Source organism: Trichogramma pretiosum, unplaced genomic scaffold (genome assembly GCF_000599845.2).
Source record: "Trichogramma pretiosum strain Unisexual culture from Peru unplaced genomic scaffold, Tpre_2.0 scaffold104, whole genome shotgun sequence".
NCBI classification, from domain to species: Eukaryota; Metazoa; Arthropoda; class Insecta; order Hymenoptera; family Trichogrammatidae; genus Trichogramma; species Trichogramma pretiosum.
In genome coordinates, this window is record NW_019641644.1 from 331539 (window position 1) to 460090 (window position 128552).

At 41.6% G+C, this 128552-nt stretch overlaps 1 protein-coding gene, 1 long non-coding RNA gene and 1 other non-coding gene across 6 annotated transcripts; 1 reads left to right on the forward strand and 2 right to left on the reverse strand.

Annotated features, from left to right (window-relative positions):
- Positions 1-4511: 4511 nt before the first annotated feature.
- LOC106658260 lies at positions 4512-5168 on the forward strand. Its single transcript, XR_001339529.1, has 3 exons — positions 4512-4731; positions 4910-5086; positions 5148-5168. It is a non-coding gene; the product is annotated as an uncharacterized LOC106658260 (long non-coding RNA).
- A 28959-nt stretch (positions 5169-34127) lies between these two features.
- Trnat-ugu lies at positions 34128-34200 on the reverse strand. Its single transcript has one exon. It is a non-coding gene; the product is annotated as a tRNA-Thr (tRNA).
- A 1316-nt stretch (positions 34201-35516) lies between these two features.
- On the reverse strand, positions 35517-98214 carry LOC106658245 (transcription factor hamlet-like). 4 transcript variants are annotated; one of them, XM_023459758.1, is made up of 8 exons: positions 97676-98214; positions 62228-62671; positions 61967-62157; positions 47445-47552; positions 46596-46764; positions 40674-40785; positions 38700-38856; positions 35517-38604 (listed from the first exon to the last, which is right to left on the reverse strand). In XM_023459758.1, the coding sequence occupies exons 1-8, from the start codon at positions 97710-97712 to the stop codon at positions 36319-36321; spliced, it is 3504 nt and encodes a 1167-aa protein (XP_023315526.1). In that variant the 5' UTR covers positions 97713-98214; the 3' UTR covers positions 35517-36318. The 4 variants fall into 4 exon arrangements, with proteins under 4 accessions (XP_023315526.1, XP_014235590.2, XP_014235589.2 ...); XM_014380104.2 differs by lacking the exon at positions 97676-98214 and adding an exon at positions 79575-79878 and having other exon boundaries at positions 35517-38586; XM_014380103.2 differs by lacking the exon at positions 97676-98214 and adding an exon at positions 79575-79878.
- Between the last annotated feature and the right edge of the window lie 30338 nt (positions 98215-128552).

The window sequence follows — 128552 nt, forward strand, 5'->3', positions numbered from 1 at the left end:
GTGAAAATTTCTTCTTGGAGAGAATATGTATTACGGGCATTAATGTATACGCTCATAATAGATGAATAACAGTCTCGCGAGTATCAGCAGCAGCGGCAGCAGCATTAAAAGCAGAGTCGCAATCGGGTGTGGTCACGAGCTGTTGCAGCGCCTGCTGCTGCTGCTCTCCGCGAATGTACTTACACATATATAGTACTGGTTTCAATACTATATGTACATAGTGCCGTGGTGAAATGCGCTCACTTTCACCCGCCACCGCCACGTGTTATATTCTGCGCACACATATAACATCGCAGTTGGCGATCTGATTGTCGCTTGCATCTTTTTTCTTTCTCTCTTCTTTCTTTGCGTCTCCCATTGTATGAAGCGGACACCACCTTATCCAAACAGCTATAAGAACAGTAAATAACTATTCGCATAAGGATTTTCGTCGCTAATTTTGATTATTAATTTTCGCACAAACGAGTCAAGAAAATTATTGCCCGTGCGTACGTGCATCGGCGCGCAACCGCTGTCAATAATTTAACCTTGTGTGTGCCCGCGAGAAAAGCTTCCATAATTAAATTAAATGACTTTATTTGGATATTAAGTTAGCGTATCGTAAAGGCCTTTGCGCGCTAACGCGTGCAATTATCAAGCTTATAAATGCTCGTGCGTGCATATATTTGCGTGCGGCTCCTCGGTGTGTATGGAAATCAATTAGTAGGACATTTATGAGGACGAATTATTGAAAAAATATCTTGGCATAATCGATCATGGGCCGCCGCTGCACATATATGCGAGAGTGTAAACTTCGGGTTCATTCGGATGATGTATTACCGACTCTTTATCGTGTAAAGAAAGTGTTGCTGAAAATATAAGCAAGCTCGAGCCTTCGAAAGTGCTTCATAAACTCGGTAACTGGCAACAATCTTTCCTTCCTCTTCTTTTTATTTTCTCGCTTCTTGTGCCCCTCATGCGCGCCACTTTTACGCGCGCGCTCGTGTCCTTAATTTTTTTCATACCTGTGCGTCGAGCGCCTCCACGCAAATGGCACGCGGGTTACGCGCAAAAGAGCTTCAAATGTGGGTACATTCGCATAGTGCACTACCGAGAGTATATCCTCGTAAAGTGAAAACGCCCGAACCGACGCTCAGATCGGATATGTATTTATACATATCAGATGTTCATTATGAGCACCTTTCATGGTTGGCGCTTGTATTGCAGAGCAATGGAGAGTAGATGGAGGTGATTTATAATTCTCATCCTTCGATGATAAATCATCGCCTTGGGGATGAGCTGAGTTTGTCGATCGAACTTTTGATTTAACGACGATGGGTTTATGCCGAATAACTAATTGAATGATTATACATATCGAAGATACGTCGAAAAATATAAGTTGCTTACTTCGCGAGGATGCACAACGCAAAATGCCAAAACCAGTATATTATTTGAGAGGAAAGCGATCATAACCGGTGGTCTTTGTTGACGCCTGGAAAAATTTATTGCTCTTTAACGAGTTAATCCTTAACGTTGTATTTTTTCCAAGCCCTTAATTGTGTTAAGTGCGTACAAACACACATATGCACACGCACACGCAAACACGTATTCATCTGGTCGACCTTCTTTGTTTCTCCATCTTCTTTTTTTCTTTTATTCTCGTGCCTTTTCTTCTTCTGCCTGGCTTCTTTCTTTTTTTTATTTATCCCTCTCTTTTCTTTGGCTTCTTGCTTGACCGTACGCACATTATTATATGTTGCGCGTTCAAGATTAAAGGTGAAAGTACGCGAACTCTTCCTTGCACGATTGCAGCAAGGTGATTTTGTTTAATGAAACCAAACCGAACAAAACATTTTGTTTTCGTCGTCGGCAAGTGCATAATATTAATGTTCGAGTCGATGTGTCCACGTTTTTTTGCATACATAATCACTTGTGTACATCGTAAGGATGACTATTAACTTTACATGCGTCGACAAATTTTATAATCATTCATGTTTCTCTTATTAGCGAGCAAATTCCATTTTTTAGCATGTATTGGTACTTTTACTTTTTTATATAATATTTTGCGCTTCATGAGTTGCGAATCGGTCAGATATTTTTTCTTTATTTACTGAATTTTTGTGACAATCATGTCAAGCAAATGGACAGGCTATTCTCATGGTTACTAATGAGTAATAATTATGTGCGAATATATCAACCACTTTAAAGTTCCTTGTATCGCCTCATGTGGCCTGATCCGGCGAGGTATTCGCCACATGTGAGGCTATAAAGCCGATTGTGAATAGCCGGACTATACCAGACGATTAACCAACACGGAAAGAAACATTATCGCCAGATAAGAGAAGTATACGATCTTAACCTTTTGGTTTTCCGCCAAACTTTTCCGTACGACGATTTTTGGACGAATATTTACTCGTTCGTGAAACTTTTGAGAGTCAAAACGTTTTCATTCTATTTGATAGTAACCACTCACGAGGGCTGAATAGGATCTACGCCTATCCCGCTGTTTACGTGTTTAGCGTCAAAACCTCGAAGTAAAAATAGTCTTTGTTGAGCATTGTTAGGAGTACAACGTGAAAGTAGCCCTGTCTCGATACAAGTCGTTAGGTCAAAGGTATTAACAATAAAAAGAGACACTACAAACGTCATAAAGAGAGTAAAGGTAACAATGATACTTCTGGCTCCTTGCACTCCACCCCAATGGGCCATAACATCTCCCTTCTATCTCCCTACCCAAGTAGAAAAATTTTATACATTTTGTATACATTTTGTATACTATCCATGTATACAGTTTGTATACATTTTGTATACTATCCATGTATACAGTTTGTATACATTTTGTATACAATTTTTTTTCTCCAATTATTCACAAAAATTACAAATGAGTACAAATGAGAGAAATTTTTATTTTTTATTTGTTTTCACGAATGTTCGTTGAAAAACATAAATAATTATTTATCCGCATTAATTTACTTGTAATATTTTTTACAGGTACAATACTTATACAATAAGAATCTCGAGTAAAAACAATATAATCTGACAAATCAATGCCATGAATATGGTCAATAATATTATCCGTAGTATTATAATCTTTAACAAAATGTCTCACTAGTGCAAATACTGAGAAATTAACTTTAATAAAACACGAAATAGCACCTAACTCGGTTGAGTTCCAACAAATATTATAGTTGTTTCTTTTTTTTTGACGCGTGTACATTTTTGAAGTATAAATTTCCTTTCCTATTTTTACTCTTTGATAAATAATTAAATTTTCTATGGCGATTTGATTCAGATTACAAAATTCTGCAATACATTCCATTTCAATCTCATTAAATACTTTTTTTACTGGCCTACCAAGCGTTTGAATTTCTAAATTGTCTACCACTCGTCGATTTTCACCACGGAAATGTATCATATGCCCTAAAATTTTACACACGTTAAAAATATACATTGTGTTAATCAGTTCTATATCTATTTTATTTGGTCCGTGTAAAGACTTCTTAGCCTGACCATTACCGTCCTCAAAGGGAAACGTAGACCAAACATAAATCGGTCCCCATTGACGAACACTTGGCACTAAATGAGTCCCAACTTGATGGAGATTCCACGAACATTTAAATTTACCGTATAAAAATTGTACTTGACTAGCAAATTCATGTAAAAGGATTTCTGCACGATATAGCTGTGTTATATGGATTTTTGGCTGGAGAAGTAATGTAATCGCCTGAGAAAATAATAAAAAATGATTGTAAAATTTATCTTCCAACTTATTTTTTAATAAGATGGGAAAGTAGTGAGTTAAACACTCTCGCAATTCAGAACTTTTCCAAAAATGTAAATATTTTATCGTCCGTGGTGTGCGTGTTACGTAATCGGGAGCAAATATATTTTTTAAATTTGAATTAATAAATTCTCTGTGCGCCTTTTTTACATACCAGTCACATGTATGATATTTGGTATCGAACCAAAGAGAAATGAGTGTTCTGAAAACACCTAATAAGACTGCATGTAAATAATCTGGGACGAATGAAGTAGCGATACAAAAAAAAGGTATCAATGTGGTTATGGTTGGACCCTTAACACCCATGACGTGTTGTCGATTATTGTCCACTGCTTCTTTAGCTTGCACTATCATTCTATCTCTTGATCGTAGAATCGGCTTCGGATGAATATCAGGATATACTCTAGTCCAACCAGCACCTGTTTTAACAGTTTCACCTAGGTGTTCGCAGAAAGTACACCCGTAATCACCATTATACTGCATTAAATGTTGAACGGATGCTCTTGCCGGTGCATCTAACGTTGCTATAGGTTCAGACCTCAACTCGTCCGCGTCTAGTTAGGCTGGCACAATCAACTTAAAACGCGTTTTTCTCGAAATTACGAAAAATGGACTTAAGTCGTTATGCCTTTCCACCACAGATATTATTTCTGATTTGTTTGTTTCTACGATTTCTGTTTTGTTATTCATTTATGTTACATAACCCAGTTGTTCATTAACCGACAAAGCGAAAATATCACTGAAAGAAAATAGTAAGTTTGCTGTCGTAGTTTTCAAAAATTGGGAAAATCCCAATGGATTAAAATCTACCGAGCTAGTACCAGTTTCTTGGCTAAGCTATGAAGACTCGGGATGGTTTTGCGTTTATCCTGACGAAAAAGACTATCCAAAATTGGAAAAATGGATTCGAGAAGAAAAAAAACCAGGAGCGAAATGGGTTCGATATGAAGTAGATGTGCTTAAGGAAGCGAGTAAGTTATTTTCAAATTCATTATCAATCGCTTCATTAATCTATCGTTAAAAAAAGATTTAGAGTGCTTCACGCAACTCGTGATTTTTTCATTTCAATGCGATAATTGCTTTTTCAGTTATAACCTTAGACGATAATTTCGCGCGTTTAAAATCAATTCATGATTTATTGATTTTCAGAAAATCATGAGCAAGGAGTCAAACGATTAAGAAAATCCTTTGAAACCGCGAACATCAGTTCTACTGACAACGATGAAGATGGAGCAGAAAATGTTGTTGTGGATCCTCCTCAAATCATTATCGATGAGTCGTCACTTGCAGGGTTTTTTGCTGGCTTAGAAGCCGATGCAAATTCAGGTAAATTTATATTCAATGATTATTCTAGAGCTTATTGTTTTTTAAATAAAATTTGTCATAGGTGCACCTGAATTTAAAAAAAAATACGTTCTCGCGGGAAAGCTCATCATGTGAACCGCCTTCAAGCAAACGCATGCGTTTGGACCCAGAAATTTTCGCAACAAAAAAGATATCGAGGAGATAGAAAAGGGGATCAAAAAGAACATTAAAAAAATGCAAGAAAGCATCTTGTACGATATAAAAGAGTTCATTAAGCTGCAAACTCTGAACGCTCCACAGCTGCTTGATCTTCCGGCGATGCCATTTGATGATTTGGTACCGTTTGTACAATTTGAAGACGAGTTGACAAATAATCCGGCAAAAAGAGATGCATTGGTAAAGACAAACATTTTTTTAAAAACTAGTTTTACTTAATATACAATTCTCGGTGTAAATCACAATATTATATTTGTAATTTTTAGACGTTGCGATTGCAAAGAATCGCCAACGGAGAGACTGATTTTAAAATTGCCCTAAAAAAATGTTTGGAACTAATATTAGTAAAAAAAGTTCAACTATTGTACAGCGGATATGGGAAACCGGTGCGAGGCGTCGCTAAAAAAAATTTCAGCATGACGCAAACTTACAAATGCATAAGCGGTAAAATTTAATTCAACTCAATTTTTTGTAATTGTTGCTGAATCGTTTAATTTTTTTAATATTTTTTCAGTGGTCATAGAAAATCATTATAGGATCGACCAGAGTATCGTGAAGTCGAAGGCATCCAGGTGGTTTTCTGGAGCTCCTGACAGAGAAGGAGGCAGAACAGAGCGGAGCAGTGCGAACAATGCCGTTCAAGAAAGCTAAATGCATAATTTATATGTTCTTTCGTTAAAATGTTTATTTTAAACTGAAATATTGAATTTTGAAGTTTCGAAGTTATAAGTTTTATAAATAAAGCTATTTAAATATTAATAAATTTATTTATCTTTTATTGACTAAAAAAATAATATACTCTTGTACAAACATTTTAAAACTCGGGCTTTATTATTGTTGATGGATTGAAAAAATTATAGCTCAGCATTCTCCTACTCGGGTTGTCAGGAGCAAACAACGGTAAGCTATATCGTACCAATATCAATTCCCAAAGTAAGATCGCGATTATCAAACCAATATTGTTGGTACACCGGAACGTTACCGATTGCCAATATCGGCGCTTGAACGTTCAATACTAGTTTAACATTGGGCCGGCAGAACATTCTCACATGGGTAAATTTTGATTCATCTGTAAAACAGATAAATCGGGTCCAGCCTGGCTGTTGTTGTTCTTGCTGTAAAAACCATTGCGCGAATCTCAATCTGTTTGGTAGATCTTGTGGTTTTTGCTTTGGCTGTTTGATGTACTTGAAAGGTCTCATTTGATCTCTCGCTATACGGCGCACTACTTCTCGGTTTGCTCCTAAATCATTTATAATTAGAAATTAAAAGAAATTTTTCGTAAATACGTTTGAATGACATGAGTAAAGAATAATTTGAATGTGAATTTTCGCGTATATGTTTTTTATGAAATTATGATCGTTTTATCGAGATCGTGTACGTATGTGCTAATAAATAGATTATAAAATACTCACCAAGTTGTCGAGCTAACGCTCGTGCGCTTTGCCGCCCATTAACCTGAAACGCCTCTAACACTACCTCTCGCAACGGATCGCGTACTCGTCCTCTTCTCGGGACGCGATTTGCTTGACGGTCAATCAAGGTGCCAGTTTCTTGGTATTGCCTCCATAATCTGAATATAATAGAAAATATGTTTTAAAATCAATAAATAAAAATGATTTCTTGCTTGTCATCACATAATTAATTAATTACTTATCATTCATGGGTACTTACCTTTGGAAAGATTGCTCTGACGGCACTGGGGCACCATAATCGCGTTCAAAAATTCGCTGAGCGTAAATGAAATTAGGTTCACCGTTCTCGGCCACTCGGTTGCGAGGTCTGCCACGTCGTCTTGGCTCCTCCTCCTCAAGAATATTTTCGGGATTTCGTGCTCTAACGAGGCACTGAAACATCCGGTGTCGCTTAATTTGCGCTTGCTGTTGCACTTGCGCCATTTCAACAAACAATAACGTATAACCGCAGTTTTTACAATATACAATAAATAATTTTTTTCATGCTATTCCTATATTCACGTCATAGTAACGATTTACAGTAAAATTTCGATTATTCGAAATCCTAAATGCAGGCTGTAATTTCGAATTAACGAAGTTCGAACTAACGAAGTAAAAGAGAGGCCAAATTAAATTAATTACGAATTGTAGAAAAACGCAGGCATTTTTATTTATTTAACATGTAAACACAATTCTAATTAAAATGAGAAGTCATTTTGATGATGCTTTGGTCCATTGGCGTATAGCAGACTTCAAATTTGGTAGAAAAAACAAAACTTTTATATTTTCTAATAAGTTAATAGTATGAGCAGCGCAATTATCAAGAAAAAGAAGTACTGTTCGCTTCTGTTTATTAAAAAAGCGATCTAGATTTTCAATCCAGGTTTCAAAAATCGAAGAGGTCATCCACGTTTTTTTGTTCGAGGTGTATTCTATAGGCTTTAACAGTTCGAAAACACTGGGGTACGTTTTGGTTGGAAGGCACTTTTAAAATAATCTTGTTTCATATGCATTAAAAATATTTCTTGGCTCGTATTCTTTTAAAATTGGATCGAGCGTTGTCAATGTTATGGAAGATTGGATCTAAGCCGCGACCGATTCATACTTTACGCTACCACTTTTTCCGCATAATTGATTGAACTCAACATCATTTCGAATTATCGATGTAAATTTATATGGTATCTAAACTCTGAATGCAAAATTTCATTTCGAATTATCAAAATTTCGAATTATGATATTGTTAGAATTATCGAGGTAAATTAACATTGAATTTACATCGAAAACGCTAAAAACAGAGTTTGAATTCGAATTATCGAGAATTTCGAACTATCAACGTTCGAATTATCGAAGTTTTTTCCGTAAAGAATTTTATTTTTAACCTATTGCTTAGTTTATTGTAGTCGAGGATATAACATTGACGGTATGACTAGATACGTGCCGTTAAACAAATTATATTTTTTGAAAAAATTAGATAAACTCTTGAAACTGAGAAAGTATGCGAGTGAAAAGTTTATCCTGCACATCAGTTCAACAGAACAACTTTTGGAGATAACCGAAAAAGCTATCGGAGGCGATATTGTTCGGAACAAGGACGGAGCTGCCGAACTGGCGAATTATTTTGAAGAGTTCGGAGATGTTTACAAATTTTACCACGAAGATCTGTGGTTGGTGAGCCCGACATTTCTCATCATTTTTTACTGCTTTTTGTAAGTATTTTCATTCATTTATTAATGTAAAAGTCTGGTTCTCTGAATAATGTAGTTTTTATTGCAGGCATAAAATAATGGGTTATGATGACGTCCAATATTTAATGACTTGGTCAGCCCAAAATTGTCGGGACATCGTGAAATTTGTCACGAAGGAAGACGTACCTTTGAACTCTCCGAAAGTTCGCATCGTTCGCTCCTATCTTAGGAAGATGAGTTTGGCGACTTCAGAAGCTGCTGCATTAGTGCAGCAGGAATTCGAGCGAGCTTTAAATGAGCGCTTCGAAAAGCTCACTGTGGAGCAAATTAAAGAAATGCTCCATAAACAGCTCTTGGCATTTTTGTAAGTATATATGCACGTAAAAGGTACTCTAATACTTAAAAAAAAATTCTTAATTTATTTATTTACAGGAACTTTGGCCAAGATTGATTCACCGATTTTTAAGACATGAATTTAGAAATAAAAATTTCAAAAAAAATTTCCGTTTCTTAATTATTTGAAAATTAATAATAATAAATTATTAAATACATAAAATCATATTGGATTTGTGGAAATTGCAACATACGAGAATTCTTAATTAGGACGGCTGCTTCCACAGTTCAATAAAAAAATCTGGTGAAACTCATAGATACGTGTAAGCATACACATACGACGTAGCATAGCGAAATCGATCATAAATACCATTGGATTCGCCGTGGGCTCGTATATCGCTTTAAAATGTTGAATGCCAACTTTTCCGAATGTCATGAGCAAAAATATATAGGGACGGGTTTGTACCCCATAAATTATGATATCTGCATAACTAGACGTCTTGTCTTCAAAGACTATATTTTTTTTTTATAGAAAAACTACTCTTCTTATATTTATATTACTGTACTACTGATAATGCTGCTGCTGCTACTGATTGAAGTTGAACTTTAGGCGGCAAGAATAACGAACTGGTAACTTCGACTGTCGCTTGAGCCGTCCGTTATTCTAGAACAAAAACGCAAAGATTGAGTTTGGTTCCATTACTATCGTATAATTTTTTTTTAACATGGAGGACTTAAATCTAAAAAATGCAATTATTAATATTATTATAAATTTATTAAATGAGTCAGAAGACTATCATTTTATATTTAACAAAAAACATAGTAATCATGGCACTGCATCCACTTCTTTCACGGGTCGTGTAAAATACCTCGTGAAGGAAAATTTTGATGTACAAATCACCGGTAAAAATCATAGTATTTTTTGTCATTGAACGTATATTTTGTTATAATGAACTTAAATTATTTTATCATTTATATTGCAGATCAAATAGTTAATAAGATTTGGAAATCTTTGCGCGATCGATTTGTAAGATTAAATACAAAACTATCTGAAAAGAAGGTACTAAGTGACAATGATCTTGAATTTTACAATAAATTATTGTTTTTGGAAGATCACATTGAACACAAGAAAATAAAAGTTGCTAAGTTGCAAATTGAGGATAATGATTCATCATCAGATGATGGCGAAGGGAGAAAGAGGTTTTTGGAAGCTGTTGGAGTGAAATTGTACACTCGTATCTACCCAGATAATTTTGATGAAAATTACATGGACGAGTTTCCTGATGCGTCATTAGTATTTAATAATGAGAAAGAATTACCAATTGTAATAAGTGACAGCGAAGAAGAAGTTGCCGATGGTGGATTGAATGCTATCAATGATGATGCATTAAATGCTTACAATGATTTGGAATATTTGGAAGAAGATGAAGTTGCTGTAGTGGAATACATGCTTTCTTCTGAAAAGGTGAGTAAGGCTTTGATTATAAAAGATAAGTACAAGCAGTGATCTATACTGAAATTCTATATCTGAAATTCTCTTTACGTATTTTTCAGGATCATGACCAAGATCTAATTCCGATCAACAATATACCCATGATAATTGAGACGAGTGCAACACCAAGTTCTGCATCTAGTGTAAACAATCCTACAATTAATACTGAGATTAATGATGAAATTTTTGATTACCGCAGAGTATTGGTCTGTCAATTGTTGAATAATACGATTACAAACCAAGGAACCTTTAAACACCAACGCCATGCATTTACACGCTTAATTTCTGCCATTAAGACATTTATAGATATAAATACCAACAACAAATTGTAAGAACTTCAGTTAAAATAAAATTTTTCCTTTTTCTATAAAAAAATGTAAGAAGCACTCTCAGTTTAATGTTTTTTACTTTCAATTTTCAATATGTTTTTGACTTTTAATTTTTAATTCAATTTTTAGTACTTATAATTTAAAATAAAATTACTGAATTTTTGTACTTAATTAACATTTTGTTTTTATTTCATAAATACCCTTATAATTTATATATGCTCCCATTGCCACGGAACAGATCCAGCAGGAGACACAAAATATTGTAACAATGTGTGCCTTAATTCATTGGGATTGAACTCTATATCAATTTCAATATTATTATCTTGTTCGACATAACCAGTGGGTGCATCAATCCAATGCTCTCTGAATCCGCTCTCTGCATGTAATTCCATTGTTATTTTATAATTGTGCAGACAAACGGTGGAATAGATTATTTGTTCAGTTGCATTAATTTTCCATGCAAGCTCTTGTTGATTGACTGCCCACTGATTCCTGAGTCGACCAAAAGCGCATTCAATTATATGCCTTGCATGACTGAGTCTGTAGTTAAATACTTTCATTGCTGGTGTCATGTGCTGTGTGTTCATGTACGGCTTTAGAAGATAATTTTTTAGAGGAAAGCCCCCATCTCCCACGAAGTAGAATGGAGCAACAATATTAGAATTAGGTAAAATTTCTGGTGCAGGTAAAGCTTGGTTGTTTTCAAACAGTTCACAACCGTCACTATTTCCAAATGTGAAGGCATCATTTGTGGACCCTGCAAAAATGTTTGTTAGATACAACATATATAATAGTTTCTAAATAATAATAGTACACAGTTTTTTAAATCAATTACCATATCTTCCAATGTTTACCCAAGCGAAACGCTGATGTCGATCACAAATTGCCATCATTATAATACTGAAAAATGTCTTATAATTGAAGAATGCACTGACACTGTTCTCTGGTGCACGTACAGGGTAATGCCTTCCATCGATTGCACCAATACAATCTGGAAAACTTAGTTCATCAAACTCTTCGGCAATTCTTCTAAAATCAGTTGAAGAAGGAAATTTCATATATTTCGGACCCAGTACTTCATTTATGATGCGACAAACTTCTGGGATTAATTTATACATGGTAGATTGTCCTACATTATAAAACAAAACATTTTTTTTATGGTGTCTGCTTTTGCTAAGTAACTGAAAAAAAAATTTTAATACTGTAAAAATTTATTTGATAATACTGGTAAAATTATATAATACTTTCTTACATTGGTACAGCTGCAAAACGGAGCTCAGGAGGCAGAGATGGTCGAAAAATTTTTTGTCTTAAGTAAGGTTCCAGAATATCATATACGTAATTAAATTCGTGCACCGTGAAATTTGTGAAATTCAAAAATTCTTCTTCATCACTCATTTTGAAGTACATAAAAACTGTCCTATAACCACCATAACCGTTCAAGTAGTTGTGTTTTAAATGTGGTTTCTGTTTGTTCATTTATCACAATTACTCTCTCATACATTGACCAGATAAGGCATAAGTTTCTCATCCTTTCATTGTCCATTTTGCTCCAAATGTTTCTCCAAGATGCATTTTCTAACTTACGGTATGGACGTACACGATATGAGGTTAATCGATCATAAGTTCTATTTTTTTTTTTGGAGTTCACACCCTGATTACGTGCGCTCGCGCCGCGGCGCGTAAGAGCTATGTAGAGACGCCCTTACAGAATGGACACGCACATACGCAGCAGCGTCGAGACGACAACGAGGCGAAGCGACGCATATACACAGAAAGACCGAGCTGTAGTGTGGCGCTGTGCACGAAATCTCGACCCAACGAAAAACCAAGTTTGCGCGGCAAATTTCTATGACCGTTAGCCTTTTTTCTGTAGCGTGATCGCGGTGCCAATACCTCTGCATTGCACGGCTTTTTCCTGTGCAGAGCACGAGTCTTCGCTAGCAGATTCTGATTACGGGTATTTAAGTTGTGAGGGTATCCGTCCATTTTTCCTAAACTTTTTTTCCTAATTTTTTTTTCCTAATTATATTATTTCCTAATTCCGAATTTTTCATGTACAGCCTTGACAATGAGCCAAATTCATGCTAATTACTTCACACTATTTACATCACTCTTTAGTATTTTTTGGTTATTTACAATATTTACACTATTTACATCACCCTTTTTCTATTTTTTGGTTATTTAAAATTTTTATAATAATGGAGCCTGAAATTGTGGGTAATAAACTTGTATACGGGGGATTTCTTTATTATCGTGTATCGAGCAATAGAAATAAGACCTATTGGACGTGCATAAAATCAAAAATAAAGGAGTGCAAAGCAACGGCTATCACTATTTTGCAAGCAGATGGAAGCGTCAAAATTGCGAAGGGACCGATGATAACGGATCCAAAAAATTCATTACACCAACATCCTGCAAATGTCGACGAAACACTGGCAGAAAAAGTGGTAAATAATTTGAAGCGTGCCGCCGAAGAGCACCCAGAAACTCCCCCTGCCCAACTTCTGAGAACCGAGCTTGCCACGGTATCAGGTAGCGTTTTAGCTCAGTTACCGGAAAGGGAAAATTTGAAAAAGGCTATGAGGAGACAGCGTCGCCGCCAGTTAGCAGCCAATCCAAAATCTTTATCAGATCTTGTAGAGATTCCCGATCGTTTCAAAATCACCCTGTCTGGTGACCGCTTTCTAATCTTCGACGAGAATTTAAGTGAAACTGATCGAGTAATAGTTTTCGCTACCCGGCGTAATTTGGAATTATTGACCAACAGTAAAACTTGGTTGGTCGATGGCACCTTCAAGGTAATTTATTATTTTTCTTATTACATTTGATAACTTTTTACCTAATATTAATTACTTCTTGTCTACAGGTTACTCCATCAATTTTCACTCAAGTTTTTACTGTGATGGGTGCTGTTCCAAAAAGGAAAATTACTGGACCTACCGAATATGTCGCATTGCCATTCGTATATGCACTCCTTTCTTCTAAACACACCGAAGAATACGTTGCTGTTTTGAAAGCGGTCAAGGATGTCTGCAATGATTATCGACTACAAAATTGCTGTCCTGCTAGAATTATGGGAGATTTCGAACTTGCGATCATCAATGCATGTAATGCAAGTTTTCCCCGATACTGCTTATGCTGGGTGTTTCTTCCATTTATGCCAAAGCATCTATCGACACGTGCAAGAAAATGGCTTACAAGTCGAATACACCGACCCCTGTACTGAAATCAAATTGTACTCGCACATGCTGATGGAATTAGCATTTGTGCCTACCGCAGACGTGCGCAAAGCTTTCACTCGCCTTAAAAATTCAATGCCTGCAGCTCTGTCAGTTATCGCTAAATACTTCGGAAAAACTTATATCACCGGTCGTCCCAAGAGCGGCAAACTAAAAGCTGTGCCTCCAAGATACCCAGTACAATTATGGAATCAATATGAAGCTTGTTTGAACGGTGAACAAAAAACTAATAATTGCAGCGAAGGTTGGCACAATTGGTTTAAATTATTAGTGGGGAAAAATCACCCCGATTTATATTCATTCTTGGTTGAGATGCAAAAAGAACAATGCGATACAGAAATAGCTGTTGCTGAGTGGGGTCTTGGAAGGGCTGTAAAATCTGCTCCGAAAAAGAAATGGCGTGAAACTCAAGACCGAATTGTTTCAATTGTGCTTCAGTATCACCAATACAAAGAAGATGATAATGTATTAGATTATTTGAAGCACCTCAGTCACAACATTGCTGTATCATCTTTTTAATAAATACCTTATTTTCAATATATTTTCAGGAATTTCGATTTTAGGAAATTTTATTTAGGAACGGCATATTTAGAAAAATTATTTTTAGGAAAATTGTCTCGTAGGAAAAAAAAATTCGGAAAAATGTACGGTAATCGTTGTGAGTGTTTCCGAATTTAACACACCGATATAATGGATCGGAAACTGAACGACTTGATCAACAATTGTGGTTTGCAGGAAATCAGATTTTTTCGACAAGGTAAGAAATGTTTACAATTATTCATTTTCATAACCTCCCTTTTTTCAAATTTTTATTATGGGGTTTTATGTGATCTTTTCAGTGCTTGGAATTTTATCTTTAATTTTTTTTTTAAATTTCATTTAATTTTTTTATAAATGTGAAGACAAAAATGACTTTATTCAATTTTTTGACTCTTATAAAAAATATTATGGCTTGCCAGAGTTAAAGAATAATGATTTTGATGAAAAAATGATAGAAATTGAAAATGACGTATCTATGAATGAAGTTGTGGATTTTATTCATACTCAACAATCAGAGACACAAAATTCTTTACCCGCTGTTGAATCTGATGTTAAAGAAAACTCATATACTGCAGTAACAAGATTTTATAGTCAAAGTAATTGTTAATATATTATTCTTCATTGTTCATGTATTCTAACTTCAAACATATCATTTATCCTCTCTCTTTTTTTAGTTCAAAAAAATAAATCTTTATATAAACTACTGTCACTTCATTATGAGGGCCATTTGGTATTGCACAAATATGCAGTATCAAAAAAGACGCCGTCACTCCGAGCTTTGCGGATCGGCGCCGTTCTCAGCCTCACTGTGATCGGCGCCGTTTCCCAAACCAAAGCGAACTGCCGGCGGCGGTGGTGGGGGCGCCGCTGCGTCGCGCGCCGTCCGCGCCGCGCTATATAATCTGGCGCGCTAGGCCACTGCCGGCATTCGCTCGCGAGCTCTTGCGCTGAGCACAACTCCTGGCCCCATCCGGAGAAGGGCGGCACTCTACCTAAGAGTCACCAAGACCCAAGCGAAGTGTTCTCTCCGATCTCCGGAGTTTACACGATTCTCTGGCCTTCAGAGTCTTTTACAACTCGACGCGCTCGAGTTGTCAAGGTTGTTGGCTGGATAGGGACGAAGTTGTAATAAAGAATTTAACTTTGTCTCTCAGCAAAAACAACGACTTTTCTTTTCTCACTCCCTTCCCAGCCTCCTCATCCGCTTCTGCCATTCGAAGCTTCGACAGTGACCGCTAGGTGGCGCCGAGCCGGCACCCTCAAGCGACGTGCGCCCGCCAGCGCTTAAGTGTCGGTCACTTCGAGCCTCTGTTAACTCGATTCCGATCGATCAGTGCGCGCGAATGAATATAACTAATTTTTGAGGTTAACTTAATAAAAAGTGCACTTACTTTGAATAATCTGGAATGACTTGTAGAAGTAGTGGCTGTCCTTATCTTCCAGCATTTGTTTTCGTATGCTTTTTGCATTTTCGTTCATACGCTCTGTTGAGTAGCTCATAGCTTGCAACCACCTGTATTCCATGAAAATGTTGTTGAAGGCGATGCAAGGAACGGTCTTCAGCAGCGTCCAGTCTCGGTAATTGTGATACAAATAATAGCAGCCCCGATGCCACTTTTCATCGCTGTAATTCCAGCTAGTGCGCGGTTCTTGAAACACTACCTCGTTACTTTGGCTCATTGCTTCGGTTTCCATGATGGCGGTTGAAATTTTCGCTCTATCGACGATGTTGCTTCTGCGACGGTTGAAACGAGAATAAGGCACGCGCGCCACCGACTATTATATAAGTTCGTTGGTGATGTGGCGCTCCTGGTGGCAAAAATATGAAGCATATTTAAAATTCGTTACTAAGCACAGAAACTCTATTGATCACTTTTTGGCAAGTTGCCAATTATAATTGCCAATTATATTGGCACTTATATTGGCACCAATTGATTGATGGCCATCAGCTCAGCCCTGCATTGCATGCCGCTGAACTGCGAGCGCAATCGTGTCATCTCTGTCTGTGTAAGCCAACGAGGATACTTATAACGTTCAACATCTGCTTCTGGCAGATATCCTTTATACGTCTTGCCGAAGATAAGAACGTGTACAACGACATTAAGATCCTCCAAGGAGAGAGGATGCGCAATGAAGATTCGGCCCCATGCCCTATTAAATATTGCCGCGTGACCCGGGTCGGTGTCCTCGCACCGAGCGGAAGTTCTCCTGCAAAAAGAAACAATCAGAAAATATAGTATATAAGCAGCGGAAGCGCACACACGTTCAAATGACGCTGATGCGCGCCAGCGACACTTTAAAGCGTAGGTTTTTTTTTGATTTTTGAGGTTTTTTGATCTTGAAAGGGCTACATATAACTGCCCATGTGAAAATAATGGTCGATTTATGTATAATCCCACTTCATCGAAGCTTTGTCCTTGTGATTTATTAATCGTCATGACAAACGCTAATATTAGGGGGAATTGTTTTCGATATAGAATGAACGGCAATGATGATGATTCATCAGTTCTAAGTGTTATTTTTGGAATGAACACTGTAACTCCAATTTTTTCACCAGTCAAAATTTCTGCTTTCATATTTTGTTTGAAAAGTTCTAGTATTTTTAGTCTTGTTCCGTTACGTAATCCTTCATGAATATTCAAATTTCGTATTAACATTACAATACATCCTTCTTTCAATTTTAATTCATGAAGTGGAAGTCCTTCTCTAATTGAGTTTAACATTTCTGTCGGATATTGTAATTCTATATTTTCATCGGTTTGATCAACTCCTTTATAAGTTGCATAATCTATGCTGTAATAGGTTTTTTTCGTTTTGTTGATCATATTTAGAATTTTGGTATTTAAGGTCATGGCTTCTTCATTATGTGATACTAAAATAACTTTGTTTATCTCTGATTTTGTTGTATTGGTTCCATAAATAGTTTCACAAACATCGTTTGTTTTCCAATGTTTGGGTATTTCAAATTCTTCGATTTTTCCTTCCCCTATTTCTAGTAAAAGGTTTATTAACGGTATGTTCGAGGTTCTCATATTATTTCTTAAGTGATGAATGTCAAATAAATGCCATAAATAAGATCGTTTTATACTGTCTTGTATTATATGGTCTTTGTTTCCATGTTTTATCACTGGAAAGATTTGTCGAAAATCTCCTCCTAGTATGATCAGTTTATTGCCAAATGGTTCTTTGTTGTTATATAAGTCTTGTAATGTTATATTTACTATTTCCAGTGCCTTTTTCGGAACCATCGATGCTTCTTCCCATATTATAATATCAGCATCAATTAATTTTTGTTTGTCTGATTGATGTTTGAAATATATACATTCTACCTCACTTAAGTTCAACGGAAGTCTGAAAGTTTGGTGGCTTGTCATTCCTTTTGGTAATAATGTTGACGCAATTCCTGTCCAAGCCATTGAAAGTATTTGTTTTTTGTTTGATAGATAATAATAAATTAATGTCTTGTTAGGAATATTTTTTCGGCTTCGCCTCGGGCTAACTTCCCGCAGTGGCGGGCCTTCAACTTTTGCCCCGCGTTCCGTATACTATTTTTCTTGATCCCCGGTCGAAAGTATGAGTCAGTCAATCAATTTTTGGATTTTCAACAAAAATGTTAGCTGAAAAATCAGATCTTTGTTTCGATGCCCGCCCTGACATTTGCGGCACGAGCACAGCGAGTGTAAAATGCATTTTCAATAACACGTTTGCTCATTTTACTACGTATTATAAACAAGATTGATTATCCGAACTAAAACCTCGAATAACAATATACGGTTGCTAGGTGACAAATCTACGCGCAGTGAAAAAAAAGCGAAATAGCAGTGGCTAAAAGTACATCTTTTGCCATCGAAATCGATGGCGAAACCGCGTACTTTCGCCCAGGGGATCAAGAAAATGTATTTTTTTTTCGTTATTCATTACTTTTGTAAAGAAACATTTTTGATCTTCATTTAAACATATAAACATTGTATCAAATAAATTTTTGTATTCTAACGATGTCAGTTCTTCCGAATTTTTAGTTACATCAACATTTGTTGGGGATGGTAAACCAAAATTTTTGCAAGAGTAGTTTTCTAATTGTAATATTTCATTGATATGATGTAATGCTTGATTTTCATAATTATCCTTGAAATCTTCATAAAAAAATTTTTTATACGTTTGCCAAATTTTTTGTCCATTAATGTTTTCGTTAAGTAAGAAAAGGGCAAAGAATTTCCTGAGTTGATATGGTAACATAATTGTAATAGCTTCTTCAAAAATTTTTATTACATTCGAATCATCTTTTACTAATCCCATTGCCATTGCTTTGTCTCGGAATGATGAATATGACTTATTTTTAAATTTTAACAATTCTTTAAATGAGGTAGCTCCTATTGTTCTGTTCAATATCAGTTTTAAATGAAAACGTTCGCTATCATTTGGTTGTACTACATTTAATCTTCCTAATGTAGGATATCTGAGTTTTCTCATTCTTCTTGACCATGTTTTCGTTGGTTACCGGTCATTTTCCCGAATACATTTTCCCGAACGACCATTTTCCCGAATGGTCTTTTTTGCATGTTCCCGAATGGACTTTTTCCCGAATGACTCATTTACCGAAAAGCCATTTTCCCGAATACCTTTTTTCCTGAATACTTTTTTTCCCGAATAATTCAATTTGGAGGCATTTTTTTAAAAAAAAGTTTTATTGAGGCAGGGATAGTGGTGTTATGATAGTTTTATGTTGCTGCTTATATCTGAGAGGTATTGTATGATGTTCTTCTTCCGCTTGTATTTCGGGTATTCATTTGTGACGCTTCGCAAGCGTTGTTGATTGCAAACTTTGCCATTGCACAACACAACGCGCACTTTTAATTTTTACACACGCACAACACAACGCGCACTTTTAATTTTTACACACGCACAACACAACGCGCACTTTTAATTTTTACACACGGCACAACACAACGCGAACTTGTATAAAACGCGGTATCGTAAATAAACGCGGACTTGTAAACTGAATGCTCGCGTCGCGACTAATTTGACAGATCACGCAGAGTCGTCACGGTAACCAATCAATATACATGCGCGATGTATATGACGGTTTTCGGGAAAAGCGCTTCGGGAAAATGGCTTTCGGGAAAATGTATTCGGGAAAATGTCCGGTTACCGTTTTGGTTTGCTTAGAAAAGGTATAATATTTCGGTATGTTGACATATTTTATTTTTCTTGCAAAATGATCTACTTTATTTAAATCAAACCACGCAGTCAAAGTTGTTTTCCATTTTTTTGAAGCTCCTTTAACGTTATATTTTGGAAATATAATTTTTTGTTGATTGAGTTTTGTTGGTATTATTTTCAAGATATTAAAAAATTTAAAGTTTTTAGTCCAACAAAAAGTTTTATTTAACACAAAATTGATAATAGCTCATTTACAAAAGTCAATAAAAATGATAAGGCAAAAAAAAGAAAGATTGACAATAATAATGACGGTAATCTTGTGCCTGCTAAGATATCAAAAAAAATCAAGCGACGATAAGCTAACGCAAAGCGTTGAGCGCAAAGTGACAGACCTTTTGATTATGTCACTTTGACCTTTCGATCACGTGACGATCACGTGATTACGTCACGTGACCTCTTTACCTTTCGCCATTTTAAACATTTTATTATAGTGTAACCTTGCGCGTTTTGGTACAAGAATAATTTAAATAATAATCACTTTTTTCCTTCCCGTGACATGCCGTCTCCTCTTCTTCACTGGGTCACCCTCTTCCATCTCTTCTGCTGATTCCTCTTCTCCTGAGTCCTCTTCTCCTGATTCCTCTTCTCCTGTCTCTTCATCTTCTTCAACGTCGTCTTCTTCACCAGCCTCATCTTCCGATGACTCGGCTTTTTCGATTTTGTCTTCCTCGTTTTTATTGTTCATAATTGGAAGGGGCCTCTTCCGCGAGGACGTTCCGGCACAATAAGTAACCCTCGACATGTCGACTCACGCACGATATGGAAGAAAAACACTTTTGGCCGGCGGGCGACGCGACGAGCTCGGTGGTCAAGCAACAAAACTGCGGCCGCTCGCGAACGTCGGCTGGCCGCTGCTATGCAACGATTTCAGCGCTCGAACAGACGGCGATAGCGGCTGCTATGGTTTCTCTTGTTAGGTCGAAGCTTGTCTAAGGACACGTTCGAATGTATGTAAACAAAGTCCGCGCCACAATCACAACATAGAGTATAATAGCCGGAATTCTATCGGTATTTAGATGATAAAAACGAAACATGCAACGCTGCGCGAGTAGCTGGAGCATAGGCGAGCAAGCCAATAGATACACCAAATTCCGGTGGTGAATGCTCCCCAAACAACAAGGAGGCCAATCTGTCGGAGACGTTCTTCGAGATCGACGACGAGAAGAAGCAGGTGGTGCAGGTGAACGCCTAGAACGAGGAGGGCTGCACGCCGCTACAGCTCGCCGTGATCTATCTCATGCCATGGGTGGTTGCTCTGCTGCTGGACCGAGGCGCCGACATCGACAAATTCACCTTCCCGGACGTGAGCGATTTCGTCGAGTCTTGCACGAGCAGGGACGACGAGTCGAGCCTGAGACTGGTCGCTGGCACTCTGGCCGTCTGCGACATCCTCGAGGCCCACGGATACGTGATAAAGGCGAGCGACGCCCAGGCGATCGTGGAGTTCTTCGCCGAGCACGAGCTCTTCAAGAGGACGGCCGACATCGCCGAGCGCTGGTACGACTGCGAGGAATTCGTCGCGTTGGCGGACAAGGTCGCGATCGAGCCGACCATGTCGCTCTACCTGCTGATCCGCATGCAGCTCGAGGAACCCGAGCAGGTCGTCAGCTATCTGGAGTTCTGGGAGTTCCCGGAGAAGCTGAGCGGCGAGCTGCCGCAGCCCTGGCGCCACATGTGCGCTCTGCATCTCAGCAAGATGATCACAAGGACGTTTTTTGAGAGGTGGGGCTTGGAACCCTACGACCATATCGCGCCGCGCGACGGTAATATGTTTCCACCAAGGGCTCATCATAAAATAAACAGTTAATAAATACACGCAATTATAATCCGGCAATAAATATATGAAGTGTATATTCGATGTTATAAAGAAAAAATTATTAACGCATTATTGATTATTTCAATAATTTATCAATAAAAACAGTGACATTTTTTATACTTATAAGTTTATATAAGTAGTATAATAGTACATATTATTTTCAAACAATAATATTTATTCCTTTCCATTAATGAATTATTATTTTCGTCACTGTTGATCTAGGTTGTTAATATTTTTTTTTATCGTTTGCAATTATCTTTCGTAAGAAATATACGTGAGGTTTAATCATTAAACGTTTACTTTAATATATCTAGATTACTATTCAGATATGAAATAAATCAAGTGCAATTGGTTTATTTTTTCTAATTAAATCAATTGTAATAAAGTAAGATAAATATTTATTAGAACATTTTGTATCAATGCAACAATTTAGCAATTTTAATCGATTTAATAATTATATATTAACTTATATAATATATTAATATTATATAAAATTTAATAATTATATAATTAATAATTATATTCAATGTTTACAAATAATTATTACAGGCAAACCCCGTTATCCGCGGATTCGTTATCCGCGATTCTTCGTATCCGCGGTACCCCTATTTGTGACCCAACTTCAGTATCCGCGGTTTTTTGTTTTCGTATCCGCGGTTTTTTTCTGGAGGTTAACATTTTGTGCGCATCAAATTAAAAAATTTTTTTATTATTTTTTATTTAATTAAGTCTCGACCAACACCAAAAAAAAAAGTTTCAATCGAAAAAAAGCGCGATAGAAAAGTTCTTAATTTGGTCGAATAGATCAGAATTCTCGACGCGTTGGCAGCTGGTGAAAAAGTTGCTACAATCGCAAGAAGATTCAACGTCAACGAGTCTTCGATCAGAACAATCCGCGACAACGAGAAAAAAACTCGAGAGAGTGCAAATTCTTTGGGGAAACATGCAGAACAATGCAAGATAAGTCATAAGTAAAATTTTAGCTGATGCAGAACAACTCATTGAACGAGCCATGAATCATGATCCAATAATGACTCGCAGCCTTCAATTCAAGCAAGATATAACAAAATCATTGCAGTGTTATGAAAGTTTATACAAAGATTTGATGCACAGAGCGAAGCAAAAAAGTTTGACTAAGTATTTTACTCGAAAATAAATAAATATTTTGATTTTTCATAAAAAAAAAGGTGTTTTACTCTTTCGTACATTGACATTTCAGCTGGACGAGGAACCGAACCCCCCTTTTCCCATAAAAACAATGCTTCGGTATCCGCGGTTTCGGTATACGCGGTACTTTTTCGGAACCGAACCCCCGCGGATAACGGGGTTTGACTGTATTTATATTATTTGCCTGGAAAATAAATTATTTTTTGTTTGTGCAATTGGTACGATCTCTGTATATATACCGTTTTCTGTATACAGTACAGTAACTCATTTATCGAGTACTTCATCACTAACGTTGAATAATCAATATATTTATTAACTAACCTAACGACATCTATCGTTGCACATGTTAAGTAAAAGTTTGAAGAATCATTTAGACTAAACTTTGTTCCTTTTGAGAGTTTTGATTCGTCAATTTAAAAAAAATTGAGGTAAGTTGCTTTATGCAATATTTTGTAAATAAGTGTATAATGTGAATTATAGTTGGTTTTCTAAAGTCAATGTGTCTTCTGTTTGTTAACAGAGATTACATTTTATCGTAGCTGAGTCTGGCGTTATTAATCCCGAACATTAGCCAGTAACTGGTAATCATCTTGTTCTGTATCTATTTTGTCTGGCTTGTATTTCGTTTATCGTGAGTATTTTAATTAATTATATATTAAATTAACGATTTTTTATTAATTGGTAAGCTTGTAACAAATGTATTAAAGAGCGTAAGAAGAAAAGTTCGAGAGTATCGGAGAGGTAATGATATTCATGAAGTGTTAGGTGTTCGCCTTAGTAGGGTTCTAGCTCATCATCGTCATCGTCGACGTCTGCGTCGCTTTGCTCTTCTTTGGTACGAATGAAGATAATTTTGACAAGCGGATCGATAATTATGGCCTAATCCGTTCTGAACAAATAATGGAAATTTTCCACCGCGCATACACACACCAGGCAGCATGATATGCTCTTCATCTGAAGCTGTAGTTTGCCGAGTTTGGCTACCACCTTGCCGGACGTTAACGGTCTCGGTGCGGGTTCCTCGACGTCCGAGTGGGCGGGCGTGCCGATGCTGGCAGTGACGATTGCTGCGTTACGAGCTCGGGCGTCGTCCTGGGCGTACACCAGATTTTCCTGGCCCGCCAGCGTCGTGGTGTGGCTCTCCAGCTTTTGCAGCTTCTGTGAGCTGGTGCACAATGAGCGATTGGTGTAGGCCTGTCGCTGTTTCTCTTCATCCTCGCGCTTTCGGAACTCGTTCTGATACTTTCTGATGGAATGCAGCTGCTGCTGGGTCGGCTGCTCGTGCTTGATCGTCAGCTGGTGCTGCTGCTCGACGACGTCCTCAGTAGCAGTTTTGATGTCCTCGTTCAAGGAGCCGCTTTTTACCAATGTCAGAGTCGACGCGCGCCGTTTATTATTGTCGTGCGTGTTGGATCTCGACGGCGTGGGATAGACCGGGTGGTTTTTCGTACCGGGTGGTTCTTTCAAACTTACGTGCGTCGTGGAAAAAGGCATTGTAATTCTTATCAGAATGATTCGGCACTTGATAGGACTTTGTTTTGAAATCTTAGAATTTCGTGTAAAACCTCGAGTGTCCCTAAGGGTTTGTAAGCAAATTATCAATTGAATTATCACCGCAGACGTAGAGGCATTGTAAAATACAGGAACTTCGTATCTCGCGAATTCGAAGATAGTATAAATAACATTTATTCATTATTATGAATTTATTTATTCTCCATACTCGCGAGCTTTTAATGAAAGTTGCATTTTTATTCTCGAATGTTGGTAATGCATTCATAATGTGTCATGATCGGAAAAAGTTTCCGTGGTAATAAAATGTGAATTATTTCATGGCATTTTTTTCCAACCCATTATTAAAATTAGTCAGTACGCACACGATGATTAGTAATGCAGAGGTACTCGAGAATAGGAAATTTGATTTATGACTTTTGATTGATTAAGCTAATATGATAGAACATTCGAGATTACACATATAGATTACACATACACTTAATAGATTGTCCCATCGGACTGTACGTGTACGTGAATAAGCACGGTACTTGACTCTGTAATAATGGATCGACAAAATTTCCGTGTGCATTCCGTGAGCATAATGCAATTATCATCGAGTCTAGAAAATGATCCGATGTCACTAGTCCCCGAGAAAGATGCCAAGTTTATTTCGGATGCAAACGTTGGCTTCAACATTTCAAAAATGAGCTCGACTTGCATCGTCGTAGATGTATGTATTGTAGTTGGAATCTCATCCAAAACTAATGCGCACTCATCTTCGAAACTTTGTTCAATTGCATAATTTTTTCTTTTTTCGGCGATTTAATAGGGTACATATTTCCAAGTAGCATTCGCTTACATAATGTCGAGGAAGATGACATTGGAGTAATTGAAAATGAAGTAGTCCATTTATTCGTAACTAGTAGTTTGGTACCAAGTACAACCGTTAGCTTGATAAACTATGTACGAAATAATTTAGAAACGGGAGGAAACAAATTAATTATTCAGTTAAGATATATCTGGTTCAAAAATAAAAATACAATAGATAATGTAGTAATCGAGCTTTCGCACGCAATCTCAAAACTATAAATCAGCATGTCAATCTTCTAAAAGTATACATTCAATCAATGAATTTACTTGACCTATGCTTCAAAAACGTTTGTTTCCAAACAACGTTGAATATTCTTGAGAATAACTTGAACTGATTTAACAGGTGCCGTAGAATCAATTGATAAATTAATTAGTATTAATATAATTTTTTAAATATTTTATTGAGAATAAATTTTGTATTGAATACTTTACCTAGGATATAACGTATTTAAAATAATAATAAATTGTCATCTTGGTCAGCATATTTATCATACAATATATTGCTGTTCTGTTCTACTCGTAAAATAAAGAGAATTCAGTTCGATTCATTATACTGATGATAGACCACGGCCACTCTCCAAAAATTTCTGTTGAAATTGAAATCAGCTTGCGCAAACATCGTTATAATTAGTTTTCAAATTTTTATAATTATAAAATAAAATAATTTTGGAATCAAAGTCTTCAGCTCATCTGATGTTTACAGAGACTGAGTATTTCACTACTGTTTACGACACGTGCAAAACTATTGTGGTTTTTCACACATAGTTAAAAAAGTGGATTTGCTAAGCTGAATTGTTCAGCTTGAGCGTGTTGCATGAGTCGTATAAAATAATAGTTCTTAGATTAGCACTATCACTTCGGCTACGATTTTTCCTCGGTGGAATGGCGTTAGGTCCTTCAGAAACTCGTCAGCTTATGACTAACTATCCTGATACACTGTTAATTAGAGCAAATACCTAAAAAGATCGATTATTAAATGATTCGTTATTTGAATAAAAGTATGCATGTGAACGAAACTTCGATATCAACCTTATGAGATTCTTTTTCATGCTTTGCCGTTTTTTGTAAGTCAATCATATTCAAGTTTGAGTGTATGTAGCAATTTGGACAATAGTTACTTGATTCAGAGGTTCTTACAATTGTTCCTTCAAAATTGGATCATTTTCCCTCGAGTTACTTGGGTACAATCTGTCCCCCCTGCATGCGATAATAAATTAAGTTGTCAAATCCGCAGATTTATTTGCTGAGAAAAATATTGAAGTTATTTGAGTTCAGCCACTGAAAAATAGATTCTGGTGCAATATGACGAGTGCATTAAGTCAACATATGGTACGACGTTTGAAATTTCCATTTAATTGAACCTTTAAACCTAAAGGAAAATAATCATAACATTATTCATTGTACATTCATAATATTTAAGAGAGGGACAAACTGGATGTTTTCTTAAAGTTGAAGCTCACCTGAACTAATTGAATCCGACTGATACACACTTGTATTATTGTGTTTGAAAGCCCTTTAAATTTCAAGATGATTCTGTTATGATTTCATCAAGACAGAAATTCGATGTTCCATTCATAATTAATACAATAGTGAAAGAAACAAAATTAATACAATAGTGTTTATACCTCGAATCATTTTAGATACGGGAGAACATTCTACATTACCATTTGTTTTGTATAGAAGACAATTCCCAATTGTTTTAGCTTTTGCAATAACTATTAATAAATCACAAGGTCAAAGTTTTGATGAAGTAGGAATATATTTTAATAAAGCATTATTTTCTCATGGTCAATTATATGTTGCTTTATCTCGCGCAAAAAATAAACAAAAAATTTTCGTCGAAACAGAATCAGAAAATAATGAAATTCAAAATATTGTTTGGAAAGAAATATTTTCTTGATTTTTTTATTAATCATTTTATTATATATTTTATATTTTATACATTATATTTTATAATTAAAAAAAAAAAAAAAAATTTGTTACAATTTTTTAGATAATTCAGTAGTTGACGATATTTTCATTATAAAAATGGAATGGATAATGGATAATAACGAAGATTATTCAATAGAAGAAATTAATGATTTAATCGAGGACTACGAAATATTTGAGGCCGGGTATAATAGTTATGTAGAAAATCTTCTTAAGCCTAACGGGATGGAACATTTTTATCAGGCTTTACACCTAAAAATTATTGATATTTACACTGAAAAAACCGATAATATACCAAATTATTATAACGATCTATACAACGTTCCTAATGATTTACATTTGACAACTTTGGGTTGCATTAAATTTTTGAAAAAAAAATATTTTATTACGCCAAACGATGCAATTTTGAATATTATAAATTTGGTGCAATATGTTCTTCAAAATAAGTAACATTTCGGGGTCTTTTAAAAAACAAAATTTTAAAAAGGAGATAAAAATGTTCTATTTATTATTTGTTTACAACTAATTACAAATTTTTTGTTATATAGCAAATTCATAAAGTAAAATATCAATATTGTGCAATTAGTGGATTAGGCCTGTAGTATTAATTTTAATTATAACATTAATATTGCGGGGATACCACAAAAAAAAAACGCGCCGAGTTTTTTACCCCTGTGGTGGTGTGGAAACAAAAACATTTTTATATATAATATACAAAAATTATAAAATATTGTACTTACCATAGTTGCCATTTTTTTCCGATTAAGAAATTGATTAGTTGTGTGGTTTATATAGTCATATGTATATATATTTAATATGAAAAAACATTTTTTTGTTAAAACGCTCAAAAATATGGGAAGAAACCAAAATAACCAAATTAACCATAATAATTTTTGGTTCTTGTACAAAAAACCAAAGTAACCATAATTATCACATTTATGACCCTATTATTTAAATTATTCTTGTACCAAATGAACGAAAGGTCACGTGACGTAATCATGTGATCGTCGCGTGATCGAAAGTTCAAAGTCACGTAATGTTAACGTATAGAAAGGTCAGTCACTTGATGATCGCGTTATGGAAAGGTCAGAGTAACGTGATGATCATGTGATGATCGAAAGAAGTCAAGGATCAAAGTCACCATAATAATCACCACCTGATCAAAAGATCAAGGTGTCGTAATAATCACGTGATCAAAAAGTCAAATTCAAATATTTCGATCGAAAAGTCAAAGGTTCAAATAGTCAACATGGAAAAAGGTTACATGACCTCATTTTGTGATCATCATGTGCCTCTGATCTTTCGATCACGTGGTGATCACGTTATGACGCATCGCATGATTAAATTATTCTTGTACCAAAACGCGCAAGGTTACACTATAATAAAATGTTTAAAATGGCGAAAGGTCACGTGACGTAATCACGTGATCGTCACGTGATCGAAAGGTCATAGTGACATAATCTAAAGGTCTGTCACTTGATGACCACGTTATAGAAAGGTCACATGACATCATCACGTGATGATTACGTAATGACAGAAAAGGTCAAAGTTCAAATGGTCAAAATATCAAAAGTTCACATGACCTTTTGATCACGTGATCATCACGTGATGACGTCATATGACCATTCGACCGAATCACGTGATCATCGCGTGATGACGTCATATGACTATTCGACCGAATCACGTGATCATCGCGTAATGACATCATATGACCATTCGACCGAATCACGTGATCATCGCGTGATGACGTCATGTGACCTTTCGACCGAATCACGTGATCATCACATGATGACGTCATATGACTATTCGACCGAATCACGTGATCATCGCGTAATGACGTCATATGACCATTCGACCGAATGGCGGCGATATTATCTTATAATATAGAGAGAAATGGAATGACACCGTTTCTCCTAATTTGTGAATTTCACGACCCTTTTCCTCTTCTGAATCTTTTTTTTTTTGATACAACTATTCAACATCAACCACATTTTACATTACAAATGAAATAATAAGAAAAGAAAATAACAACCAAATAATATAAAAATAAAAATTGCATCTGGAATTTAAGGAATTACAGAAATGCTACAGGAAACAAGGGTATTATTAACAAAAATAGATGTTATAACAATTATGAAAATTTTTCTCAAAAATGAATTATTGAATAAAAAACGAAATTTCGATACATCATTCCTCACAAAAGATTTAATACAACAATCAAAATTATCAATATTAGGTAGTGGTACATCATTTCACGACTACATTCATTTATTTACAAAAAGAGCATTTCGATTGTTAAAATACATAACATATTATTCTTTTGCATGTAAATATACAAGATTTAATTTTTATTCTAAAAAATTCGAAGTTGGCGAGCGGAGCAAGCAAGGGAGCGCAGCCCCCCTAGTAACGTTATATATAGTTTTAATCGTTAAACAATTTTATTCAAAACCTGTTGTTGAGCATAGAATATAAATAAACAATACCATGGCTAAATACGTGCCGAAAAGTTGTATTTTTTTTAAATTATATTAGCTCTTAAAATTAAGAAAATATGTATGCGAAAAGGTAAAATTATACATATGAGAAACAACTGGAAATGATATTCGACCTTCGATTTAACTCCTACTAGTCCTCTGAAAAGTTGATTGCCTCTTGCGGGAGCGACGTTTTACACATGCGCCATCTGGCGGTTTGCCTTAGCTTACAACAAGACGTGAAGATAAGACAAGAGCGTGAATAGTAACAAAAATTCAATGAAAATTGAACTTGTGTTGAAAAAATGAACTTTTTTATTCCGTGAAATATCTTTTAACTAAATTTTTTCTGTTGATAAAACAAAATATTTTCCTCGATATAACTCATGTTGTGGGTTAGCTCCTAAACACAAGAGATCGTACTTTTCTTCTGGCATCTGGACTATGAAAAGTCATTTGCGTTTGTCATTAAATGATGAGACGGTCGAAATGCATTAGGCTGCAATTTTCTTGTACTTGGTCAATTAAATTTACTTGAAACAAATCATAGACTAATCTTATCGCCTTCCTCGGTTTTTAACGCAAATTATGCATGTGTAAATTCGTGTGTGTGGAATATTTTATATGCATAAGGCACAAGTATACATGTACTCCTCGATCCATGAGCTCTGACTAACAGAGTCTGACTTTTCCTCGGAATCGCGATCTAGGTGTGGTTTAGCTCGCCTCGGCTGAAAAGCCCTCTCCAGCCTGGCGCATTCAAATGTGTAGTAGGCAGCCTTTAAGTTGAGCATCTTAACCGGAACGAAAGTCGTGCAGTGCGCGCTAAAATCCTTGAAATATCTCGGGCTGCAGCTCCAGCAGCATAGAGACTCTCTCGATAGAAAAACCGAAGGAGGAGGAAAAAAAGTTGAGATATACCAAAGCATCTAACACAACCACTCCCAATCGTACGTGTGCGTGATATCCATGCAATGATCTTTTAGGCCCGATCCACGAGCGCGTTGCCTAGGCGTTAGATCGCGAATTGCGATTATCTATCTCGAAAGTGTGTGTATGTATGTGTGTGTATGTATTTGTGGCGCGTGGTTGAAGGGTTTGCACTAGAGCTATCTTTTTTTTCTCTTTCTCACTCTTAGAGTCCTAATGAAAAGTTTGCTATATAATGAAACTATATACTTTATCTCTCCGTGTGTGTACGTCTGTTTTATGGGGTCAAGTCGATTGTTGATTGCGATACTTGCCCGATACGTATGTACAAGTACTCTCATACGTACGTATATGAAGAATTGTTCGGGTGTGCATGTATAAATAAATTTGCTCACCATCGAAGCTTCGAAGGAATTTGTACTTTATTAGACGCAGACTGGAGAAGCTATTAGGCTACTGTTATAATTTACTGCTTAAGTAACTGCTTGAGCCGTGTGAAACTATTTCTTATAATTCAGATGTGCCTGCCAACTTTATGTTTATTGCGTGTAATTTGAAAAAGTGAATTTTTTACTCATTCGCATTCGCGCGACCGTAATGACATTGTTATTGAACATTTAATAAGAATCAATTTGACCATGTTTCACCCAATTGGCGCGTGCGCAGAACCAATTCGACGTGGTGTAGTTTTTTTACCAACAAAAATCAGGCACCTCACTTATCGTCTTTGTTGATGATTCGTACTTTCCAATGCTTGATTGGCTTCGCGCGCGCGCGCGTTATTTTGACTTTCGAAAGTAGAAAATTCTTTTCGAGCCTTTTGCTTTCGTTAAGGTCGCGGTTGGTTGGTAAGTCCATCTCACGGAGAGCTTCAAAAACGAAAAATTGGATTTACCGCTCTCGCCCGCCTTCGTGCGTGCTTGAATCTTTGTGTTGCACAATTCCCATCGCGAATCAAAAAAAGCTTATGTTCTTTTTCTCGTCCAGTCGATCATTCAGTTTATCTTCGTTATACACAGTCTCTCTGCATTAAGATCGATGCTTCTGGATACAAAAAAAAAGAAAATTTGAAAAGTAGTTTTTGTATACGTCCCAATGTAACAGGTTCTCTCTCGCGAAATTGTGGCAAGGTGTATGATGCATATGGACGCAACAGAAACTCGTTTCGAAAAATTACGTCGACGCATTTGCATCGCAATAGCGAAGAACGCCGAGAAAAATGCAAGTGAAACTGCTAATTCGGTGAAAAAAATTCATAAAAATCGCGCATTGTGTTACTGCTCGAGAAGGAGTCGGAGAAAGAGAGTAAACTTCCTCATTGGTATGTGCGGGGTAGTTTTATTGCTTTCTATAAATGCATAGTAGCGCGCCAAAGTTTGTATGTCTTGGGAGAGGGAAAGAGAGGAAGAGAGAGAGAGAGAGAGAGAGAGAGAGAGAGAGAGGAAGAGGGGAGAAAGTAATACGAGAATGAGTACAAAACGATTTACACGCTATAGAATATATAATCGCTGACTCTTCTTTTAGTGAATTATATATGCTGGTCTTTGCCCATCGGGACCATTGACTGAATAAACTTTTTACTCCATTTAACTACCTCCCTCTCTGGTTTACTCTCCGATTGCTACACGAATGCGTACATGCATGCGCACGTGAGAAAACTGCCATTGTTCGTTCATCTTTATAATAAAACATAACGACGAAGCTCGCAGAAATCTCCCACATTCATAAACGCTGGTAATTTCCGCGTTAGGTGTAGGCGCTTCTGTGCATAGTGTGCGTATAATGCACACATGTTGTAGTTGTGTTTTTTTTTTGTACGCACAAGTCACAGAGCTCTAGACTCGCTGCTTTGTGTACATATGCGTGACGATTTATCGCGATCGTGCTTCACACGTTGTACACGCGTTGCAGTGCTACACGCGAGTGCTGTGTTGCGTTAAATTGATGAAGACTATTACGGACGTTTTGTTTGACTAAACGACGACACGTGTCCTCGGTAAATTCTGCACTCGAGATAATACGTAAGAAAAAAAAAAGAAAAAAGTAAAAAAACCGGCATCCCATTCACTTTCCGAAAGTGAATCCGATGCGCGAGAAACTTTGTGAAGTTTGCGACGATATCTAAAGCAGATTAGCGAGTCGCCACCGCACGATCAGGAGAAAAGTGCAACCACCGCAGTACGTAGTGGGTGTGCATATGTGGTTGTACAAACATACGTGTAAATATTCATATATCGTATGCGCATATGCGGCCATGCGTTGAAACGAGAGGAGACGCAACTTGTGCTGCGGTTAAGTACACGCGGTGAAAAAGAAGAAAAAGAGAACGATCGATCGGCGGTGTAATGTATATATAGCGCAATCTCGACCGGTGGGTCTAGTCGGCTCTCCAGCGGAGTATGCTAATTTGCCCGCCCGATGATCCATACGTATATTTTCTGTACGTTCGTACCGTATGCATATGGAAGAGGCAGCCAATGCGTATACATCTATACTTGCAGCTCACCATTCACTTTTCCTAATCATTTTTTTTTTTTTTTTTCATTTATTTTACTCCTTTTTTCCTCCGACTCTCAGTAATATACATAGTCACTTTTCCTTTACGTTGGAGCTCGCGTGCGCGCTTATGCTCGAATTTCCTTGTACATATAAATAACGACAGGTGCTTTCGATTTTCTCTCTCTCTTCTCGCGCGCGCAGTCATAATCTTTCTGAAGCTGCAGAAGCAAAAGAAATGATCTATCATCTTGCTCGCGATGGAATACGAACGATATCGATCCTTACGGGTCTTGTATCTTTGATCGTTCACGCCTCGCAGATCAGAGAAGAAATTGGATTTTTTTTCTTACCCTGCACATACTTACATCAAGCATCAAACTACCGATTTCTATTGTATTAATCGTCGTGATTTACATTTTGTAAACTTGCGAAACAATAATAATATATTCTATAGTCCTGTTGGAAATCTTTATATAATAGCCAAAATCGAATGAGTGAAGCATATAAAAAATTCAATCAATAATTACTGAAAAAAGTCCAAAATTCATATTAATTGAGCAGACGATAAAAATCGGCGTTTTTTGTGACTTTCTAAAGCTAGATAGAGCGGACGCGCTTGACGGCAATTTCCCGAGTGCGCGCGCGATAGCAGCTCGTCGATGCATAATAAACCATGATGGAATTTCGCGATCGGTGGCTGCGGCCTGCCTGTTGTGTTGGTTTTTTGTCAAAACCTCTCAACTGGTTGGTAATAATGTTCGTTGGGGCGTTACAATATTGCCTCATCGCGCCTCGAGTGGATGTACAAATAATCCGCTGCGCGCCTGCATATATACGTTCGCGCGCGAGATGCTGTGGCCAACGAGCGCGCATAGAGCTATGCTATGCGCGAAAGTGACGAGAATATCGCTTTTGTTCGGAGGCCTGCGCGCTCCGCCCCGTCCGCGCTCGCCGCGCGATTCTTTACATTCCGCCGTTTAATTCCATTATGTATCGGGTTTGTATCGCTCGCTCGAGAGCACCCGCGACAAGCTTATGCAAACGCGTGTTGGTCGAGCCGCGATGCAGTTACTTCATATACGTGTGTGCACTTTCATGAAAATTCCACAGATATCAGTACTAGAATGGGTTGCAGGCTGATCCAACCTTTTTTATGGTTTTGTTTAAAAATAGAATTTTGTCCTTTTTTTTAGTTAAGAAGAAGATGTGATTGCCATACGAAAAACAAATTAGGTCTAAATAAAAGTATTTAGACAAAAGTCATATCTCGTTTAACAGTTTAGGTTTATTGAATGACTGAACCTGTGAAGATTGATTTCAGGGATTTCATCGGCAAACTCAAATGGATGTACTTGATCACATGTAAAATAAATGCCTCCAGAGAGATTTGAACTCTCGACCCCTGGTTTACAAGACCAGTGCTCTAACCCCTGAGCTATGGAGGCGAATGACATGGGGACGCGTAAAACTTTCATAAGAACGCCATCTGTAAACGATGGAAAGAGTTACGAACTGTCCGCAGTTGGTATTACCGGCAACTTTTACTTGTTTAACTTGCATGCAAGGATATCCAGGTGTCAGCACTGCACGTAAGAAATACATCAGGATACTCACAGTATTATATCACAGTATTATATAGACATTAGACATATATCCTCAGAGATGGACCAATAAAAATTATATTACATTGCATGCAACATGCTAATTAATTAGTTTGATGCTAATTGAACTACCTTCCATGCAAACAATCAATGCAGATATTATTAAATGTCAAGTTTAAATTTCATTAGTGGTGGGTGCATTTATTCGTTTTCTTTCTTAAAATAAATATCGACACAACAAGTCCGATTCAGTTTCTTTAAAAATGTGTAATACATCCAAACACGTAATAACTTATATTTGACGCTATTTAAAAAAAAATTGTTCTCTAGATCTCAATTATTGACAATCACGTTTTGTACATGACAATAAAAATATTTGTAAATACACCGGGTTTCGATAAATTAACTGAGAAGCTAGCTAGCTAACACTCAATTTATTTTAAAGTTAGGAATTATTTAAAATTATAAATTTTATTGTTGTTATAATTTTAAAGTTTTATTGGAGGTAAATAGGCATAAATAAAAATCATGAAAAAAATTTATTTTATAATACCAGAATTTTTAATGATTGAATTATGAGTTTTCTATACAATATTTATAGATAATAATATTCATTACATCATTATTATAAGTGTCATTATGCTTACGCAATTAGTAAGAATACGCTGACTTTTAGAGGAAAAGAGGTAAAGAGCTATGATGTTAATAACATGTACATGCTTGTGTTTTGGAAATGTGTGCAACGTTGAAATTGCTTACAAATATTTTTTTTTTTTCATAAAGAATCGATATAAAATCATTGAAATAATAGGTGAGAATGAATAAATTGTTATAATATCTTTGTATTATATTATTGTAAAATTTCTTAATCACGATTATTCTCTGTGTTCCTTATGTTGATTAATAATACGGTGCTGATTCATAAAATTTACAACTATTACATAGTTGAATCACGATGAAAACTTGCACCTTATAATTGCGCTACGACAATTAATTGATATGATACTTTTTTCAATCAAATTCGATAACATCTTACGCTTCTATTAATGATTTAAAAGTATTCACATTTTCATTCAGATGATTCTTACACTTTTAATGAAATATTGTTTAATTATAATCATATAATTATTGTAATTGTTATCATAACGTATATTATAGTCATTAATATTAAAAACTACGTAAACTTTTTACAAAAATCGCGGTTTATTTTAACGCATTATTTTAAAACTTTGTACATTCCGGAGACCTTAAAAGATGAATCGATTATTACATAACTAATTTACACGTTCCACTCGTTCGATTTTTATTATTTACTCATTCGATGCTTTGGCTTCAATTGACTAATCTAATTTTGAATAACGAATCGTTTAGCCAATGCAATACTAGTTTGTTTTTTATTCCTGAAGATTGTTGATCCTCGTCTAATTTTTCGTTTAAAATGAACTATAAGATAACTCAGTCGTTTATCAGGAACGATCATTAATTTTTCTTTATTAAACTAATAACTAATAACAATTTTTATATCAATGATAACATACACATCAAACTATACTATGTGTTTAAAGTTTTCGATTCACTCCACGCATTGTCGCAAACAATTTTTCATTGATTCTCACGTGAATTATGTAACATGAAGTAATGAAATTCTGAAAACTTCTTAGATTGGCGATGTGATACAATTTTAAAAAGTTGACCGGTCATCAAAATATCAACAATTTTTCCCCCTCCTATTGTCGGAAAAAAATTCATATAATACATAAATAAAATTACCAATCCGCGTACGGGACAGACGAAGCATAAAATCGCATACTGCTTACATATATTTTATATAATTCTCACAGCATACACATCAACTTATCAGTTAAGTAACAATGATTTGTGTCGAGCACGGTGTCAAGCCTTTTAACATTGGAATCATTTTCACGGCCAAAGAGAAAAAGCAGAATAAAAACGATGCTTTAACTATGTGGACACGCCGAGAACCGGCTCAACCATGTTGTTGTTCAACAGTTCTCGCTTGCCCTCGATCTGCAGATCGAAGCGCTGCGGCGAGGTGGCCTCGGGCGACAGGGCATCCTCGCTGCTGTCGTCGTGGACGATGCTGCTGTCGGCGATCTTGGACGACACCGCGGCGGCGGCTTCGAAGCTCGCGTTGGCGCTGGGTATGTGGGCCGCCTGCTGGTGCGGTGGAGTGAAGTCGTAGGGCTCGTTGCGAGCTCCCCCGCCGGCGCCGCCGTTGTAGGTGACTTTGCCCATGAACGAGCGTATCTCGTCGAAGTAGGCGGACTCGTCGCGCTCGTTCTCGTTGCTGCTCTCGGCCGAGTCGGCCACCGACGCCACCATCGTACCGTCCTCGGCCTCGTGCTTTTTCAGATGCCGATCGAGATTCGTCTGCTGGCCGAAGCATCGCTTGCACGTCTGACACTCGAAGGGCCGCTCCTTGTGATGTATATTTCTCACATGACGCTGCAGGTTGCTCGAGATGCTGAAGCTGCGCTCGCAGAATTTGCACTTGTAGGGCTGTTCGCCCGTGTGGGTGCGCAGATGCCGCGTGAGATTGGCCGAGCGCGGGAAATTCTTGCCGCAGAACTTGCACGAGTATCTGTCGCGCACTCGGTTCTGCGTCACGGCGCTCGAGAAGAGGGCGGGCGGCGGCTGCTGATGATGATGCTGCTGCGGCTGGTGGCGGGCCGCGGCCGCGGCCATCATCGCGTCGGCAGCGAACGAGCCGTAAGCCGAGGCGGCCGTGGGCGCTCTCTGAAGCACGGCGGAGTAATTGGGCCTCGGCGGCGCGCCGAAGCCATTGCCGAAGGGACCTAGAAAAGGCAAGCCACGACCGTACGCCTGCATGGTCTGCAGAGGATTCGTCGCCGCTGAGAAATTGGGAAACTGACTCACCGACTGGTTACGGTACATGTTTTCGAGGAACAGTGGGTGGTGCACGGGTTTCGGATAGACCATGTGCGGCGCCAGCGCTGCCTCGTGATGCGACAGCGTGGGCGGGGTCAGCGTCCTCTCTTGGCTCGGCCGTAGCGGGCTGCTGCTGCTATGTACAGGGGTATTTTTGATATCGGGAGACAGTGTCTTTTCTCGCGACGATCTAGATCTAGCTATCGGCGACTCCGGATCGATCTTTCTCGTCGTGGTCGGTTGGGGCGACGCCGACTTTGCATCGCTGCGTCGTTCTTCTACTTCGGATTCGAAGCTAGTCCTTCTTCTCTTAACTACGTCTTTAACCTCGTACTCTTTATCTTCGTCGTCGTCTTCGTGTTGGTGTTTTTTCGACACGCTGAGATCCAACGGTAGCTCCGTCGGCGAATCGGACGATTCATTTTTCACTTCGGCCTTGACTTCGGCCTTTATTTCGGCCTTTATTCTTGGCTCCTCCTCCTCTTCCGAGCTACGCGAACGCTCGTGCTCGCGCTCGGTCTGGGACGCCGGTGGTCTCGCCGGCGACGGTCTCAAGCTCGAGGTCGCCTCTTCCGCGGCGCTGGGCGACACTTTGCTGGAGACCTGCAGCTCCTGACTGGTTGGCGGAATCATTCGCGGCGGCGTCTGACTATCCTGCTGTCGAGGATCGTCCTCCCGTTTCGGTTCGAGCTTGAGCGGCTGCTGAGTCGTTTCCAAAAATCGTCTGTCCATCGTCGCCGACAGTAAGCCGTCGATCTTGGGTTGAAAGCAGTGCATGGAGTAGTCGCGCAACAAGCTGCTCGATTGATAGTTCATGAAATCAGACGGATAGAAGTGCGGGAAGAGCGACTGTCCTGGATAGAGGAAGGGATTGGTCTGCATGTTGGTGTCGCTCGGTGGCTGCGGCAGCGGCGCCACCCCGGCGGGCTGCTGCTGCGCCGACGGAGGAAGCTGACCCGACTGTTGGTGGTGCTGCTGGTGCTGCTGCTGGGGCGACTGCAGCGAGGGGAAGGTGCCGCAGCACTTCTTGTGCTTGGTGAGGTGCGAGGTCGTCTGGAAGGTGGCGTTGCACTTGTCGCAGACTATCGGGGTCTGGCACTTGGTGTGCATGCGCTTGTGCCGGCAGAGATTCGAGAACTGCGTGTAGGACTTCTTGCAGACCGGACAGATGAACGGCTTGACGCTGCTGTGTATGTGGGCGTGCTGCTTGAGGCCCGAGCTCGTGGCGAAGGTCTTGCCGCACTGCGAGCACGCGTGGCTGCGGGCGCCCACGTGGTGGCTCCGGATGTGGCGCTGGAGATTCGAGGCGTCGGTGAAGACCTGCGGCGAGTCACACGGCTGTTTAGCGAGAGATTGAAAGTACAAGGGTGTAAAGCTCGAGAGTATAGATAGATAGAGGTTTTTTGCGACGCGCGGGGATCGCTCCGACTTACCTTGGTGCAGTTCTCGCAGCAGTACTTGCGCACGTCGCCGTGGGCGACGACTCGGTGCCGAACGAGCAGCGGCAGCCAGGCGTACGCGGCCGGACAGCTCTTGCAGTTGTGCACGCCCGAGGGGTATCGATGCTTCGTGATGAGATGGCTGTTGAGTCTGCAACGATAAAAATCAGATTATATTCTAATTGCATGCACGCTAGCGATATAAATACGTTACGTATTAGCTGCTATGTAGGCAGGGAGGGGTGAGCAATTGTAATTCAGGCGGGGTCGAGGGCGCGAAAGTCATTATTGCCGAAAGAAGACGATGAGCGTCGAACACGCATACGCAGTCGAGCTCGACCGATGAATAACGGCCTGGTGAGCGCGCTATGCACCGAGGGGTTGATAGGTATTATATACGACGAAAATATGCGCGAGACTCGAGAACGATAGTCGAGAAACAATTAACAACAGGTGAATCCTTTGCGCTTCGAAACGAATTGAAATAATTATCGGACCAATAAAGTTTCCATTATTGATACGTTTCTTCGTGTGGTATCTTTTTCTTTTTAAAACAAATGCGCCGAAAGATAAAAGAGTTCTAATTGCTAGTAAATATTATCAAAGCTCTTCAATGTTTAATCAGACAATGAATCTCACTGCAAATATTACAAGCTCAGACAATTGAAATTGATTAAAAATTATGAGTTCAACTTTCGTAGTATCATATATCGACGTTCGTATATTAGTTTATAATTCGGCAACGATAGCAGAGGGTGCAAAAGCCGTTTCGAAACAAGCAATTTATCTAACATATACTAATATCCCCTCGAGAGATGACACCATGGCCTTTTTAGATAGCTCGCCGAAACGTATTGAAGTGACAAATTGCTCAGGTCACTTTTTAATTTTAACTCGAAGAATATTGTACGACGCAAGGAGCGCGTTTAAGAATCGTTTTTTACCCGATCGAATAAAGAAGCACGTGCGTATGTCTGCTCATTCGAAGAAGCATACGCCCGAACTCTTTTTTTCTTTGACTTCGCGAATTTATATTATGCGTTGACAATTATCTTATGCACTACGAATTTAATAATACAAAGATATCTTGCTGGTTTAATTGTGCAAACAATCATTAATTAATGACGTCGACAAAAAGAAATAAATCAGACCGAAAAAAGTCAACTAAACGTAGGATGAAGATAAAAAGTAATACAAACGAAGGGTCAAAGGACACACACACGCACGTGTCACGGACTGCAAATGGCTGGATAATGCAAAACTCACGTGGTTATATCATCGAGATTTCGTGCAGAGATAGGCGTCGCACGAAAAACCCCTTCGATCGTCATCGCGCGCTCGGGGTAGGTAATTAATAATCGACGTTTTTCAGTCTGTCCGCAGAAAAGGGCGTCGTCGCATCGCGTCGTAATATATATCCCTTATTTTTTTTCAAACGTTAATTGAGCACGATTTGAGCGCGGCGCAATCGACGATCTACGATTTGACTTTTTGATCGTGGGGAATTATCATTTCGGGTTGGAAAAAATAATATAGGGGTGAGTTAGTTACCCGAGTGACGCTTTTGGTTCAACAAAACAAAGCCGAGATTTTTTTATCGATTAAAATTTAATAAATCGTACTGAATGATATATCTATAATATTTTTTTCAACTTTTAAGTTATACTCTATTTTGATTATATTTAGGAAGATTCTTTTGATAAAATATTAATTAGATGAGACGTCACGCAAAATTGAAAATTATATGTTAGAAGATACTAATGAGATTATTTTATATGGTTTTGCATTGTTTATCTATATTTATTTATTCATTGTCATACATTGTACCGAAATCATATGTATGAACTTAAAAATATCGGCTTGGAATAGCTAATAAAATAATTTAAAAACAGAAAGAATAAAAAATGCGAAGAAATTGAAATTTCATAATGAAAATTAATTGTAAAAATTGATAAATGAAATACTTACACCTCGATGTCGAAGAATGACTTGTTACACACGGCACACTTTATGACAACTGGTAACTCTAAATCGTCATAACGATCATCATCCGCATGCGACGTACCACTATGTTGAGACGCTGTAACACAATAGATAATTCGTCGTTAAAATTCACTTCAGAACACTGATTCATTTTATAAGAATTTTTGTATGAACCCACACAAAGTAACACTATTTAACAACGATTATATTCTGTTTCAGGTGTACCGCGACCAGGATACTTACTGCTCTAACACTAATCGATTCTAAGAAAAGAAGAAGCTGCACTCGACAAATTCATCCGCTACGCAAGCCAAGAGATCCGGCAGTCGAATGATCACTTTGAAAGCCAGTCCGGTCAAAATATAATCCTCTTTACCCCTCCCCCCGTTACATCGAGAAATAATTATCTTGCGCCGACTCGAGCACTACTCGACCAATCGTTACCCAGAGCCATTCCCTCTCTCTGTCTTTCGCCTATCTCTCTCTGTCTTGCTGCTCTTGAGTTTTGGGTGAAACTATACCATACATGTACGTGTGTGGGCAATGTATGTCCCATCGAGTTGTAGCAGCAGGTCGCTCACGTCGAGGACAGTACAGTATTATACGCGGCGGTGGCGGCAACGGCGCAGGTGGAAGTCGGAAGTCGAGCAACGAGGGATAGTACTTATGCTTCGAAGGGGGTCGTTACTTACGAATCACACCAGCTTATAAAGCACCCACATGTGTATATCGTGCCATCGCGAAGCGCCTTTCGTCTTTCCTACACCTTCCCACATGTGTGAGTGTGTGTGTATACCTGTATAATATATAGTAAGAGGGCATGACGCGCGTATATGATAGCGCGGCACATGTACACATACACATACACACACAGGTAAACGCACATCGCGTGCGGCTTCGCCCGTGCGACGGCTGCCACCCGACCACTTGAATTACTGCCTTAGGAATAACAATCGTGCGAAAGTTCGTTTGGCTTTTCGACTGTTTGACTCTCTTTAGCGATGCTATAACACGTTGGCGTGTTTGTTTTAATCGCAACAGTCAACTGTCTTTTTCATGCTACTTATATTGATGAGATTCGATTAGTAACAAATTTCATCGGGAAGAGTAGTCCCCATCTTTGAAAGAATAAAACTAATTAATTTCTGATAAGCTTTGGTTTGCAACACTTGTTTCAAAAAGCAGAATATCAATCGGATCGCAATGGGTGATTTGTAAAAACCAGTGACCGGAAACAATCAAACAGTCAAAAAAATTCATATACGTTAGAAAAATCGTTTAAACAAGAACAAAAAACGAACTCTCGCTTCGACGTCGAATTAACTATCTACCCGGGGACGCGCGCGCGCAACAACAAACAACTCGGAGGGAGGAAGTGCGCTCGTGCGGTCGTTTCCGATCTTTGCGCCTTTTCTCCAACGGTTATTTAAATCTCCCGGCACTTGCACACTTGGCGCGCCGACGACGTTGCCCGCGATCGCTGCTACCCTCTCTATATATTTAGCCATATGGTGGATACTTATACGGCCGAGTCGTGTCGTGCACACGTATACCCCCAACGAATCGTTCATGGGAACCGACCACCAAGCGGAGTCTTGACTTTTAACCCCCCCTCTCCCCTCACTTACTCTCTTGTACATACACGTTGCGCGTCAAGACCGAAAACCACGACGACTGCGCGCACACATTTATTTTTAATGATGCCATCATTAGGTTCGCTGTTACCTTTCTTCCTTTTTTATTTTCCCGGACAATGGGATGTCGAATATGATCGACTTCTCTTGCATCGAGTCTCTGCCTGTGCTCACTAATAAATCTCATTCATTCTTTCAATTGTACTTTCTATGATTTGAACAAGCATTAACCCAATTCGGAATGACTAGGAGTTTTACTAAGCTTCGTACAGTCGATGTCGTTATCGTATCATCGTCAGATGAGGGACGTATACAGCGGTAATGATGCACAATGTTATGTTAATTTCACAGATCGATCTCGAAGACCAGAGCGGACAAGTAAGATAAGTATGTGTGCATATGCTACGCGCGATGTGTATGAAAATGCGTGCGAGTTATAGCGATCGAGCTATGCGAAGTATACAGAAAGTCAACAGGTGGGATCCACTTCTAGACACCCCCTGCAGCGGCGACGCGGCGCGGCACACACTTGGGCGTACTGTGTGCGCCGCTCCACGTATAGGGCCAAGTCGACGACGTCCCCATCGGTGAGGGTACATTCGCATGGGAAAAAGTAACAGAAATTAATAGCGGTGTATAGGCTCGCAAGTATATGCCCGCGCACTTCAGGTGCAATTTAAGTTGCTTTTTGCCGTCGTCTTTTTACATTATGCGTACTATATGATGCGTAATGGTGCACCTTCGTCAAATGTATAATTGTATGTATGTGTTTGTGTGCTAGGACAAACGAAGCAAGGCGTGCGACATGTGTTCGATGCGAGCGAGCGTAATAACGATGTCTCCTTTTTGACTCTTAATTAGAATAGAAAAAAAGGAGAGAATGCGAACAGTCCGAACGTGAGAAATTTCGTTGTGATTGCGTTCGTAGTACGCACATCGCGCGTTTATACTATTTCGAATGCTTGCTACGTTATACGTATATAATACGAGATTCGTATTTATTAACGCGAGCGCGTAAACCCGTACAATGCACACACATACGCACATCGCGAAATGAAATCGTTTTGCACGACGACGAGAAGGATGAAAAATGTGCAACATAAATCTCCTAATAAACACGCCTGGATATAATAAAGCGTCGTATTGTGTGCGTCTGCCTGAATGTGTGTACAGATGACACGACGCGGCAAAGGCGGCGGCGGTGCACGCGCGTGCGTGCATATAAGCGAGGCTAAACGCCAAATAGTCGTGTCATTAGACGCCGTTTCGCCGATGAATCAGATGGGGTTACAACAACAACGAGTTGTATTTCTCTGTCTCTCTATAGCTAACTCGCTGCTCGCACACACCACCCTCTATAACACGAACTATTAAAAAAAAAGGAGATAAAAGTGTCGCGTGCTGCCTATAAGCCCATTGTTCGATGGTGTGTACGCGTTATACGTCGTACGGTGGCGGCGGTGATACACCCTTTTTTTGCTCCTCTCTCTCTCTCTCTTCTTTGACTGCACATACAGCACACATATTACAGAGACATGCGAGCAGAGCTGGATTTTTTTTTTTGTTGCCGCAGCCTTACTTGCAGTAGTTGGCACACGCGCGCGCGCTCCACTACTGCTAATCGGCGCCAAAGAGTCATAAATTATATCGAAAAGCCTAATAGAGACGTTAGGAGAGAGGCAGGCGCGGAGAGATAAACCGAAAAAATGACTATCGTGAGACTCGTGCCACTGTGCATCGTTGCGGTAATTGTGCTGCTGTAGCCAGAAAAAAAGACAGAGAGAGAGAGAGAGAGGAAAAAAATGTGCCGGTACCCAAATAATAAGTCATGCTAAACTGTTTTAGATTTTTTATTTCGTCCCAAAAGGGGTGTTCGACAATCGGAGCTCGGATTTTTTTTCATGCCCAATTATAAATGTCCAGCGAGGTAAGGAGCGAACTGCAACGAATTTTATACGGATACGAAAAAATGCCGTATACTTTCATATTCACGCACGATCTCGTTTGCAGCATGTAGCATAGCCGGTAAACAAAAAATATCGCAAGAATCGACAATGTGCGTTTATGTACTTGTAATTCGACGAGACAGACGAGTCAATCAGAGTTACACAATTGTGCGGCATAATGTAAGAATACTCGTGTTCGCGCAGAGACAGATGTTTTATTTTGTATATAAACGCGACAGATACATTAATGGAAAAACATCTCGTTTTGTATTATCAAATTGGTACGCGCATGTAGCCGAGCGCAGCATCCTGTGAAATATATGCACGAAGGCGTGTGTGTGTGTGAGTTTAAAGCCGACCAATATAATAACCCGTACAAAGAGATGCGTGAATACAATAAGTAGGCTGCGCGCGCGAAATATTATGTATAATATGAACCCGAGTGTGTATACGTGTGACTGCAGACTCGAGGCACCCCCGTATATATGCGCACAAGCCGAAGGAGGCGCGCACTCGCTCGCGTTAAAATAATTCTCTCCTTTTTGCTTGACGGCTGTACGATGATGACGCCGAATCCCTCCCACAGCGGCGGCGGCGGCTACAACCTGGACCCATAAAAGGGACATGGAAATCCCTTTAGCAGCAGCAGCAGCATCGCAGATGCCCCCCACCCCTCTCACCCCCTTCCTCCCCCTATCGCACCACCTCGCGCATTATATTATTGCTCTTTGGGTCTGTCTCTCTCTATATATAATGTGAAAGCCGCGCGCTCTTTGCAAGGGTTGCTGCAACACGACTTTATATATAAATGTACACGGCGACAATTCTATGCTACTGCCTTTTCTTTCTTCTCTCTCTCTGGTTTGACATCATCATTCCCATTGCGATCCTGACACATCCTTTTCTCTGCTGCGTGTTATTCTCGGCTTCTCTACATCGTGTGCCGCAGCATGCCGCGCGCTCATGCCTGCATTATATGCCCAATAGATTTTGATTCCTGCTGCGTCTGCGTCCGTGTGTCTGTGCGTGTGTATCTGCGTTCGTATGTGCGGTGTGCTCCATTGGTGCTGGTTTGTGTTGGTAACGATGGTTTTTGTATTATGTTCTCTTTCGATTCTCTTCTTTGTTGCAGTATAACGTATGTGTACTTTTGCGGGTCTCTCTCTCTCTCTCTCTCTCTTCTATTATTGCGTGTTCCAGTGTTGCAGCCGCATTGAGAGATGCTAATTTTCATCGGTGACTTTTTTATTATCCCTGTTTCGTGTCGAGGGCGTGACTCATTTTAATTAATTTTTACACGATTATTCGGGTGTCTGTGTGCAAGTCGCGCACGGCCCACTCTGGTTTACGTTCTGCCAGTGACTTAATTAACCTCGTAACTCCCGGTGCGTAATTCTTACCATTTTTGCGCCGAGAACTTTTGCACACCCCGAGACTCGTCCGATCGCGCCACGCTCGCGATATTTCTGTCTGCAAAATTGTCTAGGGCAGCGAGCACGAACGATAGCCCGGAATTGGTAAATTATCGGAATTTCTAATTAACTAACTCATCCGCGCTGCGATATTGCCCGAAGGGTGAGAAAAGGTCGTCGCGAGCGATGAGCATGCACGAGGCGAACTCGCTCTATCGTAGTGCCTAGTGTACTACTTTACAGCCTACCGGAGCAGCGGAGAAACTTGGTCGTCGTATAAGTTTGCAAAGTTTCTCACTTTCCCTTTCTCTTACTCGAAGCATTATTAAACCCGAGTTTTAATTACCACGACAGCTGGCTATCATTGATATAAAGACGATTCACGAGCTGAACTGTGAGCACGCGAGAAACAACAGAGAGAGAGTGTGAAAATCATGTCTCTCTTTTCACGAACGAAAAACTTTTTCCATGCGACTCTCGCTCGAGATTAATTTTTATGGGCGTCGTTAAACGCATTCGCATCTCTCGGCCCTCCCCTCGTCTTATCTTTAATTAAATAAAAACGTTACAAGCATACCCAAAGCATAGAGAAAGAGAAAGAAAGAGCTTAATCGAGGGTTGAACACGTACCAAAAAGTCAACGTTCTAGCTAAACAAAAAAGAAAGCGATAATGGCGTTATTGTTGGATAATTTTCAACGGCTATCCTAAAACCGATCCACAAACACATGCACACACAAACACAAAAGGGGCCAGGTGAATCACGAAGTTAGAGAGGCATGACGAGCAACCCACGGCCGCTCCGATTTATACATATAAATTCACCCCCGCGTGCGCACCTGACGCGCCGCAATATTATGTACAAGCAAAAACGTCCAACCTCAGACTCGTAACAGCTTACGCTCACTCGACTTACCGAACTCGCTGGTGTTTTCGTCCTCGGTCAGCCGTTGCTGTTGCTGTTGCTGACGCTGTCGCTGCTGTTGTTGCTGTTGTTGCTGCTGTTGTTCTTGCTCTTGTCCCGGCGCCACGTACGAGATCAGCTCTTCGCCGGCGTATATCGTTTTCTTCGCCAAATAATATCCCTGTTGGAGTCAATTAAAACAATGATTTTTCATTTCGTGATTCGATTGATATTTTTTTGTCGTTATAGAAGGAGATTAAATCGAGCGCGGCGAATTTCGGCCACGAACGGGAAAGACATCCGTTTTGGAGCTCGGGCGCGTCAATCGATTCCAAAGTACGCCAGGAAGTCGTCGATCGCTCGCACTCGCGGGGGGGTTGCTTGGCTTATAAACGCGTGGAATGTTCATTCCAGTACACGCATGGGGTATGCAGCAATTCGCTCACGGGACGCGCAACATATGCGAAATCAGTTAAAATCGCTTCGCCGCGTATACGACTTTTGGAATTTAGCCGGGAGGTCGAGCGTTATTATTTTACCACTCACGTCCTGACTTACATCCACACAGGGAATGCTTTCGTTAATGAAACTTTATAATGTTAAAAACTTTTATTCGCAAATAAAGGTTGTACTGCTGAGCTTCTTCCAGTGTACATCTATTAAATGCATCGAGATTCGCTCAGCAGTACGCCTTTTTGCAGTAGAAATTTTTTTTATCTTACTTTGCCGTACTATAACAATTATTTTGTATGATTTTTATTTAAAAAATTAGGATATCCAATTTATAGGTAAATAATCGTCAAAAATTATAAAATTGTCATCGATATCAATCTGTTCATTATTACTGAGGTAGAAACTCACCCATCCATCTTGATTGTGAAGTTTTTCCACGTTCGCCTCATTTTTATTGCATACGACGGGAACGAACCTGAACCAATCCTTTTTCACCACCACTCCGTAGTAAGTCTCCTGAAACAAAAATCTCTCGTTAATCTCTGGATTGTTTTTTCATCTTATTGAGTAAAACGCGTTGAAAAATAATCGCTGTTAAAAAAACCTTAAATTCAATGTATATTCAATATAAAATCAGACATATTGAAATTAAATTAATTTAAATTAACTCATGAGTTTTATTTTAGGTACATATAAATAAAATATTTTATATAAATTTTATATAAATTTTTCTAACTCAAATTCAAACATTCCGATTGAAAATTAAAGTATAAATGCCGATGCATTGTTTTATATAAATTGCACAAAATATTAAATTATAATTGATGTTAGTCTCCACCACTAGATGGCGAATACATTTATCTGTAAATCTGCAAGAGGCAAAGTGAAAATAAATGTATAAGTCAAAGCGCGGTTAAAAAAATTATAAGGATTCATATAATAATCATGCGTCGTACGAATTTTCTGAAATCGAAAAATCGAACTATCACTAGCTGCTGTCTACCGTAAAATGTAGAATGTCAAATAATTGATGTACAAATGGTATTAGAAGAATTGAAAATCTAAAAGGACTTTGTAAGTCTCGCTCCGAATGGAAAATGTAACACCACGTGCAATTTGGCGACTGCTGATGTCAAAGAAAAATGATTCATTGTAATGATAATGTAGGAACTGCGTGTACCCATCCATCCATCGGACACGGAACATTTGACGAAAGAAAAAAAAATTGCACTTGACTCTCTCATCGTCGCTCTGTTTCCTATCATAATGATTCTTCAGTGCAAAGCTAATTTCTAATGCTTGTCTCTCTCTCACCCCCCGTGGCTGGGCGTTCGTTTTTGTTGTGCCCGAGTATGTATCCTATGCGCTCCCCCCTTTCCATGTACACTTTCTAGACAAGTGATTCTTTCTCAATTGTCTCTCTCTCTCTATTTCTCTCTTGCTTACACACATACTTACTTAGCTTCTACGCTGTAACGCGTGTTGGCTGTGTCGGTCGCTTGATTACCCAAGCGTATCTCGGAGCCGTACATACACGAACACCCTCCGCGTTATATTACTCGCCGGGCGTCGATGTATATATACGGTCTATACGTGACATCGTCCTGATCATCGGCTTTAAGCTTCCTCACACCCCCCGCGCGTTCGCAGCTGAAACTATTACGTATCGTATATAATAATATGTAGCGCCGAAGCTTTCTTGCTCCATTACGACGTATACCACATCAAACGATTTTTACTGCTGCTGCTTGTCGCAGTTTCCAACTAGTGCCGTATATAGAAAAAGTATAGATTGCTGCGCCATGGTTACATATTGTATACATCCTCGACGCTCTTTCATTGTTATTGACTTTGAAAAACCGCTGGCGATTGGTCGCGCGTACGATGCTGATGCTGTTTCCGCATACACACTCGTATAATATGTATGAAACACATGCACGCTTATAAGCGATAAATCAAATTCGACCGCGTTTTAGAGCAGACATATTTTTATACATAGACAGGGATTTTCTTACCGGACAAACATAAGAGCAAAACGAAACCGTGAAAAAAAGAATTCATAAATATACAGACCGAAGTAAAAGATGCGGTACTGTCGATAAGTTCGTACTCTTTCAATGCGTGGTGTAAAAACGCGACAATGTATATGTACGCACATAACATAATGTATATCGTAATACAATTATAAAACGTGCAGGCACGCGCACCATTCACGCACCCGAATGAGCTTCAACCTGCGTGAATATAATAATCCATCAACTCAAAACCTGTCGAAAGTTTTCACGCGCGCCAGATAAAAAAAAATTGATACGCCAGTCTATACACATTTGAGCGCGTGCGCGTATGTAAAGTAAACCCTCGCACGCACCAACTCGCTTAAAAATGAAAAGCGTGTGCTGCGCGCCGTAATAGTATAAGCACGAGATCTCGTATGCGCGCAGGCAAAATACCTCTGCGTACGTAACCGAAGGTATATATTGTATACAATGCCTACGTACGCGCGTGTGCACCAACCCGCAGCAGCATAGGTGTAAGCAAATTTTGACGAAGGGATCGAGCCGCTAGAAAAGTATCCCGAAATAATCCCCAGCGAATCGGTGTTTATGTATGCGCTATAAACTGCGAGCTATCGAGCCCTTACCTATAAAAAAAAAATTTAACTCTCGTGATTGTTGGCGCGCGTGCTGCTGCTGCTACTCGTGGCAACAGGTGAATAAGATCTGCAGGTAGCTCACTATTTAAATACCGAATCGATTTGAAATGCTCGTGAATGGATGCCACGCGCCTTCATTGTGGCGTTCAAATTCTAGAATCTGGATTTTAAAGATCATGAATGCTCTGGATTAATTAGGTGACGATTGATCAAGTTGAAACAAAGTCAATTAGAAAACGGAAATAATGTGTGAGTAATGGAGCGCACGAGCCAGCATCGGTTACAGAACACCCATTGAAACTTAAAGCGCCTTTCTAATGATACAATTTTGGTAGACTTTCTAATTCTAGTATGTAAATTAAGTTGCTCTCAAAGAACATCGATTAGCATTATGACCACATACTAATCACGTATTGTGTATTATTTGATGTAATACATATTGTCGAACGGCGTTCTTTGAAGAATCTTTTTTGAGTATTTATAAACACAGTAGCTTGGTGCAACTCTTTTTTTGATCGGAAACCGGAAATATTAATCGAAATAACATTATTTTTCTTCTAAATTAAATTCCAAGAAATTCATAAATAGTTAGGGGAAAAAATTTACCAAAAATTGGAAAGACTCTATCAGGGTTAATATATTTTTTTACAAATCATTATTCATAGCTATCAACAGGCCAGGTTGGAGGCCGAAACGATCAAAGAATCGCGGCGCATAGGCGAAAGTGCGAAAAAGCGATAAATCTCGACTTTTCAATAATCGAGATACTGGTCTCGAGTAACAAGGAGGAGAGTACTCGATTTGAAGCATCCATCTATGCGTGTACAATATGTATAAATAAATCACTCCACAAGATGGTCCCATTGTGTGGCGTATCTCAGCGTGTCCTTGCGTCCCTGTGTACACCGACACGGACAATGAAAGAGGCGCGATAAAAACGCGCTACTACTGTGCTAGTTGCAGTCGGCATCACAAAATCGAGCGAGCACAAAAGGAAGATCTCTGTTCTGCGGTCTCACCTCTCGTTCGGGGCAAGTACATACAAATACGCATGCAGAGAGAGAGAAAGAAAAAGAGACATTACATTCGCGTCGACGGCCGTCTGCATCTTCATCTGCCGCTGTACGTATCATCATCGTCGCACACGCGCACCAATAAAAGAGAGAAAAGATACCGATGGGGATGATCATCGCGCGTACACATCTCTGTCTCTGTCTCTTTTTTTTCGCAGCGGGGAATCTGGGACTATTGTGCGCCAAGGACTAGAGCATGAGCAGACAATCCTAGTGACAGATTTGGCCAACACACACAGACACACACACACACACACACACACACACACCCGCCAACAGATGCTTTGCACAAGAGCAATAATCACACACACATTTCCAGTAGTTTGAACTCGGAGACGAGACATTTTCGCCTTTTCACCCGCACGATTTTTCTCTTTTCTCTCTGTCAATACATATTATTACGTAGCAATGCGTAACGCATTATATAAAGTTTTGTAGGGCTCTTTGTTTCCTTCCTTTTCCCCATGCTACTATTTTTTTCTCTCTCTCTCTCTCACTTTCGCTTAGCCTGCCCTGATAATCCGAAAATTGTAGGCGTGTGCGTGTGCGCCAGCCGGTTTTTCATCGCGTGCTACACCAAGAGAAGTGATGATTTAACTTTTTCGTGCATCCTATGAATATGCGGGCTCGTTCTCAGTTTTTTTTTATATACCTGTATGTATAATACACGAATCATCGTTGCTGCCGAAGAGAATCTTTTTCCAAGCTAAATCGTACATTTTTTTCGGGATTAAGTGTCTGCCTTTTATAATTTTCATTCAGTTATCTGTTTCTTTCTCTTTTTTTTCTTCTACTGGGTTACCTGCGATGTTCACGTTTCGTGAGATCCGAATGGAATAAGTGATAATAATAATAATAATAGGTGTCTGGCTCGACACCTTCTGTATTTAAGAAGCTGCCACCGAATGGCCTTAATAAGCGAAGCATCGATCAGTTTCAAATCTCTTTGCAGGAGCGTGCCCATTTCAGCGTGTCAGGCTGTTGAGCTCTCTTGAACAGCTCTTATACACGCGTGAAAAATCACTCATCTCAACGTAGCATGTGGAAAATTTCTTGCAATAACAATTCGTTAATTACGTATCGCTTACCTGTACTCTCACCTGTAATAATTCATCGAGAGTTTTTACTATAACATTTTCTAATCCGTGGAATTATAATGCATCTATCGAAATACCTGAGCTCTTGTACACCTTACTCGTACCTCATCTCGCTATGCTCATCGAGTTTATTGTATGAGTAACTGATCGAGCGAACAGGTAACACACGAATGTGCATATTATACCTGTACCCTGAGTCATGCTGAAGAAAGTGTATCTATCAAGTGAAGCACGTGTAAAGTGAGACTATATGGCATATACACAAAAAGTACAGGAACACTTGCTGCGCTGGAGGAATTTCGTGAAACACATTTATATGTGAAAAGGATTTGCTTGATGATCTTCGATACATCTTCGAACGTATAATAAATATAAAGCCTGCGCGCTCGCGGGTGTATACGTACTAGCTGAAAGGATATTTCCGAATGAGAGAAAGCTGAATTTCATCGAAGATGAGATCTCGGGCTTTTCAATGTCAGTGTATACGCATGGATTTTGAGTCGAAGGAAAAACGGATCCACGAGTCGCGCTGCCGCGTGCCTACACCGGATGAACAGAATGTAAACATGCTTCGTTCTTTGTAATCACACACTTCGAGCTTGGCCATATACTTGCGATGAGTTACTTTTCTGTTTCCCTTTAAAATATGTGCCATATTTAAATTTACTCCTCAAAAATTGACAGTACTTTTGTCAGGCGACTGTCAACAGATATAGACCTGCCACGCCTTGCCAGCAGGCAGTGTCCCTTTTATTATGAAGAACTCATTATTATATTTACGTGGAAAATTCATACTGACACTAGTTTCAATGTATATACCTTATGTGCGAAGCGTGCACGAAATGCGAAAAGTATTTTAATTTCAAGGTAGGAATTATTTTTGCTCAATTCAAGAAGATCGTTCGTAGTCAATCGAGGTCGTACAGCACACCCGCGCCGCATTCGACAATTACTTGTCAAGCCAATGAGCGAGTCTTGGTCTTTGAATCAAGAGAGCGCGCGAGTGAATTAATTAATTAAACAAAATGAGATGGAGCAGCGCCGGAGTATTAAGGAAAGATGTTGCCTGCACTTTACACCGACAGGGGAGCTCACGTCCTAGACGTGCTCGGAAAGCAAGTGTACGTAATTTAGACGCCGTGCGAGCTATTTACCCGTGAAGATCGTAAACAATTTGGATTATGGCATTTAAGACCGTGCGAGGATGATACTTGAAACTTCGTGAAGCTCTAATGGAAATAAAAGAGAAAGATTATTCTTATAGACTTATAGCTGTGTAAGGTGCGTCAGTCAATATTGACTGATCGCTCGACTTTTTACAGGCATCGTTCTGTTTGATCGCCGAGCAGCCCAATTGTTTGATAAACATCTCGATTAGGCATTTAGAAACCGTTTATAAGAGAGCGTCCAATGTGTGCGTACATCATACACGACTAATTGTCTTAATTTTTCGCTATACAAGATGCGTATATATACGGCAGATAACGATTGCCTCCGAGCTCCATCGGCGCGGCCCATTATTCAATGGATATCCTATTCTTTTGACCCACTTGACTTATTGTGGCTCGGGCGCTCGGAGAAACATGTATAATAGCGCGCTTAAAATGACAAGGCGAGTCGGTGTCCCGTGAGCCGTATCTAACGCACAGCAGATGCCGCCCTCGCGCTGCGCAATATAACCCCAACTTCCTCCTTTACCCTTCTTAGCTCGAGGCAGCATAGACACACGTATTACATATACGTGGACATGAGTCTATCTGCTCGCACATGCATTATTATTGTAACATCCATCGCGGGTGCCCTGCCTATGCCTAGCCATCTATATATGTGTATGCGCGTTGTTGAGAATATCCCCTTTTTCAAGCCTATATCTTTCTCTCTTCGCCCGCGTTCGTAGCCCGGTATAAATTATATCGTCAGCGGTGCGCGTCAGCGGCAGCTATCCCCCCCGGTGAAGGAAGAAAGAGAGAGAAGCCCCCGAGTTTAGGGAAAAGTATGATTGATCATTAGAAGCCTATTTACTAGAAAATTTGGCAAAATTGTTTTTCCGCCGCTATCATCCGGCGCGCGCGCGCCACCGCCCGCGTCTCTCAGCTTTTATACCCCATTCAATTTCTTTCCTCTCTGCACCTAAGATATATGAAATCGTATGTTTGTGACGGAACTTGTAAAATATTATATCTATGTGGTAAAAGGAGGAAAAATAAGGCAGAGAATCGATTATCGTATGTAACGCGTATCCCACGGTGGGCGTCGTTTGCTTGTTGTTTTTTTGAAAAATTTCTTATAAATATTATTTACTCTGTTGAAAAACCTAAAATTTAACGTATATTTAATATAATATCAGATATAACAATTAAATTAATCAATACTATATTTTATTTCGATATTTTTACATGAAGTCATTGTTGAAAATGAATTTATAAGTATTTTTTAATTTTTGTTTCACAAAAATTTGTAACCTATAGTTACTAACCATATACATTAGTTTTAATGGAAACACCAGCTACGAATTTCTAGCTTCAAAACTCAAATTTTAACATATGGATAAAAAATTAATTTTATTACTCATTCATTTTTTCTTTACATGAAAATTCAATCATAATTGAAGTCATTCTTTACCACTAGATGGCGAGTACCTTTATTTGTAAATCTGCGAGTGGTGAAATGCTAATAAATGTATTAATCAGAGCACAGTTTATGTACCAGATCAAAATTCTATTTTAGTTTACATAACAACTGTTAGAATTTCAATATAAAAAATTGCATATTGTAAAAAAATATAAAAAATTAGTTAAAGTTAAAAACGAAGTCTGTTTATATATTTTAAGGAGATTTGAAGAAGAGTCAAATCATGACTTTATAAAACTGTGCGTTAACCTACTTTTGAATCATTTTCTTTTAAAATAAATGATTGATTCGAAGAAAATCTGTAAATCGAAATACGAACGCGATGAGCAGATACAATTGGTAATTATGAATTGTGGCGCTACCATAATGCACTTGACGCTTCAATTTGATGCATTACAATAATCAGCGATGTTACCATCATTTTTCATTTTTTCATTTTTTTCCATGAGAAACTTTGATGAGAAATAATGCTTTATTGGAGGAGTGGAGATTAGAAAGTATTAGATCAGCATGTGCCTCGAAAACAAACGCCCAACAAAATGAAAATGACTCCAATGGGCGACAGCAATCGAAAAAAATTAAGAAGGTCGAGATAATTAAAAATCAATTTGCACCTACGCGGAATTAGAGTGTTATCTACGAGAGGTCACTGTTCGACGTCACGCGCATCTTTGCGCTTTGTAACCCAATCGCAGTATTTGTGTGCTGTCGACGCACACATTCGCACCTGCGCGTCATTCATTCCACAAATTCGTTGCTCGGCGATCACGCAGATTTACGAAAATTTAATTTATCAAGTGTACTTTGATAAAAGAAAGAGAGAAAGTCGAGTCATTGAAATTTCACACCTCCGGAACGAGGATACCTCGTGCTCAGTGCAATGAAAGTGATTTATCGTTTGTTTATTACTGTGCTTGTTTGTAAATAGTAACAAGAGATTTATTTGTAAGAAAAATTTTGTTTTTTGAGTCAAGATTACAGAACCACCTGAGGATCAAAAACTCACGTGATTTGAACATGATTTAAACACGATCGAAGTAACACGTGTTGACAAATACGTTATCGTATGCAAGAAAGCGCAATCACTGAATAATAGCTATTTGTAAAACAGATGCACGGAGGAGTGATATACAAAATATATCATTGATGTGCATGTTGTGGAATAGATATATCATTTTTTTTTTTGTAATTTTTTTCCGGCAAAAAAAAATGATGATATTCTTATCGAGCGAAGCATCAAAACCGTTGATTTCTCTCATCGCACACGAATGCGAAGCGAAAAAGTTTCTCGCTTATTATTTATTTTCCCCGAGAATTGAGCCAATACTATACCCTCATGGATGTGTCGCGAGCGAGCGCGCATCAAAGGTGGCATTTTCACGCCATTTGTATACCCTTGAATAAAGCCAATATGAGGGAGAGAGAGAAAGAGAAAGACACTACAAGCACAGCATCGGTGGTGTGTCTGTGTATGTGTGTGTGTGCGTGCCAATCACTCGTCAAGCGTCACCGGAGCAGCGAGGGCAAAAGGTAGAAACTGGGCGAAAGAAAAAGAGAGAAGCTCTGTAAGAAGTTACAGAAGCGACTCTCCACCGCGCGTCATATGACAATCGCTCGGGCAGGTTTGCGAGCACGTATTTATTACTATATATAATATAAAGCAGCAGTAATAACGAACGTAAGATCAAAGCGTCAGCAAGCGGCAGCGGCGAACGGCCGATTGTTTCGCGCGCAAATTATTAACGTTGCACTTGACGGATTTCATCGGGTTGGCTTCAATTAACGCAGCAGCCCTGTCCTGCCCGCGTCGCCCTACATAAATAGTATATTTCTCTTCTCGCTTCGTTACCGTCGTCACATCTTCGTTGCGCGTTTTCCCTTCTCCCAGCTCCCTCCGCGAAGCGATATAATTTTCATGTATACATCCTAGTTATTCGTACTTCAAGTAAGTTACCAAGAGATGTATATACTGTCGCGCACTGCGACGAGGAGCTACGTATTTTATATGTATAATACATAGAGGCCGTCCATGGCTCGATCCACTTCTTCGCTGACGCTCGTGTGCAGTATGAAAATAGAAACAACTGCAACGGGGTCACATGTTTCAGTCGGCCAGCACGTGCCGCCCGGCCTAGGGCAGTAGACTGAACACACACACACACATTGGAAGCAACAACGACGAGCACTGATCGCACTCACGCATGCACACGAGCCCTGTCCGTTTTTCGACGGACAATAAACGCCTTGGGAGATTTATCGCCGCTCGCCTTTCTCGTTCGCGCTCGCAAACGACGATCGTGTCACACATAGGGCTCGAGAAAAAGAAATGGAATTTCTTCCTATACACCCCGAGGCCCGATGCCTATCTCTTTTTCAATCGTTCGGCTGTTGAATGACAAAAAAAAAAAAGAAATGCCTCCACGATATCTGCTCGCGAGAATCGACGTCTAGGCGAGTATACACTGCTCTATAGCACGGTCAAATCGATACATTTATTCGCACCAGTTGACGTATGCAAAGTTGACACAATGCGGACAGCAGCACCAGTGTTTGGCTTCTCTCCGCGTTTATCCACTTCTTTTCGTTCTTCGTCCTATCACGGCCTTGTTACCCCGAACTGCTGCATATATATCGTGCAGCAGCAAAAAAAGAGAAATAGATATTCATTAGGTGCGGCAATGGATGGAGTTTTTCGGAATGTGCGCGTACCAGTTTGGGCTTACGGGTGTACTGTTGCTCTCTTTTCAGCCCATATACGCGCACAATATATATTAATTTAAACGTCTTCATTGTCGAGGCTAAAAGCTCTCTAGCACTTACACTGAGGCACGCGAACAATGAGTTAGGCTGTGAAAAATACCGTCGCGCGCGCAGCATCACTTGTACCATTATACGTACGGCATCTTCCTCTCTCGGTCTCTCTCTGTATCTTCAGGCAAGACGAATCATCTCAACGACAATATTTTTCACGCGTTACAAATGGGATGGCACGCACAATATTATAATAAGTATATTCATAATGTACATGCTATACGCACAGCTCGTACAGAGCACCGTATCCATACATACTCCACTAAAAGCTTCGTGTTATATATTATACACACACGTACACGCGTTTAAGTAGTTAGTTATGCGTTACACGTACGTACATATACGCGAGGGGTTAGCTGCTTATACTCAGGCACCAGCAACTTTATATGTGTAATGTATATAGCTCGCATGCACGTATATGCACGAATGTCAAAATAATACTGGATCGACGAGGCACAGGTTCCACCACGATGATGAGATATGCGCATAGCCTCAGCACACAATGAGCGGCCCGGAGAGTATCATATCCGTTTATTAACATAACACACGAACGCTTACTCCTTTGGTCAGCGAGTGTCAATCAAATAATAAATAAAAAAGATGAAGAAGAAGGTGCGAAAAAAGGGCTAGATATATAGTGCCTGTCCTGACTCGGCTCTGGTCACTTTCTAGTTCACTTGAGTCAATTGAAAAGTAAAGCAGAGACACGCAGAGAAAAAAAGAGTTCTCCGCTGCCTAAGGTGGCTTCGCAGTGCAGTAAGTAAAACGTTTTTACCCGAAATATCTCACAACCCTTTATTGTCGCGAAGGTGCGTTTTGATTTTCATTATAATTAAATTTTTGCATAATTTCAATGTAACGTGCAAGGCGATCGTGTTTCTTCTTCTCTTCTGCAAAGTCCAATACAACAATGTGCATACTGCGAAGACGGTTTTTTGTCACGTTTATAAGCTCATATAGATACCCGAACGTCACGAATCGATGAGTCTCTGGGTGATCTCCTTATAAGAAAGAAAAAAAATCCCACAAGCACATAATGCAAACTAAAGAAGACTTAGAATATGCGAAAAGACTCGCGCGATTGTACGTGTTTCCTGCCGATTATATATTCGACATTCAAATTTAGAAAAATCTTCGACGACCTATAGTACAGTAACCCTGCACTGTATGCTCTGTATATGTACGCATGGGAACCTGGCGAAATTTTGCGTTTTCAGTTACAGGCGCGCGCGTAAGTGACAATTATAATTGGGCCTCGCGTGAACGCCCAAGTCGGGTGGACATTGTCCGAAATCCATGCGTGGACTTGGCGCTTCTTTTTCGGTTATACGAATCGCGCTGCGGCAACACAATGCGCTGCCTAATCGTAGTTTCGGATGACCACAGTGTGTGTATTTGGGATTCAACCACTCCCAATGCGGTGGTCCCTTGTACATAATATACAAAAGTAATAACAAGCTTTTGCACACAGACAACGGTCCGGGGTGGTGGTGTGTCCGTCGCACGCTGCCGCCAATGCGCTCAGTCGTTATCACATGAATACGCTCGTATGTACTTTTTCTCCCGAATCTCATCCCTCGATGCTTTTACTCCGATGTCTGGCAGTGAAAAAATCGTGAGCACAGCCACAATCGGAAGATTTGTACAATTTTTCGTACGTATAATATATTAGCTCGTCATCGCAGTAACACGCGGTTTTTTCCAGGCAATTAAGCAAAAACCTTTATATTACGAATATCCCTCCTGATCTTCTCGTCTGTTATGCCGCCGCGATCTGCTGCTACCGCCGCGTGTGCAGACAGACAGAGAGAAAGAGAACGGAACAAACGAGCAGTTCACGACTACGACGGCGGTGGTGGCGGCGGCGGCGGTGGTGGAGGCCGGTCAAGAACGGAGGGGGCGTCTTTTGCAATCACGTGGAAGTAACGACGAGCCAATATGTCACGCAGCGATCGCTTTATACGTAGCTCCGAACACGGCCAGATATTATAAATTTTGCAGCGATTATTTTGAAAACTCGCACATGTATGACATGTGTGTCCGTACGCGATATATCTCGTACGTCACGATTTGTCTGTCTCGCTGTCTGTGTTGCGCGCGCTGCATTCTCGCTATCTGTTTATCACGCGGATGATTAACAGCCGCAGTTACGCAAGCGGCAATGACAATATTGTTTTTTTTTTTCGGCGCGCTCGCAATAAGATAATACGGAAGTTTTGTGGGCTTGCGCGGGATCGCCAGCCGTACGATACTATGACGCGCAAGTGCACGATTTATGTATTAAAAAAAAGCAAATTATCTGCGACGACGAAACGGTATTAAATAAACGAGCTTGAGGCCGATTCGATGCTGGATCGCCGCAAAAAAGTCTACCCGAGTATGGCGATACATACACACACGCATACACACACAAGAAATCATCCGGCAAATTGATGTCGTGCGAGGGGTATATAAGAGAGATTCCAAGGGCTTAACGCGCGAGCGAACTAAGCCTAAGATTGGTTTAGCTCAACCGCACGCACGTCGCTCGTTTGATCACGCGTCAACGAGCTAAATTTACCCCGCGTGCGGCAACGGCGAGAGCTACTACTAGATCTCTCTCTCTCTCTCTTTTTCTCTCTTAGTCGCTCACTCGGTCTCGCTCTTAGCACCCCAACACCTTTTTTTCCTACTTGCACGCAACTTGGCTCGTTCGCTGCGTGCCCCATCCGCAGGACAGAGGCCCAAAGGCAGAAGAAAGCAACATCTCTTTCGCTCTCTTTTTTTTCTTTCCTTTTTTTTCAGATTCATACTACCAAGGTGTGCGTGTATTGGGTACAGGTGAGAGAGATATGTATACAGGCAATAATATCATGGTGAGCCTCTCTATTCGTCATAGCGTTATTTTATTCCACTTTTTTTTAACAGCTAGTTCAAGGGTGCGCCCTCTTCGAGGATCGATCTTTATTGCTCGGGCGCGCGTCTCTGTATGCGTTTGTATATGTGTGTTGGATTGGTTACAGCGGTGAGTTGAGCGCGCGATATAAACAAAATATTTTTTGGGGTGAAAAATGCCAATCGAACTTCTCTCGCGCCCCTTGGCAGTCTCTGTCGGGCTCGCTGCTACTGCTTATTATTACGTGTATTTCAAGAGATGTGAGAAAAGGATTAAGTATACATGACACATATATGTTTAAAAAGAGCGAGACAACGTTTCCCATCGATTTATCAGTACCCCATGTGTGTTGAGATACTTTTTGGAATCCGTTAGAACGAAGCAAAAAAAAAACTCGAGAACCCGCAAACTCGTCAGATAATTTCATGAAAAAAAAAAGTGCCGAACGGATTATTCTCGTCGCTATATCATAGGATCGATGATGTTCGTTGCTGCACGCGAGCCGCGTGTGAAATTCGTCGAGCGAATCGCAAGGCACACACGCGTATCTATGCACACACACACACGTAACGAAACACGCGCGCACGTGAAGCGGGGGATTTGATAGATCGTCCGAGAACAGTTTGCTTTAATCGTATCGAGTAATCGGCCAGTTGGCGTTGGCCTTTTTGTCGGACCTTAGCGAGATGGATGAAGCCATTTACATTGTGTCAGTGCGACATGCGCCGCGCAGCGGCAGCAGCAGTGCAGTACCTCCGCTATCATATCTATCACGCATTCATACGGAGTTGCTACTGTACTGCTGCTGCCGTTCCCGGGCTCTCGATCTTCCCTGCTGTTACACATTACGAGTATTAACATTTTTATCTGTAATGGAATCCGTGTATATGTACACGCGTTGCAAAAAGCTGGATGCAAAATCGAGAGAGAAAAAATATCTGAGGGAAGTAGCACTCGACAGAGAGAAAGAGACATTCCGCCCAGACACGTTCTCGGAAGTCGAACAAATGAAAACGTCAAAAGTGTACCTGCTACGGAGCTGATGCTTTGACGAAAGGTGGATGTGCTGCTGTCGAGAGGAGCTACTACTACTACTACTGTCCGGCCATACACAATGCTACGGAATGACCAAAAGCCATCGTCGTGTCTTTATATTTTGCGCTCGGATGCGTTTACGAATTCACACCAGATTTGTCGAGTCTCGCAAGGCACGCAGATCATCGTCTTTACGGAAAATCTTGGCCGAGTGAAACGCATCGCACCTTTTGACGTGCGCTCGAAAGGTGAGAAAAGAAGAGGACACGACACCGAGAACGATATAGCTACACGGGCCGGAACGAACCAGGTGGTCGTCGATGCGCGCTAAATTCATACACATATCCTCCCGGAGAGTTGCGATTCTTACATCTGCTATTGGTGCACAACCAAGTTGTGTTATTATTATCATTATTATATTTATGTACAGCGTACACATAAGTAAACGGATAATAATGCCTCGGCACGGATTAAGCCTTAAAGGATCGCTCGCGACAAAAAAAAGATTCGAATGTGTGTGCGCGCGCGCCTTCGGTATATAGTCGAGGCATGCCGTATCGATCATCTTTCGAAACGGTTTTTGCGAATTTATACAGCCCGAGCGTAATCGCGGGTAATATACTTCAACCCCATATTACACGTACTTCTTTCTCTCTCTTTCTCTCTCTCTCTCTCTCTGTTCATTTTTCTCTCTATAGTTGCGATGACGATCGTAAAAATAGAATATGGAATTAGAAGGAGTACGAGGTACTTACGTCGAATTTGGGATTGGTGCTCCACCAGATGTTGCCGCTGTTGCATCTGGGCAATTCGATAATTTCGCCGGGTCTGATGTCTTTGCGAGCTCGCACGAACGGTCGGCCCGCGGACGAGAGTCTCAGCTCGATGGCCTTCGGCAGCATCTCCTGACTCACCATTTCCTTCGCCACTTGTTGGAACTTTTCGTCTGTCAAAAAAAAGGGACCGTGAATATTATTACATAAGTATTTATATCCATTGCGTTGTACTCGACTTACGCGACAGGCCGAGCAGATATCTGGTCAGCTGGCGAGCGTCGTGATCCTCGGGCAGGATCGCGTTCCCGTCCATCGAGGTGCGCTGCTTCAGCTCGCTCATGAGCAGATTGAAGCAGTCGAGATTGGTAAGTCGCGCGTTGCCGAGCACGTTCTCGAGCACGTTGCTCGGTATGAGCCTGCTGTAGTCGCCGAGTTGGCTTCGCTGCTGCTGTAGTTGCTGTTGAAAAGCGGCGGCGCTGGCCGACGACTGGCTGAGGCTGTCGCCGGCCCCGGCGCCGACGTCGATACCGCCGCCAACGCCACTGCCACCGCCGCCTCCTCCTACGCTGCTCGAGGCCGAGCTCAACGAGCGCAACGAGCCGTTCTCCTCCATTTCGCCGCTCTCGCAGCCACCCCCGACGCTCCTCGCTCCGCCACTAGCTGGCTCGCCCTCGTCGCTGCTTCCTGTGTATTGGCAAGAAAAACAGATTCAATTCGTTGTTGACTGCGCGTGAAATAAACCAGGTCAGTTTAATGCATATTTATATTTAGCTTATAATATAAAGACTGTATTACTTTTTATTATGATACTCAAACAGACGACTCGGGACACGAGAGATAAGTCGCGTACGGTTGCGCTCGAACGACTGTCGTAAAAAAATAGCGTCCGCTCGATACGGACTTTTGATCCTCGGAAGAAGGTCATTCGGCATGAACGGAATTTTCGGCTTCCTATACATAAGCGGTATAACCGAGATATCGTCAAATAATGTATTTGTCAGAGCCGATGCGTGAGATGCTCTCGAGCCTTTTATGTTTATAGTGCGAGTCGGGACCGTGCATCGTATGATGTAATAATAAAGAGAGTCTTCGAAAAATCAAACTAGCGTGTATCATCTCCCGTCGTAAACAGTGGGTCGCCGCACATGCCTCTCGGATAACATTTCGACTGCGCGCGGGGTGCGATCGGATCTCGCGCGACGTTCGAGTTCCTATCCCATTGTGCGCGCAGCGAGAGAAGAAGATTAGCACGCGCGCGGTGCGTTCGACAGATCATCGGCGTGTTTTTATATGTAATAAACACTTGACAACTTGATAACCTGTTGAAAAGGGAAAAACCGAGAATCATTGGGGGGACAATGAAAGGCGCGCGGTGGAGTATTCGTGTAAATACTGGGTTTGACTCGTTCTCGAAGAATTCATTTTCGTCTGGAGATTTTAAAACACTAAGCTTTGATCGATCAGATTCTTGAAGGTCAATGAAATGTTTTGTTGTGCTTCAAAACAGAACTAAAACTATATCTCACAGAATCGAAAATTGGATCTAAATAAAAATACGTAGCCGCAGTTGGGTAACAATCATTTTTGAATAGCAAAATCAAATTGATATATAATTACGCGCTTGCTCTTCATCGTTACCGTAAGACACAAAACAAGTGTCATTATTTCGTCGCAAATAAAAAGTAAAAGAAATATATATCCGGTCCTTTAACAGATTTTATCATTGTAAAAATGTGTCGCCTGCGTTGACGTGCATCAAAAAACGTCGTCGCGCGACCCCGCGATAAAAATCGCATCGAACTCGAGCGCAGACAGATAATGTACATTGCGATCATCGATATGTATATTATTGTAATGCGCCACGACGTTTCGTTACACAAAGCAAGAGGAAGATTAATTAATCGTCGGCCTTGTAATCGGCGCGATGGATCGGCCGCGATTGCGGCTACGTCTGCCGCTCAGACAGAGTATGTAATGATGTATACTAATTGCGCACGTCTCGTTTTATTATATACACACACACAAATTGCATTACGAACGAGTGGGCGCGATCACTCACCGCAGCTCTTGTAATCCAGCGTCGTGCTGGACAGATCCAGACACTCGGCGTTATCGTCGCTCATCGTTGATTCGTTGTACTTTTCGAGGCGATGAAAACAGGCACCATGAACGAAATACAACGGGGACAAAAGAAACGAAACAACAACATACAAAAAAACAACAGAAAACTGTATCACTTCATAACTGCTCTCTTTTTCCACAATGAATCATCACAATGAGATTGTTGTTGGCGAAAATGTTGGTGACTATCGCTGCGTGTTTTGGATCACGGGTCATTCACTGTACATCATGTTTAACGGAAAAGCACCACTGCACAATATACAACAATATCGATCGATCTATCTATCTATATGTATAAAATGTCACACACCAGTCGCTGCGGCATACACATAGGATCTATATTTACTTTATATCGGGCACAAACACAGACGCGTGCGCTCGCGCGTGATCCTCGAGCTTCGAGAGCGAACTAGCGCCGAGCGAGAGAAAATCTCGGGGCTTTGGCTGCGCCGCGCGTATACATACAGAAGATGGCACGCTCACGCACGCACACACACATACACGGAGACTACTAGCGTGTACGGCAGCACAGTACAGCGCGCGCGCATCTCTGTATATCGTGCCGTGCAGCAGCAGGGATTTCTGCTTTCGTATCCCCGAGTCTGCGTGTGTGTGTGTGTGCTCTCGTATACGAATGTGCACGCGTGTGAGTGCGCAGTAAGCAAAGTCGGTGCGGGGTGTGGCGATGGATCTGGTTGGCCCGCGGGCGGAGCAGTCACCCCTATCAAACGGCCGCTCTTCTGCCGCGCCGCTTCTCTCTCTCGCTTACTCTCTCTCTCTTCTCTCCCGTGCATCCCCCCACTACTACTGCTGTAGCTGCTGCTGTGGCTGCTACTGTACGGCTCCGGTGCTGCGCGAGGAGCCGCCGAGAGAAGAGAAAGAAGAGAGAGAAGAGCGAGAGAGAGAGAGAGAGAAAGTCTCGGGCCAGACTGCGTGCTGCCACTGTCTTGCTCCGCCACAGCCACAGCGGCGGCAGCTCGCAGCATCCCCCGTACACGCATACATTGAGAGACGTTTCCACGCGAGAGCCGCGTCTACGGAGGAAAGAGGCAGTAGGAGAGAAGTTAGATAAGGATTCCTGCGCATGAAGCAAAAACGCGATCGGCACTGAGTCTCGTCTGTGTGCTCTATACGTCCTTGAGATATGTATATGCCTGACTCATGATGGCTGCGAACGAAAGAATTAATTTCCGAGTAGTAACAGCAGAGTCTCGAATGCGGAGTGCGCGACTACTTCTGTGTCGATGTTCTCGGAAGTATAATCCGTGTGAAGCGGGTGCTGATCGTAACTTCACGCACAAATGATTACTAATAGATTATGATCGCAACTATTAAGAAGAGAAAATATTTTTATTTCATTTACAGTCGCGTGGATGATTCTTCATCGCTACCCGTCTTCGAGTGCGGCTTTCCTTTGAGAATAGTCATTAACGCTTGGATTTTTATTGATCCGCGCACTTTTTCCGAGATTAGCTGCCCTCTTATGGCTTCTCATGAATCAAGAGCCACGAGCGATCGCTCGAGTGGCTTTAAATTTTTATGATTTGAGAACTTGATTTCGGGTTTATGGAAATTAACGAGCTCTCCGCGCAGGCCCGACCGCATTGCGTGCTCAACGTGTAACCTACATACTGAAATGTACGCATATAAAGTCATCATCGAAACAGATGATTGCCGCGCGTGAAACTCAAGACTTTTCTGCGATTCAACAATGAGATTTATTTTTTCTCCCCTCGCGAACCTGCCTTGAAACCTGCCTGACCTCTAGAAACGCGTGTAAATACGTATGAAGCGAGAAAAGTTTGACGACAAACGGCAGAGAGTGAGAAGAAGCCACGACTGCCACGCGCTGACACATTTTTTCCTTCTTTTCTTTTTCATCGCCTGAATTGCCCATGCGACTTGTTGTTGTCGTCATAAGAAACGAGTATAGGCGTCGATGACGATGATGGTATTTTGTATGCGTACCTTGTTGTAATACGAATGGGCGCGAGGGTAGAAAAGCCTGAAATAAGGAAAAGACCCCACGTAGAGTCAGCCGCAAATACTCTCGGTCAGCGAGAGCAGAGACCCCCTCGCGATCGGACACTTGGAGCCGCGCGTCAAGTGGCCTGAGATTTTGGTGACTTTTTGTGGTTTCCCTCGTGGTTTTCTTCGACGTAACGTTTTTCCTTGTATATAATACATACATTTCGAGAGATTCGTGGTGCACAAACTAGACTGACGTCAAGATTCAGATGCAGAGAAAGAGAGAGACTTGTTACTGATGCTGTAACCGTTTTTAATGCAGATTATGTTGCAAAACTGGAAAAAAGCAGCTGCTTCGTTATTACATTGTACGTCTTAATTTTTAACGGTCGCGCTCGGTAAAGATTCGTTTTTTTCCTAGATCGAGGATGAAATAGAGAAAAAAAATTCGTTTCCAAGCCGGATTCGCTGCAGTTTGACGTACACGCATTTTGAAAGCAGCGATAAAGAGTGAGATTACCAATGACACTTTGCGCTCCTCGATTACAATATCATCATTATTGTCAATAAAATAATATCCGTTATCTGACAGACGAAAAATCGTCACGCGTATGTGCAAACATATATCACTGCTCGTCTGTACAAATGCGTTTGACTCGCGAAAAAAAAGTAATTCACGAATTCCACGTGTCTCGTGTAAGCGCGTTATGTATCCCGAAATAATAACAATATAATGTACGCGTTGTATTATAAAACGAGAGAGAAAACGAATAATATACGATAGCAATATAAGACACGGACTTTGCGGTACGTTTGATAATAATACACGGTAACAGCGCGAAACGAAACAAATCTTTGTCGTCGCGTCGACGTAGACGTCGTTGATGCGATACGGTGTTGGCGGAAAAGACGACGACTACGACGAAGAAGAAGACGACAACGAGTGCAGGAGGAAAAAAAACATGTGTCGCGTGGTTCGTACGAGCGCGTATACGTACGAGCGCATGAGTTTTATATTGTACTTTATAGCCCGAACACCCTATCATCGCCTCCAGGCTATATTTGCTAGTATGATTTACAGCTAGCGTTAAATAAGCCAATATCACCCTTTCTCATTTTGTCCGTATGCGTATATTTATTATGTCGCTACGCGCAAGAGGAAAAAAAGAAAAGAGAGAGACGAAAAAAATCTCCTACTTTTTTGTTCCTCTGCTTGGGTACGTGCGCGCGCGATAGTCACCCATTCACACGTGTCCCGGCACTCGTGCTGCATAATATAGCATACTATAAGTCGATCATTCGATCGATTTGAATAGTCAAATCGGCTCTCTCCTCTCTATATGTACGCGCTTTATTATACGCATGCTAACGCACGCGTACACATATATAGAGGCAGGAGAGAGCAAATATATATAGCACGCGATAGAGTTGAATGAAAAATTCGCTCGTGGGTAGGGGCTCGCTCGCGTGTGCGTGTATATGCATATGCTCGCTCGTGTGCCTATATACCAGTACACATAGTTTGAGGTAGTACATTTAAATAGATTGAACGAGAGAGAGAGAGGCTGGCGCGAGCCTCGCAGGTAAATTTAAAGGTACACGCATATACAAATAAGCCCTTGTGTGTTATATACTGTACACTCCGCAAGTTATATATCCGTCGCGTGCGCTGTCGATGAATGCTTAACATTTCATGAGCCGATCCGCGTGCGTACATTATACGCGCGTACATTATACTCTTTTTGGGATCGCTCGTGTATAGTATGGGCACACCGCGCGCGTCACTCATTCGGGCCAAATAGCGATATAATGCAAATCGTTTGTATTGGCGTTTCTGTTCCTTTTTTTCGCGGATTGCGTATGCATACGTAAGCCCGGAGAATAATACGTGTCCGTATTATCGACTCCATACATATTGTCATAGATGTGAGGCACAGCTACACATAGTGGTAAAAGGCTTAACCCGCGTATAGTTTATATATACTTGACGCTGCGCGTTTAGTATCGACGCGTGCAGCATCAAAGGCTCTATCAAATCTATATAATATCGGCACGAGAGAAACAAAACTGAGTGCGAGTGAGAGAAAGAGGAAAGTGCGTATGCTGCAATACGGGTATAGTAATATACGCGCGTGCAACTTCTGACACGTCGCCGTCGTCGTGCGATAGCTTCTCGTTCTCTTTCGCTTCGCGAGTAGCAGCGGCAGCAGAGAGTAGCAGCGGCGGCGGCTTCGTCGGGTAGCTATTAAACTGACAGAAACACTTGCCACCCCCTCAAAGCTTCTATATTCTAGCACGTCATATCCCTCGACTCCAGTCTCTCTCTTGGCTACCGCCGCCGCCGCCGCCGCCGCCGCCGCCGCGCGAGCGAGCTTATACACTTCCACCACGGCCAACGACGACGACGACGACGACGACGACGACGACGACTACGTCGACGGAAGAGAAAACTTGACTGAGAGAACGTCTGTGTGTGCGTGCGTATTATATAGCCGTGTTACGTTGCCAGTTCGCAACGAGATTATTAATATTTTTCACACCCCAAATTGTCTCTTTTAAGTTCTGGCCTGTGAGCGCGCCTGTCCGTGTGCTGCTGCAGGGGTGGTGGCACGCACGCACCCGACGATGATGCTGCTACTATGTACATACCCGTTGCCCGCCGAGAGAAGAAATTGCAAAGTAATTTTACACACAAATGCGTGCGTTTGACTGACGGCCGAGAGAGCGAGAGTCACGCGGTCAAAGGAGCCATCGCGCGTCCATGTCCGTTGCCGCGCGCTTTACAACGCGGCAGATAAAAGACTCGATCTACGGCTCTCGTTGCTGCTCATCTACCCAGGCGGTAGCAATTTTGCATCCACGTTGAGGCAACCCTGCTTCAACTTTCCAAACTCTCTGTTTTCATTGTTAAATACGTCACTCCGGATCCCAAACGGAGCCGCGCCATTATGAAGAGCTGATAAAAAGAATCAATAGAATCGAATCTCAATTACCGTCGAGCGTAGCGTCCGCGGCTCTTATTATAACTTTGCAATTGGTGTGCTGCGTACGCGCGTTCATCAACGGATCGATCCAGCATCCAACTTGGCTACAATAGCGTACATAGGTATATAACGTGGCTGCAGTACGCTGCTCTCGAAAGTCAGTGCCAACAATTCTCGTCTAGCAGTCGTCGATAAATATAATAATAGCTATATATGCAGCGCGGAATACAATAGCAGTCAGCGAATCGCAATAGTCAAACGCCTCTATGCGTGTGCTGTATATAGAACACAGGATGCGATACCCTCGACTCGTTAATAGACTCTTTTTTTCTTCTTCTTCTTCTTCTTCTTCTACTTCGGAGCAAAGGTGCGCGTACGAGTAGCAGTAGCAGCAGCCGTCAGTTGTCGCTATGCATGTGTATGTGTGCCATTGCAAGAGTACAAAATCGTTAAGTCGAGCGCGAGAGAGAATGCCGAGGCATGCACATAGGCCAGACGACGACTGCTACGACGAGATTGGCAGACGTACTGTACATACGCATACGTGTATGACGTTCGTCTTTCTCTCTCTCTCTCTGTCTCTCTCGCATAAAAAGAAGGCAAAAACGAGACGAGAGGCGTTCCCCGAGGTGAGGCAACAGAGAGAAACTACTGCAGACTCTTCCGTTGCCAACTTCCGGCGAAGCAGTAGCAGCAGCAGCAGTCAGGGCCCATTGTGGCGCGTGCCCCAAGCGGCCCATACAATCTTTCCTTCTCTCTCTCTCTCTCTCGAGTTCGTCGACGATGACGGCAACAACGACGACGACCCCCTTTACTTCTTCTTCTCTTCATCTTCTTGTTCTTCTTCGAGGCAGGGGGGCGGCCTCGTTGCCGCATACATATAGGTATAGGTACGCAACGAGAGCGCACATTGCCAGAGAGCAGCGAGTGTGCGCGCGCAAGCGAGAGAGAGAGAGAGAAAAATATCGCAAATTATAGATTCCAAGTACCGAGAGCAGAGGTATATAAAGAGACCGTTGCTCTCCATTCGCTATAAGGCAAAAACTCATATATGTGTGTGTAACCGAGTGCGTACACACTAATATGTCACTAGTTGAACTTGTTTATCAATGCTATATGCCGTGGAGAACGTGCCCCCTCTTTAGCCTTGGAGTCGCTGATTCTTTTTCTGTATCACTGCAGTCGCATTGATTCGATCTCAATTTTTTTTCTCTTTGTATTATCGCGTACGTATGCTGTACATTATTTTCTCGTTTCATATGCGGGCCTGCATCGTATAGGTACGTACATTAAAAGGTAACTTTTTTTTTTACATTTACTTTCTTTTCATTTGAGACTATGGACTAATGAAGCTTGTTATATCTAGATGTGACGCGATGTGTGCGTTTGTGCTGTGGCGAGGATCACAGCTTGATCTGCAGCCGCTAATTTTTCGACGTGTACCTTGATTTCGAGAGTCACTCGGTGTTGTGTGCGTTGAACGTTCACCGAGACACGACGAGCGAGCGTCACGCGCGTAGGCTCGAAAACTCTGCAGTTGTATAATATCCTTTGAGTTATACTCGAGTGCACTTAATTTTACAACCGTCGCACGTGATTATCTCTGCCGTCCGATCTTAACTTTGACGTTTCTCCCTTTTTTTATCGATGGATCTCTAGGCTAAAACTATATTATACGTGTAAGGGACGATCGTTGTCCGGATGGCGCGTGGGGTAGAATTGGCACGATCGCGAGGCTCGGCGAGGTAGTGGCGGGTTACGAGCTCGTTGCACGTATTGTAATGCATGTATTGCGTATGCGTACAAGTACATCGCATGTATAGAGCGGGAGCCCGGGTGCGGGTGCGAGTGCAGTCCGCAAAATTGGCCTGCCAGAGGGCGAGCTAGCTGGAGAGAGAGAGAGACAGAGTCAGAGAGCTCGACGAGCTGCGTGCAGGGCGAGGAAAGGGGTTGAGGCGCAAGGGCAGCTTGCAAATATTGGTGCATTAAGAATGCAGGCTAATTATGTTTTGGTACACCGCCGCTCGGTGTGTAGCTTCCGCCGCGAGTTTGCTCTCTCTCACTCGGTGAGCTCTCCACTATAACGCTGCTGCTGCAAGAGAGAGAGAGAGAGACCATTGTGATCAGGGCTTCGGCACACAGCCTCGGGGCCAACTGCTTGTTATATACCTCCAGAGCTGAGCTGTACACAGTGGCTGCTATTGCTCTGCTCGATGCGGACGTTAAATTAATTTTATCTCGTGCGTACGTCTGCGCATTAATTTTCAATTTTACCTCCGCATTATTCAAAAGTCGAACTCTGCTACTCACGGAGAGGATATATTACTTTTTAATTTATAGTCTTTCTAGAGAGGGAGTCTAGAAGAAGATCGCAAGCTTATGCGACCCCCTACACGCACATGTGCACGTGGTATAGTTGAATTTTATTTTCAAGATAACGGATCGTATATAGACAATATATAGAGCGACATAATCTCGACGTATTATGGGCGCAAAGGTTTCACTCGATATTCGATAATAAAGCCTGCGGCTGTTACCATTTCTCTCTCTCTCTATTGCTGCTCCTAATATTATATATAATACTCATATACACATTATTATAGATATATATTATAACGCGTGCGCTCGGCAAATTTCAGTTCTGCTCGCAGCAGCTTATATACAACGAAGGGTAGCGCCGAAAACTTGTCCAAAGATGTATATAGCTATACATACACTTGTGCTCGTTCACTGCGTCGCTCGCGCGCCCATGTATAAGTGTGTAAATGCGCGGCGGTGGTGGTAGCTCGGCCGGGGGAAGGAGAACAGATGTTTTTGAACGAACGCGCCCGAGTTACATCGTAATCTATGTTCCGCAACATCGTAATTAAGGAAAAATTGAGTAGAACAAGAGAGCAGAAAACTCGGAACTTTGACGTAATTCATCGGGTTTCTTGTCCTGTACATGCCTCGACCGAGTTCTGTTTACAGTACACATGCGATTCACGCCGGCTTATATGCGTAAACGCCAAACTTTGGCACGCACGGATTTTATTGTCTTTTCCTGCGATATAATGAAAATCGAAGCGTTGATTTATAGTCCTTGATATGAGATTTCGGACGCCGGTCAGTTACACTGGAATCGAGTCGCGACACTTTTACACGTCTTCTCGTCTCTCTTTCTCTCTTTTTCTTTCATTGCTTCTCTTCACTCCCGCATTTAGAATTCGTAAAAAAAAGTTGAATCTAAAAAGAGCGTGCCAAGTAGCTCGAATAGCCGCTCTCGCCCACGCGCGATAAAGTTTAATAAGGAAAGCTCTCTCGAGCTCGGTCTCGGGTTCGGAGCTGCGAGTGCAATTCCTGGGTTGCCACCGAAGCCCGGGTAAGAGAGAGTGAGTGAGAGAGTTGTCGATTCTATTCCGGCGCGAGGCATTGAAGAAAAAAGTCAGTCGTATTCGCCATGCTCGGATATATCCGCAACGCGAAGATATACAGCTCTTTTTCTCGAGCTCTGGCAAAGAGAGAGAGAGAATCGAATCTCCCGTTTGAAATCTCACGCCTGGGCCGTAAACAAGAATCAACAAAAGACTGACCTTCTCTCTAAGCTCTTTGCTGTTTTTTTCGCCTTCCTAGAGAGAAGTCGAGGCGTGCATGCCCTCGCCCCCACCTCCCTTCACTGCCACCACCCCCCGTTGGTAGACGCTCGCTCGAGATAAAGCGAAATTTAAAGTTTAAATCGGTACCAAGGGGTTATTTTCATTTGAAAAAGGAATGTGTATGTGCTGAGAGATCGTATGTAGCAGCAGCAGCAGCAGTACTGCCCACACTCGGCCCAGCTAGATATGATCTTCGGCCGCTCTTGGGATAATGTTTAATGGAAAAGAAAGAACATTTAGAGAAGTGCCTTTTTTCTCTCTCTCACGTGTTAGGCTACCAACTGCAGCTTACCATACTCACACATTTGGAATGGAAAATAAAATAAACGTTCGACGTTGGTCCGATTGATCCAAGAAATTGAACTTGATGTAAGTGCGCGTCGTGCGACGTGTTTTCTCGCGCAGCGAGAGTCACTTTTAAAAATCAAACGTGCTCATAGAAAAGAGGCAGGACAATGAAAGCCGATTCAGGTGTCAAATTATGAGCCCTGAGAGATACGACGAGAGAGAGAGAGAAACTGGTTTGCAATTAGGTTGACTCTCGCCGATCGTCGAGGACGTCGAACAAACGAGTTTCCACGCAGTACTCGACTAAGGCCTCTAACGACGCGCGAAGAAACAAGAATATTTGGGACTCGTTCGCAAGCAGCGGCGACGATGACGACAACGACTAGACCCCCCTGTGACAGAGCTAGATGCTGCATCGACGTGTATACACGGTCTCTCCTATTAATTCGGATCATCGCGTCTTTATTGCGAAATAAAATGCGTTATGCGTGCCAGTCTATGTGCGCATACAGTTGTTACATTGTCCCGGAACATAATAGAAGAAAAACGTTGATGTAATTTTTTTTCTAGTCGTCGCACACGACCGTGTGTCTACATGTGTGCGTCGTAGCGAGTCGCAAGTATTCCGGGTGCAGATAACACGTCCTATACGCTCGGACGTAAGATAAGCAATCGCAAATACACATGCATATATCGTATACAGAGGCGCGAAGAGCAAAATGTCATTTCTTTTTCGAGAAGAATAGCATCGACGTGATTCTATTATTAGCTAGCGCGAGAAGTTGTACCGCGTATACACCCCATTGCAAGCCAAAAACGAAAAAGAAAGCGAGAAAAAGTTCGGGGAGAAGCTATAAGCTTTCGAGAATCGAATGTCTCACTTGCATGTTGTATCGTGTCATATATTTATATGTGTATATTGGCTCTGTGTCTCTTCAAAAATCTGCAATTGTGGCAATTTACTGGCTAGAGAAGAGCTTGAAGTAAAAATAACGAAAATTGAAGGACACTTTTGCCATTGACACTTTCACGGTAGACGTTCACGATCGCAGCCTGGCATTACTCGAAGATAGACTGCGACAAAGTCGCGTCGATCTTTCTCTCTGTACTCACTCTTGTATCGCACTGCCTTATGCGCGTATATATAAACCCCTTAAATTTGGCGAGGCGCGATTCGCAGCCCTTGCGCGCAACGTACGATCCTCACGAAGGGTGTAAATATGATGGCAAGGCAGAAAATCACGTGACACGCTGGCTACACATACACATACAGCGGGATGTTTTTTTTCTTCTATTAATACCGTTTACAATCGAGCTGTCATTGAGACACTTTGCGCCCTGATGTGCGTATAATGTACAGGAGCGGTATAACACTGTTGAAGAAAAGTCGAGCGCTCTGTGTGTCCCTGCACCGATGCAAAAAGAAAACAATCATTTTTCGATTTAACCCTTTGAGGCTTCTTGCGCGTTATAATACGCGGCGCGTCTCGCGCTGCCAGAATATCGGATTACCGGTGGGAATTCGTATACCCATACATACGTGGCACATTATTATACGTATACACAGAAAGCTCGAATCATCGAAATTGTAAAATCCGAGCGTTAAAGTAAGCCGCGAAGCTTCTCTCTCTTCTGACGCATCTACGGAAAAGAGATTGCTATCGTACCTCCATGTCCTGGTAGTACAATACTCGTGTATCCGGATTATGAGCGCGATGAAAAATTGAAATAACGAAAAAGATAGTTTCCGACTGTTTGTCGTATCCACGACGTTGGGGGGATTTACTTTTTTTTCGCTTCTGCAGAACAGAAATTTTGGTGTATTAATTCGAGCGCGTCAGTAGCGTGCAGGTTTTTGCCTCATAGGAGGGTCCGAACTCAGAGAAGCACCCCATGAATATCGTTTGTGGTTAACCTGTGCATATACACGGTATTTTAAGCGCGAATTGTACAACGATTAAAGGAGGAAGTAGCTGGCCATTTTCGATGGATACAAGCCTGACGTAGACGCGTAGCATCGCGTGAGAAAGGCGTCACGCGAAAGTCTGACTTTTAGGTATAGTAGTAGCAACAACAACAACAACGGTGATATCTTTGAAACAATTCGTAAGCGACAACGAATGGAGAAGAAGAAAGAAAAAAGTAATATCGCACGATCCCGAGCTGTGCGCGGCAATAATTCACGAAACACTTGGCAATCGCCAGAGAGAATACGGCGAAGCGATATTTCGTCACCGGCTAAATTCGATTTTGATGGCCTGACGAGGCTATATATTATATTCTCTTCTCGCGAAGAGCCAACAGTAGAAGAAGAGCGCATCGCGTGCGTGGGTGGGTGACTGTAAGTGATACTTGCACTGCTCGTAGCTCTCTTTCTCTTTCTCTATTGGCGTTATTACTAAAGTGATAAATAACCGACGATTGGATATTAGGGTGTGAGCGCGGGACGCGGTAAACTTTAGAAAATATTTAATTTTCCATTTACGGCGCGATCGGGTGTAAATATATAACGCGTAACATAGCGTAGTATAGTAGCAGTATAAGCAGTCGATAACTGATGGCTGGCCGTAATAACCGCGCCTGCACTGCAGTAATTTGTATTTTATTTAAAAGTTACTTTTGATCCCGTACGGCGCAGTTTCGCATAAACACGGGGCGACGAGATCGTCGTGGTAATCAATACTCACCAGCCGACTGTGTATCCCAACTCTCGTGTACGTATGCGTGTATTTGTGTGCGCGTGTGGTATTCACGAGGAGAGTTGCAAAGGTGTCGAAACATGCGCGCACAGCTGCATGTATATAGTACACATACTGGTGGTATGTTACACGGCGTGCGATGGACATCAAACGATCGAATTATATTGGCCCTTTGATCAGTCCTCTGTCATATTTCGATGACTCTTGACGCCCTCTTCGCTTCAGCAGCAGCAGCAGCCACAGCGGTATAAGCTCGAGTGCGAGGAAAAAAAAATGACCTTTCACAGCTCGCTTAGAGCAGTCTACTCTGAGACCGACTCGTATCAAAACTGAATTTTTAATTAATAATATATTGCGTGAATTAATCTATCATTACATCGATTTTAGATGATAGAAGTGAAGATTTATGTAGGTTGGCGGCGATGGCGCGGAACACCAAAGTTCTTGTGGCGTATGGCGTGATGTAGTCTATATATCTAAGCGACATTTCCTACATGTATGGATGCTTGACACACATCACACGGGGCACGTCGAAGGAGTCTAGAGGCCATCGACCAAATGGCTTACACTGACTCGCACTCTCGGCATAATATGTTTTTCCGAGCTTTTTCCTATCGATATAGATATATTACCTATATATGACGATGCCACCCGCCACTCAGTATATAGAAAAAAACCTGATATATAATCCTGGAGCTGGTGTGTTCACCTCATACAGGCGACATATCCTGAAAGTTTCATCGACGCGCGTCGAGTCGGTAATCGCCGTGATAAATCAGTAAAATCAGTTAAATAAAACGTATAATAAACAGCGTATATGGTATTGCAGCAATGACGTTTGTGCAGTGAGTACGGCACAAACCACACGTTTACTGCGTACCACGCGTCAAAACCTCGAGAATCAAATCAATTCAACGCGCGTTAAATACTCCTCTTTTCATGTCTCTCTCGTTCTCTTTTTCGCCCTTCCTAATGGGATCTCTCACTTTGGCTTTGGCTTACTCTCGCCCACCCACAAGCTTTGACGCGTAATTGCTGGAATCTCCGCACACAAGCTTGCAACAGAAACAGCAGCAGCAGTGGCAGAGCTGCTATAATAATAATATACCCCACAAACGCGCAAACTAAGCATCAACCCACGCACGGGACGAGTTTCGTGTGCCGTACTACAGTAAAAGGGGCCACGATCGCTGCGCGCGCGTACATATATCTGCTGCTGCTGCTTGTATATACGCTGGCGTGCAGCAACCCTTGACGCGCCGCCGATCCAGTCGGAAACTCTTCGCCGACGACGTTTGAACCATTTATTACGGCGAGTAATCTCTTCTCGAGACACGATGGATGGATCGCGCTGCGTACGTAGAGCTTCCGAAATTTTCTATCTTTCTCTCTCTCTCCCTTAACACTTGGGCGAACGGCCGTGCTGTATTATCTCGTTGTGGTATACGGAAGACTTACGATCTTGATTTTATTAAGTCAAGTTAGAGAATTGATAGCTAGCTGTTCTATTAACAAAGTCGCGAAGAAATACATAAATCAAATTCGTACAAATTGTGGAGCTTGCGTTATGTCTGCTGCACGTACAGGACAAGTACAGCGCTTGGATGCAGTTGTACGAAATTTCTCTTTCTTCCCTTTGCGATCTGCGGTATACCGAGCTCCTATATGCAGCCATCGAGACGAGGAGATTTTAATTGGTCGTTTAAATCGCTTACACTTGTAAAAAAATCCTCATCGCCCACAGCAGACTAAGAGAGAGAGAAAGACACGATAAACCAATGCGAGACGAGGCACACGCGCAGATACAATACAGACCGAAGCTAAAGCAAAGTGCAGCAGCCCGCGTGCACATATCATACATTCGTCAAGTGGTGCGAGCTTTTATACCAGCAGCAGCAGCAGAGCCTAGTGCTGTGGATTCGTTTCGCGCACGAGGGTTTAAACGACGAGCCACTAGAGAAAACGATCCCTTATACAGCAGTAGTACGTCGTATATATGGAGTACTGGGCGCGGGCGCGTGTATGCCCGCGCGTACTACCCACCACCTCCCGCACTCGATTCTGCACTGGATGCTCTTTTTTAAGCTACGAATGCGAAGCGCGTCGATGACGACTATATATACGTATGTACGAGTGCATTTACACAGATAAATCGCTTCGATAGACAGATGGCTAATGTTTCAAGATTTCTCTCTCTCTTCTCGCGAAGCTTTGATACAGGAGAGTGCACGCGACCACATGTCCAATTGCTCATGATCACTGCGGATAATAATGTAACGCGCGTGTGCCTACATGTGTAAATGCCATTCGTATATAGAGTACCGCACGCACAATTGCTCTATATATTCATGCCCGAACGTTAAATCCTATACGTATGCCCGATTGTTAAATCCTACTACTGTAACTATATTTGCAAATCCTCTTTGATGTTGGTGTGCGCGTGTGTATGTACCTATATGTGCTTGCGTATACAGCAACTCGAGTTCCGTATGTGTATCGCGAGCTCGTATGAAAGAAATCGTTTAAATTGTTTATTAATGTCGTGCTGTCGAAATACAAATAAAATATCGTATGCATGTATTCGGATCGACGACCCGACGTTCCGAGTACAATAATAAGCCACTTGCTGTCAATTTTCTATTTTTTTCACGAGTGTATCACATATAAACCACAATAGACTCTGAGTAGACCATTAAAAAGACCTTTTTTTCTCATCAACGAGTGTGAATGGGATATTAAACGTTTCGTTTTTCGGAAAAAACCTTTCCGAAAATCGAGTCGAGAGTTCGTACGCGGGCGCGCGATAAAATTAAATTCAAAGTTGATGCGCGTACGAAGAAGCTCGAGTCGCGATATATATACGCTACATATAATATTATAATGTGTACGTAACAGGTCGGCGTGACAAATTTTCACGGCCTGTGCACGTGTGCTCGGCGAGCGCGGAGGAGTCGGAAAATACATTAGCGATGCACGTGACGGTATATCGCGCTCGTCTCTCTCTCTCTTGTGCTGTGTGACAAAAAATTTTATGACAACTATATATGTATAGAACGCGTATATACTATAGCCGGAGCGCGAAAAGTTAGAATCACCGAGTGGCGTATATGTAAGCGTCCCCTCTAATGGATTTCACTCATTTTTCTCTCCCCGCGAGGTGCACCTCGTTCTCTATATACAGCTATATACGTGTGTGTCTCTGTGTGCTTGTATGCATGTGTTCGCGTGTATGTGCGTCCAACACCCTATATACTTGTTTCTCACTGCCGCTTTATTCATTCCTATTCACGACATAGCTGGCAGAAAAGGTCGTTACGGCTGCGAATCTCTCTCTCTTTCTCTCTTCTGTATACATATATCGATGTCGAAAAATGTATTCGAGGGCATTTCGTTTTATTCGTCATTCACGACGACGTCGATTCTGTTTCGTTTTTCCAACATAACATACCATAGACGAGCGAATGTCGGCCGTGGCGCTTCATTGGCCGAATCGATGCGCTTAGTAAAGCACTGCACAACCGCGCCTCATAGCCTTGGATATTTAAACACGGCAATTATAATTGCGCCTGTGCGGGTGAACGACGTGCACTGAAAATAGATCTGTCAGTTCTCTACTGAGTGCGCAGATCGGATAAACAATACTTTATCGCGCGGGAATTTTTCTGCCGGATTGAATTTTTCACTTTTCCTTCTTTTCCTATTATATGTACGACGATAAAACGCGAGCGACCGGAGCAGAGCACTCGAGATAATGCCATTGTATATAAAAGTGAACCTTATCATCTGCCCGATTCCTATTTTTCTTCGGCGATCGAACGATCATTCGTTGCGTATAAGTAATCGAAAAGACGACACATTTGGGATCGTAGTTGTTAATTGATTCAAAACTCACCGAGCAGTCCATCGGGGCAGAGACACGAGCTTTTCGTTTGGCTATTCCTCCTCCTTTTGAAATACAAAACCGATAACCGGTGACAAAGCGCGACCATGATGACGATCCAAGTGTAGACACGTATGGATACGATAAAGGTGTATCATTGATCCTTGAAACGACAACGAATCCGCGAAAATGTGCGTCGCGAGTGCGAAAAGTGCCCCGACTCGGAGCAAAGTTCACGAGCTACTGCCGATATAATGAACGCGCGCCGCGTGTTTCCACGTGAGGCGCACACGATGCGGATCGTCGTTGCGGATGTATACAATGTACACTCGCTGTGAAAGTATTGCACATTCGCTCGATTATTATATTCTTACGTCGCGTCGAGTGCTCGTCCGCGCTACGCTCGATTAGACGCGCGAGATAAGCCCACGGCCGCGACGAGCTCAGAGTCTTATCGCGATTTCGCGAGACTAATCTTCGCGACTCGACGCATCGAATGGCGACTCAGACTTGTGCGTTACATATATGATTTACTCATTTTATCCGCAATAAGATCTGCGAGTAATCATGTGTGTGTAGATGATCTGTTATAGTGATTGAACACAATGTACCTGAGAAAATTGCATGTGTACAATGTGCAGTGATTGTACAAATCATTTGCATGCATATAATATATTAAATCTTTGCCGTCAACCCTACAAAAAATGAGCTAAAATCAAAAATTAAAGTTGAGAAACAGAATACATAAACAAATTACTATCACTTTCTGGATTTCGTTTAAAACCATGCCTCGAAATATATACATTTATTTTTACTTTACCACTTGCAGATTTATGCATAAGGATACTCGCCATCTAGTGGTGGATGCTGGCTTTAATGATGATGTAATGTCATCATATACCTACATTATTTTAATGAACCAAAAAGATTTAGTTACAATCGTAAACTTATTTTGATTGAAAAGGATTTTTTCAGTGATGATTTATGATTTACTTACTAGGTTAAAAATTCAATTACAATTAAAGTCAGCCGTCACCACTAGATGGCAAGCATCTTTATTTGTAAATCTGCAAGTGGATAAACAAAAAGAATTGTATAAAACAAATCATGGGGTCACAATTTACATAAATAAATCTGTGAAAACTTCTAAAAGTAAATTTAAATCAAATTTGAAGAATTCAACATTCAATTTAATGTAAAATTTATGTAAAACGATTTATGAAAGAATCTGAAATCAAATTAATTTTAAAGCTTTTGGTTGAAATTTAATTCATCTATGTGGAGTTAAACCCTTACTTCACTTTTACATTAATTTTAATGTAAATGTTTTTAACATAGCAGGGAAAAGCAATAAATACTAAATTCTTAGGGACTGCTCTTTGCTCTTACATATGTATCATATAAAATAGATCGCCAAGCTCTGCCGTTTGTGTCAAGTGAAAAAGTAGGCTAAAAATACCCTTAGCCGCGTCGTTAAATTTGCGTATCTGCTGGCTGGCGCGTAATTGCAGAGAGCGGCGTTGGCGACGGCGGCGCACTGCGCAGCAACACACGGCCAAGTTTGATGTGTGCAATGTATATTAGGGAGAGCTGCTCGAGATCCATATACTGGCCGAGCCGCGAGGCAAAATGTGCACGCAAGTATTATTATGTGCTGCAAGAGAACCGATGTCGATGTAATTGAATCCTGCTGTGCTGCACATACACATGCACACACACACACATACACACACACGCATAGAGAGCTCGATACGCGCGACCTTATCTCGAGCTTCCATATATGTACGCGCGGGGTGTATAATTCAAGCCTCTGAAGTGTCTCTTTAATCTAGGATACTAATAAACATGGCACAGTGGTTTATGTAGACTAAGGGAGGAAGGCCACCTGTGCCGGGCGACGAGTTTTGAGCCCACCGCGCGTGGTACAAGCGATCGAGCTTACATTAAGATAAGATATGTGACGATGTGCACTAAGAGCCTCAATCACGATGGGGTTGAGATATACGCAGCAAAATAGAGAAAGATTCTCTTTATACGTAACGAAGCCCCAGAGACGCGACATCGAGTTGTTTACTTTGCCGCAGGAGCTGTGTGCTTTGAACACGATCACGATGGCTACCAGCTTGCTTTGTTCCAAAAAGCGTTCATATTGTTTTATAAGGTCTTGCGGCCAAAGCATGCGGTGGTTATTGTCTCGATGATTCAATTTACGAGGGGCGAACTTTGATCTCGCAAAAATTACTGAAGAGTCTTCGCAACTAACTGAATTTTCGGCCAATCGTTATCTGTAATCAATTTTAACGCAACGCAACGAGTTGAAAAATCATAAAATTTAATACATCATTATATGCAGCTCGAAGGCGTGCGTTGTTTGATCGATGGATCGTGATTGTTTCACAGGAAATTATGCATGCACATCGTAGTGCGTGTGCTGTGTATGTATACGTGTGTCGAGGGTGTCGGTGCTTGACGTGGTCTAGCCTCATCCTGTCATGCCATTATCTAGCTCTTGCTCTTGCATCGATCGTGTTTCGTTTCCAGCCCACTCACACACACACACACATATACACACGTACACACGAGTACATTTGTTGTCTATAAATAAGTTTGCTGCAACTCATGCAGCTGCATATGTATATTGTCTAGTACTCGCGAATAGTTGCACGTGAGCTCGGCTAAATTTCTCCTCTTTTGACATCGATTACGACGACCCCCTCAAGGATAACTGCATAGGATCCAAATCAGCTGTAACTTTTTTTCCTTCTACTTGAAAAATGAAAAAAAAAAAAATCAAACCAAACGCTGACTCGCGTGCCCTAATAGAGGTAACTTTCTTCTGTCGCGCTTCCTTTGTGCGCAAGTAGCTATAAAAGAAGAAGAAGAAAAAAGCAACAGCAGTATAGTAGAGGCCACAATAAAAGTGGGTGTAAACGATGGCTCGCATGACGCGCGCGCGCCGCTCTCTATATAATAATGCGAGCCATGCAGTACTATATGTTCGCGCTCTCTTCTCCTTTAATTTTTCTTACGTACAGGAATATAAGAAGGAGCGAGTCGAAAAGACGAAGAAAGTGTCATTGACTGCGCGCGGGGGCACACATACCGGTAGAGAGAGAGAGATCGTCGAGGGGCTCGAGCTCGCAAGATGTGTCGCGTGCCGAGACCAAGGAGGCAACTTTATTCATATTGTAATCAGGTCTGCTGCTGCTGCAGCCTATGTAGCTCACACCCTTACAAGATGCTGATATGCCTACATTTGCGCTTACGTATATCGCGTATGCGATTCTATTGTGATCGCTTCGTGTGCAGCTCATATACTTATGAAGCTGGTATACGTGTGCGTACGTAATTCTAGAAGATCGGTTAACGCCCACACTCGAGTCGTCTACTGTATGTAAACGTACGGACCCTCGCGAGCTCTCGAGATCATCGCATCGCATCTCTTGTACATACACGTTCGACGGCTAACACTGCATTTATGTATTGGCAAAACTGGCCAGTTGTGTTTTTCACCGATGCAGCCGGCAGTGACTCGTTTTCTCTCTCTGCACGCATTATACACTCTAGAACCAGTCATAACTTCTCGCTTATCTTGATCGAAGCTCGCATCTGCATATGAGTATACGCTTTTTACGTACGTATTCGCCTCAATTCGCGTCTCTTGACTGAATTAAAATTATTTACTCTACGTAGTATACACTTAGCCTCGGGTGAACTATCACAGACTGTTCAACATTTTTATATCGATTACGGATAATTACGTGTCGCTCATACATAGTTACAAGCGCCTCGTGAGAAATTTTTATCATTCGCATATAAAGTCACTTGGGGAGGAAAAAGTGGATAATGATGATGTTTAACACGATTTATTACAGACTGCGATGTACGCATAAAAACACATAGAGCTTATGCTCGATTATTATACATGGGCAAATATATGGAGAGGAGCCACCGAAAAAGTGTCACCATATGTCGCTACGAGCTCGAGTGTATGTCGGTGTACAGTTTTGATGGAAAACTCCGAGTGGTAGGCGTTGTTTTTTGGAGAATCGATTAATAGCTCGATAGAACTGTATTATACGAGCGTGTACGCAAATGTCATAAATGTCAACTTATTGTGGATCATTTTTCTGATAAATATTGACAATTTCTTCTCAAAATTTTGCCCCTTTTCAGATATTTGATTTTATTCTTTTTTTTTCTTCATCAAATTTTTCTTTTCTCACCACTGAACATTAATATATACCTTCAAGTATCAATCAGTGGAGTGATCAATAGCTGTTAGAATTAAAAGATATAAAAACGAAATAAATATTCAAACGAGCCACAGTTACCGCATGAATAACAAACTGGCTACGTAGCTGAATCTCATCTTTCAATCCCAAGTATCTAAGGTATATAATTCAAGTCTGGGCTTAACGCGGGGTAACGCCTCGTTATATTCGGGGACGGTACGGACGCGCGCGTGCCTCGCGATTAACATACACAAATTCATATGCTGTCACGAGCGACGAGAGAGACATTGCCGAGCATCGTATGACTTCTTTATAATATTAATGTACACAAACTGCGCGAAACAGTAGCAGCAGCAGCAGCAGAAGCATCGGGGGATAAGAGGCGTGACGACAGATGCAACTCGCTTCTTTTTTCGCTCTTGCTCTCTTCTCTCTCTATCGATCACCCCCTCTCGTACGTAATGGGCGTACATTTCGAAGCAGATATCCACGCGTGTACGGCGTGATTTTTTTGCGTCTGTCTCGTGCGTATACTGTAGCTGCGCGATGATCTCCGCCGCTGATATTAAAGCACATGTATCTAGATATAATGTACGGCGGCGCGTGGTTTTCTCGCTCATTTATGTACCGAGATGCAGCTTTACATATTAAACTGGGCGCATACTGCAAGCATCGCAATCGGCGAATCATATGACCAGGCGCGCGTGCTACTGGTGTTTTTGAACTTTACAGCTCATTTTGTTCCGGGGGGGAGATCGCCAGCTCCGTTGCCGAGTAGTTTCGATGCTTTATCGCATGTATAGTCGCACTCGATGTGTACGTACGTGCGTGTAATACGTATCAAACCTTTTGTTCTCCTACACGGCTATGTATGTATAATATTATATACGTATTGTATGAGCATATCATAGATTGAGACACGACGGTATATATACATATAGGTATAGGTACATGCGTATGCACGCGGACGAGCCGGCGTTATTATTATATACATTGTGCGTCAGTGTTGCAAGCCCCGACCTTTGACGCACACGAGGGTCTTATTCAGTCGTATAATCATAATTCCCAGTCTCTCTCGCTCTACTTCGCGTTCTTATCTCTTGTAATACGCTGCCAACGATTCTTTGTGGAGCGCAGTAGCAGCGTCTGGCTAATAGCCTTTACCGATGTACTCGTAAATATAGATGATCGCGGCAGATTTCTCTACTCGGGGGTTGTGGCCTGGCTGCTGTGCGTAGATTTATCGCGCTGGCGCAGCATCGATAATTGTTTCGAGGTCGATGCAGAACAAAAAGCGAGCGATAGAAAAAAAATAAAGATCGAAAAGATTGCGTTGATCGATCGATCGATCGAGCGACACTTTCAGCCCTCCACTATATATAGAAACAATGGCATGCAGATAATTGAATCATCTCTCGGCTGCACATTGAGAGTGAATGTTGCTTGTGTACAGCCGACAGGCACACGGGACGAAATAATAAAAAGGCCCATGAAAAGGGAAACATCAAATTAGTGCGTGTGCGAGTCTCTGTGTATACAGTACACAGAGAGAGAAGATGTGTGCACAAAAGAAATACATAGGGTCGTAGTCGTCGTCGCTCATTGAGTGTGTCTTCGCGCTCAGACAAACACATAATAGCGGTGGGATGCTCTCTCTCTTGGATGCGCGCGGATGCGAGAGAGAAGAGAGCTCGAGCTACCGCACGATATAATGTTTAAGTACATAAACGCGCCACGCGCGCACATAATGAAGCGTGCAACGAGTGAGAGAGAGAAAGAGAGGAAGCGTTTACATGCACGCTTTACCCTTGTATACATGCATGTTATATACACACTAGTGGTGAAGAGAAGAAGAAGAAGAAACACATGGTAGATATAAAAATCTAATCGAGCGCCCGTGAAAGTGAAGAGCTCAACGCGGACGAAACCAGAGACAGTGTACAAAAGAAGACGAAGAAGAAGTAGAAGAAGAATAATAAGATGAAGTGCAGGGAGAGCAGAGGAGACAAGTATTACAGTACGAGCGCATTGACGCGACAAACACGCGCGCATACAAACAGCCACAACAATAGAGGATGGACACACAAAAAAAGCGATACAAGCAACAGCCCTCGGATCGCAGATTTATATCATTACAGCTGTTGATGCTGCTGCTGCTGTGCGTTGTCTAGCTATTTTGACGAAAGTGTTAATACGAAATTGATGAACGAAGACGCTGTGTCGAGCGAGATGAGGAAAATTTTTATAATAGGTAAGCGCGAAATGTTTTCAAATATATAAATCAAGAAATTAAAAGTACGCGAGCGAGGAGCGAAAGTCTATTAACACATGGTTAATTTGACATGAAATTGCCGATGGTACGAAAAGTAACACCGCATTAACGCGGGCTGCAGTGCTGCGTGTCTGTGCGCTTAGTGTACACTGCGTGTTATGTACGCACAGGCAGTACACAATGGGACAGACAATAGGCAAGGGCATCGAGTTGGCTAATTTAGGGTGAAAAAGCATCGCGCGTCAGATGTTCCGCACTTACAGACTCGTTCGCTCGCTCGGGCTAAGATCATGCCTTAATGTATTTACGTGCGCTGTTGTAGTACACATTTTATATATATCGCGTCGACGACGACGACGACGACGACGACGGGGCCGATGATGCGCTACACACATAATATCGCCCAGTGCACGCAGGGAGCGGGTTTTGCGCCTCTAGCGGTGAGGCAGCTCCAGCGACGATCTCCCGGAGAAGGGTGAGATTTGTCACGTGTTGTATGTATCATTGTCATTCGATGCCCGGTGAGATTAAGCTAATTTCGCGCACATGTCCGCTCGAGCAAATCTCTCTCTCTCTCTCTCTGTCTGTGTGTCTCCCTCTCCTTTTCGCGCATTATCATCCGGCGTGACGATCTTTGCGTGATACACGAAACCACGCGCACGCGAAAACCCTTGCGTATACGTCCCGATGGGGATTCGATGCGGAATATTAGTTTCTCGTTGGATGCTATTCTAGAGCTGAACTGCTATTGCTTATTTTTGTTGATGAGCGCGTCGATGCGTCTGCACGATATTGTATTCGTTGATTAATTTTGGCGATTATATTAATTTTTCTGGGTGTTGGACGGATGTGTCGTAAATCTGAACATGGGCTCATCTTCGCCGAAAGGATTTTATGGACACATCCAACTTGTCATGGATGCACACATTCAATGGACAAATCGCTTTGACGCGCATAATGGAGACAACACAGATGAGCCGTCGTGTTATTTTGAGAGATTATAATTCGAAAACCATATGCCCACGCGCCTGTATAATGAAGTATTTCCCTCGCATTTAGTGTTTATATAAATATGACAATCGTGCGTATCTGTTTGTGCCTCTTCCTCGTGATTTAGACTGAATTCGGTGTGACACACAAACGTACACACAGGAGTGACACACATCGCATCCCTATATGTATAGCACCAGCGCGAGCTCTAGTACTGCTCCTGCCTAGATGCGTCCTACATACCCCTCATCTGTTCACGGTTTACTATTACGCAAAGTCAACCATATGGTTCGGGAGAGCTTATGTAGTAGTATACACTACAACGTGGGCCGCTCGTTTGCTTCGCGCGCCGATTCGACGCATGTGTCTCGAGTCCAGTCGAGCGTGTAATAGCCCTATATATACGCGCTTAAAGCTCTTTCAATATAGCGCAGTGCACAGCACACTCGAGGCATTGCTACTGAATAGCTGGTTTATACGCACTAATTGTACATTTATTTTTCTAATGATCGGCTGCGACGTGTGTCTTATCTTACCCGGCGAGTTTTTCAACGAAGAAAACAGAATTATGAAATTACGCGAGGCGCGCGTCGTGCAAAGATATTGCGAAGGAAAAACCAGCGCGAGACGAGTCGAGTTATTGAATCATAAGTCAGTCAACCGAGTCATCATTAGCCGCGGTGCAGCGACACACGTCCAAGAGATGTGTGCATAATATGCATTGACGGCGCGTCGCACCCAAGTGATATAGTACAATAATTAGGAAGTCGTAAAGAGTCGTACAGAGCGTGGAGCTTTAAACATTAGACATAGAGAGAGAGAAAGAGAGAGGCCGGATGACATGCGTGTCACTGCCATACAGTCGCTCTTGGAAGGACTTTACGAGAGAATCTTCGGAAAAGGAAATATCCGTATACACGCGTAGATACAATACGCCTCTACTAAGGAAAGTGCAGTGAAAAAAAAAAACAACTAATGAAGAGTCCGACAAACGCAATTACCCAGCCAGGCTAGGTTTTTCTGTTTCCCTCTGCGCTCGAGAGGACTCTACGTATGTTAATATTGTTTGTTTCTCTTCCTCTTTCCCGAGAAGCTTTTTTCACGCCTAATAATTCAAGAGCATACGAGTTGTTCAATTTATCTTGATACGTTTTTGCGGGCCAGCCGACGCGCTGTTCTTTGAAGACCTGCAGCGTGACGAAGAAGAAGAACAAGAAGAGAGAGAAAGACCTGTGCACGAGATGTGTAAAAGTATTGCAGCACACACCTTGCGCGATGCGGAATCACACATGTATGTACAGAGCAGTGGCATAGGATACGTGTACAAGAGGGAGTGAGAGACTGAAAAGCAAAGCAGAAGAGCGAGCCTCATGCACAATGAGCGAGAAATAGACACGTCAAACAGATAGACCTTCGCGAGCCGGTGTAAAGCGTATACTCACGTATGTAATTCGGTCTTACACACACTTATTGTGCAGGTTCATTCATTTGTTCCCACGCGTGCGAGAGCGCCACAGACAGAGAAGAGGCTAGAAGGAGTTTTGCGTTTGAAGGAAAAGAGAGAGAGAGAGAGAAAAAAAAGGAAGATGAAGAGGGAGAGGAACTCGAGCATTTAAGGACGAGTGTAAGTGAGAGAGAGGGAGATGAAAAAAAGCGTACCCGCGTGTCATTTGACACATAAATGTATAAAACACAGGGTGAGTGAGGAGTGCGCGCGAGAGAGACAAGGTCCTAAAAACTTGATTATTCGCGAGCTACGCTACTTTTTGTACCTCACTCCCGAACTCGCTGCATTCCCGAGTACACGAAGCTACACACGAGGTATGAGAAACTCGCAAATCCTCTCGTGGTTCCCATGATCGGAGAGGAGAGTAGTTTACATACCTTCAAGAATTCCTCCTCCTTAATATCATACGTATAAGCTACCAAAAATCTCGGTGACAGATAAATTTACCAGCTGTCCACTATTCTTAACATAAATTGATCAAACGACGTATGCAAAAATCAATCGCATACGATATTTTATATTTTACCGCGGAGCGCGTGACACAGATGCCGCTGGCGTATATGCCTCGAAAAAGAGCGGAAAAATTAGCCGCGGAATATGTATATCGTGAAAATAGCTGCACCGCTCGCGGATCCCGATAAGTACGACTATCTTTATGACCGTTGACGTTCTGCCAAAGACGTGCGAGATTTGCAAAACTCTCCGCGCGCTTCGAGCGTTTATTATTAAAGAACGTATTATTATGCTCGCTCACTAGCTGCGGCCACACACATCAGCTATGTGTGTTTGTGTAGCTCAAAAGACGTTCGCTGCTGCTGCTGCTGCTGCTATGCTCGCGAGCCGCGCGTGGGTGTCATAAAACCACTCGGCGAGATGATAAAATAATTTCCAGATTTTCACGCGCGAAATAACACCGAGGTCGTTTTCTTCTTCTCCTCCTTCTTCTCCTCGCTCGGTCTTCTGTGTTTGTTTATATGCACGCTGACTGAAAACGCGAAGAAATAGCGCGAAATACCGAGAAGACGCGATTGTATGTGCGTACGGATGCATGCATATTGAAGCTGCAGCGCGCAAAGCAGCCGAGAAAGAGAGATCATTAGCTTTTTGACCAAGGAGCGAGTTCCGCGCGAGATCCGTACGTGTTCCGAATACAAAACAAAGCGCAGTTTCGATCTCTGTGTGTGTATGCGTTATATAGCTCCTATGTGTAGGGAGCTGCAATAACGCGTTTGTCTCGTTTTACACTGCAGCTGCTTCTGCTGCTGCCGCCGCTGTTGGGCTATTGCCATCCATCCTACTCTCGCTACAGTCGCACACCACATATATATGTTCCATCCATCCGATACGTGTATCGAACAATAATAATTTTGAAGTTTTATGAACCGATCGATCGTCGTCGTTTACACGATTTGCAAATGTTAGAGATCATTAAAGCACACGAGCTTGCATATTTTTTTGAATGCTCGTAAATCGTAATCGACTTGGCTCTTTCTCCCTCTCTTTCTGTTGCTTTGCGCGTGAACGCGGCAGCTTCGGGATTATTGTTGACTGCAGCCGCTCGTATACATACACACGCTCATTGTACACGCGATCTATATGTGTGTATATTACGCGCAGCGGCGCCAAGTCAGCAAAATCAGTCGTCCACAGCACGAGCGCGGTGCAGACTCCCGAAGTCAAAATATCAGTTCCTGCGTGTGTATATATCGCATTTGCAAACGAGGATCGGAGCGAGAGAATACGATATACGAGCCGCGGATCGATACCCAATACTCAATAACAAAATCGTATATCGTGTGCCCTCGTATACATCGTGCATACGGTTATAACAAGAAAAGAGAGCGAGAGAAGTTGCTAACGCGTACGCAATTGTTATCTCCGCGACGCTCGAGACTCGATTATATATCCCGATGACACATGAGAAATGTAATACTCGTCGGCGCGAGCAGTAGATCGGCACATAGGTCATCAGATATCTATCGGCAATGATGTGTATGGCGAATATTTATATAAACACCCCGTACACTGTATTTTGTAACGCATATACACATTAAATTTTATATACGTAAAATAATCAATTATATCAGCTCTCGTGGTTCATTATTTATTCGCGGCGTACTGTAGAAAAAAACAGCTTTACAAAGAAAGAGAGAGAGAGAGATAGAGCAAGAAAAATCGGTAAAACTAATTCGCGTGCGCTATGCAGTCGCGCAATATAACGACGCTTACGCCGTGTGTGCAGCTTATAGCCCGGGAGTTCGGAGCCGCGTGCTGCATGCATGTGTCGTCCTATCGCGGTCCGATAAAATAACGAGTCACGATGTTGCACCCGTACACACTCACACACACATATACGAGTAAGGCAGGGAAAGGCCATAGCAGTGGCTAACTTTTTTTTTATTCTGCTCCTTTTACTCGATCTTATCGATCGTCCAGTATACTGACCACACCGCACCACCACTACTTCCACCACAAGCTGGAACATCGAGCTTTCTCAGCTGTATATGTGTACGTACTCGACACATACACACGTGTGTGCACCACCCCCTCGATCTCCCGCTGCCGTCTTTCTCGTCGTCTTCTAAGCTGTGCAGACCCGCGCACACACACACACACAACACACCGCCTGATGACAATATCGCGTGGTCGCTGAGATAACCAGCCGTGTCATTCCTGGCATCGACTTATATATATATACCCGCGCGCGGGCGACACTACTTGACGTCTTTTGCCGGGCCGTTATAGTGCGCGCGGTATAATATTACCTACACACCATCATCGGCGATGTTGCCCTTTTTTTCTGTTCGCCTCTGCGCCTCGTGCTGCCCTGTGCTAGTAGTAGCGTAATACAGCGAGGGACTTTGGTTTATAATAATATATGCGACCGCGTATACATATTATAATATCGACTGAGCTCGAGCGAGCCTCGACAAGTAAATGGATATATAATATTATATATGGAGACCCTCACCTAAATCTCGCATAGTTTTTTTCATTATTATTATATATACACGCGTTACAAGCTCGGGTTAGCGCGCGAGCGTCGTTACACACACGAGACTGTGGATATTATTATCCAGATATATCACGTAGGAGAGAGAGCTTGAACGCGTCCGCACACCCTTTTTTCTTGACTTTTTTGCTCCTTTTTAAAGAGCAATTTCTCTCGAAAGTATTTAGCCTACTTACGGCGCAGAGATTCTGAGCTTTTTCGCTTCAGCTCTCTTCGACAAAACTCGCAAGTTTTTGTTTTTCCGTAATAGCCGTATTATAACTGTGATATATACCGGATGTTGGACGCTACGTACGTACACGTACGCGTAAATATACCAAGGACTATACCCGGCGCAGAGACAATGAAGAAAAGATTTGTGGAAAATGAAGATCGTAAAACGCACGCCTATAACAATAATATGTTTTCTCGTCTTGAGCTGCTCTCGCAGTTGTCGCGCGCGAGCTTCTCTCCCTTCTTTACGCGAATAAGTCATCGTGCCCGAGCGAGAAAGAGGGACAGACTATACAACGGCAGCGAGAGCAAGCGCGGCGATATATAGCCGAGCGCTCGTTTCTTATTTTACTTTTTTATTCGTCATTTCTGCGAAAACAAAACGTATCTCGACGAAGCGCGTCGTCGTCGTCGTCGTGGGCGAGTCAAGAGCATTTTATGAACTTTGAGCATATAAAGGAGACGAGCTTCGTCGAGCCATACGACACGAAGAGTTGCTTTCTCGTAATCCAATGACCAAATTCAACTTTTTTCCGTTTTTTATTTTATCTTTTTCTCAAGTATCCTATCACTCTTGGTATATTACCATCAACGGAACTTGTCACAAATTCTGTCCTGGGAATTCGCAATTCAATTTTGAGCCGGCACGATAAGCACGTAACACAGCATCGGGGACTCTACTTGCCGTCCGGGCGTGCGTGAGCAGCAGTAGCAGCTCGAGAAGCCCGAGAGTTTGTAATACTTTTCGCGCGTCGTGCGCCTCAGCAAGAGTCCCGTATAACACATATATACCGCGTCCCTGTACAATTATCAACTCTCGTTAGAGTCAACAATGTTTAATAAACACTTCAAAGGCCTCATTTTCCATCTGACTCCGCGAGAGAGAGAGCGAACAAAACGAAGGTCTAATTGAATGATTAATTGTACAATTGCGAGAGAGCGAGAGAGCCTCGGTGTGTATACGTGCGAGCCGGGTTAAAATGGCAAACACACGAATACCTACGTTTACACATATACACACGAGTATACAGGGTAACAATGAAACGAGGCTTATCAACTGTTGCTGTACACACATACACACATGCTCTGCTCATTATAATCTCGCGTGTTTGTCCGCCGATCGAGTCCTCGACTCGGAAGGAGAAAAAAAATGCAGCAGTGCAGCGAGTGATAATCAAAATGCGATTATGAGTGCCATGTGTATGTGTGAGTGTACGTGCTTGACGCTGCTGCAAGCTGCCTTAGCTTGGTCGCTAAATTTTTCCTATTTAACGATCGAACCGCCACTGCTGCTGCACGTAGAGTTACGTGCGCGCTTGTGTATATATTTCAATGTCTTGCTCGATAAACTCCGACTCGCACTTACGACGTGAGCACAAAATGGCAACGGACACGAAAGAAATTTTTTAATCATTGCACACGGGATGAAAATAATTTGTTTTTCCTTCCTCGCTCTCTCTCTCTCTCTCTCTACCTCCCAACTCTCGATACGTTCAAGTCTTTTTTTGGATTTATGCATGTACGCGAGTGAGTGTAACCAACGTCGATGCTGGAAACTAATTAACCGGCATGATTTTAAGCTCTTCAGAAGAAATCAATCAGGGAAAATTTATATATCAGCCTAATTAGAGGATATAATGCACATTCAAGCCCACGGCGCGTACCGCGCGCGGCGGAGAGAGAAATTATATGAGTCGACCGCCCGCCCGCCCGCTCCGCTTCAAGCGCACACAACGCCGCAAGCTTCGACTGCCTTCGTAAGCTCGGCCGATAATAATCATAATAATTATCATTATTATTACGACGGGAGGTGCAGAAAAAATTACCTCACCGAGTGCGAAAAATCGAGTTCGTCTGATTGGCCTCTGCAAGCCTGCTCGCGCGCTCATAGCTTATGAATATATAGAAAAAAAACGACGCTGGTCGTTTTTATGCGCTCGCGGAGCAGAGATTGATTGCATTCCTAAATGTGAGCTCGCGCGCGGAGCGGAGAGAGGTGGTGGAGGGGAACGGCAAACAAATGACAAACTGTATAATAGCTGCAGCGCGTGTATTAAGCACGATTATAATTGCATCGACATCCGGTTGCAAAATAAAAAAAATTGGAGAGAAAAAAAAAGGAAAAAGAAGAAAGAAAGAGAAAAAAATCGCTTTTACAAGACTGTTTTGGACGCATTTTCATGTAAAAGTTGTGCATGGTTGTACGTGTGCCGTAATATATAGATGCATATAAAAAGAAAAGCACCGACAATCGCGTGGTAGCATATAGCCACCGCGCGTCAATGCAATTTTTGTCGAAGCGCCTGTGACGGGGCTGCCGCCTGCAGCTCTTTCGCATCGACGCGTTCCAATATTGTCACCGGCTTGCTGGTGCTCGGTTTGCACGACCGCAATGCAGATTATTTTTTTTCCACTCTCCCTCCACCCTCTCTTCTTTTGCACACGCGCTCAAATACGGTTCGTCCATTTAATGCACTTGACAATGCGATGCATGTATAATAATTCAATGCTGAATCGCGAGGCGCACGTATTCAAACCGAAAATAAAATCCAAATATGCACTCGATCGTGTGCTCAGCAAAAGAGAATATTTTGAGAAATGCGAGTCTACTCGTGTGTACTCTAGGTACGAGCGTGTCGCAGCTCGTTGCATCGAACTGTTTTAATGTGTACTTGCACTCGTGAGCTGTCACGCAGCGCCAATCGTCGTAAAAATGAAATTAAAATTGCTCGAGATTTTTCATTATTTTTTAACGCGTTCACTCGAGTGGAACATGTTTCTGTCTATTGCGCGATCTGCTCCATACTTCGTTAACTTTTCGAACTTGAAAATATATTTTTACAGTATCGGATGCTACGCTTGCTCGGAGGGATGATCATTCGATCTCTCGCGTTCGTGTAGGAGAGGTAAAATCTTTGAAACACATCAGCCTGCAACAGCAGATCATAATAATACATAAATTGCTCCATCAGAGAGAGACGCTCGTAATAAACGAGTGCGAGTGTGTATCTCAGCATCCTCTGTCCAGGATGTCAAGACAAAAGCGAGACCAGCTCGCGAGCAGCAGCAGCAGCAAAAAAGGGCCGCAGATGAAACAGAAGCTCGAATTCTTTGTCTGTGTGTATACGAACGTATGTATGTTTACGTGTGTTTGTACGTAGGTACGTATGTACGAGGCGACTTCCGGGCCTGTTGCTCCTTTACACGATGTACTCAATGGGATGATGCATCTTTCAAGGTAGCCTCGTTCGCCACAGCGGATTGTTTCATTTCATCAAGCGTAAAAAGAGAGAGAGAAAAACAGAGAAGTGTACAATCCGCGGCGGCGTGCGAACGTTATTACTGCTGCTCTGCGGAAGTATAATACGGGGGCCCTCTCCGAGCCATTCAGATTGTCATTTCGGGAATATCGGATCTCCTACGCTTTTATAATGTATAATGTGCGCGCGAGCATTAAACGTTAAAGCGAGCCTTTCATTCAAGAGAGCTGCACGAATAAACTTTATACTCCGAGACGTGTCCTTTTTACGCGCGGGTAATATGTGTCACACAGATCTATCTCGTCCGCGAGGATTGACCGTCGGATGTGTTTACGTCGAGGGTATCGAAATAACTGCACTCTCGTCCAGTTATATTTAGTTATTCAGCTAGCGCAAGGCATCCGAGCTCGACCAAACAGTGCTCGTGCTTCGAGACAATTGAACGTGATGAAAATTATTAGTCACGTAGGTTTTTTTCTTCCAGCGCTAAATGTTGATAAAACAAACAATGAGCTTTTTATTTTGCACCGCGAGGCAATCTTTTGTCGATAAATCGCGCGCGTTTGGAAAAGTTAAGAGCGGCAGGATACATATAGCATTCGGTGCAGCGTTTGTATATAATGCTGTGTGCATGTATACATGCGCCAAACGCTTTCACGCATACACGTACGCACGTGCATATATTGCCATTCACTAATTTTTTCGTAAGCCCATAATATACGTGAAAGAATGAGGCAGTCACGAGGCTAAGTACCCCTAATTGTCCTCTTCTTTCCTCTTCATCTCGTCTCTCTTTCTTTTCTTTTTTTCTCTCTCTCTTGCTCACCTATACGGCATACTCATACACCAACCTCTCTCTCTCTTTCTCTCTCCTTCTTTCCTTAGCGTGGCTTTATGTATATAGCGAGCGCTTAAAGTTTGGAGGGCTCAAATATATACACGTACGAGCTATTGTTTTCTCGCGACTCGAGACTCTCTCTCTCGCTCGTGGTTGTATTTACAAGTCAAGTCTTAACGGATTTTGTCTTACGAAACTGACTTTATGCACGACGAGGGAGAAAGAGGGTGAACACATATAATATAATATGCAAAATGCATAATTTTCCTGCCGAAAATTCTGCAAACGATGATGGATGGTGCCCGAATAAAAGCCCGATTAATTAATACATCGCGAGCTTTTGTGCAGCACGCGCGCTTTATCGAACTTTAACTTGTGTGTGTTGCACAGGACCCAGGCGAGCTTTTATCAAGATGTTTTGTCGCTGTCGCGCGCTTTGTTTCCCGCAGAACGTTTTTGTCAGAAAAAGAGGCAGAAAAAAAATTTTATTACCCTTTTTTCGGCAGCTCTTTAGATTCTGTTCGTTTTTTCGTTTTTTTTCATTCTTTTTTTTTAGACGCCTCGTCGCAAGCTCTTCTCCCTGTGAATTCTCACGGGCCAAGCGTTGGTGAAATTTCTCTCTTTTTCTCGTCGTCGAGTGCCGAACCCGAGTGTGTGTACGAGTGTACATGCGTGTGTGTTTGCCTGTATATCCAGCAAATTGAATTGCGACGCGAATTTTTACAATGCACCGTCGGGCTATTTGCTCTCGGTTGGATTTGGCTATTGTCTACCGAGTCGATCGAAAGCAAGAGAGAGAACGAGAGAGAGAGAGAGAGAGAGAGAGCGAATGAGTGAAAGAGACAGAAAGAGAAAGAGAGCGGCCGTTCATGTATGTTATGTAGACCGAACGCAGCGAGGGGCGTGACTCCGATGCGGAAAGCCACACTAACTAACGCTCTCGTCGACCGAGCGACAAGCAGATGTACCTTTTATAATACACTGACCATTAAAACAATCGTCCCAGCTCTCGCAGGCGGTTGCACAAGCACACAGAGGCTTTAGTATATACTGTACAAGGTAGCTATACGCTATACAGGCTCACCTCGAGCCTCGGAGAACAAAACGAAGAGCCGATGCGCGCGCGACGATACGATATGATGCTCCGCCTACTGGCAAATCGCTTTGTGGCATTAAAGCGATGTTCGTTTATTTGAGTGTGTGCACGAGAGTCGTGTGAGTGCAACCGCAAAATGCAGAATGATGTCAGTCACCCGGGCAGAAGGAGAGACATTTTTTCGCCTCGAACTACTCGTCGACTCTGCGAGAGTCGAGAGTGGGATATCGAAATTTTGGGGAGAGCTACGTGTGAAAATTGATACAGTCGTTAATTTTTTAATTACAGAAATTCGATACGTCAGTTACGACGATCGAGCGCGTCGAGGAACGGAAATTTTATAAGATCATAAATGCGGTATTATAAATCAAATGTAATATACGAGTCTTTGTCAAGCCCATGTAACGCAGATCGCACCGAGCATCGAGACCGCTCGCAAGCGCGCGCTTATGAATCATCGCGCGGGACTAACTTCGTGTTCAGATTATCGCTCGATTTCGCCCGTAAAGCAACGAGGGGCTGAACTTTATGAAAATTTCGCATTCGTATACTCGTGTATGATATACCCAAAACAAATATAAGCAAACGCGCCTGTAAATTACAGTTACATTCAACTACAGTAGTAGTAATTGTTTTTGCCGCTTTCGTATTGAAAACAAAAATCGATATGCATAGCTGGATTGACTCACCCTGTGCAAGTCTCCTAGCGATCGATTTAGATCTCATAGCTGGCTGAATGAAGCTTCAGTCGACGAGGACAACAGCAGGAGCAGCAATAGCAGCGGCAGTGGCAGCAAAAACAAATTATCACAGCCGAGCATGAACTCAAAATTTGTCTTACGATCCATCCGCGCACCACAAATCAATGTATAAAACCAAGTGTATCGAATCGCCCTCTATATTGGCTGCACAAGTTCGAATTGCAAAAAAAGCTCACAAAGCTGGGTACGTATCACTGGCACGCGTCGAACAACAATCAACCAACAAGAAAAGAAGCGAGAGAGGAGCAAAGCTCCGAGCTTGACTCGGCGGAAAGAGACAGACAGATGAACTTGCATATAGAGATTCACGCGCACTGCAGCAGCCGCAGTAATTTTAAGCACCGCTCGCGCGCCTCGCGTGTGTATACGTGTTGAGCAGAAGCCAACAATGATCCTCCTGGCTCACTGCTAGAATAGACGTACACTACGTGCACACAAACCACCACACGAGCGCCGTAGTCCTGCGAGTCTCTCTCTCTCGCTCTCTTTCTTTCTAACGTCGTCGGTGCCTTGCGCGCGCGTGTGTCCTCCTAGTGGTAGTACGCGGGAGAAGAGTAAGCGAAACTCGGCGAAAAGTTCTTGGTCGTCGTCGTAGTCGTCGCCGTCGTCTTCTCCTCTCTTTCTCGCGTCATATAACGTGTGCTCGTCGTGGCACTGCTCGCTCTTCCCCTTGACGGGCGCGCGCGAATATTCTCTTCCCCTCTTCTCGCATCCTCCTCTCTTCCTCCTCCTCTTCCTCCTCCTCCTTCTCGTACGCGGCGGTGGCGGCAGCGACGCCAGCAGCGGCGGATCATAATCTGCGGCTCGGGCTTCTCTCTTTCTGCGCTCTGGGACGCGCACAACTCCCACTCGTTCTCTCCCGCTTCGTTCCTGCGGAGAGAGAGAGCTTCTACGCCACTTTCCCCTTCTACTGTGTAACCCGACGTCGACGACGACGACGACTTCTCTGTGCCTCGGCTTGGCTCGAGAGCTCGCTGCCACTGGCACACGCGTATAATAACGCTCCGAGCTGGTCTACCTGCAACTATGCGAGCTTGTCTGCGTGTACGTGTGTATACGATGGATGTACACGAGTGCCGAGGTGTGCGTTCGTAGGTAGCTCTGCTTTGCTCTCTCTCCTCTTCCTCCCGCGACGACAACGACGACGACATCGACTGCGCTACGACGATGTGCCTCCGCAAGCAACCCCACCAACAGCTGCTGCTACTGCCGTTGTCCGCCCAATGATCAGAAGCTAGCTCCGTGTATCAGTCTCTACAGCGTCCGCCTCTCTTTTTCTTCATCTTCAAGCTCTGCAACACGACTTCTGAAAGCTCCGCTCTTTTTTCCTCTCTCTCTCTCTCTCTCTCTCTCTCTCTTTCCCTCGAGCTTCTCTATCCCTCTAGCTGCAAGATCAATTTTTGCGCTCTTTCCCGTGCCGTGCTGCGGTTACCTTTGAAAAAAAAACTTTTCTTTCCAGGATTTCAGCTCGTCCGCAGCAACGACGAGGAGTATGGATATGTTGAGCCTCGCTGTCGTGGTATAGCACACGAAACGTATATGAGTATACATGATAAATACTTGCCGCGACATCGGTTGCGGCAGTCGCGCCACGGCACGAACCACGGATTTCGCCGCTCGCGCACCCTTTCGACGCGCAGCCCCGCCCTGTGCATTTACGAGTGTGCAGCGAGGTTCTGTTGTGCAGTTATGTAGCCCGCGACGTCGCAGTGATTCACTTTTTTCCAAGCACGCGCGTGCCTTTCCCCCCAGGAAAACAAAGAAACTCAATTTGTCTTTCTACGTGTGATGTTCGATCGAGTTATAAATTGATGTATGCTTAAATAGAAGTCAGATCCTAGCTAGTTTTTACTTGTATAAAATTATCCCAGTAGTAGCAAGTAGTAGGATTTACAGTTTATTGATGGGAACAGCGTTTGCATTCTACAAGTAAAATACAGTTATACTTTGGAAATAGAAAAATAAAAATTTAATTAGTTGAAGTAAACGTCAATTTCGAATAAACAATTTAATAGTTATCCAAACTAATAAGTTGACATGAATTTTTCATACTAACTGTATAAAATAAAGGAATTTTACCGCATGAAAAAAAATGTCTATAAACTTTAGACTGTAAAATTAATACGGAAATTCTATATTGACTTATACTTTTAAATATATTTATTATTTTAAAAAGATAATGTCAGCAAGAGTCCTGTGACGAGCAAAAGTAAATGAAAATAATTTTAATCGGTTTGCAAACTAGTCAGATTTTCCAGAATTTTATCGCTATTATCAGAGTCTATAAAAACCTATAAATCATAAAAACTAACTTTAACATCATCGTTTTCATTAGGAAGACAAACTCGATTTTGGAGGGCAGCAAATAATTTTCTCCAGATCGGTTTTCGCTCCGGTAATCCATTTATTACACATCACTCGGTGCAAGCGCTCGGTACGCCGCGTACGGTCGCGTCTGAGTAAACCGACACCCACTCGGGCATTTATAACTCGCACCCACACATACATAGACCAGCCTATACGTGCGCGTATTTTATTTTTTGCTTTCTTCTCTTTCCATCTTTGCGAGTTGCTGCTGCTACTGCTGCACTCATCTAGATGGGCGCAGGAAGAAAGAGACGTGCGCGCATTGGTATATTAGCCGCATACCTCCACAACGTTTGCCGTATAAATATATATTCTTACGAGTACCGAGAGAAAGAGAGCACATACATCTGTCTGTCGCGTGTTTCCTCTTGTTGCTCCTGCGACAGAAAGAGCTACAAAAAATGCGGTTGAACTTGATGGACCCGTCTTGATTATTATTATTTTTTCTTGTTAAAGGTGAAGATTAGTATTCCAAAAATCGTTTTTTATTGTAAAAAAAATTAACTTTCACATTCGATTGTGAGCTTTTTGATTCTATCAACAGATGGAGTATTGTAAACGTGCAAGTGGCAAAACGTTTCCGATTATATAAATTCATTATGCTGTGCTGCAGTGTTTGGGCGTGTAATTGTTAATCTTCTTAGCTGAAATATAAGCTGATAACACATTTAGTTTAATAGTGGTGGTGCATCCAGTGTACAACCTGGTGTTGTATGTAGCGAAAAAATCTATCTTTCCTGGAAAAATGTATTTTTCCACGAAATTTACGATTGTATGTTTCTGTATTCTCTGATTGAATGTATATAAACATAGAATCGAAAAAAGTCGGTTTTATTTGGTTTTATTTGATTTTATTTGGGTGGGGGGGATTGGGTGGGTGGGATTTTAGGTGGATTTTAGCCTAAACTTTAATCTTGAGTGACAAATCCAGAGTTGTGAAAAAACCATGGAGGGAGATGGCGCAGCTGTCGAAAAATGAGAACTAGACGATTGCCAACTCATGAGATGATGCGTACGGGTTTTGAATCTTGTTATTGGTTAAACACAAAATAAGCCACAATAAGAATTATAAGTTTATAAATAATTTTATAATATATGGAGATTATTAATAGTATTATTGTATTTGCAAAATGATTAAAGAGTCTTTATTTTTATAAACTATTGTTTAATTCGTAAAGACATAAGTATGATTGATGAGAACTACGATCGAGAACTTCTTGAAAATTTTCGATTATTTCAACAAATTAATCATCATAAAAAATCCAGTTTTTTTTTGTTGAATCATGGACGTACGCAGTGTAATGTCCACTATGGACATGTGTCCCTTCGAGACAAATGATTCCAATAAGAGAATAATTGTTTTCTCCAATGTTATCTCTGAAAAAATTATTATAAAGATTTAAGTTGAAAGTATTATAAACTAGTCTTAAACAATAAAATGTGTACTTACACAAACAAAGAATCACAATTGATAATATCGAACATTTTCACTCGATTATTTCGATTAAATAATTCAAGTCCAACATTAATATATCGGCACACAGCAAACAATAAATATGGCTGAGATTTTTAAAATTAGCTCTAATCGTTGTATGCAAAGTTTTTCTTTGGATTATCAGACAATCTAAGGATGATATTTTTGTTTTAAATAATTGACTGACTAAATTATTTAAATTTTGATCATTGTGGCCCACATTTTCGTTGGAATACAAATCCAAAATAAATCCTGTATCTTCAATTTTTTTTTCTTTTTGACAAAACAAACATTGATACGTTTCTACCAAGCAATAACTGAAATCCTCAAATGCTGGAAAAATAGCTTCAAAGTTTATACTTAAATAATGAAACAAGTTCATGATAAAAGCATGCGCATCTTGTTGTTGGTTTGAAACAAAAGAATCATTTAAGACGTTTAATGATTTTTTTAAATTTCTGGAAACAATGATGTAGTTAAATAAAATTTATTGAAGTTTTTTATTAGTGTAAAAATATATGGGCGCGATGGTAAAAAAAATTTTTTTTCTTAAATTATGTACTTTTAAAGAGTACATTGAAAAGTGAAAATCCTGAAAGTTTCAGCTCTTTAGGTCCAACCGTATTGGATTTTCAGGGTCTTAAAGTTGAATTTTCTTTTTCTGCCCATATTCTGCTAGCAATTCTGATTTTCTGGGGTTAATAGGAAAAAATTGTTGAATCATGGTTTTTAATGTAAAATTTGATGTAGAATTCAAATTTGTACTTAAAAATCATATTAAGAAGTGGAGTCCCCATAAAAATGATATTTTCATGCATTAATCATGTTACTGTGCAAAAATAAACATGTTCGTATCCAGCGATATGGCCAATATTGTAATATGTTCATCGATACATCAAATTACAATTTCTGATAAATTTTGGTTATCGGCAGATAAACAGAATTCATTATTGAGCTTAATATGAGTCAAGAAACATGGTTTTTCTCTAATTTTCCTTGATTTTTGACTCATATTAAGCTCAATAATGAATTCTGTTTGTCTGCCGATAACCAAAATTTATCAGAAGTTGTATTTTGGTGTATCGATGAACATATTACAATATGGGCCTAATCGAAGGATACGAACACATTTATTTTAGTACAGTTATATGATTAATGCATGAAAATGTCATTTTTATGGGGACTCCACTTCTTAATATGATTTTTAAGTACAAATTTGAATTCTGCATCAAATTTTACATTAAAAACCATGATTCAACAATTTTTTCATATTAACCCCAGAAAATCAGAATTGCAAGCAGAATATGGGCAGAAAAAGAAAATTCAACTTTAAGACCCTGAAAATCCAATACGATTGGACCTAGAGAGCTGAAACTTTCAGGATTTTCACTTTTCAATGTACTCTTTAAAAGTACATAATTTGAGACAAAAATTTTTTTTGGACCATCACGCTAACTATGGCTTAGCCCATATACTTACGTCAATATTTTCTCGATTTTATATACACCGAAAATTTCTAATTCTAAGCACTTTTTCAATGCTTTAATATTCGATAATAAATTATCAACGTGATCAGAGTTCATTGTTTGCATATCGAATATTGGTAATTTCACAAGAAACCGTAGACTCGCATTTAGCCAACAAGAATTAGTTCCCTGTGGATTTGGAAAGCCAAATTTTGCTTGGAAATTTTCAATATCTAAACCATTGCAATGAATGCACAAATTACTGTCTTGGCGATATAATCCGTTGGCGGCACCTCACGATGACGTGAGCCGCTGCAGTGGCGATGCAAAGGACGACTCCAACTCGACAGGCCGATTCGTTGGCTGTGACGGCGGCACCTCACGATGTCGTGAGCCGCTGCAGTGACGATGCCAAGGACGACTTCTACTCCACAGGCCGATTTGTTTGGCAGTGACGTCGGCACCTCACGATGGCGTGAGTCGCTGCAGTGGCGATACGAAAGACGACTCCTACTCGACAGGCCGATTCGTTGGGCGTGACGGCGGCACCTCACGACGACGTTAGCTCGCTTGCGACGGCGATTTTGTTACCTGGTCAGAGATGATAGCGCGTTACCTTGGCGAGAGCTGACAAAGGCGAGAATTCTTGGTATTAGGCTAGGTTTCTCTACGAAGTTTGGTTATCACTGTTGACTCTGGCGAAGTATGTTGATCTAAATAACGTGAACTTGGCGACAAGTCTTCGAACTTACATTCTATTTGAGAAATTAAATATACTGTACCAAGTTTGAAATAAAACAATTCAAAATCTTGATAATATTTTTTTTCAAATTATAAGATAAGTGCGAGTATGACAATCTTATTCTTGTGATTTGAATCGAACTCTAAAATTTTTTTTTCTCAAGTTGGAGAGGTTCAATCTTAATTTGCATTTGAACTATTACTTAGCTGTGAATGTAATAGAAATAATTTTATTCCAACAATTATTCAGGCAAACTGAAATGTTATTTTTCCAACGATAAACACATAAAATTTTAATAGAATGATTCAATAGTGATAATTACTCCTTAAAAAAAATCATGTAAAGTCGTTTTATTCGTCTCCTCATTGGTCGAAGAGTAACTGCGCCTCGCTTCATGATTGGTCGGAATCTCGCGTCGGTCGTTTACATAAACAGTTTATCCAAACAGAAGTAATTGAAAAAACCAAAGCGTTAGTAAGCGTTGCGTTCAAACACATAATCTTGGGTGCGCTATCGAAACTTCGAGCGTCCTTGGTTTTTTTGTTCCAACTTTTGTTTAAATAAACGAATCAGGCTAAAAATTTACACACGCCTTCCTTAAACCATTGCAAGGTTCTTGTATTTATATTAGAGAAAAGAGAGCGTTATTTATTATTACTCGAACTCTGAAAGAAAGGTAGGGTTTAAATGAATTGCAGAGACAAGATATTTAAATTTAAGATATGATTTGTTATTGTATCAGAGATAGAATAAATATTGGTTTAAATGAAGATACTTCAATACGGCGTCGCTGCCTGCAACAAAATCAAGAGAGGAACGCACACGCGCGTAAATTAATAGTAATCAATTACGAGGAAATTTTAATATTCCTGATGATTGGAAAACTGAAGATGTATGTGAAAAACTTTATGGACAAAATACACAAAATAATGACATAAATAAAGTTATCTTAGTGACCCACAACGAAGATGCAATGATATTGAATAATAAAATACTAAATATGACTGATAAGCAAAAATATGTTTATTATAGTATTGATTATGCAACATACAAAGGCGTGGATCAAACAGATGATAACATAGAATTACAATATCCAACAGAAGTGTTAAATTCAATAAGAGAAGGCCTTCCACCACATAAACTTCAATTAAAAGAAGACAGTATTGTGATGCTAGTTAGAATTTTAAGTATTCACGATGGCTTATGTAACGGTACACGTTTAAAAATAATTGAATTATTCAAACACAACATTAAAGCTGAAATTTTGACTGGTGAAAAAATAGGCACTGTAGTATTCATTCCCAAAATAACATTAAAAACAGATGAATCATCATCATGGCCGTTCATTCTTTATAGAAAACAATTTCCACTCATTCGTGCATTCGTTATGACAATTAATAAATCCCAAGGACAAAGTTTTGATGAAGTTGGACTATATTTTAATAAACCTTTGTTTTCCCATGGGCAATTATACGTAGCCCTTTCCAGATGTAAAAATTCTAAAAAAATTTTTATTCAGAACGAAATTCATTCCGATTCTATTACAAATATCGTGTGGAATAAAATTTTTGAATTATAGTTGACTTGAGCATAATCTTAATTTTTTCAACTCCTTGTCTGACTAACAAATTCATTAACATTAAAAAAACAAAAAACAACAAAAATTAAGCAACTATCTTTATTTATTTGTCTGCTGAGAGCGACAACAATTTAACACCTATCATAATTTTGCAATTTTTGTTTGTTTGTTATTTTCAAATCTCAATTTTGTATATATTTACTGGTTATTTTATTTAAAAAGGAGATTTAATTGTCTGTTAAAAACGACAACATTTCAAAAAAATAATATTTTCAAACATTTTATTCAAGTCTCTGCTAAAAGCGTCAACAATTCATAATTGTACAAATTTTTGTCTCTTTACAATAAGCGTCACCATTTAACATCAAAATTATTATGATTTTACTTGATTAATGATTAAGCACCTTTTTTGTAATTATTAAAAAATTAAATAATTACATAAGGGCATACTATACCAAATAGTTTATACCCTGAAAAAAATGAAAAACCTAGTTGTGGACAATTATATATTTATGACGACGTTGAATCTATCGAAAAAAGATTGAAAGCATGTGAAAAATTGACTGTTTCTCATATGCAAATATTAACTAAAGTTATGAACCAAAATACTTATGCTAAATCATACAGACATTTACATGAACTTTTTGTTAAAAATCGGATTCCTTAATATAAATTATATTTTATGCGTAAAACTGGTCCACTGAAGCATAATTATAAAACCTTCAACTTCTGATTGTGGTGCTATAATCATATCTAAATCCGGAATACCTGATAATTATGATATGTGCGTTTATCCGAAAAATGAAGCTAATACTAATAAAATAACATATTTAAATAAATTATCACAACATGTTGACCCAATGGTATTTCCCATTATGTTTCCTAAAGGCGATTTAGGCTGGAGTACAGGATATTTCAAAAATTACAACGACAAAAACAGTAAAAAAATTACGGCATTACAATATTATTCTTATCGATTAGCTTATCGACCAACAATTTTCAATCCATTACTATTGGTTGGAAAATTACCTCAACAATTTTTTCTACACGCATATGTCATGATTGAAAGTAATCGAATGAATTTTCTTCGTAACAATCAAAGACAATTAAGAATTGAGTGTTATCAAGGTTTATTAGATCACATTAAAAATAGTGCGTCCAATGATTCAAAAAATTTCCAATCAAAAGAAAGAATAGGTAATCTTTTTATTTTACCATCTACATACATAGGTAGTCCTAGGTATATGCAACAAAATTATCAAGATGCAATGGCAATAATGCGAGGTATTCATAAAAGACCAGACTTATTCATAACTATGACTTGCAATCCCAAATGGAAAGAATATAAAATGTAATTAAAAAATTATCCCGAATATATTACTATAAATAGCGCACCTCATCTTGGTTGTTAGATTATTTTATTTAAAATATCAATCTTTATTAAACGATATATTGGTAAAACAAATTTTTGGTAAAGTTTTGTCATACATATCTACAGTAGAATTTCAAAAAAGACGTTTGCCTCATGTCATAATAACATTACATCCAGAAAATAGTTTCAATACATTTGAGGATGTCGATAAACATATTAGTGCAGAAATACCTATTCATGATAAACATTTACAGAAATTAGTTATTAAATATATGTTACATGGACCACATACTTCAAATTCACCTTGATAGATTTGAGTCCATCATGTCAGCATACCTGACTCTTAAGTGCTGGCTGGAACCTGTCGCTTGAGGGAGCAGAATTCTTGCTTCGTGGCCACCTAGTGTCCAAAGTGAGAAGTATAAGAAGATGATAGAAATAAAAAGACATTATTCAAAAAAAAGTTCTCTATTGGGCCAAGAAAGTCCCTAACCAAACCAATAATATGTTAAAAACTTGTAGAGTTGTTAGTTTCTCTGGTATTCCGAGAAATGAGTCATGTGTTGCGATTACTAGGCTCTCAGATTCCCAACACTTATCTGGAGTTCCGAAGGAAATGGCATTTTTCTGCCCGGAGCACGACATGGCATCTTTCTGCTCTGCTCTGCGAAGCGGCATCTTTCAGCACTAGCACGTCTATTTGTAGATTCATGTTTTCTGAAACGAATGCATTAAGATATCAACATAAAAAAGTTGCAATATCGACCGTAGATGTCACATTATCCCAAAGTATACCTGATGCAGTAAAAAAAAAAAATCATACTGTGCGATGAAAAAGGCTTTGCTTAGCTCAAGAAATATAAAAAATCTTGAGACAAGCTAAAATTCTACCGGCCACAATAGAAAAGTGACCGCGTATCTATGCGGCAATGACTCGCCACTGGGCCATCGCAACTTCGTGTTCTCACTCCGAAGTTCTCGCCCACGAATTATAAAGCAAAAAAAAACCAACACTCATAATGAACTGATTGGGTTTTTACATCTAACTCACGAGCACTTAACAATATAAACATATCGTAGAACCCACATTGCTGCTGCCTGTACGCCGTCCACTCGGTTGCAGTGCAGGCTAATATTTGTATTGTTCGGAGGATATTCACTTCGGAGTGAGAACACGAAGTTGCGATGGCCCAGTGGCGAATCATTGCCGCATAGATACGCGGTCACTTTTCTATTGTGGCAGGCAGAATTTTAGCTTGTCTCAAGATTTTGTATATTTCTTGAGCCAAGCAAAGCTTTTTTCATGACGCAGTATGGTTATTTCTTTCTGGGCGCATAAAAAGTTTTTATTCTAGCTTTTTTTTTCAATTTAAATATTTAAAAAATTTTTCCTTTTTATAAGTATATATCTCAGGGATAAACTTCGTATTTTATTTTTTCCTCGGGAAAAACAAACACGGATCGTGGACGATTTGAAAAAATGACTGATGGAACTTTTGCGTGCCTCCTCAGATATACGCATGAAAGTATAAAATACGCACGACACTTTTATAGACGTGCACGTACAATATACGCATTGCGAGCTTGGAATGTTGCGTTTCCTCTTGCATTGCCGCTCGCGCCCGCGTTCGCGTATATTACATGCTCGGATTCTAAGAGGATACACGGATGACTTGGCTCGTCGTAATTTGTAACTTGGAGATTTATTCTTGAGACACCCGAAGGATTTTTTTCTTCAAAACCCGGTGGTGTAGTCACGAGCCGCGCGTACGTGCATACCACGGTGCAGTCCCCTCCCTCGGACAAATTAACGATCCTCGCGCGCGCTCGCACCCATAGTGCGAATTGGGAGCAGGCGAGAGGAAAAATTAAAAATTGAGTAATTAAAATAGAAGTCAGTGCGCTGCGGGGCTACTGTCGAGCTCGTGTAACTCGCTCGCACGTATGTTTCTATGAATGTTTTTACACTCGAGAGGGTCAACGAGTCGCAGGCTGCTTCGTGCAGCTTACCAACTCTCACTTTGCCAACTGCTGCTCATGCTTGTGGCTAGCTGCACACACACACACACACATGCATCTATAAGCAAGTTTTGCTTCTTCAACTTAGTTGTAAGCCTAGGGTTGCTACTGCGTTAGCTGCTAAGTGCAGAGCCGCAATTTTTTGCGTGTAAGCTCTGCACGAGAGAGGCGACTTCTTTTCTCGGCTCGTGTAATATGTCGCGTTGCACACGTATTGCAAAATATGGGAGAGAAACGTCTAATGAGACACGCTGTTCTTCAGATTTACATGAGTAAGAAAGAGAGAGGGAGACTTTTCAACTTTTAATTTATTTAAAGTGATCCTGAACGAATCATTAAGATTTACTTGCGTCGCATTTCGAGATCGAGTTTAGAATTTTTTTCAAGAAACTTTTGGCAAAGAAACAAAAAAATATTTTTTCTCTCCAACTCCTCCCTCGAAAGAGCCGTTACGAATATGAATTATGGCGAAAAATATTACCGACTATTTACCGCAGACATATTGGATGATCGCCGCGATGGGACGGCTCGCGAGCAGTAGTAGCAGCAGCAGCAGAAAGAGAGTCGAGAGAGAACGCAAACATCGGGAATTAGGGTGTGAGCCGTATTTCATTCGACGTCCCGCTCAGTCAAGAGGAAGTCCAAGAGAGTGAAATTACGCGTAAGACTTCATTTGAATAAACACACGCACGCAGACGTACAGTCCTATTGTTTAACGAATATACGTTCAGCCGTCACTTCTAGTCTCTGCGGACGCTCATGTACTCTTTTTTTTCTTCTCTCTCTCTTATATTCATTGTCGTCGAGGAGATCGTTTATGCGCGCAATTGCAAAAGTCTCGCTCCCAAGTATGCAACAACTGAAAAAATGGACTATTTGTTTTCTGGAGGATCTATTCGCCACTGTGTGGCACATATTACATAGAGCGACAGCGGCCTACATTACACAGCCATGAATCGCATGCCCATTAGGGCATTGTTAGAATTAAACCTGCGCTCGACTTCATATCGACTCTCTTTTTCTCTCTCCCTATTCGTCATAATAAGTTACGCGGCTTCCTGACTTACCTTTCTTGAAGAAATTTTTGTGCGCACGTAAAAAATAAAGAGAGAGATCGCAATAATACACTCTTTTCTCTGGGCGTCGAGTGATCTTGAAACTGTACGTTCGATTTCGATTACGCGTCTCGTGTATAACGATCCCTACCGCATATAATACACACACATACATACAGGGACGAATCAACGATGATAAGTCCCAAAGGTGCTTGTGCGTCGATCGATTTTCTCGAGAGCCCTGTGTTGTGGGAATGTATAGTTACGCCCGTACCTTCTCGTATAGTGCGCGCATAACGATACAACGACATCAGATTATTCCCAGCTATACATTACAATGTTATTAAATACAATGTACATTATGGAAAAGAAAAAGAAATGTTCTCTTCTCTTTTCAGCGCGGGGAATTCGGCTTCAGCTGCTTCTCTCCGACGCGCGATCGCGCCTTTTTATTAACTCAACGTTGACGGCGGCTCGACTATAAGCAGTGGCAGTGCCGCAGTGTAATTCACGTAATATGCTCGACTCGACTCATTCGCGAGCGCCTGTGATTCCTTCGAGTGGTCTTGATGAATTATTTCGTCCACTGCAGCGACGCGACTCTATATTTGCTACTCGCAATAGGGGGATAGCACGGACTTTTTTGTGCGAAACATATTAAATAATATATACGTATCGAAATCAAAGATCAAAGGGTAGAATAAGCAGCCAGGAGAGCTCAGTCAGTTAAAGCAGTTTGATGTAAAAGTGGAAAAAAATTCAAATTTTTGTCAAAAATGCTCCGAGTAACAATTCGTTCAGTGGGGGCAATAATATGCGAAAGCGAGTCAATTTTAAGCAAAGGAGCTCTCTCCACTTTGACAAGGGAAACGAAGCGAAAAAGACGAGAGAGAGACCAAGAGCAAAAAGCATAAGAAATCTCGGAATTTCGTCTAACGCACATAAAGAGCGAAGCTGAGCCGATAGAAAGAAAGAGAGACTAGAAGGAAGGTATATACGTCTTATGTGCTCGCTTAGGAAAACGAAAAAAGTCAGAAGTCGCCCGAGTGTGTGGGCATATACGTGCATACGTACAAGCCATAAAGGGTCCGTTAACGTATAAAGTATATTAGGGATACTCCGAGGTCAAGTGGGGTGTGTGCGCGCTTGTGACTGTGCCGCTGCTGCCTGCACACCGATCGTCACGATGTCCACGCACGCAAACCCCCTCGTCGAGTCGCAGTTCCTTCCTTCATAGCGTCGAGCAACTATAAAAACCACTCGGTCTCGTTGTCGTGTCGCGTATATATACAGATATAGATTGGCCTGTATGATATTCGCAGTCACCCTGGGATCGATCGAGACCAACCCCTACCGAAAAATGGCCAATATCGTTTTCTCCCGCACTCGACGCATTAAACAATTTCTTCTCGCCTTCTTCTTCATAGCGAGTATACACTTACATACGGGATGCTTATATATGACTTCCCGCAATTATACTATTTTACTCACCTTGACATGTTTTTCAATTTCTGTATTCGCACTTGCATATACAGTCATATTATGCACCGACTACTCTAGAATCTGCATTCGCAATTGTTAGTATAGATGCTGTGCAGCCGATATCCTGAAATCATAAATTACACGAATCATTAATTATAATGCGCGAGATAACAATCGTTGGCTGTTTGTATTGCTACAGCCGTTGAGAAATGTTCTGCAATATATAAGAACTCGTGCATGTGACTATGTCGTTAAATTATGATCCATGGCTCGATGAGGACACGAAGAAATTACGATTTTCCCACGAAATCTTATGGTATATCTCGGGAAGTTATGGCGAGCTCAATAAGAAAATTATATTCAATTATAACATATCCGAGCTTTTGTATAGGATGATTCGTCGAGTTGCTATAGATTATGAGCTTGCACGAACGATTTATTACTGCACTCGAACTGTCATAACACATCGAGCGGGTTCGTGTAATGACTTAATTACTCAACCAGCTGCAATATTTTTCAACTCAAAAAGTCGTGATCTAATCATACCGGGGAAAAGTATCAACCTTGAATTCGTAAATCTACACACGAAGCTTGCGGATTGCACTGCAGCGCGCGCGCGCTTTTGAAAACAATTACTCGAAGGCCGTTAATTTTCGAGCCCGAAAGCAAAAAGTTGTTGCTGCAGTCCGGTAGAGCTTATCCGAGCTTCTCATCGTCATATTTACGTGTATGAATATAATCCTTAAGGATCGAGCGAGAGAGGGTGGAAATCGATTAGTATACGTGTACGTATGTGTGGTGTGGCGTGCTATACAAGCGCGAGCGAAAATTGAGTCTCTCTATCTCGCTCTTTCTCTTACTCTTGCCGCGCGCACAGTGAGACGAGCCTGTATTTATAAGTGGTTAGTTCGTTTTTCTTTTTTCTTTTATTTTGCACACGTGAACAGGTGAAAGGATCGATAGTACAAGAGCGCGGCGCCACTCGAAGGGTGCTCGTTTGTTTGCGTTGCCGTCTCTCTCTCTCTCTCGCTCGCTCATTTTTTGCTCACCCACGCGTGCTGTTACTATCACCTTATATATATTCCAACGACTTCGTGGAACTGCGATCGCGTCTAGGTGCAATCCTCGAGTGGAAGTTCTTGGGCTCATATATGTACGTATGCATAATGAAGCTTAAAGGAGCTCTTCCATTATCAAGTACGTTTATCTTCCTTCGAGCAAATTGCCCTTGCACGACTTTTCGTGGAATCGGGCGCGCGTTGATGAGGCATTTTTCAGGAATTTTTTTCCTTCGAGTCCGCGATGCTCGCGGAGTCTTTGTAAAATTTTTCACAAATGATCGAAACAAAGCCACGCGTTGAAAATGAAGAAAAAAAACAGAACAAGCAAACTAGGCAGCACATATACAGAGAGAGAGAGAGCTTGGTATGCATGTGCGACGAAGGAAGCACGTCATAGCCGCTATACATGCTCGCGCGAGCGCGCGCAAGACGGTCGCATGTCATATCAGTTCGATCATTTAGTTCGCTCTGCTGCATATATAATAATATAACGGCCGGGGCGATATATACGTGTGTGTGCATATAGAGTTATGTCTCCTTCGCGCAAGCTGCACTGCGGTATATATAATACCTGATGGCGGTCGGTGCTGCTGCACGTATAATGCGCGATCGCGAGCGCGTGCGTATTTAGAGCCCACGTCGAGCTTTAGTTGCTGCTGCTGCTGCTGCTGCATGGCCAGTGAAGCATGTGTACTGGCATATATATAATATGCATCCAGTTATGGCACGAGGAGAAAAAGAAGCTTGCATGCTCGGAGACTGATGTGACCTGCACGTAAACGCGACCCGCCTCGTCGAGACATGCGAGCGTTTTTACACGACACTTTTATAATCGCAACAATAGCAGCAGCAGCGGCAGCAGCAGCAGCAGTGGCAGCTTGGTCGAGCTTTTTTTCGCGCAAGGCAAAAAATGATTATAGATCGGCGCGAGATTCACTTTGTAAGATCGCTGACTGTGCTGCTATATAGCCTCGACTAAAGCTCGTGTATGCCTCGACGCTCGTATATACGCTATACTTGTAAATCCTACTTTACGCGATTTGCCGCCTTTAAAAGCTTTTTTCTTCTCTCTCTTCTAATTCTCTCTCTGTATCGTATGCGCTCGCAAGCTCGCTCTCATCGTAAATGTGTAATTAATGATCGTGGCGTGCAAGCTCGTATAAATTATGTTTACGTATAAATTTCGCCGTGGCTGGATAATTGCTGCAACATTTATATACACTGTTCTACTTTCTCAGACTTTTAATATCTATATATGGTACGCCACTGCTATACGAGCTGTCATGAGACTCGAGCTTGCGCCATACATAAATAAAAAAACCACTTGCAAAATATTTAAATCATCGTAAACGAAAAGCTCGACTTGCACGTGTTTCTACTTGAACGCGCTGCAGCGATCGAGCTTATTTATCAAAAAATGATAAATATTTCGATGGTCAGCTACGACCTCACTTGCTTCTTACGATCTTTTATCGTGTAAGCTCATAATCACATCTAGGTTCTTTCAGGAATCTCTTTCTCATGCATCTCAACATGGCGTGGGATTCGCCTACTTACAGTATTCAAACATTATTATTTATTCGTCGTCAGGCATTTTTTTGACTCGGAACTGTTAATTGATTATGCTCGCGCGTAAATAACGTCACATATAGACGCGAGCAAAGTACGGCGTAATGCGTAATGGGCGTACGAGTCAAATGAGCGAAGAGCACTATACTTGGAGTACTTTCACACGCTCCTTCGGGGCCTTATCGATAATCGATAACACAAAGAGTCGTCGACTTGTTGCTACGAGCCAATTATTATTGCCTTTTACGTGAGCCTTTTAATACGTAATGTTTATTAACGTCTTTTCTTAAAAATTGAAACTCAATATTTTGGTGAAGATATATCTTACCGAAGCTGAGTTCTACGCGCGAAATACGAGCTTCGTCGTGGCTCCCCCGATGAAGCATTAAACGCGACTATTAAAAACGAAATCGTCATATTTGTCCTGCAGCTCATTCATAATACGCGAGAGTATTAATCTTTTTATGAGGAATTTAAAACATACACATAGGTATACTCGCCCGCGCGCATATCCACCGTCAGAAGGGGAATTGATATTTTGTCTTTCTAACGCGACCGTACGAAATCAGCCAAAGAAAAGAAGAGAGAGAAAACAATACTCTCGTGCGAGCTGCGGAGAGCCATGCACGGCAGCTCGCGTTACAGATGAACTGGCATTATTCAATCTGTGCAATCTTGAAAATAAAAAGAAAAAGTTTTTATGAGTTATGGGTCATTAGGGAGTATACAATAAGGGCTTGCGTTCTTCGTTAAAGTGAGGCAAAAAAAGGAAGAAAAAGTTTGCCGTGCGTGTACGTATGCGAACGACACTGCGACGGTTATAATTCGAGTTGCTTCGAATAAGCACATACAAGCGCGCGCATAGTATACAGAAATATTGTCATACGACGTGCCAGAACGCCTTATAAGATGAGGGGGGAAACCAAAACAGTTAATACGAATAAAGGCCGAGGCTTTTTCGTGCGCCATACGAGCGTAGTAGTTTTAACTATTGTGTTAATCTTCCTGCGCGTAGCCCTCGTATCGGTCAATTACCTTTTTTTGTGGGTCTATCTTTTTTACCGAGGTAAAATGTTGAATTTCAAAAAAAGTCGCAGTAACAAGCAATAAGAAATCATAGGAATCGTATTCGTTTAGCCGCGATAAGCTTCGCAGTGTAACAGCGGAAGAAGTGCGTGCTTGCCCTGGCGTGTGTGTGTGTTTGTACGTCAGGATATAACAATATCGAGCTTCGCTCTCCCCGCAACGCGACGAGGGCAACAAAGCTCGGTGTGCGCGCGGCGAAAAGTGCTGCTCTGCTCGGCAGTCGCTGCGCACCAGCTCAAACGGAAAACGTTGTAATTCTCTCTTCGTTTGCCCCATCTCGCTCGTCGACGACGAACAAGCATCAGCCGCAGCAGCATATCGGAGAGCGCCCATTATCGACTCAATAGTTATATAACACTATAAAGCAATTTAAAAAGCGAGTAGCGCCGTCGCGTCGTTAATACTTCGTTCAAAACGTTTTTTCTCTCTTTCTACGGCAGCGGCAGCAGCAGAAGCACACGCGCGCGCGCGCACGCACCCCATCGCATCTCATCCCCCGCTTACACATAGTCAGCCGCGCGCATCAAAAAATTTCGCAGTAGCAAAAAGAGGCACGCTTTAGAGAGAAAAAAACGTATAGGAGCCGAGAAAGATGGAAGTGGAGACTACGAAAGAGAAGAGAGAAAAGAGAGGGTGGATGCGGGCGTTTGGTTTGGCTTTTCGTTGCGGTCTTGCGTCGAGCGTCTGCTGCTGCTGCTGCTCGCTTCTCTGTGTATAATACTTGTAGTAAACGCGTGCCTTTGGTAAACCCTCCAGGCCATTCAACTGATTCAAATTAATCACAGCGGCGGCGGTGGTAGCAGCAGCAGCAGCCACCAGGTCGTTCTCTCTCTCTTCGTCGAATCATCATCAGTATCCCCCTTCTGACATTGTATACATACACGTATACTCACGACGATTCCGCAGACTCCTTGGTCTATTTAGATTTTATACACACACATGCGCGCGTAGCCAGGCGAGCACAGGCACACGTATAAACTCTCTCTCTCTCGTGCACAGCAGCTTGGATGCAAAAGCTACATTAGCACCTCCTTGCTCGAGACTGTATTAAGCCTCGGAGAGAGGAATATACCTAACGTATTATATACCGAGACGTAACTTATGTGCTGAAATTATCGGCGTTAACTGCTTCCTATTTTCGCTGCTCCAATGCGATGCTTTAAGCGCCGAGCTGGCGTGCACAGAGAAAGAGAAGCTCGTCGTTTGGGCTTGATGAATCTTGAGAGCATAGTTTGATGTGTATTTTATTAAGACTGTGCCTTGTGCGCGCGTGCTAGTTGTGTATTATGAAGCGTGAACTTGCGTGGAATTATTCGACTCGAGATGACGCACGAAGCTCGATTTGAAATTATAGAAGCTCACGCCTCGCGCGCAGGCTTCAAAGCGACCGAGACGATATTTGAATTTGCAGAGGCAAATAACTATCTTTGTTCGAAGAAGCGTAATTCGAAAATCTGAGAAGTATAAAATTAAAAAAATCGTCAACGTGTTTAAATCATTCATTCTGACGTTATATATCGCTCTCCTTGTAAAATATACGCGCCATGGCCCTCGAATAGCTGCTTCATTTTTTTCTCTCGTTCTCCATGTTCTGCAAACTGCTGCAGTGCAGCGGCATCGCCCTCTCTCTCTTCTCTCTCTCTCTCTTCGTCTCTTCAAAGAATGCCACAAGGCGTAGTCTCATCGCGCAGCAGCGCACTCGTAAGCTCCGCAGCCTCGACTTATCGGCTTGTATGTATGTGTATGTGCGCGCGGGAGTCTCTCACTACTCCGTCTCTTGATTTATGCATCTATATAGATTCAGGGAGTGTACAAAAGTATACACGTCGCTCTGGAAGGAAGAAGTCGCAGTCGAGGCTTGTGAAAGAAGCTCGAGACACGCACAAGAGCTCGCGCAACGAGCTCGAGCTGCAAGCGGGCGCGCAAGTAGGATAGGGAAAAGGGAGGGATATATGCCAAGGAGCTTCGGAAGCTCTCTCTGCTGGGCGGCACAAGGGGAGGAAAAGCTCGCAGTAGCAGCAGGGAGGGTTGGTAGTCGAGGCAGCTAGCGAGGAGTCAGCTCTGAGAGCGCTTCGTCGTCGTCGTCGTCGTCGTCGTCGTCGTCGTCGTCGTTGCTGTGTCTCTATTGATCCTCTGCTCCGGTGCAGAGTCACAGCCGCACGCGCCAGCAGCAGCGCCAACGTAGCAGCGGCAACGACAGCGGCAGCCCTCTCTCTCTTTCCTCTTTCGCTCGCAGTGCTTTGCCATCCATCTCGCTCTTTTTCTCTCTCTCTCTCTCTCTCTCTCTCTCTCATCCTCGATATAAGCACCAACACTGGAAAACGACCTCGCGTCTATGTACGTATTCGTATACCTGTATATATTGTTGAAGCTGCAGCCAGATGCGACTATATACCTGCCTGCAGGCTCTGTATGTATAAAAGCTCTCTCTCGCTCTCTCTCTTGCTCTTGTGCAGGCATGCAGACTGTACTCGAGTCTCGCTACTGCTGCTGCTGCTGGCGCGTTTGTGCCGCTTCGTCTCTTTTCGTTCCAGTTACGCTTCGCTGATCTGCCCTCCGAGCTTTTGTTCCTGGAATGATCTTTTCTCTCTGCCTCTCTTTTCTTTCTTTCTCCTCCTTTTTACTCTTCACTTTTTTTTAATAACAATTTTTTTTCTCTTTTTTTCTGTCCTGGTTTTTTTTACGACTGCGCTCGGCGCGATGATTAAATATATGATATAAAGAAGAACTTTTGTCCAAGGACTTTTTAAAGAATATTTATGAAAACTCTGCAAAAACAAGTTTATTGTTCAATTTCATTTAGACGGTATCTTTGAAGTTGTAAAAGATAGCAATTATATTTATTTATCGGAATGATTAACAAAGAATACTATAATTGATTTCAATTAAGAAAGTCAATTCTTTTATAAAAGCTTTTTAAATTGTAAATTATGAACTTGAGTCTGGAAATTATTGATTTATTATGTAACAATGAAACCTAACTTATCTACTCAAACGTATAAAATATCTATACTAGAAAATATTTTTACTGTATTTTTTATTTTTCTATTAAATATCAAGTGAATTAGATAAAATAAAATAAAATTTAATTTTCAACTACAGGTCATCAAACAAACAAGTTTTTAGCAGAAGAAGAACCGCAATAATTTTTGCACCTTTCTGCGCTTTGCAAATAAAGCGCGTTACGCTATCGCTGAACAACGTTGCTGCGCGACCTACAATTTTTGCGCCTCGAGTATTTCGCCAAAGGCCTCGTATTGTGCATGCATGTGCGTGTGGCACAGCGTGTAGCACGGCTCAGCCAGCGCCAGTCTCTGCAAATTGTAAACAAACTCGCGCAGCTCCTGTGTTTACGGATGCATGAAACGAAAGATGGGTGACGCGAGAAAATGCCAATGCACCTCTCGTGGCATAATACAGCTAGGCCGAGCGCGCGAGCAAACAAAGTAAATATTTCTCGAACGACGAATATGAACGCGTAATTTTAATTAATTTTTCAAACATATACGTACTATAATGCGTCCGCTCGCGCGTACACTCGTCGAGTAGTGCATATAACGATATATTATTCGCCTATGTATAATTAACTTGGTGATTGCGTTATGGCGAGCAGTGTGTGTGTGTGCTGCACTTGTGCACCTCGTATCACCTTCATGATAATAAAATATATCCATGCGCGATACACATATGTATATACGTTGCTTATACACGTAACATCAATCGTTAATCAAAGCCGCGCGCAAGTGCACCTAGCGATGTGTAGTATACACACACACCCACACACACTTATACAGTATGTATAGCGGCTGGACAGTTTTGATGTATTAGCTTCGTTTACCTTTTACGAGCGATTGTGATTGCGCTTAAGCTCGACGCGGCGCGGATACGAGGTCAAAGTTGTAGGCTGCAGCGCTGCAGTTTCTTTTTCAATCCTTCTTTTTTTTTACGGCCTTCTTTATCTTTATTTCGTAGAGTTCGATTCGTCTCGATCGATATTCCGCATGTATATACAACACGTAGCGGCAGTTTATATTATATTGAACTTTATGAATCTCGCTGTGGAACGCGTGATCCAAACGTTATATTCTTAAATTGAATTTTTTTAATTGCATTTTTATCTCAGGTGTATCGTGGTTGTGTTCGCACGTATTACGTTATATCGGCAAACGCCTCGACACTCCATGAGATCGACGTGTGTCGGATTACTCGAGCCACCATATCGTCGCTGTCGATATGCTGGAGGTAGAGCTCCGACGATATATAACTGCGTTATCTCTCGTTCGGAGAAGAGCCAGCCGATTGGTCGGTACGCATCTCTCTATCTCTTTTATATAGACTCCGATCCCACCACGAGTCTGAGTCACGAGATCCCTCCCGCAAACGTCGTATAGTCACTGCCTCTTCTCTCTGCGGTATATATAGACATTATACTGTGTATCCTATCTCTCGTCGGCTTGGCGCCCTCGCACATCGACTGCCTGCGCGCCGCGCGCTATGTATATAAATGTATACGTAAAGTATATAGCTGTGCAGCACGACAACGTCGAGTGGCATCCCTCGGTGGGGATTGGCGCTCCGGGAAGCATCACTCGGCAGCCATTGGTCGACTTGCCTGAGCATTGGGAGCATCTCTCTTTCTTTGTATACCATATAGCGTATGCGGCTCATCCTCGCGCGACTGCGCGACGTCCTCCCTCTCTCTTTGGCTCTTCTTCGTTCCGCTGCGTACACATACGAGCGATGCGCACCAGCGTTGTATCCAAAATGGTCGACTTGCTGCTATGTACGATTGGTAGATCTGAGAAATAAATAAAAATTGTGCTTTAATCGGGGAAAAAATGAGTGTTTGGAAAATTATTTTCACAAATAAATATTATTCATTTATAAATGGATGTGTTTATGAAAAAATAAATTCAAGCTTATCTTTTCTCTGTTGGTAAAAGCGTGGCAATGCCCGAGGTACGAAGGAACAAGAGAGAATAAGAAAACTGACACGTACGTAGCGGCTCGAGCTCGGTGGGTTTTTATTAAAGTCTTCATTCCAAATAAAGTTACGGCGTGAAATAAGGTAATAACTCTAGGGCCTGTGGCTTGCTTGCCAGCGCTCGCTCGGCTCGGCCAGGCTACGGTCCAAGAATTTATAACGCATATATATTCGCGTCGCCATATCGTGGCGGCGTCGGATATAAACCAACTCTCTATTTCTCTCTTTCTCTCTCTCTCTCTCTTTCTAGAGTCTCGGGATACACAAAAAGACGACTGCACGACGACGAAGAGGAAGAACAACGAGAAGAAGCAGAGAAAAAAGCATATAAACGCGGAGGGACTTGGACGCGAGTCGAGCTCCGAGTCACGTATAATGGCTCGCGGTGGCAGTTAGAGCGCGAGCCAAGCGTCCAGCAGCAAGCAGCACATTTATAACGATCCGCGCGCAACTTTCAAAGCTCCCAAGAGCTGAGCTGCATATTTTAAACGAGCCGGCGAATCCTCCTCTGTCTAGCGCGGACGAGAATAGAGAGAAGTGCGCGTAGTGTTATTTTCGGTTGCAGAACTTGCGATGTTACCAGAAATGAATATACATCCTGCTTTTTGTCGAGCTATAAATGGATACGTGATATTATTTTTAAATAAATAATGGAAATACCGATTTTATCGATTTAAAACTTTTAAACTTGCAAAAAAAAGAAGCGACTAAATGAAAAAGCGTAGTACAAATGAGCGAGTAGTATAGTTCAAAAGCTTTACGAAAGCTCCAAAGCTCGAATGATAATTATCGAAAGGGAAGTGAGAGCGGCAGAGAGAAAGAGACCAAGAAGCAGAAGTGATATGGAACTCGATGAAAAAAGAAGGAAAAAAACAGAAGGAGAGAAAATGGATAAAATGAGGAGGAGACCTGGTATTCCTATATAGACATAGCGAGTAAAAGAGAGAGAGAGAGAGAGAGACGGTAAGGGGGAGGGTGAACGTCGGTGAGGTGGAGGTTTGCTCTCTGTACTCGCTACGGGTTACCATGGCTACCCAGCATCAACAGTACGGAAGAGAGAGAGAGAGCGAGAATCGAGATAGGAAACCGCACATACATATATACGCGTAGGTGTATATATGTGTACACGGTGGAGAGAGCGAGGAGTAAAAGCGACGAGGTGTCACTGACTCCCGAGCGGACAAAGCTGCTACTATATACTACTGGCTTTTTGCTCTCTCTCTCTCTCTTTGCGTATATGGATGCAGCAGCAGCAGCCGCAGTGGCAGCGGTGGCGGTGTGATCGTGAAATGCAAGTCGAGCTCTCTCTCGCTTATTCAGTTGCTGTTAAAATCTCTCTCTGTACGTATACATATACGAGTCAGTTTCAAGCCTCGTGACGAATCTCTCTCTGCAACCTTTACGGCGCTCGCTCGTCTGTGCCGTCTCTGTACATACACCCGCATGCATGTATATTGCAATTTGCCTCTCTCTCTCTCTCTCTTGTTTGAATATCGCGAGCGCGCCTCGACGTAAAGCACTTGGATGTATAATGTACATGCACGCGCGCGCGCGCTCCAACGTATATGTGTGCTACACCGCAGCCATCGTCTCGCAGTGCAGCTCCTCTTATTCCACCGCTGCAGTTTACTACTCGCGCGCAGAACTGCTCGTAATGCTTCAGCTTTCTCTCTCTCTCTCTCTCTCTCTCTTTCTCTTTACGCGCAGCGGCTCCGATGCAGTTATGGGTATATATTCCATTCGTCTCTTTGTCTGCGCGTAAGAGCGACCATACGTGCGTATACGTATCGTATGTATGTGCATAACACGTACGTGTACGCCTACGCTCGGTGTGCTGTGCAGTGCACCGCGCGACATCGTGTTCGAACGCACAGGTGTAGCATATATGCACGCGCGTACGCATAGACTCGGCCGAGGCAAAGGCACGCACAATATGACTCAACTCGACTCTAGCGATGCATCCATTTCCGTTTTGAACTATTATGCTGCGCGCGAGCTGTTACTTCGACGGCGCTGTAAATTGTAATTGCCTTCTTGGATTGGTTTTATAATCTCGGTGTATAAACCGAGCTATATAGCTCTTATAAAAGAGATTGGACCGTTTCATGAAATCATCGCGGTGACGCGCAGCTTAACAATCGCGTCTGCATAAAATTATTAGACGAGTCACTTTGAATATTTAATCGCTAACTATAAGAGCAAGCAAAAATCAAGAGTGACCACTATATGTGGGTAAAGTTTTACAGTTCACAGCAGTTCTGAGATACTCGAAGAAGTAAAAAGCTCTCACGGCCGGACATATCGATATTTTTTGCGGTTTATTATATCGACAGTCGCTGAATCGATATCATATATAATAATTTTCAGTCCAGAGAGAGAGAGGAAGTTTGGATGTGTATTACGCACGTACAACCGATGCTCTTACCAACGTCGAACGATCGTCTCCGTCACTCATCGTTTCTCTCTTTTTCTCGCTCTTTTTCTCCCTCTCGCGCACTCTAATATAAGATTGGATTTGAGTTTGCTCTCGCTCACTGTACGGGTCACCATGGAAACCCATACTCGGAGAGCAGTAGTAGCAGCAGCAACAGCAGCTGAGGAAGAGAAGAAGAAGAAGAAGAAGAAGAAGGCAGAAGAAGCAGAGAAAAAACCTATCGATTCTCCCTTTGCTTGAAAGCGAACTCTTTCAAGAATTCCCTCTGCCCTTTTTATACATATAACCGTCTCACTCCAGCTCAGGGCGCTCGACTCTGCAACTGATGAATCTTTCTTTTTCTCTCTTTTCCCTCTATATATACCTTACGTATATAAAGCTACTGACTAGAACTGACTTTTCCCATTGAATTCTTATCCTTACCCTCGTGACCATCGTAAATATATATACAGTAAGACTTTTTCCGTGCGTTTGCCCTTTTATTTTTCTTTTTATCTTCCTTCCACCCGCGGCTCCGGCTCTCTCCTCTTTTATCCGAGCAGCCGCACCGTGCGTCGGATCTCGAAAAGAAGAAGAAGAAGAAAAAGAAAAGAGGCAACAAAGGTTTTGTGCTAGACGACGACGATCGTTAAAGAGGTTTATTTCGTTAATAAGCGAGCGCGCGCACCGCTTGCGCTTATTGAAACAATAAAGAATCTCGGCCCAGCACGGCTCTCCTCGGCCAACTCTTGGACTCGTGGACGTGCTTATATTCCACTGCCGCACGCTATATGGTCATACGTGCTTGGGATGCCTACGCTTGCGGATTGCCCGGCGTCGTGTTTTCGACCCTCCTCCCTGTAACGTATAACGTACGTGTTATATGCTTACGTATGAGTGTGCGGCTACGTGTTCGACAATCGTATAGGATGCGATCCCAAAATTTATGGCCCGTTTGTATCGTGGCTGTGTGATTTCGTCGATTGAATACGCCCTTGAAGGCTCACTTTGGCTTTCTCTCTCTTTTTCCATTTCTCGCCCGCTGCAGTCTACATATGAGTATACCTGATATCGATATCCCGGGATTATCGAGTTGATTATTGTAGTCTCGAGATTGGGATGATTGACGCGAGTGAATTTCTTGTACATACAAAACTGGACTTGAGCTCGAGCAGCGATGTAATGGCTCATAGTAATTACGTACGCCAATCGACAGATCGATCGTTTTCTGCGAGCGTGACGTTTTGAAAAATGCTTATTACACAATTCGTAGTCGCGAGCGCGCGCCTTTTTTACTGCACCAGCCACGATTTTCCTTTACATTTATTCGCTTTTTTTTCCTTGCATCTTTGCATATGCGCTTTGGCGTTATAAAAGTTGCCAAGTTACATTGCACATACGCATACGTACAGAGGGACAAAAAGTCGAACGTTTCTTTATATCGACGAGAAGCAAAAAAAATCGATAAAATATCGAATCTTCACGCTCCAAAAAGCCAAAAGCTTACCGCAGTCGCACATTTCCTTTTCTCTCACTCTCTCCTTCTTACTCCCTTTTTCTCTTCGAGTTCTTCTTGCCGAGAGCTACGAAAAGCTTTGAAGCGACACAATTGCTGTGTGTCCCTCGCTCGCCGCACGAGCCTTACCAAAAGGCTGTATGTATAATACGAGAGGTTGGCGAGAGATTCGCAAAAATAAAAAGAAGTAATCCAAAATAACTCGGAGGAATAGAAATAATTGAGTTGCAACGGTTGGCGCGTCAAAATGAAGAACGAGGAGCGAGAAAAAGAAGAAAAAGGAAGAAGACGACGACTACGACGATGGCAGAAGTGGAAGGAAGCTGCTTCTTCGTGGAACAATGGCCTCCGAGCAAGAGGTAGATTGAGCCTGTGCAGCAGCAGCGGCAGTCGCAGTTAGAGATTCGGAAATGTTGGCCTGCTCGACGAACGACGACGACGACTACGTCTCGTCGCTTCAATGGGGGAGACGGATGAGAAACTTGCTCGTGTCGGATGGCCATACAATGCGCCCACTGGAAGATGAATGTTTAATGATGTCGGCATACCTATGTATATAGTATACTTGCGCGCGCAGAAACGCGACCTACGTTAATGCAAACGCGGATACCGAGATATGCGGAAGTAGACGGGAATCCACGGTGTTTGCGCACACATACATACAGGCTCGCATACACGCAGAGAAGTTATAAAGTAGAGCTCCGAGAGAGGAGCTTTCGGCTCGCGCAGTTACGGCCGCTTCGAGCATTGAATTTTTATTGCTCCGCTTGTACGTGTAGGCTATTTTAGGCCACTATACACACGACCGATGAAGATCGAGTACGCTCGTACAGCAGCGAGAGCGCCCGTGACGTGATAAATTTATCGACGTTTCTTCGCCCGGACTATATCGCTCTAAACAAGAGCGGGGAATAAATATTTCCATCGAAGGCTACAGCAGTTCGTTTACCCGCCCGAATTGTAATCAATTGTTTTATTGCCTATACCTATAACGTAAATGGCTTAAACGCGCGAAATTGAGTTAACGTACGCAAGTATATAGTGCACCGGCGGTAGTGGGGTCCGGAATGAAGACAGTCGCCGTGAAATTAACGAGTTCGTTTGCGCGATTGCAAACACGAAAAGCAAGAGAGAAAAAGAGCAGTTGTTGACCGAGGTGAAGAAGCTCATCGTCAGTCCCGTGCAAGGGGGAGGGTTACTCGCATAGCAAACCAACGCATTGTCGAGAGAAATTCATGAAACGCAAACATCGTCGAGAACCCGCCTCGAGTAAGACAGAGAGGGTCGCGTGGAGCGTCCACAGTCGACGACGATCGATCGTCTTGCTCTGCTCACCTTATTACTCGTTCAAGTCGACGTTGCTGCAGTGTAGTATGAAGTACTTATAAGACGAGTAAACATCTTCGCTTCTGTGAACAAGATGTTTACTTTTCTACGGCGTAGCTGCTCCTTCAGTCGACGAGCGCATTTTTTGCGCATAATCTAAACGCAAGCTCGCGGCGTTGACAGCGCGAGGACGATCGCGGGGTCTTTTTATAATGGCAAAGAAAATAACTGAAAGCAGATCGGGTACACGTGAAACGTTAAATTATAAACGCGTCATGCATAGGGTGCATGTTAGCCCTAATAAATTGCGATAAGTTGAGCATTTTATAATGCTCGAGAGAGACTTCGCCGCTTCGAGGAAAAAAAGTGGAAAACGAGGTGGCCGCTCAGCGTCAAGAATATACGTATAGCAGTGTACAGCTTTTGATCACAACTACGTTTATAGAGCTCACGTATACATTATAGCAAAGCAGCAATGAACAGTCATGAGTGCATGTCGAGAATCGCGCGCGCACACATGAGCGAAGAAAGAATTATAAGTTTCGAGGGATACAAGCCCAGCTGGCATACATATAAAGTCGAGCCCACAAGTTTATAATATTATATAGAGCTGCCTCCTGTACTTCGGCCTTAAATGGCTCTAATAATGCGAAATCTCGCTGCTCATAAATACGAGGCGACGCGATATCGCCTACCTCGATCTCGCACACGCACATACACACAGAAACACATGAGCTTGTGCTCGTGCATATCGTACGCTAGGTATATACCTACAGTGCTTGTCTCGTGTGATACTCTTGCACGACTGCATACACATGCACAAGCTGTGTAATACACTCGTGCACACGTCAACTCTTTTGTGCACCTCTTACTCCTCTACGTGTTTGTGTGTGTATGTGTGTGTGTGTGTGTGTGTGTGTGTGTGTTGTGTATGCTAGCTAGTGCGCAGGTGGGTGGGCTCGAGGCTCGTAGCGAGGCAGCAGCTGCTGGCTCATATCGTCCTTATCATCGTCGCGTATGCGGCTCAAAGTTGGCGAAGCGTACTTGTATGCCATATCTTCTCTCGCAACCTTCTTGCATTATAAGCAAGTCCGCCGCTCCTGCCATACTGCACATTCTGGGCTTCTGTTTGTATGCTGTATAAAGTAGCCGTGGCGTTTAGGTGAGAGCGACTATTGTCTCGCGTGTCCGCCGTTTGTGCTATAACTGCGAGCAGTTGCGACGTTTCCTTGGATTTGTCGCAAGCAAATACGTTTTCTCTCGTTGCTAGCGAGCAGATCTGCTAGTTATGAAGACTGATATAGGCTTAGCAATATAGTAGCAGTGACACTCGCATGTACAAAAGAGTAAATTCACATGATTTCGCTGCCTAGCAATACCGAATCATGGCCTATTTTAGACGAACAAGTTATGCTTCTATCGTTATCAATATTAGAACCATGATGACTTCCGGTCTTTAACCGAAGCGCAAAACATCCCAGATCACTTTGCTCTGAACAGTATCCTTTAGGGCTTACACCTAAGCGAATCCCCCAGATCGAGGCTTAAGTTCAATTTACGATTTAATAGAAAATTTCGTTAAACTAACAAACCTGAACTTATTATTTTTTCGCCGTCTTCATTTTTCATTTCAAATTTCGAAAGCGACTACCAGGTAGCGCACGCCCAGAAAGTCGTTCCCTTAATCCGGCCCCCAACAATATGTGGACCCTTTTTTTTGAATTTTTTCTTCTATTAATTATATAGTCCCATAACACACAATACATTATTATTTGATATCAATTGTTGTGGTGATCTAGATGATAATGAGTTTAAACATTGATTTCACATGAATATAAATTAAATGAATAATATGAATTAACTCAGAAACTTTTATAAATGATCAGCTTTATAATAATCAAATAAGTAACAATAACTCGGAGCGCTTGGTTCAACAAAAAACGTATATTCGACATCTGCATAAGTGTAGACGTTGTAGGCGGTGAAAAAAGGCATTTTTGGAGATGACAGGCATGCGAATACGATGGCAAAGGCTTTTTTCGATAGAATTTCTTAAAGAGTATTTTGTTTTTTTGAGGGATTTTCATACGTTTTACTTACACACGTCTTTTAGAGAGGTTAATAAAGAAAAAAAGGTCTCTTATCAACGATGGTCAAGCTCTCGTCATTTATTTTTTATTTATAGTGAATTATTTAAAAAATATATGACAGTCACGACGTAACAATAGGAGCGAAAATTTTAAATTCGCAAATTTGTAAGGACCCGTCTCCAGAGCAAGATCCCCAATAACTCCTGCCACTATAGACCGTGTTCCGCACTCGGAACAAGCGAGCACCAGAGAAAGGAGAAAAAATGAATTAGACAATAATTATTATAACTCGTCTAATACCAAGAGACTCTAATTTTGATAGTGCGTTCATAGTGGTGATAATTTTTGTACTAGCAAAAATATCACGGTTTTGTCTCGAATGCATCGTAACATACCTGTGGGTTATTCGAATTTCACGATTTTACTGGTTAACAGGAAAAGCGACAAAAAGCTTTTCAACTTCGAGCATCATCAGAAATAAAAAAAATTGTTGTTTTATCCATGACCACTGATGTGGAATTACTCTTAAAATAGTCTGCATTAATTTATGAGCCGAAATAAATTTATGAAATTGTCAAATGACATCATGGTTTGACTGATGTTAACAAAATCTGAGGGTATCTAGATTACTCATAATAAATCATTACTACCATTGATTCAGGTAGGCCTCAAAAATGCATACTGAACTAACATATTATTTGTTTACAAAGTAGGTTTTACACAACACAGCAAGAACATTGCATGGTTTTGAAATACCGAATACATTCGAAAAAAATGTTAGTATTCAATATCACCTCAAATTTATCGTATAGAGCGAAAAATTCGAAAATGTCAAGAATGTTCGAATTTACAACGCATATATCTAATGCGCGAAAAATAACAATACGATAGCGTACATCTAGCGCATTGAACAATTCGAGATCTGCACGCGTTCTATATGTTAATCGCAAAATTTTAAAATATCTAAAATATCAAACAAATCGTCGAATTCGGAAATGCTACAGCGATTCAATACATTCAAGAAATCTGCGATACCTCGAGCATATCATAAAACCAATCCCAAACATCTTTAATATATTTTTTGTGCTACCCCAACTTAAAGTAACATTTTACTCCCGCTGAACGAAATTAAAATGTTACTTTAGGCTGGGGGATGCACAAAAAATTGTATTTGCACCTATGTAGCGAAAAAAGAAAGTCTCAG

Bases quoted from the DNA above. Each gene is read 5' to 3' on its own strand.
- LOC106658245 (XM_014380103.2), bottom strand. From the start codon at position 79,671: ATGGTCGCGCTTTGTCACCGGTTATCGGTTTTGTATTTCAAAAGGAGG. The intron at 62,158-62,227 runs GTAAGTCGAGTA...TTTTTTTGACAG, and splicing joins ATATCTGCTCGGCCTGTCGC to ACGAAAAGTTCCAACAAGTG. The intron at 38,857-40,673 runs GTAAGTATTTCA...TTATCGTTGCAG, and splicing joins TCATTCTTCGACATCGAGGT to ACTCAACAGCCATCTCATCA.